This window comes from Amblyomma americanum, chromosome 6 (assembly GCF_052857255.1).
Source record: "Amblyomma americanum isolate KBUSLIRL-KWMA chromosome 6, ASM5285725v1, whole genome shotgun sequence".
Classification (NCBI taxonomy): Eukaryota; Metazoa; Arthropoda; class Arachnida; order Ixodida; family Ixodidae; genus Amblyomma; species Amblyomma americanum.
This window is the reverse complement of record NC_135502.1, coordinates 50,106,370-50,220,331: the sequence shown is the minus strand read 5'-3', so window position 1 is coordinate 50,220,331 and position 113,962 is coordinate 50,106,370. Positions and strand designations below refer to the sequence as shown.

General features: G+C 47.0%; 6 protein-coding genes and 1 pseudogene across 11 annotated transcripts; 2 read left to right on the top strand and 5 right to left on the bottom strand.

Annotated features, from left to right (window-relative positions):
* Positions 1-8,587: 8,587 nt before the first annotated feature.
* On the bottom strand, positions 8,588-11,217 carry LOC144095254 (uncharacterized; annotated as a pseudogene).
* Positions 11,218-15,482: 4,265 nt separating this feature from the next.
* On the top strand, positions 15,483-34,432 carry LOC144095253 (toll-like receptor 4). Its single transcript, XM_077629035.1, is given in 4 exon segments — positions 15,483-15,671; positions 23,626-25,889; positions 34,205-34,246; positions 34,248-34,432. Coding segments are annotated over 3 exon segments (2,331 nt in total). The 5' UTR covers positions 15,483-15,671; positions 23,626-23,631; the 3' UTR covers positions 34,279-34,432.
* Positions 34,433-34,618: 186 nt separating this feature from the next.
* LOC144095252 (uncharacterized) lies at positions 34,619-65,509 on the bottom strand. The gene is made up of 6 exons (XM_077629034.1): positions 65,127-65,509; positions 57,837-58,819; positions 55,436-55,979; positions 45,322-45,430; positions 41,214-41,389; positions 34,619-37,081 (listed from the first exon to the last, which is right to left on the bottom strand). Exons 1-6 carry the CDS (start codon positions 65,264-65,266, stop codon positions 34,756-34,758), a joined length of 4,278 nt encoding a protein of 1,425 aa, XP_077485160.1. The 5' UTR covers positions 65,267-65,509; the 3' UTR covers positions 34,619-34,755.
* On the bottom strand, positions 46,150-49,591 carry LOC144136780 (toll-like receptor 2 type-1). The gene is made up of 2 exons (XM_077669404.1): positions 49,483-49,591; positions 46,150-48,674 (listed from the first exon to the last, which is right to left on the bottom strand). Exon 2 carries the CDS (start codon positions 48,671-48,673, stop codon positions 46,355-46,357), a length of 2,319 nt encoding a protein of 772 aa, XP_077525530.1. The 5' UTR covers position 48,674; positions 49,483-49,591; the 3' UTR covers positions 46,150-46,354.
* A 3,288-nt stretch (positions 65,510-68,797) lies between the features above and the next one.
* On the bottom strand, positions 68,798-82,535 carry LOC144136786 (uncharacterized). Of its 2 annotated transcripts, XM_077669411.1 has the most exons (8): positions 82,409-82,535; positions 80,230-80,336; positions 79,235-79,342; positions 78,350-78,505; positions 77,615-77,763; positions 76,783-76,932; positions 75,079-75,208; positions 68,798-70,251 (listed from the first exon to the last, which is right to left on the bottom strand). In XM_077669411.1, the coding sequence occupies exons 2-8, from the start codon at positions 80,234-80,236 to the stop codon at positions 68,870-68,872; spliced, it is 2,082 nt and encodes a 693-aa protein (XP_077525537.1). In that variant the 5' UTR covers positions 80,237-80,336; positions 82,409-82,535; the 3' UTR covers positions 68,798-68,869. The 2 variants fall into 2 exon arrangements, with proteins under 2 accessions (XP_077525537.1, XP_077525536.1); XM_077669410.1 differs by lacking the exons at positions 75,079-75,208; positions 76,783-76,932; positions 77,615-77,763; ... (2 more) ...; positions 80,230-80,336; positions 82,409-82,535 and adding exons at positions 71,287-71,488; positions 73,330-73,540.
* Positions 82,536-84,513: 1,978 nt separating this feature from the next.
* LOC144094704 (uncharacterized) lies at positions 84,514-112,595 on the top strand. Its single transcript, XM_077628622.1, has 3 exons — positions 84,514-85,178; positions 87,372-87,553; positions 111,265-112,595. The coding sequence occupies exons 1-3, from the start codon at positions 84,566-84,568 to the stop codon at positions 111,505-111,507; spliced, it is 1,038 nt and encodes a 345-aa protein (XP_077484748.1). The 5' UTR covers positions 84,514-84,565; the 3' UTR covers positions 111,508-112,595.
* Positions 99,512-105,235, bottom strand: LOC144136776 (uncharacterized). 5 transcript variants are annotated; one of them, XM_077669392.1, is made up of 5 exons: positions 105,127-105,235; positions 104,657-105,050; positions 103,691-103,861; positions 103,461-103,477; positions 99,512-101,700 (listed from the first exon to the last, which is right to left on the bottom strand). In XM_077669392.1, the coding sequence occupies exons 2-5, from the start codon at positions 104,963-104,965 to the stop codon at positions 100,755-100,757; spliced, it is 1,443 nt and encodes a 480-aa protein (XP_077525518.1). In that variant the 5' UTR covers positions 104,966-105,050; positions 105,127-105,235; the 3' UTR covers positions 99,512-100,754. The 5 variants fall into 5 exon arrangements, with proteins under 5 accessions (XP_077525518.1, XP_077525517.1, XP_077525521.1 ...); XM_077669391.1 differs by having other exon boundaries at positions 104,657-105,235; XM_077669395.1 differs by lacking the exon at positions 103,461-103,477 and having other exon boundaries at positions 104,657-105,235.
* Positions 112,596-113,962: the final 1,367 nt, after the last annotated feature.

The window sequence follows — 113,962 nt, the reverse complement described above, 5'->3', positions numbered from 1 at the left end:
CAAGCGACCTCTCTTGGTGAGGAGGTGGGTTATATGCTTAGCGCAACAACCGCAAGGCGGCGTCATTCTACATGGTGAAGTTTTGGAAATGGGAAGTAAATTGGCAGTTAATCCGAAGATGCTGAGCACGCTAGGAATTAACGGCTAAGTTACACTTGTCACCACCCGGATACAAAAGGAAGGCTAATAATTTTAATCTGTCTATCTACTGCAGGCTCCTTACGGCCCTGTCGTTGGGCCGCGCATTTTGAAAATGCGCAAGCCGCGGATGGAGCACTTCGATACTTTCGACTATGAGTCCCACAAATGCGGTACTGAAGCGTTCTCGCAGAGGATGAGGATAAAGAAAATCAACTTTATAAGGTTGCCCAAAGGCGCACATGGCTCTTAAAACTGTCTTCCTTGTCTTTTTTAGTGCAGTAACGGTTTTATTTAAAAAGATGCATAATAAGATGTACATAAATTGATTATTACAGAAGGAGGTCCCAAAGTGGAAACTGTCAGGGGGACCTTCTGTAATTAATTGCATATTTGAAGTAGGATAAACATATGGCAGATAGCAATTACATAGCGGAAAACAGGTGCAATGAAAACTAAAATCTGAACTAACAGTTTAGGCATGCTAAATTTTAAAAACACATTTCGCAAACACAAAAAGAGAACATAGAACAAGCACTCAGGCAATAGAAGTCGTACACAATACTAACAGGCTTCATTGGCGTGGCAATTGAAGGCAATTATCCAGTACATAGTTTTTCAAGTTTTCATGGAATTGTGCTTCGGTGCGGAATGATTTGATGATTGCGGTTAGCGAGTTCCAGACAGTGATTGCTGAAAATAAAGCGGACTGTTTGCCATAATTAGTTTTGACTTTCGGAAGCAAAAGATTATGTTGTTCAGTGAATCTAGTATTATTAACGTTACACAAACAGGAAGCTGTAAATATAGGGAGAGTAGTGCTATTGTGACGGGCGCGATAAATTAATAAACCTAGTTTCAGTTGGAGTGAACAAAGGAGAGGTAAGATATTGAGCCGGCGGTAAAGGGGAGCACTGGATGCGGTGTATGAGCTGAATGCCATTATTCTAACAGATTGGTTTTGAAGATGACACAAAGAAGAAAGATGGGTATAGTACGTGTTACCCCACGATGATAAACAGTAATTGAGGTGGCTATGAATGCATGCATTATAATGTGAGCGAAGAATATGCTGTTGAGAATAATAGAATAGATTTAGTGTGAAGGTTAAATTTTAAATGTGAATCAAGCGTCACACCAAGAAATGTTACAGAACTTGATGGGAGAATAATGTGATTATTCAGGTATACATCTGGAACGCTGACAAGTCGTTTGTGTTCTGAGTGAAATATCATTAGCTTTGTTTTAATTGGGTTTATTTGTAAAAGATTGCTGTGGCACCAGCCCATTACATTTATAAGGTCGGCATTAATTTTTGATGTTAGGTCACGTAAGTTATCGCTAGAAGAAAATGTGGTAGTGTCATCTGCATACAGAATGCAGTCAGTGTTATTGAGGCATTTTTGCAGATCATTAATGTAAATTAAGAACAGAAGGGGGCCTAAAACAGATCCTTGCGGAACTCCTTGATTAATTGTAATTGGTGGGGATAAAGTATTCGATATTTGTACAAACAGAGTTCTGTTAGCGAGGTAATTACGTAGTAAACTAAGAGTGGCCCACAAATTCCCAGCGCTTCTAGATTTAAAAGGAGTATAGGATGATTGATTTATCAAATGCCTTCGTAAAATCAATGAATACAGCTTCCGCCCAAAGTCCGTTATCAATGAAGTGTTTAATTCTGTCAGTAAATTATATCAGTGCGAGCTCAGTGGAATAGTTAGGGCGAAAACCAAATTGATGAGGTATCAGAAGGCTGAATTTTAGAAGGTAGTTCATTAGACGGTCAACAACGAGCTTTTCGATTACTTTACTGAAAAATGGAAGAATAGTTATCGGACGATAATTAGCCAAACTGTATTTATCGCCTCGCTTATGTATAGGAATAACTTTGCCATTTTTAAGTTGATCTGGAAAGTCACCAGACTTAAACATCTTATTGATAACATTAGTGAGAACGGGCGACAGTTCGTGTGCAACAAGTTTAATTTTAGATGGAGGGATAGAATCTGAGCCACACCCGGTATTTTTAAGCTGGTTATTACGTTTATAACTTCATCTGGGGATGTTGGACGCAAATAGAAAGAGTAAGGACAACGAGTAGTAGGTCGCGAGATTTCAGCGATAGGCGTTTTGTCAAGCTGTGAAAGAAATGAGTTAAACGCATTTGCAATGTCCGCAGGGTTAGTTAAACTTCGCGTACCATCATTGATTTCTGTAATATTGCAGTTTTGGTCCGAGCGATTTAAGAACTCCAGAATCAATTGCCAGTTCTTATGAGTGTTGTATCCATTTATAAGTATTTCGTTTTCATAGTACCTCCTTTTACGATGTTTAATTAGAGAAGATAGCGTTTTTGAGTAGATTTTGAATCTTTGTTTTAAAGCGAGGTTGAGCGGTTGCGCTTTCACTTTGTTATGGAGGTAACTTTTTTTTCTAATAGAGCGTAGTATGCCGTTAGTCATCCATGGATTTCGCGGTGCAGAATACCATTTTACCAGTGACGTTACTGTTGTGCATGCGTCAACTGCATCGATTAATATCTTCGAAAAAGTATTATACGAAGTGTTAGCGCAGTTTTCTTGTAACACATATGTCCAGTCAACATTGGCTATCAAATCAATAAATCTGTTTTTGTCGAAGGAGTATCTATTTGATTTTTTCGGTGCGCTTTCATTTGAGCTGCCTATAAGCAAGAATACCGGGTAGTGATCAGTTATATTGAATCTAATGACTCCGGAGGTTTCAGGTAAAAGGACGTTAGACAACACATGGTCAATGAGCGTACCATGTGAATCAGATGCACAACGAGTTGGAACGTCTAATAATGATTGAATGCCATGAGCGAGAAGAATGTTCATATATTCAGAGCAAGCATTATCAGCGGTATCAATAATGCTTATGTTCATATCCCCTACAATAATTATCTCTTTCTTTTCTTTGTTTAAAGAAGTTAGAATGCTGTCCAGTTCTCTGAAAAAGTCGGCGTAAGATGAGGACGGCGAACGATAAATGGAAGCAATGATAGTGTTCTTGGAACGGGAAAGAAAACTTCGGTCTAATTCAATCCAAACTGACTCGCACTTATCTGTGCTAAAATTGATGTCAGAGCGACGTTTGTACGAGATGGCGTTTGATATGGACATTGCCGAACCACCATGATCGCCTGATGAAGGGTGGTAGTACTCAGCTTGATAATTTGGTATCGAAAATATCTTGTCATCTGAAGCTGACAACCACGTTTCCGATAAACAAATAAGGGAGAAGGTATGGTTGGCGAGGGTTAGAAAGTTTATCTTATCGTCATAGTGCTTCGGCAGGCTGCGAGTGTTGAAATGAATGATATATTTCTGCGATGATACTGAGTTTTCAAGGAAGTACTTTAACTTGTCAAGATCGTAATCATAACATTGAGGAGCGGGACCCGCGTGCAGTGAAGATTAGACTATGTGAACATAGCGAGGTCATTGACTCCGGAGATTTGGTACACGCGGCTGTCATCGGTCTTGCGAGCATTGATACGGCAGTTATCAACCGAAAGGAATTTCCAGCCTTTTTTCCTTTTTTAGAGCCAGTGCTTTTGCAAACAGGCGCTTGTTTTCCGGAGTCAGGTGGTCATTAACGTAAACGGACTTGTCAAGAATGGGTGCTGTGAAACCTATGGAACTTGTTGTAATGCGTGCTTTTTTTCGCCTTCTTAACAAACTCGGTTTTCTTTTCGCGGTAGTAAAAGCGAACGATAATGTTCTCATCTTCCTTAGCTGGAACACGGTGGGCAACATCAATGTCTTCAGTGATGACAGGGCACTCAATTTTTTTTTTTCGATTTCCTCAATGATAGCGACACAGTTCTCGCCCCGAGTGGTAGGGACCCCTTTGACTTCTACATAGTTGATTCGGGAGTATTGCTCGAATTCAGACACTCTTTGAGCTAGTTGCTTGTTTTTTTCGGATTAGGTCTTTATTCTCTTTTTTAAGATGGGCTTGCTCGTCCTTCATCTTTTCATACAATTCATTAAAAAGCTCAAGGCTGCTGCGCAGCTCGCCTACTTCCTTTCGCAACGCGTCGACATCCTTCGAAAGCTCAACGTTTGTAGGCATCATAAAACAGCAAGTGGCAGCAGTGGTGCGACAAAAAAACAGAACAAAAATACTTTATAAATAGTTCCACACGAACCTGCGTAGGCGTAGTCCAGTTTAAGACGCTGTTTCACCGCAGCAACCGCTGCTACCAAAATGGAAGCAGTAAAGCTTCCACTCATACGAAAAGCCGTTGTATGTCAGTTATATATGTTATATATACTATATGTAGCGAAGTATACGCTTCGTTAAAGGAAACCTTTTTTATTTGACTGGACATTTCGATCGGAGGACCGATCTTTCTCAAGAGTGATTTGTCTTCAGTGATATTGCCCCTTTTATATGGCCTGGAGACAGAAGTGGTGAGCGAGAAATGCATAGAGAGTACCGAAAAAAAGTAGATAGGAGTAATGGATAGATAAGTAAAAATAAAGAAATAAGCATAGTTAGAAAAAAGGTCAGTGGGACCCCCACGAAACCAATGGAGAGTGCGCAGTAGGTGTAAGCAGGAGGGAAATACAATATCCAAATGCGATCTATGCTTTGTCAGGAACCCCATGCTTGCTTATTGACAGGCATGTCGAGATGAGCTGAGATGGGCGACAGCATGCGTGACTGTGCAGGTGCCTTCGTGGAAAAATGGGAGAACTTGTCCCTCCTCCCGGCCGCGAGTGCAGGGGGGTAAGGAATTTTGACCCAACAACAGAAGATCAGGAAAAAAAGAAAAAAGAAAACCTAAAGTAGCGTTTTTTTTCTTTGCATTCGGCAATATTGCATCCGCCGCTGGTTTAGCTTCTAAGGCTGAAATATGCGCGAAAAAAAAACCACCAAGAAAGGAAAAAAAGAGAAAAAACGGGGTGGAGGGGAGGTACCCGAAGGAATGTTGTCAGTGTAAAAGATGTCGGCATAGAGACAAGCCAGGAAGAAAAAAAATAGAAAAAGAGAGAGACAGAAAAAAAAGAAAATATCTGGCCTAAGGACACCAGAATATGAGCCAAACGAAGGGTGGAAGACACTACCCAGATGTGGCATGCAAAAAGGGCTATGACCTCGGATGACGCAGTCAGTGATGCTTGGTGAATGTTCGTAGGTCTCTGACCTCGGAAGAGAGGTGAGGGTGTCGTGCGTTTCATCAGTACTGTTAGATGCGGGCTCCTGGTTCGTTTGTGCCGTCTCTCGCCAAGGTCGGTGTCGCTAAGTTCCGGAACGGGAGACTGCTCTAGTGGGGGTGACGAAGAGATGAGAGGGTCTTCGAGGTGAAGAAGAGACTGAAGGGTTTATTTACATTTATACAAAGATTGAAAGAGTGAATCGGGAGCTGGCGAACACACGCCAGATCGCTGCTTAAATAGGGTCCGCTGTCCCCAGGTCCCTAGTTGGGGAATCTAGTTCATTAAAAATGCGTCGAATCACTGTGATGTAGATCACGTGTCCAGTCTTCCGGGTCCGCCCCCAGCCACACACTCTTGCCACTTCTGGCAGATTAGTGTCCGCGCTGTCCAGGCTTCAGTGATGAATAGCCCGAAGGGGGTCCCATTGAGAGCGTTGAAGGTCAGTCACCTGCACTTCACAGCGGTAGCGTGGGGCGAATGGATCCCACCGCAGTTCGCAGAAGCTTTCACGTATGGGTGTGGGAAAGCACAGTCTAAGTCGAAGTTGTTTTCGAAGCACGAAGATTCCAGAGACGTTGGCTTAGTCAAACCCGGCCGCATTTGTCACGGCTGATTTGCAGTTCAGCCGCTCGCCGGCTCCCCCGCCGTCCCCTCCGGGAGAAAAATGTCCCGGGTGGGTCCGGCGTTGAGAACAAAAGACAAGTTCACCAAAGCCGTTCTCAGACAGCGGGGAGCCGTTTCACCCCGTAAACAGCAGGGAGGGGGGGGGGGGGGGGGGGAAGGACCCTTGTAGACGCCACCACCTGCACTCGTAGCGCTGCAACCACATCGACGGCCCTTTGAAGCCTCGGTAGATTGATGATTCCCAGTGGCTTTAATATTCTTGGCATGTTGGAGTCTCCAAACGTAACAGCTCCTCCGCGGCCAGGACAATCTCGATCGGCCAGTGGTCACAATCACTGGTCGAGGAGAGATGACTTGAGTTGTAGCGTGGGAGGCCCTTCTTCATCTTGTCTGCAAGCACAGAGTAGAGTCCTAAACCTCGGACAACGGAGGCATTAGTCGAAATCAGCCACTCAACATGGCGCCACTCCCCAGGCAGTGCACGAAATTCACCCGAGAGCCGCCAGGCTGTTTTGCAATACTACTGCATTGTCAATGTAAACGTAAGCACAAAATTTTGTAGCTGACAGCAGTAATCTCGGCTACTAAGAACAGCTTCCATGTCTGCCAAATTCGCTGCCAAAGCCCGATTCGCCGAACACGGCTTGAAGAGAGGTGGCAAATTTGGAAGCAAAATAAAAAGGATAATAGGACACCACGCCAAAACAAAGCTAACTAGTACCAAAAAAAATACGAAAAGGCACCGAATTGCCACCGAACGGATACCTCAATTATGGGAATAACCTGCTCAATCCGTCGGCATTGCCATGACATTTGCCCCTTTTGTATCGCACAGAAAAGTTATATTGCTGGAGGGCTAGACTCCATCGAAGCAAGCGGCCATTCTTGGGCGACATTTGACGCAGCCATGTAAGCGGACAATGATCTGTCTCGAAAGTAAATTTCGCCCCGTAAACATAACAGGCTAGCTTCTGTGCGGCCCAAACCAGACAAGCGCATTCCTTTTCCGAAGCGCTGTAGGCTTCTTCCCTTACGGTTAACTTCCTGCTGGCATAAAGGATAGGGTGCTCCTCATTGTTGTCTCCGACTTGGCTTAATACGACCCCCATACCCCGGTCGCTGGCGTCACACTGGACCACGAATTCCTTGCTGTAGTCCGGCGCGCGTAACACGGGCCGCGAAACCAGCACGCTCTTCAAGCTCTGAAACGAAATTTCTTTTGCTGCGTCCCAGATAACGCTATTCGGCTTTTCTTTGCGAAGCGCATCGGTCAAAGGACTTGCTAGCTGTGAATAGTTGGGTATGTACCTTTGGTAGTACCCCACCAGACCGAGAAATGACCGTACATCCGTCTTAGTTCGGGGCTGCGGGAATTCAGCGATAGGGGCTATCTTGAGGTCTGACGGTCTCCTCGTCCCTCTACCGACAACATGACCAAGATAGGTGACATGCGAGCAGCCAAAACTACATTTTTCGGCCTTAATGGTTAGCCCAGCGTCCCTCAAACTCGTCAGTACCCTCCTGAGATGGGAAACATGGTCTTCCCAAGAGTTAGAAAAAATGGCCACATCGTCAAGGTAAGGCAGCGCGAAATCCTGCATGTCCTTGAGGATGATGTCCATTAGCTTTGAAAAGCTAAAAGGTGCATTCTTTAGCCCAAAACTGAGCACCAAAGGTCGGAATACCCCCATGGGAGAAATAAATGCTGCATACCGACTCGCGCTTTCCGAGAGGGGGACTTGCCAGTACCCTCTCACCAGGTCAAGGGTGGAGATGTACTGTGCCGCGCTAACTGTCTCGATCCTTTCTTCGATGTTCGGTATCGGGTACAGCTGGTCCTTTGTTATGGTATTCAGCTTCCTGTAGGTCGCGGATCTTTGCCTGGTGCCTCCACGAGTATCAGCGGGGAGGTGTAGTCGCTCTCTGCTGGCTCTATCACGCCAAGTTCCAGCATGTGCTTTATCTCCGCCTCAATTATTTCTTTCTGCCTTGGAGAAACTCTGTAGGCTTTTGATCTTACTGGATCGGTCGAAGTTAGCTCTATCTCATGCGTGATGAGATTTGTCTTCCCCGGCCGGTCGCTAAAACTCTCCCGGAATTCGCACAGCAGTTGCCTCAATTCTTGGAGTTGCTTTTGTTCTAGATCCATGGTGCTCGCGGATCGGGACACGATTTCCTCTATGCTGTTGGTAGCATTTTCTTTCATGCTGCCTTTCCACTCAGGGTTTTCGGTTTGTAGCTCTTCGGGGATATTTACGGCCTTGTTTACAACCCCGCTCCTTTCTACATAGGGCTTCATTAAATTGCAGTGATAGATCTTTATCTGCTGTCCTCTCCCTGACATTTTCAAAGTGTAGTTGGTTTCTGAAATCTGATCCAAAACTTCCACTGGCCCGTCCCAGTGAACTTCCATCTTATTTTTGCGTGCGGACCTGAGAATAAGCACACGATCCCCCGTCTTGAAGGTTCTCAGTCTAGCATTCTTGTCGTAGTACTTCTTCGCCGTGTCCTGAGCTGTTTTGAGATTTCGATCCACTAGTTCTCGTGTGGCACTCAGGCGGTTTAGTAACTGCAACACATACTCCACTACTGACTGACTCTCTCCTGTCCCCTCCCACATTTCTCTAAGCATCCTAAGCGGGGAACGAAGAGCCCTTCCGTACACTAGTTCTGCAGGAGTGAAGCCCGTCGCTTCGTGCGGTACTGTTCTCAGGGCGAACAGCCCGGCAACTTTCCCAATCGTCTTTGTGCTCATAGCAGGAAGCACGTAGCACTCTTTTGAGCACTGAGTGCCACTTCTCGACGCTGTTCGATTGAGGGTGGTAAACGGAGCTATGAATCAACCTCACCCCACACCTCTGTAAGAACGTGGTTGTGAGTGCGCTCGTGAAAACTGTCCCCTGATCAGCCTGAATTTCTGCCGGAAAGCCAATTCGAGCGAAAACGGACAGGAGACCGTCCACTATCTCTGCCGAGCTAAGCTCCTTTAGCGGCACCGCCTCCGGGAACTTGGTAGCAGGGCATATCATAGTGAGTACGTACTTATAGCCTGACTTAGTTCTGGGTAGTGGCCCGACGGTGTCAATGACCAGACGTCGAAAAGGCTCCGAGATAAGCGGCACCAGCTTTAGCGGGGCCTTCCATCTTTCTCCTGGTTTTCCGGTGCGCTGACACGCGTCGCATGACTGCACGTAGCGTTCAGCATCTCGGAAACATCCCGGCCAGTAGTATTCCCCAAGCAGCCTTTCCTTCGTCTTGTTTACACCTAAGTGCCCTGACCAACTGTTTCCGTGACAGAGGCCTAAAGGTCAGAGCGGTACTTTTCAGGCACGACCAGCTGATCAAGCGTCTTCCCCTTTTTGTCCCTGTAATGGCGATACAGCAATCCGCCTTTGTGGTGCAATGTCACGTTACGCCTAGCAATACCCTCCTTGGCTATGAAGTGTAACTTTGACAAGCTAGGGTCTCTTTCCTGTTCTGTGATTAAGGAGTCTCTGTCAACGCGCAACAAGCGATCCATGCACAGGGAGGTGGGCAATAACATGGAGTCTGGACTGCACGCTTCTTGTAGGCTGGCATCGATGGGGCTACCTTCGGTAACAGGTTCCTGCTGCTGTTCATGTGCTCGAACTGCATTTTCTTTGCTTGGTTCCGCAATCTCGGGAATTCCCTCCCTCTCACCAGTTGCCTCTGATTCCTGGCTGTACCTAAGCTTGGAAGCAAGCTCGCGTGATTTGGACCTAGTCAGGGCTTTCACTGTCCCCTCAGCCAGCTTCTGACCTCGATCGCAAAGCAGCTGATTTGACTTATTGGAGAATAGATACGGGTACTGCAATGAAACAGCCGACGAGACGGCGGCTTCTGTCACTAGCTCGCCGAACGGGCCGGAAATCACCACCCTTGCCATAGGCAGGCACACACTCTGATTTTCTAGTACCTGTCTTATCCATGCTACTTCCCCAGTAAAGTCTTCCTCCTTGACATATGAGGGGTGAACAATGTCCATTGTTGCCCCGCTGTCCCGAAGGACTCTGCACAACTTTCCATTTACTTGGAGTTCGTGAATATATGGACGCAGAAGTTCCAAATTCTCATCACTGTCGTTGGCATATGAGAAAGCTAATCGCGTCTTCGTACACCTTGCTGCAGCAATATGTCCAGTTTCCTGACAGTTGAAACAACGGAACGGCTTCCTGGCCTCGAACTCCTTCGTCAATGCTTTCTGAGCTCCGGCCTGCTTGGCACGATCCTCAGTTTTTTCTGGGGCCTGTTTAGTGCCCTCAACTGTCTCGCGATTCCTAAATTGCGATCGATTTTTGGGAATGAAACGCTTCCTTAAACCGAACGCTTTCTTTTCAGACTCGCTTGACTCGGAACTCAGCTTTCTCCGTGTTGCATATTCGTCCGCTAGTTCTGCAGCTTTCTCCACTGTGCTCACATTTTCTCTGTCTTGCACCCATAACTTAACGGCCTCAGGGATACTGTTATAGAACTGCTCGAGGCCTACACATTCGACAACCTTATCTTTGGTGTCATATGCCTCCGCGCCCTTCAACCACTCTGTAAGGTTCGCCTTCAAACTGAATGCGAATTCTGCATAGCTCTCGCTGCTTCTCTTGCTGGCACCTCTGAACCGCTGTCGGAATTCTTCTGCCGAAAGTCGGTACTTTCTTAGCAAACTCGCTTTAACCTTCTCGTAGTCATCGGCATCTTTCGCGTCAAGCCTCGCGACTATAGTGGCCGCCTCACAGGGTAACACCATTAGTAGCTTTTGTGGCCAGGTCTCCTTAGCGTAACCCCGTTTCTCACACGTCCTCTCGAAATTCACGAGGTAATAACCAAGATCCTCGCCAATCTTATACGGCTGCATCAATCTGTCCATTGGAAACGATTCGGCCTGACTCACTCTCTCTGGAGTCATGCCTCTCGAACTCTCACATTCCAGTTTCTTTTGGTCATTCGCAAGCTGTAACCTTCTGAGCTCCCGTTCCTCTCGCTCGGCCGCTAGCCGTTGGCGCTCATTTTCCTCTCTCTTTCGCTCAGTTTCCTCTTTCTTTCGCTCATCTTCCTCTTTCTTTCGCTCATCTTCCTTTTTCTTTCGCTCAGCTTTGAGGAGTTCCCACGTATCGCTAACTGTTTCTTCATTAGCGGTTTCCAAGAGCAATGTGCAAATGTGTGACTTTTTCATCTTCTCCTCTACATCTACACCCAACTCATCACACAATGACAGCAAATCTGACCTTAGCAACTTCATTAGATCCATGTTTGCTGCTCTGAGCCTTGACTTTGCTGAACAACTGTTGACGTGAGCTACACGCAATCAGACTCACTGATCAACTTCCCTCGATTCCCAGCAGTTCAATGTACTAACCCAAACAATTGAAGCCTGGCGAATCTCAAGCAAAGTTCAAGCACTCACCCACGGAAGCAACATCACGCCGCATGGTCGATCCAACCGCTGCCAACCAGTTGTTAGATGCGGGCTCCTGGTTCGTTTGTGCCGTCTCTCGCCAAGGTCGGTGTCGCTGGGTTCCGGATCGGGAGACTGCTCTAGTGGGGGTGACGAAGAGATGAGAGGGTCTTCGAGGTGAAGAAGAGACTGAAGGGTTTATTTACATTTATACAAAGATTGAAAGAGTGAATCGGGAGCTGGCGAACACACGCCAGATCGCTGCTTAAATAGGGTCCGCTGTCCCCAGGTCCCTAGTTGGGGAATCTAGTTCATTAAAAATGCGTCGAATCACTGTGATGTAGATCACGTGTCCAGTCTTCCGGGTCCGCCCCCAGCCACACACTCTTGCCACTTCTGGCAGATTAGTGTCCGCGCTGTCCAGGCTTCAGTGATGAATAGCCCGAAGGGGGTCCCATTGAGAGCGTTGAAGGTCAGTCACCTGCACTTCACAGCGGTAGCGTGGGGCGAATGGATCCCACCGCAGTTCGCAGAAGCTTTCACGTATGGGTGTGGGAAAGCACAGTCTAAGTCGAAGTTGTTTTCGAAGCACGAAGATTCCAGAGACGTTGGCTTAGTCAAACCCGGCCGCATTTGTCACGGCTGATTTGCAGTTCCGCCGCTCGCCGGCTCCCCCGCCGTCCCCTCCGGGAGAAAAATGTCCCGGGTGGGTCCGGCGTTGAGAACAAAAGACAAGTTCACCAAAGCCGTTCTCAGACAGCGGGGAGCCGTTTCACCCCGTAAACAGCAGGGAGGGGGGGGGGGGGGGGGAAGGACCCTTGTAGACGCCACCACCTGCACTCGTAGCGCTGCAACCACATCGACGGCCCTTTGAAGCCTCGGTAGATTGATGATTCCAAGTGGCTTTAATATTCTTGGCATGTTGGAGTCTCCAGACGTAACAGTACCCTTTTGCACAGTGTCAAATTTAAAACTAATACATGACTATCTTTGTTCGCGCTCACGAGTATTTTTGAAGTCACTCTGTAATATTGTTACTGTAAGTTCATCTAACTCGTGGCCTTTCTCGCGGAGGTGTTTCGAAAGAGGGAGGTTGGGGAGCTATTGTGTATGAGCGTTTGTTAGTAAACCTGAATCGGAAGGAATTGTCTGTTTGGCCTACGTATGACGTTGGGCAGTCGCCACACTCCGGTATGTAAACAATCTTGCTGTAATCTAAATTTAAACCTTACCGGATAGAGTGTTTGAAATTTGAATGGGTGCTGGGGTTTGCACGTGTTTGCAAACCTGGCGACGGTTTTTGCCGCATGGTGTGCAACCCACAGCCCTCGGTTTATTGACTTTTGAATGAACAACATGGTTTTGCAAATTTTTTGGTCTTCTGTACGTTACCTGCGGGACCGTAGAGAAAATTTTGGAAGGCCGGCCACTCTGTTCCATGATACTGAATTTTTTAAAATTTTTTTACAGCGCTGTGAGGGTGACTGCGGTTCCTCAGAGACGGGGTAATAAATAGTGGTTTCCGGCATTTTAATGGCATCGTTAATTATTGAGGGTGGCTAATGTTGTTTGTTTAGAATTTCCCGCATGCGATAAGCGTTTTCTTGAAAATCTTCCGATCGTGAGCAAATTCGTTTGAATCTGATGGTGTGTGAGTATGGGATTGAAGTTTTGGAGTGGCGTGGGCGGCAAGTGTTGAAATGAATATGCTGCTGTCTAACTGTGGGCTTTTTACAGACGCTAGTGATTAAATGTGCTTCCTTCAACTAGAACCAAACATCCAGGAAGTTAATTTTATTGGTTGAGTAAGTGTGTGTGAATGAGATATTTAGATGTATGTTGCTGAATGAGGTGATAAACTGGATTAGTTCGTCCCCGGTTTCTGTCTAAATTATGAATACGTCATCCAGAAAGCGCTTATATAACGCTGGTTTGGTTGGGTATGACGAGACAAACTGATTCAATTTTGTTCACGAATATGTTGACGTAATTTGCGCCATTTTTGTGCCCGTAGCTGTACCGCTCGTCGGTAGGTAATATGAGTTGTTGAATTCAAAAGTGTTAAGTTTAATGACCAAATTGGCAAGTGTCTCGATGGCACTTGGAGTAGGGGAGTCTAGAATTTTGTATTCTTGATATGCTCCGACCATGCCTTGAATTCCGTCGTCATGTGGGATGTTAGTGCAAAGTGACACCACGTCCTTTTGTACCGCTTTTCTATATAGGTCTAGATGTCTATCCCTACCAGCTTTAGGCGTCCGTTGTTTCTGGGGTGGGGAGTACCGAGCATTATTTGTGTTTGGTTTGTCGAAAAAAAAAATCCCGTAGTCAGAGAGTTCGGGAAATATTGTCTAGATCCTTGAGTAATTGGTATTACTTGCCATTACTTGGACAGAATTTTAGGCCGCGCGATAAAAGGGACTTTTCATTCGGGTGAGTTGTGAGCTTGATAGGTTAATTATATTTTCCCTAAGGTGTGGCTCTAATGTGGCTGGATGTTGGTTCACGGTTTCGTTGTTACTGTCGGGTGTAGGTATGTGGCTTCCTAGCTCTAATGCCATCGTGAGCTCTATACCACCCACAACAAGGATATTATCACGGGAGAATTTTTTAAAGTTTCTTCGTCCGAATTTTTAAAGTTTTGCTCAACTTGAATACCTCAGGCTCACCTGTCTCGGATGTCGAGAGTATCATGTTGTGACGCGACCGCCTCTCCTCGAGTCTTAGTTATGCCAACGACTGCTGAAAGTGCTCAACTGTTATTTTTCAAAGATTTATAGATGCCTCAAGTAGCTTTGCGCTCCATGATAGGCGATGGGATTCCGAAAGGTTACTCATCTATGGGGTTAGGGATACAAGAAGTCCATTCGGCACTTTTTCTTATTTGATATATATTTGAGGAGATTTTACGTGGCGCTCGTGCTTGATTTGTTTGTAAATAATTTAAAAAAAATCGTTAATAACTAAATGCTTAAGGGTGTTTCGGTCTGCCCCCGAACAAACTACGTCAGCGAGTCTCTCGAAGCGTACGAGACTCCTGAAAAGGGGCTGACATGTCTTTTAATCACTAACGAGTGATTGGCACCTAATCTCTTCCAGCTGTGATTATTCTCCATCAGAATGGTGCGCGTCAAGCCGTCGGTTTCACCTTCAGTACAGCTGCAGCATTACCTGAGCGGCTGAATAGGCGTCGCCTGTTGTCATCTCTGTGCCCGGCACAACTTCGGACAACTTTACGGTTTCACAGTCTCATTCACAGAATTTTGCAACAAATCCTGCTAAGATTGCTGAGGCCCGCACGGCCGCATGCACGTGGCATGCGTACGCATTTGCACGAGGAGCTTTAACAATGGCGAGCAACGGCCCATTCTTTGCGCGGCGAGCAGCAATTTCTTACAAAGCCTTATCGAAAAACCGATAAGAAGCTCGCATCTCTGCTTTGTTTTCTCGCATGCAGCAATCACGTTCTGTGATTGCTACACAAGTTGTAATACATGTTGCAATACACGTCGTAGTACATCCCCTTAGAGTTCCGACTGTCTGTTTCTATTTTAGTGTTTTCATGTTTTCATTTCTGCACCCTGGCCGCCGCGGTGGCTGAGTGGTTATGGCGCTCCGCTGCTGGCCCGAAAGACGCGGGTTCGATCCCGGCCTTGGCGGTTGGATTTCGATGGAGGCAATATTTAGAGGCCCGTGTACTGTGCAGTGTCAGTGCATGTTAGAGAACACCAGGTGGTCGAAATTTCCGGAGCCCTTAACTACGGCGTCTATCATAGCCTGAGTCGCTTCGGGACGTTAAACCCGCACAAACCAAACCAGACTAACTGGAATAGATCCACGACCTATTTATCTCAGGAGCCGGGCATCACAGGCGTTCCTACCGTTCGTATGCAAAGAATTGAGACAGTTATGTAGAACGCGTAATACAAGCAGCAAAAAGGCACGAGCTATTTTGGAGACAGCGAATAGTCCTCGTGGTGCTGACACAAAAACACACGCCGCATCACGCATGACCTTGCGTCCGTTGCGAGGAAAGGAACAGGCAGATAACATCCGGCAGCTCACGGCGCCTCTCGACCGTTGTTGCTCACGGCTGCTGTAACGCCCGCATCCGTTTTCTGGTCGCAGGAAGCAGACAAGCCGAGCCCCATTTCGTCTACGCATGTCGCCGCGTCTGGTCGCAACTGCCGCCTACGCCGCGGCTGCTTTTCGACCCCAGTTCCGCGTCCCGCAACGTTCCTCCGCCACATGACTTTTTCGTTTTTTGCGACGCGCGCACGCGCACTTCGTTTTGAACACCGCGCAAAGTGAGTTGAACTGCGAAGCATTTTGTTTCTTACCTTCTTTCTTTTCTTCGTGCATTCCTCGTTTATTTCTCTTTTTATTCCTCTCTTTCTTCGTCTCTTTTTCCTTCCTTCTCTATTCAACCTTTCTTGTTCTTTCTTTCTCGCCTTTTTAAGATTTTTCGTTCATCCTTTCATTACAATACTTTCATTACTCTTTGTTTAATAATAATATTTGGTTTTTGGGGAAAGGAAATGGCGCAGTATCTGTCTCATATATCGTTGGACACCTGAACCACGCCGTAAGGGAAGGGTAAAGGAGGGAGTGAAAGAAGAAAGGAAGAAGGAGGTGCCGTAGTGGAGGGCTCCGGAATAATTTCGACCACCTGGGGATCTTTAACGTGCACTGACATCGCACAGCACACGGGCGCCTTAGCGTTTTTCCTCCATAAAAACGCAGCCGCCGCGGTCGGGTTCGAACCCGGGAATTCCGGATCAGTAGTCGAGCGCCCTAACCACTGAGCCACCGCGGCGGGTTACTCTTTGTTTCAATTCGCTTTCGATTCATCCCGAAAGTCCGTCCCGCCATGCATTGCGGTACTTGCATACTAGCAACCCGTCCTTATATCTCTTGTGTTTGTGCGCCCGTATATCAGGAGTACACAGTGGAGAATTTCGCAGAATCTCAAGCGTCCTCTTCCGTAGTCGCCTTTGTGTCAGCAGGACGCGCGCACAGAAGCGAAATCAGCGGAACAAAGGTCAGCCAGCCGTGAGTTCCGTGTGTACGTATCACCGACACAACAACACCCACGCTGCTCGACGGCGCTGCCACCGTCGCGTCAGCTATTGCAGTCTAGCCGTTCTCGACGTGGCTCGCGTGAACGCGGCCACTGTTCGCCGCGACGTCAAAGGCGCTCGTCCGACGTCGCAGTTTCCTGGCTCGCCTATTGGTTCACGCAATCGAAGAAGTGTATCGCGGAGAGTGGTGCTAGCTTTGCGAGTGAGTGCACCTCTTTTGGCTACGGAACATCTAAATGTGTTGGCGCTGGCTGTAACGAATCCTCAAGTATTGGCACAAGGTAGGCTTGGAAGTGTTTCTGATCGATCTCCACGGAAACGATTCGTGCCTGCAGGGGCGGATTTATGAGTATCTGTCTCTTAAAGGGAGCAGGTAGCGATTTTAATTGCGCAGTGCAGTTCCAAGACTTTCTGCGCCGAAAATCATTCGCTTAGAAAGGGCACCCTCCTTCCATTTGCCCTTACTTAAAAGGGGTGCGGAGCTTGAAGTTCAACTTTTTTAAACTTTCAGAGTTTATGTATTACACATAACCAACATAACCAAAAATTTCAGTGCTGTGTCATGAGCTTGAAAAAACTATTCGCGCCAAAAGGCACTATGCAGTATGTGAGTTTTGGAAAACTTTAAAGGTACTTGCAGTTCTCTTCACTTTTTGGAGCATAGGTGAAACCAGGAAAGCCTAGGCTTTCTCGGGAAGAATAAAGACAGGAGATTATTGTTTTAAAAGCCCCTTTTCTTAAAACACACCGCTTCAAAGCAATTTTGGTTGTTTTTAGTTGGCCAAAATTTCGGTGGTTGTCAGCTAGTTCGTAGAGAAGCCTCAAGATCAGTGCTTGCAAAAAGGATTCGCTTTCATCTAAGACTTGCTAAGCATGTCCTCCTTATCTTCTGTTTGCGTGCGTGAAAACGCTGGCATGTAAAAATGGTGGTGACAGTTTCATTATTTTCGTGAAAATTGTCCGCTTATTTTCTGTTTCAAAGCCAGGTGACAGTGTGCTTCAATAAAATTAAAGCGGTGTAAAACTGTAAATCAGCATTTAAGTACGCAGCATAAAACACAATAAACAATTCTAATAAGAAAAAGAACTCTTCTGTCAACGACTCGTTGTGTGAACAATTTTAATGTGATTCACGGCAGTATCAAATCTATTAGCTTCGCTTATCTCGTTGCGTCACGAGAACAACTATAGCACCATCGACGGTGGCATTCACGCCCATTCCCCGGCGACTAGGTCACAATTTCCTTAATGTCCCGCGCTTTCACGTGACGTTTCGAAATCGTCTGTACTAAGATCACTTTGCAATGTGTAGCATGGCGTCGTCTTTTATCATGAGATACATAGGTGAGCTGGATGAAGATACTTTATCAGGCCTCACACATCGGCTATGGGCAAAAACTGCCTTGCAGCGGTACGAAGACGACGAGTTTACGCAGAAAACAGAGCGACATCAGGAGGTGCTTCAAAGCAGGTCAGGATGGAAAGAACCGAGGCGACCAAATGAATGCACTGCCAACGTGCGGAGAGCAGGCGGAGAAATGTCAAGTCTCGCACATAAAGTCTCGGACATCAAGTGGCGGAGAAAATGCCAGGCGGAGAAATATCAAGGCGGCCGGGGCAGGCCGCTTAGGCCACTTCCGACGCCGAAGCTGGGCCATGGCGCTGACGACGCCGAATTTTCTAAAGAAAGAAAGAAAGACAGACAGAAAGAAAGAAAGAAAGAAAAAGAAAGAAAGAAGGATTGGTTATCAAAAAAGACGCAATAACCGCCTTGGCGGACACCTCATCCGCACTGTAATGAAATGAGGAGGGGGGGGGGGGGGGAGTGAAAGTAAAAAGAGAGATAGAGGGGCCTTAGTGGAGGGATCCAGATTAATTTCGGTCGCATAGTGATCGTTAACGTGCACTGATATCGTACAACACACGGGTGCCTTTTGCGTTTCGCCTCCATCGAAACACGGCCGATGCGGCCGGGTTAGACACCGGCAGTGAAAATAAAGAATTGGGTGTCAAGGAAAATGCGTTAAAAAAAGAACATTATTTCCAACACAGCGAATTGGTAATGGCATTTTTCCTCTGATGAAGATGTGCATTCGCAGTCGACCCAAAACGTACCCTTTCGTAGGCCAAACGTTGCCTAAGCTCTCAATGCTTCAGGCCTCAATTCAATATGCTGGGCGAGTTGGTTTTTTACCTTCATAAGTACAGCGCATTTGATGGCACGGGGGGCACGTATCACTGTAAGATTGAAGGATGATCTTATAAGCGCACCCTATATGTAGCATTGCCCCGGAAAGAAGTATCTCGATTGTAAAATTTTACGCGTGCCAGTTTATGAGCCGGCACTAGTTCCTTCTGTATATGTTTTCGTGGGTTCTTTCCCTTTCTGGTCAACTGTGGGTATAAAAAGGCTGCTGGCCATCCAATAAATATAGTTGTCAGCGCTCTGTGCACTGTGTGCCTTTTATGTGCCGTCAAATGCGCCGTAGTTATGGAAGCTTTATCCCTGTTGAGCTAAAATATGCTGCAACTTCTCGCAATCATTCACGCGAAACAGTTTTTCGCGAGACGCTGCCCGATCTCGTGCAAAATGCCGTCACACTGCATTCCCTCATTTTTTAGGTCTCAGGGGAGCCAAGGCCTTCTCTGTATTTCCTTCTAATATTTTCCTAGTTGTCTTAACCTTGTCTGAACTCCCGATTAGGCCTGCCTATTAAGATTAGTAGCTGGCCGGTGCTTCACAATAAAGCCTTATCGTTTCGTGCTCCTATTCACGGCGACTGATAACATGTGCTTGTTTGGTGCAAAGAAAAAGCTTCCGGAATGGCGAGGATAACGGCACGGGAGAAGCTTATCCTTTGCCTGGTAGGCACGAATTTTGAGAGGTCGATATACGATATGCAACAGGTACTGAACCGGCACAAGAGTATGTTGCCATTTTTTTTTTAAAGTACAAAGACCTTAGTAAAACACCACCAAGAATCTCTTCTCCCCCCTCCCGACTCAGCGTCCAAAGCTCGTCATGGCAACGCAAGATGTAGCAAGTTTCTCTACAGACACTTGGCGTTCAATCCGATTGTTGCTGTTTGTGCTAAACGCAACTTCCTGCCCTCAGCAAGGAGCCATATTATTTATTCCTTCGTATGGCAATGCGAATGAAGACTATTTCACAGGGATAGCTAGTAAATTCCCATTTTTTTATTGAGCGTCGTTGTGGTAGTAGTAATAGTAGTAGTAATTGGCGTAATGGAGTGTGGTAACCATGGTAACCACTAGTTGCCGCGAAAGAAGGTGGAGGACGGTTGCACTGATGCCACAAATGACGTCATTGGAACACGCCATGGCAGCACACCACGAGTGGCCCGAATCTAGTGGCTTCATGAGTGACTTCGTAATCCTCCTGCCTCATAACTTATCCCACTGCTATGACTTCTCGTCTTTTAAGAATCAGGCATTGCTCCAACACTGCGAATACATCTCCTGCTATTTCTCAGATCACAAGGCTTCCTTCATTACAGTTAATTTGAAGAATGGTGTTGTTAGTCGATCCATGGTGTTGACCTCGATATTTCCTGATGGTTCGATGATCCGATGACACGTTGCGGAACAGACTGGACAACGTCTTCGGGACACTATGTGCACTTTATTACACAAGTCAGAACAATTACACTAGGCTAGAGTGGCTTTTGCGCCGCTCTGCTTGTCAAAACGCTGGCTGGCTCGTCGAACTCTAGCCTAAGCCAAGTCCCTCTAGGAGTTCCACAGGTCCCTTCTCCTCTCTTCTCCAGGGCCCATCTTTCCTGGTCCTATCTGCCCTCCGATCTCCTTGGAGCTCTCTTTATGCCCCTGCTCTTTCTCCTTCACTCCAAAGAGCCGCTCTTGAGTTCCTTTGCCCAGCATTATGGGGATCTTTTTAGTAGCCATTAGGTGCCGCTGGCACGCCACTGCTCATGGTGTTGTTGACTTGCACGCACCGCGTGAATTCTATGAAGACGTGGCGCATTTCCGTTTAGTTACTTCACACGCACAAACATACCAAAACGGCAGTGATAAGACAAGGGAAGCGAACGCACAGTCTGAACCGCACGCACTGCCCAAAACCCTGAGGTCCGCGCGTCGGCTCAGTTTTGCGGCTCGAACGCAGCCTTGCAAGGCCTCGTATTTTCGCCACAGTGTAGTCGGCTAACCGCCATTCTCGCATGTACTTTACCACGTTTCTTCTAAAAATAACCCATTCGAACGGCGACGGGGAGGCGGCCACTCGAGGAACCGCGACAAAAGCTTTTTTTTTTATTTTTGGGCCCTCATCGAAATACGGTAGAAGACGAAGTGTCCCTGCTAAGGTGGCTGCACATCGCTCCAGTGAAAAATCTCGCTATCCGCGTAAATACCTTCCTTATATCAAGAGAATTGACTTCACAGCATCTGAGGAAGCTCCCGGAGCTCATGCGCCCTCTGACTGGATGGCAGTCAGTAGATATCCTTCAGTCATCCCGGCAGCTGGTCTGGGCTCCGAGGCTACGTCTAGGGCAACCGGTGACGCGCTTGCAGAGGTGGCTTCGCCGGCGTCGTTCACGATGGCTTCAGCAACACATCTTTTGACCACTGAGCCTGGTTCCCAGCACCTGGTTCCTGCTCCCGGTCCATCAGCGGCAGCGCACATCCCGCCTTCTCCAAATGCACCTCAGCCCGTGAGCGATCTGCCCTCTGGGCGGAACTCGGCAATGGCTGCCCAGACTCCACTGCTAGATGGGGCTTCAATCGTGCAGCGTGAGGAGGAGAGCTGTCCAATGGACCTGTCTTCAGCACCTCCATCCGTGCCACCGGCTTCCCGCACTTATCAAAAGCGCCCATCAGGAGACACTGCACAGGATTCGTCTTCTGCCAACCGCAGCTCACAAGGCAAGCGTTCCTGCCCAGCGTATGCCAACCAGGTGGCTGTGCTGACATCGGGATCGGTATCGTATAAAGTGGCCATTAAAGCAATGGCAGCCAAAAGCCTGACAGACATTCCGAACAGGATTCTTCAGGCGAACCTGGACGAGCGTCTTGGGACGAAAGGTTTTCGTGGCTTCACGGCTAGAACGAAATCTAATACCATCGCTGTGTGGCTCCCGACTTTGGCTGCTGTCGAGCGTCTGCAAACGCTCAAGTGCATATCGATTACAGGCGAGATCTCGGTGCCGGTCCAGGTGTACCCATTAGAAGGTTCCGACCTACAACGCTGTGTTGTTTACAACGTCGACGTTGCCGAAGACCAGACGACCCTCCAGCGTGAGTTGTACTGTCCAACCCACCGTGACATCCAAGCGCGGTATATGGGAAAGGGGCGCTCGTGCATCGTCACACTACAAGGCCCACCAACTCTTCCAGAACGACTTTACTACTATGGCTGTATTCTGCGGCCTCGCCCTTACAAACCGAGTGCTGTCTATTGCTACAGCTGTTTCAGACCTGGCCGCGTGCGCCGGTCATGCCCTTTTATGCCCTTTTACAACGCAAGATGAGGCTCGGCCACAAGGCACACCGTCTTACAGGTGCGAACTTTGCAAGACTGACGACCACGAGATCGCCTCTCCAACTTTCCCATCAAAACAGAAAGCAACTGAGAAGGTGTGGCGTGGGATCCATAAGCAAGTGCCTCCGAATGAAAACAGAACCCCGATACAGGCATCCTACAGGTTTTCGGCTCTCCAGTGGGATGAAGACGACTGGCCGGAGCTTTTTGAGTCCAATCCACCTGCAGCCCCTGCCCAACAGTCGTACAGTGATAAAGTGCGCAAGGATCGCCGTCGCCTTCAAGCTACATAAAAGCACAGCATGCTGTAACCTCTGCGTGAGGACAGGGCAGCAGTTGACGACCAAATTGCCCGCCTTTTAGCCGACGTCTCTAAGCTACGGCAACGCCGTGAACTGCTTGCTCGCCGTAGACAACCAGCGGAATCCCACTCCACGCCAGTCAACGCTGCAGCGCCTTCGACTACGTCCAGCCCCCATGCGTTTTTCGCAGACTCTATCAGGTCTTCTGCAGCACTGCAGGATAACTCAACAACATCCCTCCTCCGATTTAGAGTAACCAGTTATGTAACCTGACATCAGTTCTATTTAACGCTTGGAAGCCTAATCGAAAATGGCGAGTACACGTTGTTGTGTGCTCCAATGGAACTGCCGAGGCCTCTCCGCAATGCTGGGAGAGCTCAAATCTCGACTTCGCATGAACAAGCTCCAGGTGTGGACCCTGCTACTGCAGGAGACTAATGCCTTGCCATCCATTCCGGGCTTTAATGGATACATGTCTCCTTCAATGAACGACCGTCGTGCGCACACTGCTGTCACTCCGGGAATGCCCTGAGGCAATAAACATTTGAAAGAAAAAGCTACAAAGAACACCGAGGAGGGCCAAGATACGGCTGTTGCTTGTGAGTTGCCCGAAGCCCCCCCCCCCCCCCCCCCCCCCCCCCCCCTGTGCAACAGCCCGCGATCTCAACTATTACTCTCAAAAACGGGAAGTGGTACTTGAAGACCTAGTATGTCCGCAAAACAAAAAAAAAGATTGGTCTATAACTGTGCTATAAGTAGCAAATGAAACGCGAAGAACTCAAATGCCAAACGAGGGCCAGAACAAACTGGCTCCTGGAAAAAAAAAATACATGTGTGGTTGATTACTACTTCTAAGGACAGAACGAGCTAATGCGCCAGGTTTTTCATCCAAATGCAAAAACAACATACTGGGATGCTAGCTAGTTGCTATAACCTAAGTTTTGAAGCCCTTCCACCCTCAGGGTGGAAACGAGAAACTTAGAAATAGAAATGAGCTTGTTGAAGCTAAATATCATATCTGTGATTCCAGTGCTTAAAAAAGAGAAATAAGGCCATTTAAATTTATTTTTAGCTGCTTATTTGCAACACAGTGCTTGAAGTTATTTTTGTTGATATAACTGCGAGAGATGCTTGCACCTGAATCTGTGTACGCCTGCTGTTCGTTGTCTTACAACAATACAAAAAGTACGAAACCGCAATTTGCCATTTAAAGCACGCCAGTGCAAGGTAACGCACAAACAGAATGGCAATCACGAATAAAATGTTGATTAATTAACACACCGTTGCTTTGCTGACTTTTTAGAGTGCGGCATGTACAGAGGCATATTAAAATATATCTTGTTTGTTTTTTTCATTTCAGCCGAAAATGCAGGTAGAAATATTGATCGGCGTACTGTGGCTCTCCGTGGTCACGGCTCAGAAAAAATCACCGTGCAAAGGAACGGACGACCAAGACGTTGGAACTGTGTCTCTCAAAGGTTGTTTAGTGACCCCTAAAAACAACGAAGACGCTGACGTCGAGTGCTCCGTGGTAGCTAAGCCACAACCAGACCTCCGACCCCGAAGAGGCATCTTGAAGGCGGTTGCGACGCCCCTGTCTGACCTCTTTCCACCGGTGCTTTCTAAAGGCATTTCAGGAGCATGCCTGTCTCTTCGCAATGTTACTTTTGAATGCTGTTACGAGGTACTCCTGAATGAAACATTACCGCCCTTGGCACATGATATAACAAGTTTTCACCAAATTGTTCAGTTTAATGAGTCTATCCCAGCACAGATACTTGACTGCGCAAGGCGTTCCGATAGTACTAGCTGTAGTTTCGACGTGTTCGTTGCGTTTAAATCGAAAAAAGACTTGGGTGAAAAACGTGACGTTACACATGAAGAATCTCAAAGTATTTGTAACGCTGCCTTTGGGACGTCTGGAAGAAATATCTCGGAAGCTGCTGGGGGTGGAAATGTGACATCTCCCAGAGGTACTGACAGCCTGTTTCAAATGCTGCAGGATGAACAGGCGCTGGGAAAGGCTACGCACGTAGTTGTCCATGGGTGCTCTATCGACACGCTAACGAAGGACGATTTGTCATTGGCGCCAAACCTCCAAGACCTTGAATTTCGCGGCACGCCGTTGAAAAGTGTGGCGAGTGATGCTTTTAGGTCTATGCGCGGTGTGCAAAAACTCTCATTTCTGGGGTCGAAACTGAGCTCCATCCCTCACGCAGTATTATCAATCGACACTCTCCAAAGTCTGAAAGTTAAAAACACAGTCCTTGAATCCAACGAATCCTTCTCGCTCGCCGTTTTCCCAAGCCCCTTAAAGAACAATTCTATCACGAATCTCAACCTCAAAGGTACACCACTATACTTCCTTAAAGATCGCGCCTTCTGTAACTTCCCTCTGCTCGAGAGCCTGAACTTGCAACGCTGTTCTTTAAGGGCCATGTACGGTTCCCCTTTCATCTGCCTTACACGTCTAAGGAGGCTCAAACTCAAAAACAATGAATTGACCACTATTAAAAATGAGACCTTCCAGGGTCTGGTAAGCTTGACGTCCCTGAAGCTGACGAAGAATAAAATTGTATTCTACGACGCCACACCTGTATTCGCTCCGCTAGTGAACCTTGACGTTCTGCATTTGGGCGAAAACATGATTGAAGTCCTCTTCCCCGAGTTGTTCGTCAGTCTCCCCGTATCCAAGCTCACATTAGCAATAAACTACATCTCTGAGTGGTCTGCACCCATCTTCTCGAGCATGACGAATCTCAGTAACCTGCGTCTGGACGGCAACAAGCTGCGCGCTTTAGACGAATCCATGTACAACGACATCGCAAACTTGACGAACGTTCGCATCTGTTACAACCCTTGGGACTGCACCGACTGCAACATCAAGTACGTGGCCCTGTTCCTGCTCGAAGCCGCCAACAACCACTGCTGCGTGGACTGCGTCGTCTGCAGTGAAAAGGGGTCGTTGTCCAACGTGCTTGTTATGGACGCAGCTCCGGGCACTGAGCAGGCCTGCTTACCGCCGGACTACTACGTCATAGTAGGGGTGCCCTCCATCATGCTCCTTCTCGTAGGCTCGGTGACGGGGTACGCCGTGTACACCAACAGGTGGTACATCCGCTACTTCCTGCTCTTTCTTCGCGTCAAGGTCAAGGCTTACCGGCGACTGCGCTCCGGAGATCGCTTCCTGTGGGACGCCTTCGTCTCCTACCACAGCTCGGACGCCGACTGGGTTCGCGAGCACATCGTGCCCACTCTGGAATCGACGGTCGACCGGTTCCGTCTATGCGTCGCAGAGCGGGACTTCATTCCGGGCTTGCCGATCGCGGAGAACGTGTGCAGAGGCATCTCCCAAAGCCGCAAGTCCTTGTTCGTGCTGAGCAGACAGTTTGCTGAGAGTAGGTGGTGCATGTTCGAGTTGACGCTGGCGCAGCACCGGCTCTTCGAGTCGGACCGCGAGAACCAGATGGTGTTCATTCGCAGGGAGCAGATGGACGAATCCGCCTTGTGTCCCCTGCTGTCGTACTTATTCAGGACTAAGACGTACGTCCAAGCGCCGCCCGAAGACGCCGACGAAAATGTGCGAGACTATTTTTGGCTTCAGGTGCGCGCCGCGTTGGAATTGTGAGTGTGGTGATTGAAAGTCGCAAGTCGCCCCGAGCTTGGAACTATGCACGTACAGGTCTGACATAGGACACGACTTCCTTGGACGCTGTTGCTTCTGGCGCCTCCAGAAACGTGTTATCATATGCCGGTTGTGTTAAGCGTGCGTGACATCGTGGAGAAAACCATGACGAACATTGCAGTTCAAGCTATAGGAAAAGAAATAAATATATCGGCTGCCAGCTTTCGTAGCGAGGTCAGTACGACTATCATTTCTGCGTGGTTAATTTATCGCATACTTGTCCGCGAAAACTGTTCACACTTATTTAAACTACGCGTCTGTCAGGTGAATAACTCCGATCCGTACATTCTTTCCTTGTCAAGGCTATATAGAGCAAGGATTTTGCATCTAAACCGTGTGGGGTGTCCTAGCAACACCCCAGGAAGTCCTAACTCTGGAGGGGTGAGTGCGAAAGTTCGGCTCACCTTTGAAGTTTGAAAGTTTGAAAAGTATTTATTTGAAGTGTGTTTCATACACTTCAGGAAGGAGGCCAAAAGGCGTGGTGCCTGACGAGGGCCTTCCTCCCTGGGGGTAAGCAAACTGCACTCGGCACATACACACACAAAATAAACAAATACAATAAATGTAGCGGTCGCCATTACACTTGCTGGCATGTTAAAAGAAAAACAAAGGAAAAACTGTACAACAATGTTAAGGTATCTTCGAAGTTGTTAAGATGCGTGCTGTTGGGTTACAGGGAATTATAAAAAGGAAAAAAAATATATATACAATCATGTTGACTGTTATCAATTTATAATATGTCACAGGATGTACCGGTTAGTCATGAAGTCAACAGTGCAATCACTTTTCTCTTGTATATTTTTTGAGTTCTGCATTGATGGAGGAGGTCATGAAAATTTCTGTTTTCATTCATAAAGGTAGTCATCTGATATCTAATCGTTTGGAATCCGTAATTTGTTCTTGATTTTGGTGCTCTTATTGTCATGTGTCGAAGGGGATATGGGTTTTGCGGTAGTTCTGGTGTTGCACAAAAATTAGTTTCAAGATGAAATCTGTTATATGTTTCAAGTGCTAGCCGAAGAGTTTTTAATTGAGAAATTGTCAGTAACCCCAAGCTGTTCCACCACGAGTTAGTGCTATCCAAGTAGCCTAGATTAGCAATTGCTCGTATGGCCTTTTTCTGTAGTAAAAACAAAGCATTTAAATGAGTCTGTGTTGAGTCTCCCCATATCAGTAAACAATAGTGAAGATGTGAATGAATTAAACTGAAATAAAGTTGCTTTTTGAGCCATACTGGCAATAGAAGTCTAAATTTATTTAGAAGGCCCACTGATCGCGAAATGTTTTTTCTTACTTGATTAATATGGTCAGTCCACAACAGGTGTTCATTAAATATAACTCCAAGGAATTTTATTGACTGTACTCGTTGTAAAATATTCGAATTGTATAATATGATTGTCTCATTATCTATGACTTTATTTTTAGCTCTGAATATTACATACTTCGTCTTCGTGATGTTTAGTTCTAACCTGTTGGCCCTCAACCATAATGTAAGGTTTTCTAGCCAGAGATTAGCTCTACATTCTATTGCTTGTAAACTCGCGTCATGAAAGAAAATATTTGTGACGTCAGCGTATAAAACTGTTTTGGAGGAAGGAAGAATATTAACAATGTCATTTATGTGAACTAGGAATAGAATAGGACCCAGTATTGAGCCCTGTGGCACACCAGTGCGTATAAGGCCGTGGCTTGAAGGTATGTCGTTAATCATTGTGAATTGTACTCTGGATGATAAGTAGCTCTGAATAAGATTAAGTGCGGAACCTCGAATCCCATAGAATTGTAATTTGCGCAGTAAAATTTTGTGACAGACCGAGTCGAAGGCTTTTCTAAAGTCTAAGAATAGTCCAAGTGTAAAAATTCTGTTTTCTATATTGTTAATTATTTTATCCTTTATGTGAAGTAAAGCTTTTTCCGTAGATTTCCCTTTCTGAAAGCCATATTGTTCTTTCGCAATAGCTCCGATCTTAATGAAGTACGAAGTAAGGCGGGTATTGATGACTTGTTCAGCAATTTTTGAGAAGACAGGTAAAACGGATATTGGGCGATAATTGTTAGGATCATTATAGCTTCCTGTCTTATGTACCACACAAACTCTTGCTATCTTTAATTTATCTGGAAACCTGCCTTCTTTGAGCATTTGGTTGCATATATGGGACAACAAAGGTGCGATAATATCAGATACGGCTTTTACTACCTCACCCTTGATGTTACCAGCTTCAACGGATCAGTTATTTTTTAGACGTATTATATACGAAGAGATTTCGGCTCTAGTTGTTGGGGAAAGAAATATCGAAGGCTTTGGTATGCCTTTAAGATATGACATTGGATCAGTGCATGTTGTTTGCGCAGACTGATTGTCACCAACCGTCAGGAAGTGATCGTTAAACATGTCTGATAAGGGACGACCTCTGAGTGGAACGCCATCTACCACAATCTCTACTGGAGTTGGCTCGGTTCGTTTTGATACTAAATTGTTGTATGACCTCCATATCTGATTAGGGGCAAGTTTATTAGCGAACGCTTTTGCGTAATATTCCTGTTTTGCGGTTTTTAGATCAGTGTTGAGCTTATTCCTTACAGCTTTATGCAAGTTTAGTATATTGATGTCCTTGTGCTTCAAAAAATCAGCAAAGAGATTGTGTTTTTGCCTTATTCTTTTGTACAGCTCTTTCGTAACCCACGGTTTCTTAGACTTTTTGTACCTAGAGCGGCGGACTAGAGGAAAGGCTTCATAATAGGCATCTTGAAATTTTTTTTCAAAGACATCGTAACAGCGACTAGGATCTTCTTCATTAAAAACGAGTGACCAGTCCACCTCTGAAATCATGCGTCGAAAGCAATATATAGTTTCGTCATTAACTTTCCGATAGAAAGTGTTAGCTGTGCTATTAGAAAAAGTTTTCCTCGAATGGGGCAAAAAGACAAAAAATGGAAGATGGTCGCTAACATCGCAGGCCATCACACCCGACTGTACATCATTTGGTAAGAAATCAGTGAAACATAAATCGAGAGCAGTTCTGGTACTTGTGGTAATTCTTGTTGGCAGGTTTATAACATTTGCACAGCTGTGGGAAGACATCATACCAATAAAACTCTTAGAAACTGTATTCTCAGTCAATATATCTATGTTAAAATCACCCAGCACGACAACAGATTGGCTATGTCCTGTAAACGAGTGAAGTACACTGTCAAGGTAGGAAAAAAAGCGTTCAACTTTACCAGACGGGGGTAGCGAGGGCTGCGAGAGATTCGAAAACAAGCCATATTACAAGTCCCAGAGAGAAATCGGGTGGGCTGTATGTCCCTTACAAAGGCTGTGCATCTGAAGGGTACACTCTAAGCAAGAATTCGCATATATGGGAGAGAGTAAACTTTCCTTACTCTCTTATTACTCCTTTCTGTTTAAGTGTACGTTTCGAATCGTCTTGGTGTTTTACCATATGCGGATACCGCCTTAGTTTAGCCACACTTTTTTTGTTGCAATTTATTAAGCCTTCATGTTAACAGTATTTATAGGCGTAGTATTCTATTCTTCTCTGCCTTTACACTGGAGACGTATTATACCAACTAGTGAATTGAAGATCAACCAGAATTTAAAACAAAAAAAATAACAGCTTGACACTACCAAGTGCGTACTGATTGAAGTTGCAATGTCGCGAGATGTGATGAGTGTTATTCAACTTAGAAAAATCGCGAAAGGCGACCATGAAATAAAGACTTGCTCATGCTGGTCTCATCGTTTTGCTTTCGTGTTCGTCTTTTGTGAAACAGCGAGACGTAGGTATGCAAGTATTTATACATTGTTTACAACACGGCATTACGGCAACACAATTTCTATAAAAGGGCCGTCGTTCGGACGTCGAAACGTGGCTGCACCCAGAGCTCGTTGATCTTACCAGCCGCAAAACTTGTCATCGAAGAAGAAGGAGAAACTTTATTGTTGCTCTGAAGTGGCTTTAAGGTGGTAAGCAGCGTAGGAAGGAAGGAAGGAATGAATGAACATTTATTAGACCCAGAAGCAGTTGACTAAAGTGGGATAGGTGGAGTCCTCGGTCCAAGATACCAGTGGCTCGGGCTGACTCGGTGGCGATTGTGGTGGACGCCTCCTGGATTTACAGGGAAGCGCTGATCAGCTGTACCTCCCACTGCTGCAAGGCCGCATTAGACGGCTTTAAATGTTGTCGTTTACAGGAACATGTCCAAGGAATGTGTGTCAAAGTAGGCACGTCTCGGCACCATGGGCATGTGTTAGAATATTGGGTAGGATGGGTACGATGTGAGTGCTGGAGATTTGGAAATGTTAGTTTGCATGCGGTGGACGTGAAAGGCTAGGCTGCCGCAGAAGATAGGTGTTTGTGAGGTTGGAGTTATAGATGCCGACTGAGGCGGAGGATCTCGAGATTCGTCGAATAGTGTTGTGGGACGGGGTATTGGTCAAGGCTGGAGAGCCCGGCTGGGTGGCTGTAGCCACGAGCTAGACCGTCAGCTTTGTCGTGCAGGGAGCAGTGCAGGTATATGTATTAAAAAACGCCGTTATGATCGACATGACATATTGTCGTGACGCTCTTGGTCAATAACGTAAACTGTAGTGAAGTTACAGGCTTCTAAATTGCTGATAAACGCACAAACACTGGGTAAATCACTGAAACACATGCAGTAAGAAAAGTCTGTAGATACAACAGTCACAAAAATAAATTAAGACTTAATATAAGCAAAAAGCAAAACGCTCTCTAGATTATAATGGTGACAAATGGCGGCAGCTTTCGTTGGCCCTTTCCAGCTGCCACCGCCATCCGTAAGCCTTAAATTAGAACGCGAAGCTACAAAAAGGAATTTAACAAAAAATTTTAACACACACTTGCACAGTGTGTGGTAAATATCTAGCAATAACTGAACATCTTATAATTAAATATGCGGAAGTATCCAGCTGGACGTCAATGCAGGCGCAGTCACTCTCCCTGAGGACCTGGGGTTCAAGAATAACCAAGGCCATGTAAATGAATCCGTAGTATAAGTTAGCAAAAAGCGATTGGAAGATGGGTGGCTGAAATGCAGGGTGGTGGCATAGGATTATAAATTCAAGATTTAAAATTGTATATAACTAAAAACGACTTAGTTATAGGTGATGCCGTAAAGCGTGATGGATTGCTTAAAGAAAATGGAGGGGAAGAGGGACGATCATGGCAGCAATTACCACCACCCCGTCTAAAAGGGGGCGCTCCTAACTTCCGTCCGTCTCTGAAAAGCAGCCGAGGGGAATACTCGCATTTTGAACCGGAGTTTGCCCACCACCCCGCATATGGTACGATTAAGAGCTCTGGCTGCACCACCACGAACCGCAGGATCCCACGCATGTGCTTGCAGCTTGCGGAGCACGGAGCCAGTCTAAGGAGGCACTTCGTCGCGCGTGGGTTCTTGGTCGGACACGCGACAAGCGCTTATTCCAAAGACACTTGTTTTTTAACTAGGTTACGAAAAATTGTGAAGCTGCTCTGGGAAACTGTTAATGATGATAAGAAGCCTGATGATAAAGTGTACCTTAAGTACGACAAATTAGTTATCAACCAGGAGGTGTACCCCTGGGACGAAAAGAAAAACCAAAGGTGGTCGAAGCCGATTCCCGTGATGCCGATCTTAACTCAGTAATGCAGCGAAAGCCACTCAACCAGGCAATAAGACAGATCGAACGTGAATAAAATGTACTTTTGCTTTTACTACTTGACAAGCGTGGCTTACTTGACTTAGAATCAGTGCGTTTTTTGAACGCCCAGGGTACTCAGAGTCAAAATAAACAAAAATCCTTTATCCGATAAGATTAATGCTCGAAGTTCTCTTGAAGCCGAGATGAGACCAGCGTCTGAAACGTACACGTGCCAGCTACGTGTGACCTTTTGAACGCTAGAAGCATTGTAAACAAATCAGGTAGCCTTGATATACTGCTCTTTCGTTACAATCCCCAACTACTGGGGATTACCTGGGCTTGGTTTCACTGCGGCGTTTTTGACGAGGAAATTGTGCCACTTAACTACGTCATAAAGAGATGCGGTCGCTGCTCACGTGATATAGGCGTTGCTGTGACTGCGAAGTGAGAAGTCAGCGTAACGCTCCTTCAAATAATTGATTAGCATAAATGCTTGTTTTTGTAAAAGCGCCTCATATAGCGGATCATAAAAGCGCCTGGTTCCACTTTTTATTTCCTTCCTGCTCTGTATCGTGCTCCTGATGCAGCTGATTCTCTTAAGCCTGGTCTCTACTATCCTTTACTATCTTATCAGAATCTGAATTTAATTCTTGCCGGCGATTTTTATTTCCGTACCATCGATTGAATTAAACCGTCTTATGAGCCTCAAGCGATATCATTTTAGGCCTGATGTTTTTTTTTAGGCCCTAAGCAAGCTGTTCGTGAATACACCATTCAAGGGGGTCATCTCTTCTTGACCCATTCTTTGTTAGCCAAACCATTTTGTTTTATGGTTTATGGGGGCTTAACGTACCAAAGCGACTCAGGCTATGAGGGACGCCGTAGTGAAGGGCTCCGGAAATTTGGACCACCTGGGGTTCTTTAGCGTGCACTGACCAAACATTTTGTGATGGAGTGCTTAAATTTGAAACTAGAATTACGGACCATCGGTTTTTGTTCTTCTGTTGTGCTTCGCCAGTTGCTTCTGAGAGGTTTCCTGTTAAAATGATAAGGAACTATGTATGTGCTGATGATAACGTGATTATCGACTCTTTGCAAACGCAGTTAGATAACGTTTGGAGCAATGACAGTTTTCGCTGACCAGCTTTTGGTTTTCGCTGTGCGGCTGAGCTGAACCGTCGCCGAAGTGCGCATGCGCAGTATGCTCACCCGATAGCGGGTCTGCGGAGCGGCGCTTCCGTTCCGCTGGCCCGCCAGCTTAGCGGAGCGTAGTATCATAAGGAAACGTCTCGGCGTTTCCTGTTAGTTAAAGAAGGCTGCCTGCGGCTGGACGGTCGCGTCTGAGAACTCACTTCCTCCCCTACACTCGTCGAAATCGCTTAAAAATTGACCAGGATACCAGTTTTCAGTGCGATGTAGCTGCAGTGAATCCTTTCGAGCGTTTGTGCGCACACGTGGACGCGGGTGCCAGAAAAAGTACAGAGGTGTACACAGGACACTCGCGAAGGAGCACACGACTCATTCACATATGCGATCGCTGTCAAGTGTTTATTGCAGAACCAACGGGAACACCAAGTCAAACATCATGTAATTCTGTACATGAACTTCACGAAGGAAACGCAGGTTCCCGGTCATTGAGACTAGCATGAAACAACGCTTTTATAGTGGAGGGCAGACGCTGTGAATCACATCGCTGGGAATGGCAGTGATTTTGGCTTTCACTAGAAGCTCCCAAAACAGTCTCGGTACCTGAACTATGTACAGTGGGAGTCAGTAAATAAAGCAACAAGAGGTAGTGCTTATGCATATAGCGCACAGAAAGCCAGGAAATCACGAGTGCTCGCTCTGCGCTGCGAAAACGCCTCCCGACATACAGCACATGAGATGACAATGAAAAGTTGGTTTAATAATAATAATAATAATTGGTTTTGGGGGAAAGGAAATGGCGCAGTATCTGTCTCATATATCGTTGGACACCTGAACCGCGCCGTAAGGGAAGCGATAAAGGAGGGAGTGAAAGAAGAAGGGAAGAAGAGGTGCCGTAGTGGAGGGCTCCGGAATAATTTCGACCACCTGGGGATCTTTAACGTGCACTGACATCGCACAGCACACGGGCGCCTTAGCGTTTTTCCTCCATAAAAACGCAGCCGCCGCGGTCGGGTTCGAACCCTCCCGTATCCAAATGGAATGTGTGATGTTGTTTTTAAACATTCGTGCGTCTCCTTGGGAAAAGGGACTCGCGCTGCTTTCATCCCGCGGAGATATTGCACGCTTGTGTTCTTAGTTAGCATTCATTTTCTTCACTTGCATTAGTACATGCGCTCAGTTTCATTTTGAACACATGGCAACGAAGACTCTGGAAGTGCAAGTACAAACTGCGGTAAAAGTCAGCGAAGACACGAGAAAACAAGGAACGAAGAATAAACAAAACAAAAACACATTGACGGGCCATCTTCCAGTCGGGAAAAGTAAGACTTGGCATAACAAAATTATCTAAGACATAACAGTCGATTGCGAAACACTGTTTGCACAACAGGAGTTTGCAGCACAGCAACTGAAGACCCCCTCATTCCTTTCCCCCGGTGCATCTACCAGTTAACCTCGCCGCCTTTCCTCCTCCTCCTCCTCCTCCTCCTCCTCCTCCTCCTCCTCCTCCTCCTCCTTCTCCTCCTCCTCCTGTATGAACTATGACTTGGTATTGCCACGACAGAATTGTAGATATTTCCAGCCGGTTAAACGATATCACTTGAGTATTGTGTAAGCTCCCTCAGGTGTTCAATAGCTACATTGTAAACAGATAAACAAAAATGACCCTACAACCGCAATTGTCAGAGCCAACATTCCTTATGTTCGTTATGAATCGCAGAAAAACTTAGTAACATTTCCGCTACGTTCAGATTGTGCGCCAAAGGGTGTACCCAGACATGGCCGCCTGACAGAATCGTCGCTAAATCGGAGTGTTTTTCTTTATCTGCTCAAGCAGCACTCTTTTCTTGTGAAAGGGAGCATTTATTCCCGATTTCTGCGTGTACATAAAAAACCGCAACTCTTTTAGAGCGTCACAAAAATACATCACGTAAAACTACAACAGTTGTCATATTTATCGCTTCTTTCAAGCCCTGTTCTTTTCAACAGTTAGCAGTTGCGGGGTGGGGGGAGCATTATTGTTGAAGCGCCATCTGTAACTGCAGCCAGAACAAATCTTGCAAGCGATCGTCGCTTCCAGCTGGCGGTACTTCAATATAGGTCCTAGATCTAGTGAGATAAGAAAGCATAGGGCTCATGTCAGAGTCTTCGATGTGGCTTTTCTTTATGAATATGATATGTTCTTCGCGATCCGACTCAAACAGGCGGTGCTGAGCGAGTCTCAGTTCGAACATGCACCACGAACTTTTGCAGAACTCTGCCGTGACGACGAACAAAGACACTCGACTCTGTGAAATGCAGCGGCAAATGTTTTCGGCGATCGGTATTCCCGGAATGAAATCGCGTTCGGCAAAACAGAAGCGAAAACTCATGGGCGGCGATTCCATCCGAGCCAAGAGAACGTTTCTAACCCAACAGGAGTCAGACACGTGGTAACAGACGAAAGCGTCCCACAGGAAACGGCCAACCTGGCTCTGGCGCTTGTAGTTCTTGATCTTCGCTCGCAGGTACAGCAGGGCGTACATCAAGTACCAGCGTTTGATGTACACCACGTAGCTGACGACGGAAATGCCGAGGACGCTCATTAGGAGCGGCACTCCCACAAATACGTAGTAGTCGAACGGACCGCAAACGTCACTGTTCCACTCGACGTCGACTGCCTTGATGCCAGCGCAGCTCTCGGGTTCCTTGCATACTATGCAGTGCTCGTACTTCTTCGCGCTGCCGTTCAGCAGAGAGTGGAGATTGTTCAGTAAACAGCTACCGCAATCCCACGGGTTGTAACAGATGTCGACGTGCTTTACATGTGCCAGGTCTCGCAGCATATCGTTGTTTATTGTATACAGTTGGTTTGACGCCAGAATGACAGTGTGCAAGCTCCTCATCACACTAAACATTGGCGACGTCCAGTTGGATATGAAGTTTTTCGATAGGTCTAGGAAGGTCACAGGTACCAGCTCCGTGGCGTTAAGTGCCAAGCGTTTGATTCTGTTGGCCGACACTGACAACAGCTTGAGCGATGGGAGGTTTCCGAAAATTTCCGTGCCTGGAAATGTTGTGAGGGCGTTATACTTCAAACTGAGAATCTCCAGTCGTTCCAAGCCGCGATACGATGTCTCGGTAATCCATTTCACCTTGTTCCACCGCATGTCCAGTCCACGCAAGTTCTGCAGACATTCAAAGGGGGAGCCGTGCATTTCTCTGATGGAGCAGCCGCTGATGTCGAGAAACTGAAGAGCAGGAAACGCACAAAACTCGCGGTCCTTCAAGTGGCCCAGGTGTGTGCCCGCCAAAACAAGCTCTGCTGCAGAGCTTTCGTGGGCACATGGTTCAGGACAGAGCTCGAACGTTCTGTTCCAAGGCACCTTTGTAGCTGCCATGTTTAGCCGGTGCAGTCTCTTCTGTGAGAACACGGCCTCGGGCACCGACGCGAGTTTGGTTCCCACGAGCGATATGTTCTTAATGTCTGGTATCAGATCAAAGGCATAGGGATGCACTCTCGAGATCGGACAGTGGTAGAATTCAAGAGCTTCCAAGTAGCGCATGTGTGCTATGTCGCGTTGCTTTATCTGCCTGATGTTGCTCTTGTAAAACACGATGTGGCCTATCCGAAAGGATGAAATGAGTCTCAGCGCGGCGTCAGGTACGCTTCTGACTGTTTCGATGAAAGTCACATTTACTTTCTCCACCGAAATGTCATTCAGGTTCCAGTCTCTGACAAGGGCGAAAAGGAGGGCTATGGCGGAAGCGTTTCCTGCGTTGCCAGGTATAGGGTTATATTCTATGAAGCGGTCCGCAAAGCCGTAGACGTCACATGGCGGCACCATCTGACTGCTGTTGCTTCTCGAGCAGTGCACACTAGCTATGTCCACCGGCCTGTGAAATATTACTTTGAACTTGAGGTGTTGGATGAAAAGCAGCAGCGAATATATAGAAATGGGACCGAGGGCGTCTGAAGAGGAGATGGGGAAAATGTCGTAGCGATGCTCCCAGCTGAGCGGGAAGTCGTCCCATTTCTCTATATCCACCTCAGCGAGGCCCATGCAAATCATATTTTCCCCGGAAGTAGTCTGGTTGGTCACCGGAGTATCAGAGATGAACACTTCCTCCAGGGTCATGATTTCGGGGTCCGAAGGGATGAACCAGTTCTCAGGCGGGGCTGCGATGAGGAGCTTGCATGACGATTTCACCCTGCCATCCTGAAGCAGCGTCGAACGGCAATGTTTCAGAGGGAACAGTTGGGTCGAGTAGTTCGTGCCCGGTCGGCAGGGAAGCGCACCGCCAATTCCCACGGCACCAGCCACGAAGGGGGTGAACAAGATAGCTACGATGAGGAGCATCCTGCGTAGAAACAGCAGGATCGTTGGTATGTGCCCCTGCAGACAACTAATCCGGGCAAAACTGCTGTTCAAGTCTACAGACTCCACCATTCTCGTTTTAAGCTGTTAGATAAACTCCCAGAATTTGAGCATACACAGAAATTCTGGACGAAAGCATTTTTGAACAGGAAACCTTTTGTGAAAGAGGATTTCTTAAAATAACGTAAGATTTCGCTATAACAATCAATATATCCGGGGATCACCTGTCGGCAGTCTCGGATCTTTTGTTCTATTAACGTTTTTGCTGCCGTCAAATGTGTTCCACATTGGCTTTATATGGTAGACTTAACTGTTCGATGCGGTCGATGCAAACACTTTAAAAGAAAGGTAAATTTGCTGCTTATAAACAGAATGAACCATCTCCTTCGATGTCTCCGTAAAAGTATCTTACAATTCTCCAATTTTCAAAATTTTTGTCCGAAATTGTTGGACCTGTGTCAACAAGCTGTTAAGTGACTTACTGAGATAAAGTATTTAGGTATCAAGCATGTGCAAGTTTCTTATAAAAACAAAAGAATATAAGCGAGCCTAATCTTACCAGCCGCACACACGCAAAAAACCGTGTACTTGAGAAATAAAAGAATTATTCGATGGAACATGAAGCTGACAGCTACGTCGTCGTGCCACTGTGAGAAAAATAGTTGAGCTACTTGGGCCGCCTTTGTGAAGACCGAGTCTTTCGCTCTTTTTATGCAGTGCCTTTACAATGTAGTCGTTTGAATGCTTTCATCTGCAGTGCGGGTCACGTGCGGTATATACAGCTGCGAAAGCATTTTGAACTTCAGCTGGATGTCAGCGCCTGTCTCGTCGCCATTTCTATGATCCTGTAATTCTTTTCTGTGGTGCTGTGCTGCCTAACTTACAGCGCAACAAACTGCCTGTACATGTTGCTGGAGAACGTAACTGTGTAATTTGCTAATACATTAGTGCCATTGGGCGAACGCTAAAACTGTTTTTAACAGGCTTTCAATTAGCTGAAACATGAAAGAATGTTCAAATCGCGGTGTAGCGCATATTGAAACTTTCTAAGGGTCAAGTCTCATTACAGATCCAAGGCAGCGCAGTAAGCTTAAACAACGCGAACTCGGCTAGCTTTAGGATACCCTAGAATTATGAATTGATGTCAGCATCTGGCGCGGGCACAGGACTAGCTTTGAGGATGTCTGGCCTAAACATGCGTATGCCGTTTAGGCCAGAAGTTGAATATGCCGTTCAGGTACGTAGAGAATGAACCGTTCTTCCAATGATACTTCCCTGGGGTACGCCAGCAGTTACTTTTTTTTACTGAGGACCGACAGCTGTTAATACTTACAAACTGAAAGTGGTGTGCAAGATATGACGAAAGAAGCGCATGAACACGACCCCTAAAGCCGTAGTCGAACAGTTTTTCCAAAAGTATATTATGACTGATGTAGTCGAAAGCCTGCGAAAAATCTATAAAAACACCAAAGGCAAGTTTCCTTTCCTCAAAACACTGTAAGATATACTCTTTTTGGCTTAGTAATGCTGTCTCGGAAGATTTATGTTTGATAAAACCAAACTGCGAATCTGTTATTATTTGGTGTTTGTCACAAAGGCATAATATTCGCGTGTGTATAATTTTTTTCCTGTTCTTAAGAAAAGATTGGCAGTACGGAAACTGGCCGGTAATTTGAAACACAAAGCTTATCACCTTTCTTATACAAAGCTGTCACTTTAGCAATTTGCATGCTCCGTGGAAACACTCCGCATTCAAAACTTAAATTAAATATATGTGCTAAAATTCGGGCTAGAATATCTAACACATGCTTCACGGGCCGTATCTGCAGATCATCCTCATAGTGGCATCTACTGTTCTTCATGTTCAAAAATGCAGTGAATACTTCGGAACATGTAGTTGGACTTAGATACATAGAGTCGCTGCTTTGCCTGATGAGAGCATCATATGAGATGTTTGACGAACTTTGGGATTCTCGAGTAGCGAAATATTGATTGAACGCCTCTGCTAATTCCTGTCCATTTACACTTCGTCCTTGAATAAGTACTTCTTGAGGAGAGCTAGGCTGCGGTGTACGTAAAACAAGGTTGTTAATCTGGTTCCATAACTTTCGGGAATCACCGTCACATGATTCGAATGTTCCGTAGTAATACGAATCCCTGGCACGCATTAACTTTTTGTTTAGCTTATTTCTGAGGACTTTGTATCTTGCTAATAGTTCGGGATCGTGTGTTTTAATGAAGTCTTGGTACATTTTTTCTTTAGATTGTATCTCTTTGAGCAATTGTGACGTCATCCACTCTTTGCGCCCTTATCGAGGTGCTACGTGCGCCTTGTACGGAAAATGTTCGGCGTAAAGCACTTTAAATCTATCAAGAAAGCTATCATAAGCGGCTTCGACGTCTGTCATAGAGAGCACGTCAGTCCAGGTTATATCTGAAACAGCCTGTCTGAAAGAAGCAAGGTTTTTCTCAGTTATCGCTTTTTGAAAGCAAGCACGTGCTGGTTCTTTCTTCATGCCTGATTTCACCCCTAGCAATATTGGGAAATGGTCACTAATGTCATGATAAAAGACAGGGGACACAATGCTCTTTTCATCAAAATTAGTAACAAAAAGGTCAATAAGTGATTCTGTATGCATAGTAACTCTAGTAGGAGTACCAATTGTGTTAATGCAGCCATTTGCGGAAAGCAGCATAATAAAATCTTTTGCTGTGCTGCTATCAGAAAGCAAATTTACATTAAAATCGCCGCCTAGAATGACACTGAAGTTGCTAGAGTTCACAAAATTCAAAAATATGTCAACGAAAGAAAAGTATTCTGCAGTGCGGCCATCAGGAGGGCGGTAACAAACTGCAATAATAGTACGGTCAAAATTTAAGCAAACCATTTCGCAGTCACAAGTGACACAGCAAAATCTTTGTACTAGGTCACAATTTATAAACTTTTTTTACTAAAGCACAAACACCGCCACCACGATTTAACGATCTGTTCATGAAGAACGAGTTTTACCAGGGCATATTAATTATTTCTTCATCCCAGGACAGTACCAGGTTTCCGTAATCATAAACACTTCAAATGTATCTAGCTTATTAAACAGGTGCTCAAGATCAGCAGTTTTATTCACGGCAGACCGCGCGTTTACATGGAGGCAACGAAAAGAAGTGTTTGTTAAGATTTCATTACATTTTACATGCTGGTTGATAAGGCTGCGCACTTCTAGATTGATCAATGTTTCCGGCGCCCTGACCGAGGGGTAAGTGGTTCCATACTGTGCTCTACTTCGCTTTCTTGGTTTTTGATCCTACTTCAACGATGTCGTTGCTATCATTGTCCCAGGCGAAAAGACAACCATTAATAAGGAATTTATCATACGTCAACCTCACTTTTTCTTTCCTGTCACGATTTTCTTTGGTTCGACAGATGTGCATAACGTAACGTCTATTTAAAGAAATAAGCACCACTTTTGTCTTACCTGGTATTTTTGTCTCTAATATCGAAAGTCTAATTACTACGAACTTCGGACCGTCATTTTGGTTATAAGTGGGCTCGAATCTATGAGGTGCGACACAATCATCGCACTGACTTACAGCGCCTTTGAAAACCCTTCTCCGCAACTAGCATGTCTTAGTCCCCGTTGGATACAAACACGGAACAACGCGATCCAGAACTTGAACCAGAAACTATAGAATGTGGTTCACTATTCTACGCCAAACTATTTCAAAGCCCGAAAATCATAAATCTTGCGAACGGACAGCTAGACGAATGTGTTATCTAAGTTTTTTTTTTAGTCACAAGGAATTTACAACTAGAAACTTTGACTTGACCAACTGCGATTCAATGTGGAGATGGAAAATGCGATTTTTTCTATTTACGTATTTACAAAACACACTGCAGCACCGGATCATTTTAGCAGGAAGTAGGTACAGATTAATAATGAAGCGTCGCCATAGCTATTAGCAATGAAAGAAAAAATAAGGTGAGGCATAGAAGAGGCGAAATCGATATAGACGAGAAAAAGAAAACTTTAACGGCATTGTTTTTCCTTTCATTAATTTTAATCGAAGAATGTGTATTCGCTTCAAGTTCCAATGCAAAATCAGGATGATATACTTACTTTAAGCATCGGACAGATCGCTGTTCGTCCGTCACAAGGTCAGGCTGCTCTTCGCGCGAGCGGAAGGTCGAGTCTTCGTCAAGAAAAATGCGCCGGGAAAGATCAGCGCCCGCTTTTTGTACAGAGTTGTTATCGCCTCCCGTGCGAGCGGAAGCCGACCGCAGGAGAAGCGGCGTCTGTATCCGATTCGGTAAGATTCAGATGCACTTCCCGTCTCGCAATGTTTCGATGCTGCAAAAGTCGGGTTCTGTTCCGTGGCAGTTGCCAAACCTAATGCGGAACACTATACGAGGCGCGGGAGGTTCGAGGTTGTAAATTCAATGCTATCTGAGCATGTTGCAGCATGGAAATTTTCGGAAAGATAAAGCTTCGGGAATTGTGTTGTTGCGTTGTGTGTTTTATGGCACATAAGCAACTCAGGCTATCGTGCACCAAACGCGAGGTTAAAAGTTTACGTTTTTTATTATTGTTTTTGCAATCTATATGGTTAAAACGTTTGCTTCGTTTGAAAACCTAAAAATGGAGGAAAAATGGACAAGTCCATTTTCACCTAAAAACAGTGTTGGATGGAATAGTATGTGTTCATAGTAAAGCACTGCAAAATGCGTTTACTTTAGTGTTTAGACCCGCCGTGGTGGCTCAGTGGTTAGGGCGCTCGGCTACTGATCCGGAGTTCCCGGGTTCGAACACGACTGTAGCGACTGCGTTTTTATGGAAGAAAAAACACTAAGGCGCCGGTGTGCTGTGCGATGTCAGTGCACGTTAAAGATCCCCAGGTGATCGAAATTATTCCGGAGCCCTCCACTACGGCACCTCTCTCTTCCTTTCTTCTTTCACTCCCTCCTTTATCCCTTCCCTTACGGCGCGGTTCAGGTGTCCAACGATATATGAGACAGATACTGCGCCATTTCCTGGCCTCAAAAACTAAATATTATTATCAGTGTTTCGATTTTTCTGCATGAAAACAAAACATGGTTTACTGTTATCTCTGCATAATTCACATAGGGGCTTGTCTTGTTTTGTCAGTATGAAACTATGTGGAAGGTGTGTGTGCCCTGTACGAAGACGGCAGAGAATCACTTCCTTGAAAGGCTCCTTGTGTGTGCAAGACTTCCATTCACCTAAATCTGACATTACCAAGTGCTTCGAAAATTGTGTTGATCTCTTTATTTTGGTGGTGGTTTCCTAGCTTATTTACTTCTCTATTTTTTGTCCTTGTCTCTTTTTTTCTTATCAAATATCCATTCTTTGCTCCAGTCGTGTTTAGTTACCCGTTCTTTATGTCCTCTTGCGGTTATTTGGGAACGGTTATTACATTGTTGGTTCCTGTTGCTAAGTTCGGTGAGCTTGCAAGTCAGTCAAGCTCCCTGGGTGTAGACTTCTTCTCAGCCGCTGTAAGTGTAAGATTACAAATGGCAAATTAAAAAAATGGCGGACGATTTAGCGCGATCAGGCCACATGCGAATTAGGTGCTCTAGCACATTGGTTCTCACTTCGGTTTAAGTTCCAGGCTCCGTTTTCGTTGCCAAGCAGGGTTCAGACAAAGATCGGCTGTCACAAACGTGGCAGCGTTTATGCTTTCTTGTGTCTTGTTTAATTCAACATATGTAAGCTGCCAGTGTGGTTAAAATATTATGTGCTTCAAGCTTTGGGATATCGTTTTGTTCGATCAGGCGTACGAACACGCGGCATTAGCTGTACATGGTTCCTCTGGCCAACCACCGGAGACAGAGGAGGGTGTGCGCGAAGCTTTTCCTGTTTTGTATTTTTCTTTTCTGGTCTTCAAGGTTACCTCTAGCAGTATGTAAGTAAGGGCGAGAGTGTCTCTTGTTTTGTTTGTGATGCATCTTTTTCAGTGGCAATGCGACCCCAATCACGTCCCCCAGCCAAATTGGCCCTCGCCCCGCTGTAAAAGGAAAGCCAAGCAGTATTAAAGTGGTGTGTGAACGTGCGCAAGGTTTCAGGGGTGAGGTGATCGGAAAACAAAGACAGTGTCCCCGAGAGTTTCCATAAAAAGAGGCCCGTCCGTTACCCGCTTCAGTCCGCTCCTCGGAGGGTACAACCGCCGCCGAGCAATCCCGGCACTACAAGCCGCCGACAACAACGCATCTCCCTTGACAGCCTGCTAGCTCTTCCGGAAGGACCCTCACCTTTGCGAATGGACGGTCGCTGCGCCCTCGATCATAGTATGCTTGTATCCAACCTCTCTTCAATTTAGGTTCTCGCTTAATTTCATTATAACTCTGTCATAGTTAAATGGAATCGCTTCTGTGTAATTTGCATGTACTCTAGATGCAAAGTGTAAACAAGTGTGTATACAATACTCTGTTAGTAACTGTAACATCGTATTCATTGATTAACGTAATACCACGTTTAATTTACCTGCGCGTGTGTTCGTCAGAATGTATCTGTTGTTCTCGCTACCTGAATTTGGGGCTCTGTCTCGTTCACAGCGCCGAACATAAACCGGCTAACGCTGGGTGTCAACCTCCACCCCCTTTTGTATCGTTTCGGGAAGGTGCTTCGCATTTCTCCTGAGCCGTGACATCGGCGAAATAGGAATTAAGTTCCGCATTAACGATAAGACGTGATAGCGTTAATGGGCTAATGCCCGGCCATATATTCGGAATCGGTCATTCTTTATTTTACCTTCATAGATCGCTGGGAGTCCTCATACCACTCCTGGCGCAGTGGTGCAACGGCCCTGCGATGGCAGGTGCTCCCAGCGGCGGGCCTTGTGAGACCCAGGTTGCTTTTCCCGAGCAACCTCTCGCGACCTATCATTAATCGAATTGCCGCCTGCCACAGTGGCAGTTTGCATGGACAGGACAAACAACGGCGAAATCGGCGAGTCGGGGTTCTAATGCTCTTGGCTTTTTTAAGCAGTATGGCCTGAGTAAAGACGCAATCAACTCTGTGCTAACGCACCAAAATATCATCATTGTCACCACGATCATAGTCGTACACGTTACTGTTAATTATAATAATATTCACATCTCTTAAATTTCTGAAACTGGACGCTTGAAGTCGGCTCCGGCCATGAATAGCCACGTTATGTGGAAGTTCGCCACACAGGCCTCTAGGCGCGGAGAACCCTACTGGACCCCGGGGAGCACTCTGCACTCCCCACAAATGGGCTGTATTCTGCGACTCAAAAGCAGCCCTACAATGTCTTAATTCTGCATTACGCCATGGCGATCACTACCAACTCGTAGCTGAATTAAGACATCTTCAACACCATGCGCAGGAAGAGGGTCATGACATCGTTTTCCAGTGGATACCGGGACGCTGTGGCATTGTCGGAAACCACGCAGCTGACAGTGCAGCTCGATCAGCTCACGGCAGTGCAAACATTGTCCAGATACCGTTGACAAGCGCCGACGCAGCAAGGCATCTGCGAATGCTTGGCCGAAGTGAGCTTTTAGCATCATGGTCTTCTCCTGGAAACTCTGCATGCCGCCTGCACCGCCTAGACTCAACTCAGTCCTCCATCCGGCTTCTCCCGCTGCGATGCTACGCTGTTGTGTCGCCTGTGGCTGGGAGTGGCGTTCACAAATGTCTACTCCCACTTAATCGCAATGGCAGACTCTCTTGCGTGTGAGATCTGTGGGTGCGATGAGACAATATAACACCTTCTTTGTAACTGCCCTCGGTTTAAGCGTGAGCGTGCCCTCCTGGCTGCAACACTCCAACGTTTAGATCCTCGGCCCCTTACTGAAGCCAAGATTCTGGGTCCTTGGAGTAAGCCTTAATCGCAGAGGACAGCTTTGAAGGCAATTTTCAAGTTCTTAAAGGACTCAGGACTGAGTGCAAGCTTGTGATCTATTAGTGTGTTCCCTGTGTACCCAGCAAGTACTCTGCCTCCATTCCCCTTCCCACGTGTAGGGTAGCATACCGGGCGTTGCCTAGTTAACCTCCTTGCCTTTCCGTTTCTCTCTCTCTCTCTAGATGTGAAAGACCGTAATCTCTCGTGGTCACTTCAGATCAAAAACTTCGTGAGATGATCAGTGCAGCATCGCTAGTTTTCAGTTCATGGCGGGAACACGGTGGGGCAGCGACTGCCGTTCAACGGTTCTGCGTTAAAAAGCCTACGTTGAAGTAACCTTACGCTGCTGTCTACTGGTGCTTCAAAGATTATCTCAAACAAGGAAAGAAGATTCTCAAGGCCACACAGAACAGCTGCCTGCGGATATGCCTTGGCCTCCCAAAGGGTTCCTCTGCATCAGGAACAGTAGCGGAAACAGGCTGTCTGCTGCTAGATGTGATTACCGCCCAGGAAACTATGCGTACCTACCTCCGGCTTGTTATCCAACGAAAGAGGCAGTTCCTACACCGTGTTCACCTAACTCACTGCAACCCTGACTTTGGCCAAGCTGTGCTGCTCCTGCCCCTCCCTACTAATGATCAACCGCAGAAACTACTACCTTTGTCCTTTCCTCCCTGGACACCTTTGCCTCTAAAGGTGAAGAATTTTATTCCAGGTGTGAATGCAAAAGGCCGCATGCCACAGGCAGCGCTTCTGCAAGCTACTGTAGCCTACTTAACCGATGAATATACACGGCATACCAACACCTTCACCGATGGTTAAACACTCAAGAAACCTCTTGCTGAGGCCTTTATGTGCCCTCGACACGCCATGTTCTTTCTTACCGGCTGCAGCGGAAGACATCCTCTGCGACAGCTGAGCTTTACGCGATTGAATAAGCTGTTTTCTATATCCTGCACTGAACCCACGGACTATTGGTTATCTTTACCGACCTCAAAGTATCTCTGCAGATCCTACCTAACCTGCTGAAGAACACCAATCATCAGCCCATTTCCCCTGACATCGGGTATCTACATAATTTAGCTATTGTTGCAATTCACTGCATAACATTTCAGTTAATACCAGCACACTGTGGCATTATCGTCAATGAAAAACAGATGAAGCGGCCCGTAACGGCCACCAATATCATTTATTGACAACTCAGTTTCTTTTTGTGGTCACCTAGCACTGAAGCTAGGCTTAGCAATCACCCAGGCAGGCTGAAATGCTACAAAGTTCACGAAGAGATGGAGTTCACCATGAAGTACAGAAGATGCCACGAAGAACTACAGATGCAAAAGGAAGACTTGGGCTGTGAAGGGTTTTAATGGAAAGCCTAAGCATGGAGAGCCGCTTGCAGTTTTAACCAGAACAAGTCCTGAAGTCGCTCGTCACTCCCAGGAGGCGGTACATCAATATACGTTCTCCACTTTGTGAGGAAAGACAGCAAGGGACCCATCTCTGCCTCGTCAATACGGGTCTTCTGGATAAAAATGATATGCTCATCTCGCTCCGACTCGAACAGGCGGTGCTGTGCGAGAGTCAATTCGAACATGCACCAGCGACTGCGACAGAATCCCTCGCTGACGACAAAGAGCGACACCCGGCTCTGGGAGAGGCAGCGGCAGATGTTCTCGGAGATCGGAATTCCTGGAATGAAGTCCCGTTCGGCGACGCAAATACGAAAGTGCATTTGTGAGGACTCCAGCCGAGCTAGGAGAACGTTCCTAACCCAGCTGGCGTCAGATATGTGGTAGCACAAAAATGCGTCCCACAGAAAACGGCCACTGCCCTGAGACTGGCGTTTGTAAGTCGTTATCTTGACTCGCAAGTATAGAAGTGCATACATTAAGTACCATCTTTTTCTGTACAAGCCGTAGCTGACTACAGATATCACTAGAACGGCGAGGATGAGTGGTACCCCTACCAGCGCGTACAAGTCTAAAGGGGTGCATTTAACCTCGTTCCATTCTACAGCTTCTACTTTCAGACCAGCATACATTTCAGGTACCGTACAGAATGTGACGTCAGCCGACGCTCTAGCGCTAGAGTTCAGAAGAATTTGGAGGTTCCTCAACAAGCAGTTGTCACAGTCCCAGCTACCGTTCGAAACATCACTAGTTCTAATGTTGTGTAGATCGTGCAAGATGTCGTCGTCTATAGTGTACATTGCGTTCGATGACAGATTAAGAGTGTCTAGGCTGCCCATTAGAGAGAACAACGGTGGAGTCCAGTTAGAGATGAGGTTGTTTGATAAGTCTATGAACCTAACCGGTGTCCCCGTGACAGGCGGTTCCAGAGTGCGGACCTTGTTGAAAGATAGATAAAGTGACTTCAGGGATTGGAGGTTTCCAAAAACTTCTCGGCCAGGAAGAACGCTAAGCCAGTTTTCCTTGAGGTCGAGCATCTCCAGCCGCTTCAAGCCTTTGTAAGCTGCTTCGCTAAGCGACGCTATTTGGTTCGAATGCAAATGGAGTTCACGAAGGCCCTCCAGGCATATGAATGGGGAGCCTTCGATTGTTTCGATGGAGCAAGCACTTAAGTCGAGAAGCATCAAGCTAGGAAACGCACAAAGTGCTTGGTCGTGTAATTTCCGCACCGTTGTTCCCGCCAAAAGAAACTCTGTGACTGAGCTCTTCTGGCGACATGGTTCTGGGCAAAACTGAAATGTAGCGTTCGGAGGAACTTCAGTATCCGCCATGTTTAACCGGCGCAGTCTTCGCAACGAAAAAATTGCGACAGGAACAGACCCAAGCTTGGTTCCCACAAGAGAGATGCCTTGTACGTCCGGTATGAGGTCGAATGCGTCAGGATGCACGGCACTAAGCGGAGCATGAAAAAAATCCAGCTGATTCAGATATCGCATGTGTGCAATGTCATTTCGCTTTATCTGCTTGAAGTTGCACCTATAGTAGACGACGCGGGCTACCCGAACAAAGGCAGCAATCCTCATTGCTGCCGAAGGAATGCTTTTTACGCTTTCGGCGAAGGTCACATTCATGACCTTGATGGCAACCTGCCCAAGGTTCCAGTCTTTCAGGAGAGCTATAGCTAAGAAGAAGTCAGAAATTATTGCAGGAATGTTTCCAGGGAGGTTAGGAAAGGGATTGTAGCGTATGAAACGGCTCTTTATGCCGTAAACTTCACAATCACGTGTTCCATTGAGCTGCGACTTCGAGCAGTTCGCAACCCCAATGTGCACTGGTTTTTGAAACGTCAAGTCAGCCGTACACTGCCTGATGAAAGCCATGAGGGAATAAACCGCAATGGGGCCAGCCCAGCCGCGAGAACATACTACGAACTTGTCGTAACGGTCTTCCAAGTCGGCCGGGAAGTCATCCCATTTCTTCACCGTCAACTGTGCCAGGGACAGCGAGGCCCTGTCTTTGTGCACAGGGGTGTCAGACACTAGCTCCTCTTCGAGAGTCATGACCTCGGGGTCCGACGGTATGAACCAGAGCTCCGGCGGCGCCGAGATGAGGACTCTGCACAAGGCTCTGACTCTGCCGTCTGCCAGGAGGGAGGTGTTGCATTTTGATAGCGGAAGCAGCTGCTCGTCTCGGTACTTCGATCCCGGTCCGCAGGGCAGCTCGGCTGTGTTCCCGCTCCAGATTACAGCGAGAACATTAAGCACAGTGCCAACACGGAGCCACATCCTGCGTTTGAAATTGGACAGGTGTTAGCGCCGACTTCCCCCGTATAGATGGGGGGAAGCCGAATAAGCTATCGCCTGCAGAAGCTTCGAGAACTTTTACTCTTTATGGAAAGCCAATGCCAGCCATCTCCGAGAAGCTCTGCGTCCTCGAGTATGCTTCTGAATTTGGTGAGTGGAATGCGTTTGCTGTTTGTTATACGCTTATACAAGCAACATGTGTTTCATGCATGTGTGAACGATTTGTGCATCATTTGCAGCAATGTTTACTTAAGAAACTACGCCTATTCTCTATGTGAAGGTGTACCCCTCAGTCAAGACAGTCGTAAACTTTTGGGTACATGCACTCTTTACACCCTATATGCTGAAACCAGAGTATCTGTATTTGCACTCTGATAAGATACAATGACTAGACACAAGCTGTGAAATGTACGCTCGAGAAAGCGCCTGAGAATGATCCGTCAACCAACACAAGTGCTTATTTTTGGGTGCAGCCAAGTTTCCAAAACACTCGGTTAACCTTATCGCCCTGATGCCATCTACTCACCTACTTCTTTTGCCTACGCTTGGGAAATGTTCTTTGTAGGCGAATATTTCTAATAAAAGTCAACTGTATGCTTTGCAGAAAAACAAGTGGAATTCCTCCGTCGGTTATTATAACCAGCGCTTACCCCCTATACATTAGTTATGAAGCTGCCGTAACTGGGAAGCCGAACCCGCTCACCCGCTTTCTTTTTGAGCTGCTAATAAATACGCACTTGAGAAGCACTCATTTCACGACAGGAAGCATTCAAAAGTACGTTGGAACTTACCTGCAGCCGCACCCCTAGCGAATTTCGTCCGCCAGAGTTTCTCGACGCAGAAGCCCTAACTTGAGTCATCCAGAAGAAGCGCGTCGACGAAGCGATCGCAGCAGTCTCTAACTCCAATCCGAAACAGCTGCCCCGTTTGCGGAAGCCAGAGACAAGAACAGCGACGCCTGTCTCTAATCAAGTGCGATGAGGGCGTACTTCCTTTTCTGCCATGTATTGGCGCAGCCGCGCTGCGCTTGGGGTTGTCGAGTGCACCCGTCGACACTTTCCTTCATTCCGCAATCCACTTTCACGGCGTGCGAAACTACGGCATTACCCTCCAGTTGGTGCCCGGTTTTGCACCCCCCTTTTCTTCTTGCCGTAAACTGGCTTCCAAACGCGTATTTTAGTGCGAAAGCAGTACTTCACGAGGTCTAACTGGTTCACCGTGTTTGTGTGACGCTTGATCTTGAGGGTGACCTTCGCCAAACCATAAATAAAATAAATATTGCCGCGAATGGTATTCAAACCCGCGGCGGCGTGAACAGATCGGCTTCACTGGACACTGCATGAGAGCACTATAGGCTATTGTGTTAAACTGCAACATAGTCTTGCGCTGAGCATTGCACATCGTCGTCTTAATCAACTAATACTACTATCGAACTAACATCGTCGCCAGCCGTGCCGACGACCCAGCAAAGCAAGACCAAGAGCCAACCAGGATAAACACATGGTTTCGCACGTCTACTCTGTTTAACTAGTTTAAAATCCTACCACTTTCTTTAAAGCTCTGTCAGTACATACATATGATAACTCAGATCAAAGCTCGAGGAGAAAGTAATAACGAAGGTCTCTAAGACGCGTGAGGAGCTTTCTAGGTGCTTTCTACGTGAAGTTTCATGTCTGCCAATGATCACATCATTTTATTTCCACAAGCACTGGTGTCCAACTTTCACTCCCAAAACTGTGTTCTGGAAACACAGACTACCCGCCGCGGTGGCTCAATGGCTAAGGCGCTCGGCTACTGAACCGGTGTACCTGGGTTCGAACCCGACCGCGGCGGCCGCGTTTCGATGGAGGCGAAACGCTAAGGCGCCTGTGTGCTGTGCGATGTCAGTGCACGTTAAGATCCCCAGGAGGTCGAAATTCTTCCGGAGCCCTCCGCTACAGCACCTCTTTCTTCTTTAATTCTCTCCTTTATCCCTTCCCTTACGGCGTGGTTCAGGTGTCCGCCGATATTTGAGACAGGTACTGCGCCATTTCCTTTCCCCAAACACCAATTTTCATTTTTTATCACAGACTAATAACCGCGATATCAGCTTCAGCTGTTTCTCAAGTATCCTCAGGACTTTTGTCCCCTACAGTGCGCGCGGCTGGCTGCTGCAAATGAAAGCTTAAGTAACCAGTAAAGGGAAATTTTGGCTTATTTGAAAGCACGCCATTTTAAGATTGTGTTGTTAGCGCTCTTTGGACGCTCGACGCTGAGCTTTTCAGCATATGTTAATTAATTTCCAACTGGATCTAACAGTAGCACCCTTCTAAACCAGTACGAAATTAGGGCAACGTGACACGAGCACCACCAGTTAAATATAGCCACGCTTCCGTGCTGGAGGCCTTTGAACACAGATTTGTTGTAAGGAGTGATAGCCAAAGATGCGACTGGTCTAAGTGGACAAGCGCGGATCCACGAGCGATGTTACTGCCGCAAAGCCTGTAATCTTTATTTGTCTGTGCTCAAGGCCGCCGGCACGCGGCTTTATCACTTCGTCAGTGACGCAAAATGCGACCAGATTTGTCTGGAATGGTCGCACTCAGGCAACCGATTATACTTTGTTCGAGACTTGTTGTGGTTAGTTTGCACGCCGTACCTCGCAAGTTCGTTGTGAGATTCAAATTGAGCACGGTCTAGAGCGGCGGGCATTCTGTTCGACTGTATCGCATTGTGATAAGACATCAGCCCGCCTGAGCTCTAGCTTCTGCTTAAATAGCTGCCAATTTTTGGAGGAGTCACCTGTGATGCGAAGTGGGTCCGGTGGCTTCAGAAGAACCGCCCTTGCAGCTTCTGCTGACCCCATGCATCGTCGCTCTGTTGTTAGAGCATCGGGCGCGAAATCCGGAGGTCGTGGGTTCAGATCCCACTGTTGACACCATGTATCGCGCTCTGTTAACGACGTAATGACAGACAGACATCCGGAAGGCGCCTTTATTTGTGCTCGGTTATACGAGTATAAGCAATGCCAGCCCGAATGGCGAGGGAAACGATAAGGGGGCGTGCCTTGCGCGTGTGGCATGAGTTACTCAACTCAAGGGTTGGTGTCTTATCACAATTTGATACATTCGACGACCGCCGAGCACGCTTATTGCTATCGCCGGCGCCAAGTAATTCAGTTCTTTGTGGGCCAAGGTCCGCCCAATAAACAGTTTCTTTTGGAAGCCCTTTCGGCTGTCTTCCACACTACCGGACTATCACCACTACTGCGCGACAATATTCCATAGCTTTCTTTTTCCACGATGCGTTTATTTTTCTAAGTCGTTGAGTCGCTTCGTTACTCCGAGCGCAGCACGTTTTGTTCTCAGTCATAATGATGTTGATTCATGCAGTAAATACGCATGATCAACTGTACATCACAGCGCAAAAAAAAAACTGGCTTTGTAGATTACTGGTTTTTGCGAAGACATATCGGTGCATCAATGGCGACTCAGGAAGAAAAGTGTTAAACAAGTAGCGTTAACAACAATGATTCATTTATAAAATGCATGATTTGGCACAAATGAGGTATTCAAGCACAAAGAGTTTTTTTTTTTTCGCCGGCTCATTCGCTTACGAGAAATAAGCGCCGGGAAGTGAGGTGCAAAATGAGGAATTGTGCAAAGGGACTGTGTGTCGTCCGACACGGCAGTCACGTGCATTCTAGTGGGAAACGCGCGAACGTTGTGATGGAATCGTGTCGTATTAATACCTACCTTTGCAATCGCTATTACTTTTCATCACAAAGAACGTCACTTCATATCCTCTGGAGCGTGACAGTATGATGAATTATCAGTATGGTGAATTTATCAGTATGGTGAATTGTCTGGCGGCAGCCTGTCTGTCTTTCCTCATTCGGAACTTCTTATCGACAGCCGTCGGATCCAAAGTTGCCATAGAAAACGCTACCCGCCATGCAAGGTAAGGAGCATTAAGGGCAGAAATCTGCTACGTCTACAAAGGCGCCAAGAAAAGGATAAGTCACAAGGAGAAGGACAGGCGCTGGCATTGACGAATGTTTATGGTTTATGGGTGTTTAACGTCCCAAAGCAACTCAGGCTATGAGGAGGCTATACACCGCAGCAGACACAGAACACAGGGAGGTGACGACACAGCTGTGTCTGCTGCGGTGTATAGCATCCTGATGTCTCATCCAACTGGCCTACACATCTCCCCTCCTAAGTCAGGCTATGAGGGACGTCGTAGTGAAGGGCTCCGAAAATTTCGACAACCTGAGTTTCTTTAACGCGCCCGACGAATGTGCCAATCCGGATATGAGGTGGCACCGGAACCGTGGACTTAAGAGGAGAAGGAACACTTGCGAAAACATTGAAATATGAAATACGGCATAAAGTAGGCCCCGCCGCGGTGGCTCAGTGGTTAGGGCGCTCGACTACTGATCCGGAGTTCCCGGGTTCGAACCCGACCGCGGCGGCTGCGTTTTTATGGAGGAAAAACGCTGAGGCGCCCGTGTGCTGTGCGATGTCAGTGCACGTTAAAGATCCCCAGGTGGTCGAAATTATTCCGGAGCCCTCCACTACGGCACCTCTCTCTTCCTTTCTTCTTTCACTCCCTCCTTTATCTCTTCCCTTACGGCGCGGTTCAGGTGTCCAACGATATATGAGACAGATACTGCGCCATTTCCTTTCCCCAAAAACCAATTATTATTATTAATAAGTAGGACCGATGACGAATTTTCATCTCATACTGCACAAAAAGCGAGGAAAAAAGCTCTTCAGCGCAAGAAGCAGCAACAAATGTTAGTGGACCCCATGAAATCGATGCTGCTGCTTGAAGTAAAGTGCACTCCCGCATACAGAGATGGCTGATTATGAAGCGTGAAGATGTCAGTTACGTGAAGTACAGTAACAGGGCTCGCAACTCCCAGCTTTCGTTTTTCTTTGGCCTCGCAAGCACCGTAAAAGCTAGCCTGGAGGCTACTGCACACCGTGGAAATCACATGATCGGGAAATAACGGAGAAATCTACTAAAAACAAATAGCTGCCATTCTACAGCACTCTAGGGCCATGTACAGTAACAGGGGCGCGCTGTGAGCAACCGGAATTCTATGCGGTGGCACACCAGTCCCCGTAGTGTTTGACACGCGTGGCAGAGATCAGCGGACAAGGTCCATCTATGTTTGTTAATGCAGTCGCTCTGCCTGAAATTTAAGAACCGAGAATACAAGACAATGGACTGGCTTGCGACTGATCCATACCGCTTGGAGCTTTGACTACTCTGCACAACGCGAAATGTATGGCAGTGTCGGCAGCTCCTCGAAGCACCAGGGACGATGCCGACAACACCACCGATGTGCGATCTCGAACGAACAACTTGCGAAACAGACTCCAAGGACCTATCTAAACCACTTAATAATAATAATAATTGGTTTTTGAGGAAAGGAAATGCCGCAGTATCTGTCTCATATATCGCTGGACACCTGAACCGCGCCGTAAGGGAAGGGATAAAGGAAGGAGTGAAAGAAGAAAGGAAGAAGAGGTGCCGTTGTGGTGGGCTCCGGAATAATATCGACCACCTGGGGATGTTTAACGTGCACTGACATCGCACAGCACACGGGCGCCTTAGCGTTTTTCCTCCATAAAAACGCAGCCGCCGCGGTCGGCTGCGTTTTTATGGAGGAAAAACGCTAAGGCGCCTGTCAACATTGTTTTCATGATGCGAATTTCAGGCTTTGTGATATCTCTTTACGCTTTGATTGCGCAATTCAAAACAAAGTCGATTATCTTTAGAGGTAGTGCGCATTTACATATGCATCTATCTGGAGAACTTTCTATCAAGATGACTCCGAAGCAAACATGTCAAGTGGCACTGCCAGACAAAAGGAATCACTGCAGCGCTGGGCTCGTAGAGAAAGCAATGCTGTAATGGCGGCTAGTTGGTTTGTCATCTTCAGGTTGGCGCGCTATACTTTGGCACAACGACTATAGTTGAAAAAAAAAAGCTAGCTGCAAACAATGCATTCCAAGATTCGAGGAAACCCTTTAATCGGGCATTTCACAGACCGGAATGAAAAGGTAATCTTTAAAGCATACGAAATGGCGCGGAGTGGTTCCAAGGAATGCGTAAGCGATCCGTCGATAGTGCTGACGCACAGCGAGATTCAGTTGTTTACAAGCAGCGCAATGGAAAGCTGTGATACACGGGTTATGGTTGCATGAACAGCACTTAACTTCTTGTATCACGGGTTACGGTTTCATGACTAACACTTAACATCTTGTATCTCACACGTGTTTGTACATTTGTTCTTTGTATGCGAGTATATAAGGAGAGCAGTACATTTAATAAACAGTTGAATGTTCGTGCACGTACCTGTCTTGTACTGTTGTTTTTTTGTAACTAGTCCTTGTGCCAAAGTATAGCGCGCAAACCTGGAGGGGTCGTATAGAAAAATACGAGATAACATATTAAACTGCGGTATTTAAAGATAGGAATACAGGTACGATTTTTGTTTGGTCACCTCAAAGCGGCAAACCCAATTAAGCCTAGAATAAATGCTACGAAACTAGCCCACAGCGACACGCTGCTGTGCATATAAAAAGAAAACGCGCGTAGCACAAATTCAGGCGACGAGACCGCACCTCCCCGGTGTTCGCTTCCTCACTTTGAACTCCCCTGCATGAATCTCTGGCAGAGAACAAAGGGTGTACAAACAGCTACAGAAAACATACGATAGCCGCTGCTTTCACTAATGACAACTACTGTCACCGCGACGTGAGGAAGACGGAGAGTAACAGAAACACAAACATTTCGACCAGGGGAGTCCGAGACACCGCTGCGCAGTTCTTATCGCGGCTGCGCCAAATCACAGTTTCATTGGGAGTGTCTTTCTGTTGAGCAAGTGGCCACTTCGTTTGACCTTTCTGGCTGGCTACCTCTGGCCTGTCGGCCAACGTCAGCTCCTGACGGGCTGATTTGCTTCTTAGGTCGCCACTGCCAGCTTTGTTGGCCTCAATCCGAGATTCAAATGCTCCGGCCAACGCCTTTTGGGCGCCTCCGAGCTCGGAACTCTTCCCTTGGCGCGAGGAAGACAGTTCAGGCAGCTCGTAGTTCTCCTCGGAGCAGCCAAGGTCCTTGAGGCTCAGTCTGACCACCCTGGTGCTGCCACCGGGGTTGCTGCCACCATCTGGCGACGACACCTCTCCGAATCTGCATTTCACGTGCTGCAATTCACGTCGGAATTTCTCGCTGCGCGTCACCTTCTCCAGCTGCAGGATCCACGATAGGCGGCAGTCGCAGCCAAACTTGTTTCCTGCGCCAGAGAAATATTCCCCCGAAAGCTCCTGACGACACAGTAATGACCTATTCTAGGAACTGCCATTCTACTAAAACAACGACTTCAGTAAAAAAAAAAAAACTTTATATGGCCATATGTGTGTGTTGCGTCTGCCGTCTGTTCATCACACATCCATACGTTGTGGGAAATGATGGTGACTATATTTTATTCACGCAAGGGCAGCTTGGACAAAGAGCGCTATACCTAACTTGTTTGAGGCCCGCACGAGGTGCGATTAAAAACCAGTTTTTCAAAGCACTGCACCCCTAAGAAGCCGAGCAGTAGGCTAGGGCGATGCTAATGAACCTATTGGAAAGCCGGTGAGTATCCGGCGGGGCGGGAATTGAACCCTGCACCTCCCGCAATCCGAGGAAGATGCACCAACCACCGGGTTACTGCTGCGGTACCGTCCTTAATAATAACGATCACCGTGATCATCGTAATCATAATTGTTATCATCATACGAATACCGTTCAGTGTGGGACCTCAGCCATTCATCTATTAACAACCCTCCCTTGCGTTAGGTGCGGACACCCTATCCCACCAAATCGGCTCCGAGATGTTATCTCTTCACATGACTCTAAGCGGCGCCTGCTGTGTCTTTCTTCTCTTGGAATCAAATCTGCCATCCCAATTATTCACCGCATAATTCAGAAGTGCACGCTGTTAAGCAAGTCAGTCGTGCATCGTTAAGCAAGGGACTGAGCAACACAAACATTGACATGAAGGGCACAAGAACAGGTGCCACTCTTTTCGACTCTCTTAGCTCTAACCCTATCATTTTTCTTTCCATGGCATGTCAAGCACTCGTTATTCAAATGTCAAGCGTTTCGTTAGCTTACAATTTTCTGCATAAACAGCCATGTACTTTTCATTCGAGGGATATCGGTAAACTGCTGTTCATTACTTTAAATTGCCTGCCGAGTCCACTCTAACCAATTTTATTCTCCTGGGTGTTTTCTCCTCATAGTTCCAATCTGCCATATCACAGCCTGGCCTAGATTGGCGTGGATTAATATACTGCACTACTCACTGCAAACTGCTGCTCGCTTACCAGGCACCGCTGTAATTTTCTCCACATTCGTCACTAAGCTTACCGTTTCACTATGCCTCTTGAGCTCATCAATAGTGCGCCGCAGTTCACCTACTGGTTGATTTGGAGGACAATGCCATGAGCAAATCGGAGGCTACCAAAATTTTCTCTATTAACACTTAGTTATTTTTGGCCTGCACTTAATGAACTAACAAAGAACGCTAGCCAAGGGTACAGTTGTGAGGATGTGTGCAATGAAAATATGAATATAGGGCACCATGACCTTGATTAAACGCTGTTTTGTTCGCGTGTTTAAGAGCGTGTTAAATATAGCAAACTGCAGTACACGAAATTTTGAATATTGGAAAATTGTAAGGTACTGTTTGCGGAAATATTGAAGGTAATGGCCCATTTTTCTCATGCGTAGCAAAATCTTTCTTTTAAAGTGTTTCCATCGCTCGCACCGAGAAGTTAAGATTGTCACAGCAAACCGACGGGGAACGTTTTTGACGACAGCAAAAACGTGAATTGGAAAAAAAAAGCAAGTCCCCCGACGGGAGATCTGCGTATCAATTGATTGTGATAGTGAACCCTTACATACTAAAAACTACCTTCACAAACTCTTTCCTGTTCAAATATGATTTTGTGCAGAATTTTTGGGTATGTAACCATGAACTATCACCATAAATTTTGAACATGTAATATCAGCTACACAAGCACCGTTCTCGCATGCTCTTTTGTGGGCACGAATATGTACCACTCATGTAAAAATATCCTGCTGCAGCACCCTCACCACTCACCGGTGAGAGTCAGGTCCAAGAAGTCTGGATGTATTGTCTTCAAGTCCTGCAGTGTCCTCCATGTAATCGTCAAGAGTTGGTTCTGCGATAGGTCCAGGCCCATTACGTTAGGAGCTCCGACGAACATATGGGCGGGAAGGGCACGTAGCCGGTTGTGGGAAAGGTATAGAGTTCGCAACTGCAGGAGGCCATCGAACGCCAAAGGGTCCACTTCAGAGATGCTGTTGTACTTGAGGTCCAGTTCAGCAAGCTTCGGCATTCCGCCGAACACCCGCGCATCCAGCCTCTGAATGTTGTTGCGAAACAGGTCGAGTCGTATCGCTTCCGAAAGCCCTTTGAAAGTCTGCTCGGTGAGGTTAACGATGTTGTTGTCACTAAGATCCAGTTCCTTGAGACTGATCAACTCAACGAAGGCCAGGTCCTCAACCCATCTGATATGGTTTCTTTCAAGGAAGAGCTGTTCCAAAAGTGGAAGCTTTCGAAAGACCTTTGCAGAAATTTTTGTCAGTTGGTTGTGGCCAAGCTCGAGCGTCCTGAGGCGGGGCAAGTTGGCGATTGATTCTTCTTCGAGAGCGACTATGCCGTTCGAGGCTAGTGACAGCCATGAGAGTGTTGGAAGGCCGTTGAAAGAGCCCCTCTTCAACACAGCCAAGTTTGACTCCGAAAACTTCAAGCGCTCGACTTTAGTGGCGTGATTGAGTGTTTCGGTAGGCACAAAGTCGAGCTTATAGGTGAGGCCGAATGTGTTGAACGCTAAGGAGACAATGGAAGTGTTGTTTTGGAAGGACTTGAAGACGGCATGGCTGGGAGTCAGTGGTCCCGTGACGTAGCAGGATACGTCAATGGTGCGGTCTCCGATGTTCTCCTTGTCACAACGGCAGTACATCGGCTGATTCACCAGGTAGCACAAGGCAGGCATCACCTTTAACGAGCTGGAGCAGGCTACGAAGACGTAAGCACCTGGCGGACTGCACAAATAAATGCTGCGATGAAAATGAAATTACTGCTTAAGAACACCTCGTGAAATTGCGCTGCCAGAAATAAAGAAATAATTAGATTTGTTTTTTTAGCTATAGCATAACTTCTGAAACTGCTCCTTGGCTCGGATTTAAATCTAAGGGTAACATAACTATCACTAAGCGTGGCTTAATTAATCTCTTGTCAGAAACAATGAATCCAACAATTTTGGTGTGCTAATATTTTAACAATAACCCGATTTTTTAACTCTCCCTTTAAAAGATAAGACGCTTTTCTTTTGCCTTTATACAAATAAGTGTCTTTGTTCACGGTTATTCCCGGCCTCCTGAAGTGCTTTTTAAGCTACACTAAAACGAAACGATGCGAACACAAAATCGATAAGTCAGATTTGGCAAATGTGCGCTTCGAAGTTTACTCGCGAGCAATGAATAAATCAGCCTCCTGCGCCAAACTGCAAACCAAATTCTTTTTTTGCATGCGTTCTTTGCCTGCAGAAATGAATGAAAATTATTTTTTCCTTGCAAACAAAGGACCCTAAAGTCATACGTAGTAGTAGTATTAGTGTTTTTTTTTATTAAAATAATATTAAAAGGAAGGAAAAGATTTTTGCTAGCCCCGGCATCTGCCGACGATACTGAAGCACCTGAGCTGGGGCAGCGGAAATAAAGGATAGCAGGAAGAATGGAGAAATGAAATGAAAGAGGTGAGGGGACGTAACATCTATCGCCCGCATCTTGATGAACAAAGCACGCTAACAGCGCTGCACTCAAATTCTTTGCTTAAAGACGACTTCGACGCTTTCAGGAGCAGTAAGAAGCGCCACAGCCTTCTGCATGTAGATTCTGTTGAAACAGACAGCTGTGGCATGGTCACGTGTTTTCAATCCTTCGAACAAGCCGAACTGTGCAGACGCGGATGCAAATGCGTCATGCATTGCACAGTGACCGGGGCCAGCCGTTGGGAGCGCTTTGCTTTTATCATTTCACCCGTTTGGTTCTCCCTCTCCAGTTCCATTAAAGTTCCTCCTCCTCCTCCGTTTGGTTCTCCATCCTTCGTGAAATGAAAGCGGTGGTCTCTGCATTACTCACGAGCGACAAAAGTTCTTTTTCCTGCCCTGTAACGTCTCCGTACACTCCTCTTGCTCCGCGTCGCCTATAGCTCGTCTTCATTTTCTGCCCAGCCTCTTAAGCTGCATCAAACGGTACCACTGTCGAAAGTATCGCAGATCTCCAGGCGGTCACCAAAACGCAATTGTACAGCGAGGTAGTTAGCGCTCGTCCTACGTCGTTCTGCTACTGTGTCTGTGTGTTTTTCCGCGCTACTGTTTTCTTTTCTGGAGGTCGTTCACCCAATATGAGGGATTTGTGACAGCGATTGTGAGGAAACAATTTGAGCGATGACCGGCCGCAGATGCGCGATGGGGCTTTGAACTAGCGTAACGCTTCCTAGGGGCGACATGACACTTCGGGCTATAGCAAGAATCGATATAGAAAGGTGTACTTGTTTCGGTTGCAATGCTTATTGGAAATATAGCGCACCGGGCGCAGTAGGGAAGACGAAAAGTAAACAAGCTCAGCGCTGCGTTGATGTGTCGTACACACCAAGATAACTTCAAAATTAGATGCGTCATGTTTTTAATTCCCTCAACATTTCTCTACACGACACGTTCTGCCCAAGCCCACTTCTGCTCTTGATTTGCAGCTACCATTTTATTAACACGAATGTTAAATATGACCAATGGATATGATAAAGGTTAGTTTCAAAATAAAGCTCCGAGTAAAGCGAGATAGCAACAACAATGTCGGCAGTTCTTTTTGCGAATTTTAAAGCGCTTTGCACCAATCTGGTGAGACCTACAACTGCAGTCGCAGGTTCGTAAACTAAGAACGCATGACGAGTTGCAAATGCGCATAAGGCTAGCGGCCGCCTGCTACAGCCATTGCTTCAACGCTCTCGTGAGAATGCGTAGTCTCGATCTGGTGATGCACGCAAAAATGAATGCTTGTGGTTTTTCCCACTTCCGTCGCGAAGACTCATTTCTTGATCATGCGGAAAGAGAGAGAGCAGCAGGGCTTTCCGAGTACCAGATCTATGCGAAGCTTATTAGATATAACTATAGGCATACGCAGAGATCTAAGCTTCATGCTATATCCCGCACCAGACTTGGCAGGCTTAGCTGCTCTTGGTTGAGGTTGAGGTTGAGGTGTTGAATGCTACAGGTGGGGTTAGCCTTGCTTTATCTGCCGCCAATTGCTCCACCGCAGCGTCCCTTCGATATTAACAATGCCGCATCTACCCCGCTAAGCGCACAGTCCCTTATAATAGCACACATTCTCTCCCGCAGTCACCAGCTATGCACACAATCAATCCACACAGTTCACATCAGAGTCCACTCCAGAAGTCACCATCTATGCACATATTCAGTCACACTAGAACATAGGCCATTGTAGTGCCACACTCCATACACACATTCACTCACAGTATAAAGTAGTCCACTCCGGAATACACCATCTACGCACACATTCAATCACAGTAGGCCATAGTCCGTTCCTGCTGTCACCATTTAAAAAACAAGATCCGTGTTCTGCAGAAATGTTAAAAGAAGGCGTGCAGCCTCCCTTCTGCATGTCTGGTTTCCACTCGGGTAGCTGCTCTTGCGCTATAGACGTGAACAAAGATAACGACATGTGCACCTCGAACGAGACCGCAGGCTGCTGTGAAACATTGTTGGTCGTGTGCAGCAATACTCAGCAAGTACTTCACAGGTGCCTGCATCAATTTTTGTAATACGGAACCCAAGAAAAAGACGAATTAGTGAGTAGTCTCTGGTGTGACGAGACGTTAAGGGGTGCACTGTACAGGAACGTGCAGAGCACACCCTTGAGTTTGTGGCTACATGCCTGGTAAATCTGATAAAGCCTGATAATGCTGAAAAATATTTCATGCAGTCCTCCTAGCAGAGCTTCCCCGAGTCTGGACATTATATCTGATATCAACGGTGAGGAAGTTAAGCTGATAAGTTGCTCCCGACAGGAAGCCCTTGATACTCAAAAAAAAAAACATTAATTGTCGTTAGTTTCTGTTTGTTTGCGTATTGCTCAATGTGCACTGGAATGAAGCCCACGGACATACTTGTGCGCACCAAACATGACAGTGACAAAGCTTTTAGCGGCGTTTTTTAAGAGACGCGATTCACGCTTGTCAGAACTGCTTTATGTACACGCTGTTATGAACGGGATCCACACCAGCGATTAATGCGAAGATTCATCGACCGGGATGACCACGAGGTAGCGGCAATTTCGACAGATAGTTGACCCCACAGGGACCCCTGCGAAAAAAAGATGCCTCCCTGGGAAGCAGCCGCTGGCATCTATCCCACGCTCTCGAAGAGGGGGAGATGACCTTCCCTTTGTCTGCAGTTCCTCGAAAGCAACTGCAGACAAATGAAATTAACCTTCCCGGAATCAACCGTGACTGACAGCTTCGGACGATGTGGCAGCAGACCTCAGTATCCTCCTCGCCCATTCCCACGGGGCTCCGCGGGCTATGTGCGGCGATTCTTCCCACCTGTGTCTCGTGTGGCGAAAGGGGCGGAGCCTCAGTGTATTTAACGAGCGTCCCGAGTAGGAACGATCGCTCTGGGCCCTGACGACAAGGCTCATCCAGTCGCTCGACGCTATGAACTCTTAATTCTTGACTGTTTGTTCTTTCTTTCGTAAAATATGTAAATAAGCTTCCCTAAGTGCCAGTAAACCTGTTTGTGTTTTTGTTGTCCCAAATGTCAAGCTTCCATCCTTCCTCGTCCCTTATCCGGCCAAACAACGCTACCCTGCATCGAAACAACTGGCCATGCTACCCGACTTTTAACAACGCCTACAACGCGTCTGGGTGCCAGTTCGCACAGCAAACAAAAGTGTTCTCCACGAGTCGAGTCAAAACATAGGTGCACATGCAGCTAATGCACAGATGTCGCAGCAACGCACCGACAATAAAAAAAAGAAGAAACGGAACCGAGCTCAGACGGAAACTAGAGTATATCGCTAGTCATATATGGGAGCACAATATTTACCTTCGGCTCGTCTGTATTTGGACGAATAGAAACGCAAAGTATCTTTTTTTACCTAACAGCTCGTGGTTGCGGCAAGCACAAAAGGAATTCTATCTTAAACCGGAATGGAATTCTCTAGTGACTGATGAGACACGTTTTTATCGTGTACACACGAAGATTAGTGATGAGACTCAACATGAGCGCATAGCAGTATTCCAAACCTAAATTATTCCATATGCTTTGAAGCCAACACATATATGTTTCTGGCCGTGACTGTGTGTGCGCAGAGCAGGTTTTCGCCAAGGCATTCCTTTTTTATCACTGACGTTAAAGAAGCAGCATCACTAATGTCCCACCAAATGTTAAACATTCAATGCGAACTCCCGTGAACTTAAAGGAGGACTCAACGATAACGAATGGTTTTCCGGAACGAAGGAGCTTTGAAGCATGTTAGTACAATTTACTTAATGCATCTTAATACGAAGCAAACCACACGCGTAGGGTAGGGAAAGGCGACAGCTCTTCGAGACCAAGATTATTTGCTCATGCAAAGCATCCTGTGTGTGCACCTACGAGGAACGGTCTTAAGTCCGGGAGCGTATCTCTCTCTCTCTCTCTCTCTCTCTCTCTCTCTCTCTCTCTCTCTCTCTCTCTCTCTCTCTCTCTCTCTCTCTCTCTCTCTCTCTCTCTCTCTTCTCTTTCTCTCTCTCTCTCTCACACACACACACACACACACACACACACGCACGCACGCTCGCTCGCACGCACGCACACACACACACACACACACACACACACACACACACACACACACACACACACACACACACACACACACACACACACACACACACACACACACACACACACACACACACACACACACACACACACACACACACAAAACGGAAGTTTCTTGCCGAAGGTACTTATCCTGACGTTGAACAATATTAATGTAGCCTGAATTCGCTCGTGCGAGCACAACTTTGGCGCCTGTACACATCCGGCTGCGAGCGATCGCAGCCAGGAGGTTGAGTTTTACCACGTGTATTTGAACACACACACACGCACGTACATACACACACACGCGCACACGAATACGCACACACACACGCACACCACCTCACTCCCTCTGCCTTTCATGGCACATGTGAGGGCTATCGTACAATATTCAATAAATCGCGCAACCAGCTGTGCGTCCGCTTTTCTGGCGCTCATACATCATGAGCAGGCCTTATTAAGTGAACATGCCGTCAGTGTGTACACGCCAACCATAAATAGAGTTCCTCTGCATCGCGATACTTCAGTATACATTCCCCTCCTCCAGTTTTCTTTTTTGCCATTGTTGCTGAATGCATAAACCTCTCCGCACTCCAGATTTCCGCGTCGAAGAAATCCCTTTGAGCCCCTCCCCCGCTAAAAAAAAAAAAAACCCTGGCTAAGTGCCTGGATGTAAAGGTTGCTTATGATGAACACATGCACAGTTTGAGTGTCTTGCGGTTTCAGTCGTCGAATAAAGTGGCTGGCAACCATGCGCACTGAAAAAATGGAACGAAGGTGGCGTACAGAGGAAAGTGCATAATGAAACGCGGATTTTCAAGGTGGTCGCATTGTGTATATATATATATATATATATATATATATATATATATATATATATATATATATATATATATATATATATATATATATATATATATATATATATATATATATATATTCCCAGTGCCTCGAACAGACATGACCGCATTCCGGCCTCAAAATGGCGAGAATTTCATTCCAGCACCAATCTCGCACATTTGTGACCTATTTTATCCAGTGCAGGCCTACCTGATAGTGTTCCGTAAATCACTCGCAACGTGAACTATGGTCGTCTCGAAAAACACAACTCAGTCGTTTGGCTCAGGCATCCAGCAAGCGTGAATGTTATGAGGTATCAAGGGAGAGCAGGGCAAAATAATTTAAATAGAAAATCTAGCCCTTACTACAAAACACATCAAACCTTTTTTTTTTAGTTTCTTGTAAAGTTGCATCATTTTCTTCTATTTAATATAAGCGAGTAATTACTCGCTAACATCCATCCAAGCGCAACCATACGAGTAACCTGCACGTGTCCACTGTGCACCGAAATCTAGTTAACTTGCGCGTCATTCCCAAATATTTGAGAATTTGCTCTCTACTCATGCATTACCAATTTGAAGCAATTAACTCCCTGAAAGTGTTCACACCAAATCATCCTATCTTTACCTCTGACCCTTCCTCACCTCCAGAGTGCTGTAAACAGGTCCCAGCCACGTTTCGGACGCCGTGATCTTGTCGGCTTCAGCAGCGGAGAAAAGACGAAAGTATCAAAGACAAGGCTCCTCCATTCACGGTAAACTCCTCTGTTAGAAAAAGTCATCATACTAACAGCCTTCCTCTCTCACCAACACACCTATAGGACGCAGTGATGGGGCGGTACAAAATGCACTCCAAAGGGGCGGGCGCTTGGCGCGAGGTCCAGGCAGGACAGATCCGTCGACGAACGGCGCACGCAATGAACTGCCAGGGGCTGTGCGCTGCGGCAGACTTGTAACGGCAGCAGTCGCTCGACAAACAGCGACTCGTGACCGAGTGAAATGCCTGGCGCGCCGCGCGTCGCAATCGTCAAGCGGAGGCCAGACACGCGGGAGAACGCACGCCGTGCGTCGCTGCCGCTGAAGCACACGCAGTGAAAGCTGTGTGGCAGGGTTTTAATGCACTGAATGCATTACTCATGTGTATGTTTTTCCTATCCAGTGTCCGCTAATCAGCTACAGGCTTCATACACTTCACAGATGACTACGGTTATAAATGTTATCCATAGGTGATCTCGGAAGAAGATGAATAGCAGTTGACAATGAAGACCATAGCGTGAGTAGAACCCACGGCCATCGCGTTGTAACTCGCACACGAGAGAACAATGCCTCCCCTCGCTCGGTGCCTTATTTGCAGCGCTCGGTGTGAATGCGCGACGCGGGCTCAATAGACACCTTTTGCATACCGTGTTAGGGCTACCCTTACCGGAGCACCGTGAGCCCGCGCGTCGTCACCGCGCATGCGCAGGCCGCCTCGACAGCGCAAGTTACCCGACAGCTGCGCGCAAGCCTGCGGCATCAGGACCAATCGACGCGTGCGCAGTGGTAGTGGGCGGGTTCCCGGTACTACTCTAACGGTAACGGTAATAAAGTACACGGTATGCTAAAGGTGTCTAATGCCGGTTGCTGGGGCCGCGTTTCTAAGGAGGCGATATGCAAGGCGCTCATCTGCTGTGCGATGTCGGTGCGCGTTAAAGATCCCTTTGTCTTTCTGTCTTCCTTCTTTCGCTCCTTCCTTCACCCCTTTCATAAACAGAACGGCTGAGATGGTCACCGAGATGTGATAGTTACTGCGACTTTCTTTCCTCAAAACCAATTGAGTTGAGTTGAAAGTCCTTAAGGAAGGTGTATGGCCATGGGAGAGGGTAAGGAGAAGTAGGCAATGTTTGCAAGGTCGTCAGTCAACTCACATTGCTCTGATAAAGCCACTAAGCGATTTTAATTTTTTTTTTCGACATAGCGAAACGTAGCACGCGTCCTCGAGGAGTCCAACCCGACGTCAGCTCGGACGTGAGTGCAGTTTTTACCTCGCAACGAATGGGTCCCGCAATTATGTTTTGCGCCTTTTGTCGCATTCAGCAAGACGAGAAAAAAAAAACCTACGAGATGTGTTATATTCATTCGCGTATGGTGAACTAATTGACAAGAGAAGACACGGCTTGTTAGCTGAAGCGTTGTCTCTAAGTGTACACAGAAGTCCTAGGTTGTACTTTCCTAGCAAACTGTTAACACCACCGGTAAATATAAGGAGCAAATGTCCAAGCAATGGTTGGTAGGCCGGACGGTAAGGCTGGTCACAGCCATTACAGTCATGGACTAGTGATTACAACCGAGAAGATTTTGCTCCTTTTCATATCTGTCGTATATATTAACTGGCTCACCTAGTCCGGAGCTCGAAGATTCTTCGCTGATATAGTGTTTTAACGTCTTTAACCAGAGGTTTCAGATATGCGTGAAAAAGTGGATGTGTGGAAATGCGAATAGGGTGCGCTGTCACTTGGGTTTGCGCTTCCGTTTCACTTCTATGGACTCGGTTTTCAAGGTCCAGCAGACTTCTGACATATATCGGTGCAGTTGGACTTAAGCTCCGCCTTAAGGGTATGACGCGATAGCTTTAATGGGTCAATGTTCATATATGCGGAATTGGTCATTCTCTTCTTCACATTCATAGGGGAGTCCTCACACCACTCCTCGCGAAGAGGTGCAGCGAATGGGTGACGCGCCACCGCCTTGCGATGGCAGGCGCTGCCGCCGGTGGGGCTTGTGAGACCCAGAATGCTCTGTCCGAGCAGCAAGGTCACGGAGGGTGGCTTCGGATCGACAAACATGGGCGAAAATTTTAGGAATTTCATGGTGGACAATTATGCTTCCGATTAACATGCTTTTATTCAAAGCAACTATTGCATGCTTTCATGATTTGCTCTTTTGGGAAGTGATTTGGTGATTGAGATTGGTTCTCGCCTTCTTAAGCAAACACGCGGTGACGTCCCGGCGCGGGGGTCACGTGGTGGGCGGGTGGGTGAGCGCCAGACGGCTACGTTTGCGTTGACATCGCTAGCTAGTGTCATGTGGCCGGTGTGGTGGAGTGCTCTCTCGAATGACATCACAGGGCTGGTCATCCAGTAAAAAGCCGGGACGTCAAGCCACGCCTGCTACCGACGGATACAGCGGTAATGACTTATTAACAGCTACAATCAGCCTACCAAGTCCAACGTCTCACGCCAACCGCACGACCATAGTTACCCAAGCTGCGCCCTTGGTTTTTGCAGAAACAAAAGAACCACAGCGAAAGGCATTTACGCGACTTGCATAGTTTATGAGAGAGCAATGCACTTTTTGCAGGCTATCCAGCAACCAGAGATTAGAGGTGGCCATGTCGCACAGTAAGGATTCAGTCGACTGCAATGGTTCACCACAAATGATTTCAGCTAGGCCGGGATGGCTCTCAGACCTCTCAGGTGGCTCTCGGGTGCAACTAATTCTAACAGCTCGAAATGTATGCGCCATGCCTCACGAATAGCATGTCGTATGCCCACCAGATGTAGCTATTGCAAAGGGAGGCCTCCATGACCTGCAACCATCGCAAAGATGACGTTAGTCAGTGGCTACATTCGCACGTGTTCAGAATTTCCTCACAGCCTGCCCCTGCACATGAAAGTACATTTCTCATTCAGGGGCGTTATACATTCTTCCGGCTTCGCGCTCTCGTCACTGTAGAGGCGTGCTGAGATTTCCTATGCAAAGAGTTCTGTGATCAAGTCCCGATCTCAAGTAACATCATCCTTTAACGAGTAGATCAGCGTCCGTGGCACTGAAGACAAGAAATTCGCAAGCGGACAGGATGATGCCACGCAGAATGGCAGTCACGTTAACGGCGCTGAAAATTCACCTGCGAACCGCAATGAGCAATGTGCGTTCCACCGATTAGTGAACACAAAACGATAACCACATGATAAGAAAATTAAAACAGTTTCATGCAAGGAAACGTTTAGCCAAACGACTTAGTTCAGCGCCACTGCATGGCTTTAGACATATGGGCACTCAAAAGCACAAGAGAATCAAGTCCTCATACAGGGCGCACTTCAGGATTTAAGAGGAAGTGCGCTACCACGGTAAAAGACCTAAATCTGCATTCGTTACAACGTCGAGCATAGAGCAGTAAAGTAGAAAAGCAAAATTACTCCGAAATTCTGAAGCTTCCGCGAGCGACCGCGACGTAGATGAGAATTACACAATGTCGTTCTTCGCTAATGAGCTTTTGGAAGAAAAAAAACAGGCACGTGCGGAACAAATCAAACGAGAAATCCGAATTGAAAGCAGAGCACAAAACAAAGCACGGCCGGTTCATAAAGAGGGGAGGGGAGTAGTTTGTCGGGAAGGTGGAAGAAAAGCTACTCTTTCTTTCTCGTCTTCCTGTCCTTATTCCCAGCGGCATCGCTCTTGTGGCCTTTGCTCTTGGCAGGGGCCTTGGCCGCGTCGGCCTGCTGCGCCACATACTTTGTGCTGACCGCGCGGATCTTCGGGTCAGCATCTGGACCGTCGCGCAGTTGGTCATCCCGCACGCCACTCTTCGTGTCGGGCTCCGTAGCACTAGGACGCTTGTTGACCTGCCTGTTGCTTTTTGCCAACTCGGGGTCAGCCGAAGCTGCAGTACCCTCGGTTCTGGGCACGCCGGCCAAAGACTCTGTGTCCGACACAGCAGGAAGCTGCTTGGATCTGGTCCCGCTGCCCTTTGGCTCAGTGTCAGCAACGCCAGTCTGTTTAGTCTTTGGGTCACTGCCGCTGCTCTTCGAAGAGACGCTTAGGCGCGTGCTCTTGGGCTTGTCGCTCTTCGGTTCGGCTTTTCCAGACCCGCCGTTCTTTGGCTCGGCGGCAGTCATACCGGTTTGCTTGGTCTTCGAGCCACCGCTGCTCTTCGATACGACACTCTGGCGCCTGCTTCTAGGCATGCCGGTGCTCAGCTCGGCGTTAAATACACTGGCCCGCCTGGTGTTCGAGCCACCGCTGCTCTTCGACACGACACTCTGGCGCCTGCTTCTAGGCATGTCGGTGCTGGTGCTCAGCTCGGTGCCAAATACGCTCGGCCGCCTGGTCTTCGAGCCGCCGCTGCTCTTCGACACGACACTCTGGCGCCTGTTTATAGGCTTGTCGGTCCTCAGCTTGTCATCCGCCTGGTAAGCAGGAGTCTTCATAGGATCCTGGGCCTCTTTCGGATTGGCGTCCAACGCCATCGGCGCCTTCTTGGCTCTAGGTCCTTCACCTCCTGCGATGGAACGCTTGGATTTCTCCGAAGTGGGCTCGGCCTCGAGTTCCGACACCGGCGTGGTAGGGGTAGTAGGGGCACTAGGCACTACACCCTTTCCCGATGGCTCGAGCGATGGAGCAGCCAGGTTGCTCCTCTGCTGACCGATGACCACATCACTGCGAGATGGTTCCCGCTGCTCGCGTGCATTGCCGCTGGAACCCGCTGCGATCGTGCCACCACTTACAAGAAGCGGGCTATCAACAGCAGGCATGATTCCAGTAGACGCGCCCGATATTTCCCAGAAGCAGCCCCAGACATCTTTGTTCGGTTCCAAGAGTCCCGAGCGGAACGCATATGCGGCTAGCATCGAGACTCCGATGTGGGTGCACATGCTGATCAGCATGCACATTGTCCGGAAAGGGAACTGCTGTCCGCGTTGGTTGTCGTATTGAGGGAGCCGCAAAAGGACCGGTATGCCCATCTCTGGCTCTCCGCACAGGGCGCGCACCACGAAGCCCACAAAGAAGCCTGGGGAGACAGCGGATGAAAAGAGGTGTCATCAGTGCCCAAGTAAACGCCAAAGGTCATCAGCGAGCGGTGGACTGCACTAATAGCAACAGTCTGATGAAGCTGGCATGACATCTTTGCGGAGCGCCGGCGCTGCTATTTCGGCAGTCTTCGCTGGTACTGCGCACTTGATTATACATCATGCACCACATGTTTAAATAAGCCTGTATCAAAGGTCTCCTTTCAGCACCATGTTGCAGCACACTCTCGCCCTCAGTCGCTGCTTAAGTAAGCATAAATGCGCGAGCTAATGACAAATTAGGGCTGCCAGTTATATGGCTCAACAAGATGCCCCTAGCAAGAACAACGAAAAGTTATTGGGCTGCATACACTGACGGACAAATGAAGCAACACGAAGACATCTAGTCAAGAGGAAAAAATAGAGGCGATAAATAAATTGGATTGATGCGGAGAAAATGGGACAACATTCGTTTTTTCGACTCCGCTTATAAGGTTGTGAGAAACAGATTAAAAGCTTTGAAACCTCTTTATTATTCTGCGTATTGTGCATTCTTATCTCTCTAGGTGATTCTAACTACGTAGAAACTGTGGCATCTTCTGTGGCATCTTTAATTATTCTGAGTCATTCTTAAGCGTCTTTATTTTTTCAATTCAACTTAAATTCTAATTACACTCCTGTTAAGATTCTATGTCAGTTTAATTCTATTCCATTTCCATTTTCGATTATGACTCTATTTTTATTTTTGCTGAGTCATTCCTAGCCCGCCCTGTTCCTCGTCTCCCCTAGTAGCGGTGGGCTATTTTCCTTCCTCCACCTTCCGACCATGGCAGGTAGAAGGAGGAAAGAGGCAAATCCCCCTAAACTCCACCTGTCACGACTGGAAGGTGCAGGCTTCGGATAGGTGCCGATGTCAGACAATTTCCGCCTTCATGGCACTCATAATACTCTCGCATTAAAATGAGCTCCAGTCATTGAGTGACACAGGCGCGTGCAGCAGACTCTAAATCAGGCAAAGGAAGAGAAGCCACACTGACCGAAGACGGCGCCGTAAGTGTTGCTCCAGTCTCGTAGGAAGAACAGCACGACGAACTGCGGGAAGAGGAGCACATACACGAGGTCCGAGGACAGCGTCCACAGCGCGAACACCGACTGCACATTCAGCGCCATGATCATTGCCAGCAGGCCAATCCCCCAGATGGCGCCGCGAAGCACACGGCACACCTCCTCTTGGGACGCCTGCAGGACCGTCGTCAGACGCAGGCCAGATTTAAAGAATTGCTTCGGAAAGTTCAACAGCGAGAGAAGAAAGCCACTGGGGCACGTCCATTTCTGGATGTACCCGCGGAGTTCCCACTGGTATGCGTGTAGCTCCACGGGTCTGTAAAGTCAAGGTTAATATGCAAATCGTTTTCGCTAATGAAAATACGAACTGTGCATTATTTACCCGGCACGCGCTAGGGGCGGTCGCTTTCCCAGACAGGGGCAGTTAGCGTGACAGAAAACATCCGGTTATGACTTTACTGGCTGTGTTGCTGGAATACGGCCGTCACTCAATCGTCTACTCAATGTGGGGTCAAGAATCCGAGCCCGAGGCAGGAGAAAGCTTGTACCCATTTTATCGCCGGTGGGTTCCTGGCGGCACTGGGGATCGAACCCCGACTTCCCGAATACGAGGCGGATGCTCAACGACTAGGCAACCGTTGCGACCTGGACTAGTTGGCTCTTTCAGCCATCACGGATGCAAACCACAGCGCCTGCAGACGAACAAAGACGTGTGTGCCTTTTAGGGCAGTGCGCGTGTCGTTCTTTACTTTGTGCCTTCGTCCGCAAGCGCCGGGGATTTCATGATAGTGACTTCACTTCCGTTGACTCCCGGAGTGGCGTGCACCGCGCTAGAATCCAAAACTACTGGACCATCTGCAGTTGGGTCTGCCGCTTACCAGGCTAGTCAGCCGGGCCGCACACCAAGTGTGGGAGGCGCAGTAGGGGCCCTGTGTTATCGCCGTTGATCTTCATTTGCCTCCAACCACTGACCATACAACTGCACCGTCGCGCTTCTGCTAGTCTGAGGTTCGTTCGCCACGATGACAGCGAAGAGGAGCCGCCAAGAGAGGGACGAGGAGCAACGGGGTTGCAGATATGAACGTCACTTCGAGCTTCTGCGCTAATTTGGCTTTTTTAGTGCTAAACCCCTACTTCACAAGCAAAGCTGAAGAACCCGGGATATGTGTGGTCTCAACCTTTGACGTTTGGTATTGACCTTTGACCTTGATCTTTCATGCAGTTGCGAGGCGGGGTTGCCTCAAGTGCTTTAGCACGTCCTACTCGGTTTAACTACCTTATTAAAACCCTACCATTTTTTTTCCTTTTTGAACACAAAAATCAGGTGCGGGTTTGAATTAGGGGCGCGTTAGAGGCGAGTAATTACGGTACGCACAGTGATTGCCCGTAACACCTAATCTGGACCATACCCGGGAAACCACCTTCGTTTCTGGCTAATAAATGTGGTCATTTTTAACAGCTTGCGCACTTCAAACAGTACAAGCTCAATGGCCGCTAAGGGAGTCCTTTTCGTTGGGATCAGGCGCCGCTCAAGGCCAGATTTTTTTATTCCCGATAAGTAGCAAGAATCACTTATACCAATACTGCAAAGCACTGCCCATCATATAACAGCAGGCAAATCTCAAATTGATTACTCAGCAGTGCTCATCAAATGATAGTCGGAAAATCGTAGATCTATAAACAGAACGTTCAGTTGGGCGAGTTGGTATATATGCATCTTTTGTAAAACAACGCGAACAACGACGGACCAGAACAAGAAGGACACGGGACGAGCGCTGACTCTCAACTAAGGTTTTATAAGCACCAGGTGTTGCTAATATAAAACCTTAGTTGAGAGTCAGCGCTCGTCCCGTGTCCTTTTTGTTCTTGTCCGTCGTTGTTCGCGCTGTTTTATAAAAGATGCGTAAATCTCTACTTAGAACTCCCTATGAAGCGACCATGGGCAGATCGAAAATCGGTGGCGTAACTGAGCTCTGTCATGCGGACCAGCCTGCAAGGCAGAGGAGCGCACGCACCGCGGGCTTGAGCAGTCGCTGGTAGACATTCCGCGTGATGAGCGACGAAGAGCTGAGCATGGACGAGTCGACGGACGACATGACGGCCGCCGTGATAGCCAGCTGGCCGGAGATAGACACCAGGCTGGGCGTCAAGTAGCGCACGGCGTACGGCATTACGAGCCTGCGCTGAGATGCCTCCAGGTCGTACGGACCTGGGTAGCCAGCCGCCGTGAAGTCTGCGGAAAGGCAGCGCCGACAAGGGATACCATTGCTTGACGTATGGCTGTTGAAAATGACCGACGTTCGAAAGCATATTAAGACCCAAACTCATTCGATGCTCAGTGACAGTAGAAGTTTGTTGGTGAGACATTCTTGAGCTAAACCGTGGAGACGCTGACTTAGTTGAAAGATGCCCTCCTGGAAAGCGACTTATCCTATCGCTTTACCTGTCGCGTCAATTGTGAGAAAAACCTCATTAACGTGCACGGGCTTCATTTCTCAGTCCCAGAACAAAAAAGAAAAGGTATGCGAGGATGCTGCCAATATTTCAGAATGCCGAATCAACCCAGTCGCAACGTTCAACCAACGAAAGGGTTTCAAATCAACATACTTCTAAATTTGTTGACGGACCGTCTTTGCCAAATGTAACCGGGCAATGATGGTTTGTTTCATAGCAACATAGCGAAGTGCTTATGGCAGGCCTTAAGCTCTGAATGTGTGTGAAATAAGGCGAACCCTTTTCCTCACGTCCTGACGCCTTTAGAGCTTTAGGGGTGCCGGAAATGTCTCACTATATGGTTGACAAGCAAAAAAACTATTTGCTTGGTTACTTTTGGCCAACGGGGTACATACATGCTGCTCACACCGTAATGTGTAAAGTGGCATAAAATACTGAAGCCCTGGGAACTCACGGAATGTGTTTAACTGTGTGCTCTCTGCAAGCACGTCAGCAACATTAGATACAATTTATTTTTATTTTTATGGCATCCTGGCTTCTGGCCACCAGACTGAATAATTTTCGATTTATAACGTCACGCAACATTTTGAGTACAAACATCATGCTAGGAAATACCAATATAAACGAAACATTCAGCTGGTCGGATGAAAATCTATCACGTCCTTGAGAGAGGCTTCTGCCGAGTGACATCTACACTCAATATTGATAAATTCAAAATAACAGAAAAACAAAACTACAAAAGAACTGGCATGGCTTTCTTATATATATAGGACAAGACTAGGATACCATAACGTTAGTAAATGAAAAATAAATTACATTAATTTTCGGCTCTTTTTCTTTCGCGGAACTACTAAAAAAAGCCAGAGAAAGTACAAAGCGCCAACGATGAAGCGAGAATTCGAGAGCTCCGCATGTCGCGTGCACTGCTCCACTATCAGGGCATGGCCATCAGTGTTTATATGTACACTATGTAAAACATTAGGTCCGCCGTCATTAAGCATTGGGTACAGTGTGGTTCACCCGCCCTCAATTAGCATTCGGTCCAGTGTGGTTAACCCTCATCAAGCACCGGGTCCAGTGTGGTTCGCCGTCATGCATAATTGTATGCATTGTGGGTCATCTCAAATATATGCTTTTCTTGGAGTTATTTACCGTTGACTCTTCCGGTTCACTCACATAACATTTGCTGCAGTTAATTTAAGCTAAGCCTATTCAGTTTCTGAGGCAGTACAATGCATTGACCACGAGTGAATCACGGCAAAAGAGGACACTCTCTTCGTTGGTCACAAACGCAGCATCAGCAAACGTACTGGCCCCTTTTCCTGCAGCGCCGATGATGACCGGTGGCAGGGCAAGAAACACGCATCCCACGGCGGATAAATACGACAGCATTTTAGCGCTGAAGGCGGAATCCGAGCTCAAGACGCGTTGAAAGTAGACCTGCGTGTCCAACAGGAAGCGGCATTTGCTTTGTGCAGACTGACAAGGGCGCAATACAATAAGTGGGCACTTGGCTCTTCAACTCAGCACTTGCTCTAAAGAACAAAAGACACCTGTTAAAGCCATTGTTTAGATTTCGCGAAGACAATAATGAACCCAGAAAGAACATTCAAACAAAAGTAGACTGCAGGCTCCAGTAAGTTTCGCCGGCAACCGTGCCTGTATAAGGCTGTGTAGCGCTCAGTTTTTATTTTTATTTTTATTTATGAAATACTGCGGACACTAAGTCCAAGCAGGGTGGGCGTACAAGTGAGCAAAATAAGAAAGAAATAACACTGGAAAATAGACAGAAATAGCACTAATTGTTTAGACCTCATGGGGCAATGGTTGGTTTATTTGATTCAAATCTATTATAGTTCGTGGGAAAAATGAAAACTTGTAGGTGTCTGTTTTGTCGAATATAGGGGTTAGAAAACTAGGGTGGTAATGTCGAGTTTGTCTGGCAGATAACGGCTTTAAGTATAATGAGGGAATCCAGACCAAATTTGTTCTCTAATAAAAGCGCCAGAAACTCTAACCTGAACTTTTTTCTTCGGAGTTCAAGTCGTTCAATTTGGTTAATTTCCATCAAAGTGGAGGGGGAGTCAGTCTTTGCATATTTATTAAAGATGAATCTAACAGCCTTTCTCTGTATTTGTTCCAAATTGGCTATGTTATGAGCCCATGAGTTTATGAGCCCAGCATTTATTTTCTTTGAATTTGCTTTATTTCTACCACACACGTACAGTCACTCAATTTTGCGATTTGCGAGAAACGTACTATATATGCCAGTAAACACTGCACAAAACTGTGGTAAGGAAGGCGAGAATAAAGCCACGATTTTGGGGCTTGACAGTTGCCATCATTATAACATGAAATAAGCAGCGGCATGCAGCATGGAAGCAGAAATGCAACCAACAGAATATCTTGTAGTGGCAGAAAAAAAGCAAAGAAAGAAAAGCAAGAAAAACTGGACTTTATCATATGTTTTGAAAAAGGATACTCAGACGCATCAAACGCTGTTGCACGAAGCGATCATACTGACAAAACGTTTTCTTTGTAATACACGAAAACTATCTGCAGTAAGCAATACTTTATTTATGTTTGTGGGAGACAAACGAATTATCTGCCTGCCGCAATTTGTGCAAGGTTTCGGTATGCGAACTAAATTTCTGGCTACCGAGTTGGGCGAAACGAACTGTTTTCCCTTAATTCTGCTAAATTGTTCAGTTTTGTGTGCATTTTATATATTTCTGATTTATTCATTGATCGATCGTTTTGATTGATTGATTGATCGATCGATCGATCGATTGATTGATTGATTGATTGATTGATTGATTGATTGATTGATTGATTGATTGATCGACCGATCGATCGATCGATTGATCGATTCCTGGGCCTTTGTCATCGTCGAAACGCAGCCCCTTGGCCTAGATCTAAACCCGCCATTTTATTCACAACAGCCGGAAGTCACGGCCATTACAGCCACTACGGCGAGTCTGCGCAAAGGGTGCCCACACGAAAGTAGCGCATACCTGCCAGGGGATACCGCCGAAGATGGTCATGAAAAGCTGATCGAAGATCTGGCTCACGTCTCTGTCTTCGATCACGCCCAGCCAGTCCTTCTTCGCGTCGCTAACCATCGCCGGAGTGCGGGTCGCCACAACGAAGGGCACACAGACCCACTGCGCGGAAACACCACCGCAAGCACCGCTCAGAGACGGAGGCCCATGGCGACAAGCTGTCGCATCTGTCGACGGATGTGAATAGTGACGCATACTCGGACTCAAGTGATCGCTGGTGGGTCGGTATGCGAGCAGCAGTTAAGACAACAGAAAAATCCCGAAGAAAGAATGCAATCCCCCAGAGCGGAAAACCAGTAAATCCGTTTTTAAAGCGACGTAGTGGACGCCTAACAAGGCAGAAACGTAGTCAAGAGCGTTAGACACTCGAGAAGATGTGACAAAGGGAGCTTTTCGTGAATGGCTTCTAACACCTATAGCTAAAGACAGTCGTAATTGGATATCGCGCTGAGATACCTTTGTTACGCAAAGGATTCAACTGGCTGATAGTGAAGATGGTGTATATGCTCAAGTCATCGCGTAATATGCGGCAAGACTGACGTCGAGAAATACGGCTAAAGAGTGCTTGACGAGTCTATTTTTGAAGAGTTGCACAGTTTCCACGCAACTGCTTCTACCGTTAAAAGCTCGAAAAATACGGGCAAAAGTTGCGCCAGTCCTTGTGTTTCTCCCACGTACGCGGTTCGTCTAATGTTTCGCGCACATCGATCATATGTATTATCACCATGCACCAACTAGGCCCAACAGATGTGCTATTGAAGAGTCGAGAAATCGAGGCGCTCACCAGGCCGAAGACAGTGCTTCCCAGCTGAAACACATCCGTGTACATCACAGAAGTGAGACCACCCACTGATGTGTAGAACACGATGACGAGGGTGGACGCGATTATAATGAAGGTTTTGTTGAGGTATGCGATTGTGCTCACCGTGTCGCCTGCAAGTAAGCAGTCGTCTTATAGTGTCAGCGCGCCGCCGCTCGTTGCAAGAACCGTGGAGGTGCCGCGGTGTCTTGAAAGATTAGTTGATTCGTGGATCACTATCTCGGTTCAGTTTAAACCGAAACGCAAAGCGAACCCCAGGGGGGCACACGACGTATCTCAGAAACTTGCATGCCAGCCGCAAACACTTCCAAAGACAGCGCGACTATTATCGTGGATGTAAATGCCGTCTGCGTCTTAATACATCGTGGCTGAAGACTTGCAGTTATAAGGATAATGCTACCCAGTGGTGCCTGAGCGTTCAGGTTAATTCATATACGCTGTAGAGCGGGTGCTTTTGAGACTTGGCCACCTCTGGTCATGCTTGGAATTTGTGTTCTTTGGAGAAGGTCCTCTAGTTGGGCGGGGTGGTGTACGGTACAGTATAGCTATCGCTGCTACGCCTTGCCGTTGGGGAATAGCGAAGACTCTCGAAACATTTTTTTTCGTGCGTTCTGTGGACAACATATAAACGTTTGCGAGTACACACAAAAACACTGGTGGCGCTCTGAGTATACCACATGCACATCTCGCGCTACCCACCCAGCGCGGACAGGTTAGAAGCTGTCCAGAAGACCTCGCCGCAGATGGCAGGCACGCAGAGCAGGACAGCGATCCAGGGGCCGTAGAACTGTTGGAACGGGTCCAGCATTGTCATCGCCCTGGTTGCGCGCATTCTGCCAGCGAAGAACAGCCCGCCTGGGTGGCAGCCGCACAAGGGTCATTCGTTCCCGATCAAGCAGGACTCAGCGTGAACGAAGGAAAGAGTGAACGCGCATTCCCGGCAGTGCTTTTGAGTACCACACTTGCGATACCCACTGAGACAGGTGGAGACAAAATATATCTTGTCATGCCGATTGTTTAGCCATTTTATGAGAAGAATGAATATTTTTGGCTCATGCTGATTCGTTTCGCGTCAGACCGAAATGAAGCATCTGTGCTAGAAGCGAGAAATAGACTTGCCATTTCTGCCGTACCCGTTATGTATCACACGCAGCGCGCTTAATACGAAGCGGAAAGTTAAGAAACACTTCCTGAGTGCGCGAGACAATATTGCCGTGCCGCTGCATAAGAACGCATGCGATTATTGAAACGCGAATAGCTTAATCAAGCTGCAGGGGAAACCCTTATACGTATACAGATGCGCCGTGGGGCAAGTATTACGCAACATTCTTTTTCCCGACTTCTTTCAGCATAGGGTGGATGATCTGGAAACTAAGCTTCTGAGACAAGAATACTCGATCTTTGTTGTTAAGTCTAGGTTAAATTTAGGAGCATAAAAACACAAAATACCCCCTCAAACAATATTGAACAAGAAATCATCCGTGACGGCCTACATCGATCGACGTTGGGTCGCAAGAATGCTGTCGGAGGTCTAAGTTTTTTTTATCTTTAGATATTCGGCACAGAGTGCCAGGTGGCACTCACCGATCACCAGGCTGAGCGCATAGCCGAACGGAGCCTGGCACCAGACGAGCCCGTCACTGAACACGGCTTCGGCCGACCCGTTGATGTAGCCGGCACCGACCCAGGTCGCTGCATCCGCGTATTGTACACTCGTTAAGATGGGCAAGAAAAATATCAAGAAGAATAATGACAGAGAGGTGCACCTCCTATACTTTCGCTGATATGCTGAGCATGAGCGCCACGCATCAAAAACTAAATTCCGACAGGCTACCTTAGGTCTTTGGCTGAACAATGCTAATGCTAAGCGCCGATCTTACACTACTTCCTTTACAAGGAGTGTACAAAGCAGAGCATATAAAATTAAAACCTCAATTGCTCAAAACTGAAGTGTAGAGCGAGACGTGATGCTTTTCTTAATTTTTTGTAACACCGCTTCAGTTCCTCCAGTTTTCCTGTCGTGTACGTTTCTTTTTTTTTGTCCCCGTATTTCGCGCCGTTTTCTTAGTGCATGAATCAAGAGTAGCAGCTGATTTCTAACATAGCATTACATTCTCCTGTCAGAACAGTTGATAAAGTCGCACACAGTGCCACGGATGGTTGCAAAGCACTTACTGTTGAACAATTTTTTGGTGGGTGCGCAAAGAAAAAACAACAGAAATTCAACAGAAGTTATGCACCGTATTTGTGTCGAGTTTCTGGGCACAGAAATTCTGTTGAGTCAGTGTTGTGTAAAGTCAACACAAGTTGAATTTCCATTGAATTTCTGATGGCTCAACACATGCCAAACATTGCGTCAACAGAAATTCAAAGCTCATTTTTATAAGGGGATGCACTTATGTGAATGATTGCTGGTAATTTGCATCGCTTCTATTAAACGAGCCCTGCACACGTGGCTGCACTTCACCGTGCTCCGCGCCTGCGCATCGCTTGTGTTATAACTTATAAACAAACCAGCAGTAGATGGTCCGAGTTATTGCAAGCTGTACTGACCGCGAGTCAAACAGTCGTGCACACACCTGTCATGGAAATGAAACCCAGCGAAAGTGGAAGGCCCCGGCTGGCGAGGAACAGGCGCAGCAGGTACTGCTTGCTCACCTCGGTCGTTTCCGGCCCCTTCTGGCTCCTTCATGAGGACATAGAGAAGCCAACCAAGTCGCAGTCATTGGGGGGACACTACTCATTGCTTGTCTTTTCACGGACTTTTCAGCGCTATCATACATTCTTCACGCGACGCCACCGCGAGTCTAGCGCGGAGAGATGCGAAAATATGCTCGCTACGCTGGATCTAGGCAGACCGCTTAGCCCATTGCTGAAAATATAAAAAATGACAACGTGGGGAACTCGACAGACAAAATTATGTACACGGACCCGGAGTTCAGAGGTCAGGGCTTTCGTATTTACGCAGCGTCTCCTCAGCTAAATTTGGAAAGAAACTTCACTAAGTGCTTTCTCTCAGGAGCACACCAATTCATATTTAGCACCCGCCAGTGGCGACGAATTTGTGCCATTGTTGAACTATATGCATGCAGACGTAGAAGAATAAGGGTGGCTATTTAAAGGGCATTGAAGATGGTGGGAATGGCATAAAAAATGTCCTCTGAGAAAGAAACGATTTCAGACTTTCACTTAAATTTAACGTCACAAATTTATCACACAGTGAAGAGGTAACGTAATGCACCCCCCCCCCCCCCCCCTTAGTTCGTGTACAGCACTGTATCGCTCTCTCTCTTCAGATGCTCCTGTATCATTTAACATACGCTTTCAGCAGGCCTCGTAAGATGGAGCAACCTGCCATCCGCGTCGCTAGCTGAACGAACAATGTCAAGGTTAACGAACAACTTTGATCAACTAATGTGACCTGAAACTCGTACATCAAGATTTCTTATGCGCAATAACCGTACGGAGCAAGTCCCGTTAGACATCAGGAAGGAAAACAACGTGAACACACCAGCCGCACTGTGAGGAAAGGAGAGATGGAAACAGAACGGTTAGCGGGCTATCTGCAACGTTATACGCCGCACCAACATCCAACTTCGCGAAAGTTCGCATTTACACCCTAAATCAGTGAATTTTTACATCCAACCTCCCAGCGTGTCGCTCCCATCTATTTGAACGTCGGCGCATGTCTCCCTGCCAGGAGGTGAGGCGGCTCACGCCGCAGATCGAGGTTTCGCAAGCCGTGCGACGGCCCTCGCTTTGAGCACCCGTTTCCCGCTAGACACGCGCTTCTCTCAGTTAAGGATCGTATGGTTACATGCCACGCAATCACTACTCACTTTGAGGCTCTTGGGTCTAAGTACCCCCTTACCACTAGCCCCTCACGACAAGAGGCCAAGATGGGGTTACTCCAAATTAACATGTACGCCAATCCTATTACATAATGCATCTCAGCCTTGCGACGTTTAGCGATATATGTAATTCTGGTCCCACAAAGAAAAAATAAATCAGATAATATGGGCTTGTCCAAAGCGCGCGACCGCGCGTTATATCATTAATGATGAAGAGCAGTGGGAGGCCGCGCTGCTCAGTGTGACCCTGGCTCCCGGGTCAAGATCATCGGCTGGGGAGAGGAGGCAGATGGGGCTCAGGGGCTCCTCTAATTCTGACCCCCTCGCGATGACTTCAGCCAGAATCCCCGCTTCCCGGTATAAGGAAGCCTTAGGTGAATGTCCCACTCACCCAACCCCCTTGAGATGAATCTCAATAAATTTTTAACACCACCGGAGCTGTGGAGAGGGGTAGCGGCGAATTAGCAGCCCAAGGAGCCGGTCTCCGACTCTGGAACTTTGGTGAAGTAGTAATCCATATTGACAGGCAGAGACATGACACAGTGTCCTGCAGGATGTCTTGCTGCCCGACAGATCTGCCTGAGTCTTCTCACGACAAAAGGGTAGCTCTGCCTGTGTTCCTAGGAAGCCAGGCGAGGGATTGGTAGGTGACCAGCTATAATGAGCCCGCTCCGAGTCTGGAGCGGCAGAGCGAAATCTGAGCTATGTGGCATGCGAGCGTGCGGCCGGGCTGACTTTGGCTACTGCTGCTATGTCCTGCACCCCTTCCTCTTGCGTCTCCATCATTTTATTCTTTTTGAGCTGTGGGTTGATTGAGTGTTTGCACTCCCTGCCGGCATGGACTGCGCCGAGAGCGGCCAACGTAAGGCCAAGACAACGGAGTCGGCAAAAAGCGGAGAGTGCGTACCCAGACTTGACCTGGTGGTCCGGCGGCGCCGCCTCGTCCTCGTCCTCACTGCGAGTCGCCCACACGCCTACGTAGACGACGATGCCGTAGTAGACGACGATGGCCGCGGTTCCCAGGATGTGCAGGAACAGGGTGTCGCTCTGAAGAGACGGCATCTTCTTCTGCACCGCTCGCGCCAGGGCACGAGCTCACGTGCTGCCACTGGCCACAGCCACGACATCTGTCGGTGCTTTCTATCTTGGAGAAATCGAAAAAAAAAATGCATTGCGTAGTGTTATGATTACCGGCATTTTAAAAATCCCTCATCTACTGTGGCTCCATGAGAAACGAAGTATTTGAATGCTCGTATTCCACAAGGAAAGATAGCGACAGACATTTCGACGTAAAGCTACGGTTCCCTGCGGTAAATGCGCTTCCTCCAATAGCCTAACATAGACACGGCCGGAATGAATTGTAAAATTCGTCAGGTAGCAGTGGCAGTAGCAGTACAGTAGGAGTAGTAGAAGTAGTAGTAGTAGTGTTTCTTTGGCCATAATATACAATATGCCCCTGAGGAAAGGATAAAGAAGGCATAGAAAGCATGCCTACTGACGAGGCCCACACCCCTGATTACAAATCATGGCACCGGTGGCCGAACGGGAAAACACATTCATAACAAAAACGCGTTTCAAATCAACACACGCAGTAAAATTAAAAGCTAAAATAAGGCGCAAAGAAATTGTGGTGAGCGGCAGGACTTACAGATGGCGCTACATGCACGCGCAGTGGGAACGCGCATCAGGCTCGACCGACGCCGATACGCATAAGAGTACACGTCTCGAATAAATCCAATTAGTTCAAACGCGCCTTGTCCTTACTGCTGGGACACGAAAGAAATGGCAGTGACAAGGCAAAAAATTTAAGCAGTAACAATACGACAAAACAGAGAAGCTGCTGTTCTGGAGGTATTCATTGCTGCGTTGCGTTTCTGACCAGATCGAGGTGTCACTGAATTCCTGACAATCAACGCTTTTTTTGGCCGCTCCATGCGGCTAAGAAACTAATTACTTCATAAAATTCGCTTTCGTTATTGTATTCCAGAGTGAAAAGAATAGTTTCTTTGGCCCAATTAATTTTTGGGTCACAAAAAGTAAGCTTTTTTTCGTCTTCGGTTAGACTCATGTTCATCTGATGTAGACAGAGCAGGTGGCGTAAGTACAAGCCATACCGAGCACTACAACTGTCATTGCAACTCACAGTTCTTGCACTCCTTTGGATCCCTAGCACCCCAGAAACCAAATATGAAGGCTTCCTGAAAAATAGCAGCTTTCGGTTTTGAGGTTGCGTGAAGCAGCTTCGTCTGGGCGCGGTTATGATTTCTTCCTTTCCTCTGTCCCGCAAAGCTGTACAGCAGAGTTCCAATGTTGGGCCGTGCTGCACACTAAAGCTGCCGTTGGTGGTGCTGAAGTCGTTGGCTGTGCTTGCATTAGCTGGCAACCACGCGAGTACGTGCAAACCGTCGAAGAAGAGGAAGGCCTCGCGCACATTTTTTCGAACGCCTCGGTGCCGTCCCTTTCAGGAACCGAGAATAACCCTTTCGCTAGCCTTGAACCACTTGTGCCACGCTGCCGGACTCAGCCTACTCCACCAGGGATCCATCCTTATCAGAAGTCAATCTCAATAGAATCAAAGATGTCAAGCCCAGGCCTGCTGACAGAGCCCGAAGCGGCCTTCAAGAGCAAGGAGGTCGTGCAGGATATCTTCACCATTGGCTCGGACAGAAAGATCCATAAAGTGTATACAGAGCCAGGATATCGGGAGTTACATCAATCGCCATCCACGACAGATCGCAAAGCAGCTGCAAAACCTAAGAAGGGCCATGGGCATAAGGGTCGAAGCCTGAAGAAGAGCAAGGGAGGATCAGGGCACGCCGCTTCTCACACCAGCAACCGGAGGGCGAACAACGAGGCCATCGCTGCAAAAGACAAATCCCCAGAGAAGGCGGACGCTGTTCCCGCGGACAGTGGCTTCCAGTCGAGCAGCGACTCGAAACATCTAGAGGCGGAGAAATCCCCAGCAGTTTCCAGCATGCAGGAGAGTGTAGCCCAAGAAGCTTCTGCGTCGCAAGCCGCTGCGCCTAGTGAGCCCAAAAAGGAGACGGGTGCGGCGCAGGAATACATGAAGAAGCTTGCTGTCATCTCTGACGATACAGCGCCGTCTTCAACATACTCGGGCCCTTTCGCACAGTCTTGCTTCCCAGAAGCGGTTGTGCTGAAAAGGCACGAGCGGAATAAAAATGCGGACGGCGGAATCGACTCTGGTCGACGATCTCCTGCGTTCACTTCCATGACCACCCGACCAACACAGCCGCTAGTATGCGATCCATCGCCAGCTCCGTACGATGCGGCGGAAACTTCGATGGGGGCCAGGCCCAAGATATCTGCGACGACTGAGGGGCTAGACGGTCCTGGGAAGGATTTCGCCGTAATGGGTGATGCCGCCCCCCTTTCGAAGGCGCCGACAGGTAGCACGAGTCAGACGCCGCTGTCCCCGCGCACCTCTTCGACAAGTCCGACTCCAGCCCGCTCCGGCAAGTTGCCGGCGGAAGCTGCTCTCCTGGTGCCTTCGGAGCCGCTAGCCGACACGTCGGAGTCCAACGTCTCAGCGCCGTGGAGCGGACGCATCATGAAGATAATTAAACACGACAGCGTCCCCCCAGATGCTGAGAAGAAGCCCGCTCCCGAGATCCCCAACGTGAAGTCACGGTACTCGGGGACAGCTGATTATCAAGGTAAGACTGCACAGCAAGTTTTATCGATTCGGTACTGTCGGTAGGACAAGCGAAGGACACCACCCCTGGCTGCAGGATCGTACAGAGCGCGTCACTGTTGTGCGGAGCTCCTGGAAAGTTACTTGCGCAGCAAAGATATGGTTTGGTTTATGAGGTTTTAGCGTCCCAAAGCAGCTTAGGCTATGAGGGACGCCGTAGTGAAGGTCTCCGGAAATTTCGGCCACCTGGGGTTCCTTAACGTGCACTGACATCGCACAGTACACGGGCCTCTAGAATTTCACCTCCATCGAAATTCGACCGCCGCGGCAGGAATCGAACCCGCGTCTTTCGGGTCAGCAGCAGAGGCGCCATAATCAATTAGCCACCGCTGCGGGCAGCAAACAAAGAAGCGTCTACCGTAGCTTATAGGTTCTAAAGACAGTGTTTGCTTCCATATATACATATAAAGACAGCCGGGTACAAGCGTCTTACCTGAAACGTACTATAGCAGGGCACAGTTTAAGAGTTGGCGAGAACAGCTCAAGGTCCGCCGTGGTGTATAGTATTACTAGACTCTTACCAATCACAGCAGTTAAGCAGACAAGAGAAGGGAAGTAAAGGGCTTGTTGTGACATACTCTATGACCGACATACGTTATGGACTGCAGATTGGGCTAGTTGGTGATGCATAGTGGTGGTTCGACAGCGCAACAGCACACACAGACCAAGTAGGAGACGAGACACACAAATCAGCGCTAGTTTGTGTGTCTCGTCTCCTACTTGGTCTGTGTGTGCTGTTGCGCTGTCGAACCACCACTATACGTTATGACATACGTTTTTTTTTTCCTCCTACTTTCTAATCAGTTATTTTCAGCGCTAATATGTTTGAACCATTAAATTAGCATTGATCAATACTAGAAGTATAAAAAAAGTAGAAACATTCCCCTGTGCTCCTTGACTTTTGTGAATGTTGGCTTTCTTCCTATGTAATCACAGCAGTGAAAAATCAACACTTTACTGTTTCTCTTTTTCAGCCAACTGCAAGATCAGAATTCCCGCGCTTTTGATTTCGTCTTACGATTAGCTTCTTGTTGAAAACCATCAACAATGTAGTGAATTCTTGTCGCCGAACATCACTGTGCGGCGGTCAAGAATGTAGGCGGGGCTTCCCTGCAAACAGTTGTATTCGACAATAGTCGCTAATTTCGATTTTTCCTGTTTTAAGGCACGCCGCTGAAGTTAGTCAAGCATCATATGGCCGTCCATCGCGATGATGCAGTCGCGCTTCCGGGCACACAAGTCAGCTGCAGGCAGCGAAAGAAAGTTCGATGCTGAGTCAAAACCTTTCTTTCGGCTTGCGCGTATAGCTTAAAGACTACAGACACCAAATTTTTGTTTCCTTGTTTTCTTCTTTCAAGCGATGTGTTAAACATTCGTATACATGGAGCACCCTATGGTATTCGCGTAAGACCGCTAAATAATTTCATTGAATTTCTTCTTGGCTCAGCTTCGATGTCTGTTTCATCGACCGAACGACGGCTGTGACGTCAAGTTGATGTTTCGGTCACGTGATGCACTAGAAAAACTAATATAATCGCTGACAGGTAATTTTTCATTCCAGGCCTTGGAAGAGGCTGGATTAAATGTCGCAGTGAATTAAAACTACATATGATTATATTACAGTTTTTCTTGTGGATCACGTGACAAAAACATCAACTTGACGCCAAAGTCATCGTTCGGTCGATGACAGAAGGAATTCAACCATAAATTATTTAGCGGTTGTAGGCAAATAACACCCAGTAATCCATCTATTCTAATGTCTAACGCATCGTTTGAAAGAAGAAAATGCTCAATAATATTAGGTGTCTATTAACCTTTGTCGCCTCGGACCTTATGACCGATCAGAAAGCGTGAGGGCCACGTGTACATGAATGCGACAGAAGTCGACTCCAGACCCCTTTTTGAGGGAAAGAGTAGGTTTCGAGAAGGAATGGCTTTACTCCTCCTCTACTCTTTTCCTCTACGTTTTTGTTGTACTTCCCCTCAAAAAGGGGACTGAAGCCTACTTTTGTCGCATTCATGTAAACGCGGCTAAGATACCTCCCTGCTGAATACCCTTTCCAACCCGGCTCCCCTTAGGCACGCCCGCCTCCTCTGCTTTCTACCTTGTTCTCTCCGCATATGATCCCAAACAAGTGCTCGCTCTCTCTCGCAGTGACGCTCGCGAGACTGCGCATGGGCCTGTTCGCCAACGACCGCGACGAACCCGCCCGGAGTAGCCAGCTGCGTCACTCCTGGGTGCTGCTGCCGATCGTTGTTCTCGTCGTTGCTCTGGCTGTGGTGCTGTCCATGCGCAAGCACCGCATTCTACACCAAGCCAACAGCGTTTACCTGCAGGTGCGCCGGTTGTCATCCTGCCCATTCTCTTCGGAAGGTTGTAGCGGCGTTGGCATCGCCAGCGGCGCTGATGAAGAAGATCTGCCTCGCGCATCAGAGAACGCTCTATCAACCAGCCCGGCCAGCCAGCCACCTCAACAGCCCGCTCCGCCGGCTCACCAGCCGCGGCTACCGGGACGTCCAATAAATGTGGACTACCTACCACATTCTGGTGACCCGGACGTGATTCGAACACTGGTGACCCGGACGTGACTCGAATGTGGTGGATGAACCACATTTATTGGACGTCCCGGTAGCCGCGGCTGGTGAGCCGGCGGAGCGGGTTAGTTGACGTGGCTGGCTGGCCGGGCTGGTTGATGAGAGCGTTCTCTGATGCGCGAGGCAGATCTTCTTCATCAGCGCCGCTGGCGATGCGAGCGCCGCTACAAGGTTACGGGAAAGGCCTTTGTCTCCTGCTGTGGATGATATCATGGTAGTTATGCTGATAATGATCTGCACCACGTGCTTCAGGGAAGCCCGCCACTAATTTCTTTCAATAGGGTTTTATCGGAAAACAGAAACTTCTTGCGGTATTGTAATAGCAGTGTTAGCGGACCTCGGAAAACAGGCGAATAATGTTAAGGAGATGAGCGCGTGAAAAAAAAATAATAATAATTGGTTTTTTGGGGAAAGGAAATGGCGCAGTATCTGTCTCATATATCGTTGGACACCTGAACCACGCCGTAAGGGAGGGAATAAAGGAGGGAGTGAACGAAGGCAGGAAGAAAGAGGTGCCGTAGTGGAGGGCTCCGGAATAATTTCGACCACCTGGGGATCTTTAACGTGCACTGACATAGCACAGCACACGGGCGCCTTAGCGTTTTTCCTCCATAAAAACGCAGCCGCCGCGGTCGGGTTCGAACCCGGGAACTCCGAATCAGTAGCCGAACGTGAAAAAAAAAGAGGCAATTTTTCTGTAAAAATCGCATTTTTTGTTTTTTGCTTCTTTTATTATGCGTAAGCCTTCTTCTTTCTTGTCCAACAATACCAGTGCCGATAACAGCCGCGAAATTAATAAAAACTGTGATTTAAATAAACCACGTGACCGGAAAGTGAGAAGTGAGCCGCTTTCACGACGGTGCAAAGTGTGAATAGCGGCGTTTCACACCACTGCGGCGCTTTAGGCAATTAGAGGAACCTTGCTCATTTCAGACGCGCGTTCTCGGGCAGTTTCGTAGCTCGAAAAAAATCAAAACTCCCATTTCTGTGTCCCCAGGAGCTACACTGAGAAGTACGAATAATTGAAAAGGCATTTTTCGTCGTTTATCATTTTCATGCAACCTCAATGCGTGTGCACAACAGGTTCCACTTGCGCTAGTGCATTACGATGAAATTTGGCATTGATATCATTTACTATATGCAGAATCCAGCTGTACTATTTTTACTGTAACTTAAAGTTGGGAATGTGATTCAAGTTGATCACAACCACTGCAGCCTCATCAGAAAGAGACGTTGTAAAGATTTCTGTTTTTTTTTTCGAAATTCTAAAATATTTACACGCATGTTTTTTTTTTTCTCATTCAATAAAACGACTCATAGAGAGCAAAATAGGAATTTTTCAGTGCTTTCGTATGTCTTTACTGACGAGAAATAGATGCACAAAAAACATCCCTATTTTTCAAATGCATTAATTGCAAAATTTGAATCAAGAAAAATACACGAAAATGGACAATGCAGTGAAATTTTCAACCATCTGGCACAAATATGTTTCTTCAGGAGCATGTCCCCTTAACTAGTAAAGTTATTGACTCAATTCTAATACTTGACATTTTAACTATTACCGATAGGCGCCTGTTTGCAATTAGTGAGTAGTAGCCATATCTGTTTCTAGAATTTCTAAAACGCAATTTGTAAAACGCAGCGTCATTCGAAAAGCGTGCGCCGGCAGGGAGCGCAAAGCGGTGTCCATCAAATCGCCGTGGTGCATATACCACTTAACCATCTTTGTCTCACCCGCCGCGATGGCTCAGTGGTAGTGTTCTAGAACACAATATCAGTGGTTTCGACGCTCGGCTACTGATCAGGAGTACCCGGGTTCGAACCCGACAGCGGCGGTCGCGTTTCGATGGAGGCGAAACGCAAAGGCGCACATGTGCTGTGCGATGTCAGTGTATGGTAGAGATCCCCAGGTGGTCGAAATTATTCCGGAGCCCTCCACTACGGCACCTCTTTTCCAATTTCTCCTCTCAGTCTCTCCTTTATCCCTTCCCTTACGGCGCGGTCCAGGTGTCCGCCGAAGTATGAGATAAATACAGCGACATTTCCTTTCCCTAGCAACCAATTTTCAATTTTCAAAGTTTCTTTGCGAATTCAAATATACATAGATGGAACTCAGGTCTCAGAGGTAGAAAACATCCGCGTGTTAGGGCTACAAATCAACAACAAAGGTAATTAAGCCATAGCAATTAACAAACTAAAGTCCACGTGCGAGCAAATCAGTGGGATGATTGGCAGGGTATCTGGCAAGCACGGTGGACTCATGGAAAAGGAGACATTACGCCTGGTGCAGGCTTTCGTCATTAGCCGAATAACATATGCTGAGCCCTACCTCAAACTGCGGCAAAGCGACAAGAAGAAATTAGACGTAATAGTCAGAGCGGCCATCAAGAAGGCGCTTGGACTCCCCCCCAAGGCGTCCACTGATCTCCTTCTCCACCTAGGAATACATAACACGCTGGAAGAACTACTCGAAGTTCACCAAACAAGCCAAATAGTGCGGTTATCGACGACCAGAGTTGGTAGACGAGTACTCGAAGATCTGCACATAGCGCTGCCACCAACAACAGAAGACAGAGGGGACATTCCCAAGGACTGGAGAGATAAACTACTAGTTAAATCAATACCAAAAAACATGCATCCCGAGCACAATCAAGGTAGGAGAGAAGCCAAAGCTAGAGCTATAGAGAAGCATTACGGCAGCAAAAATGGCACGTATTATGTAGACGCGGCGGGCCCTACGCAAGAGGGCATCTGCACCGTCGCGGTAGGAGAGAAGCCAAAGCTAGAGCTATAGAGAAGCATTACGGCAGCAAAAATGGCACGTATTATGTAGACGCGGCGGGCCCTACGCAAGAGGGCATCTGCACCGTCGCGGTCATACACGAGGGAAAGCAGGTGGATGGACTGTCGGTAAGAACTAGTAAGGTTGCGTTAGCCCAGGAAGTGGCGATAGCGCTGGCAGCCACTCACTCAGACGCCACGCACATTTCTGATTCTCGACACGCCTGTCGATATTATATAAGAGGAAGAATAGGGCCGCTTGCCAGCAAAATTTTAGCAAACGCACCACATAGCTTAATGCAGGGAACAAAACAATTGGTATGGGTGCCCGGACAGCAGGGAATAGAAGGGAACGAGGCTGCTCACACAGCCGCCCGAGCGTCTGTCCTCCAGAGTTCCACTGAATTCCCAGAGTCTATCGGGACTCCTGTACCGAATCCGCTTACCACATATGCGGACATTACAACATATCTGCTCCTCAGTAGGCAGACGTTCCCAGAGCCCGCTAAGGGTCTGGATAGAACTGAGGAACGACACCTCAGAAGGCTGCAAACGGGGTCGTTTCTAAGTCCTGCGATTCTAAAACACATAAACCCAACTTTTTCAGGGTACTGTAAATTTTGTGAGATGTGGACTGACGCATATCATATGGTACGGGCCTGCCAGAAAAATCTGCAAATAAAGAGAGTAAATCAGCCAACGAGAGAGGGCTGGGAGGCGACGTTGTCCGGCTGCTTGGACCCGGAGTCCCAGAGGGCTCTGGTCCAAAGAGCGTGGGCAGCGGCTACCGCTAATGGTGTCACGGAATGAGGACTACCGCCCAAGCACGGGAGTGGTGAAACCCTCCACTCTCCTCTAAAACCAGCCCCAGTGCATTAAATAAAGATTTACCACCACCACCCCGTCCGCACTAGAGTAACTGGATCCGCGACTCTATAAAAAAAGGGCATTGACGGACTCAACACTCTTAAAAAGGACGTTCAGATAACGACTTGCGCTATAAGATTTCTGTCTGATTAAAACACTCCGGAATTCCGTGCGAACCTTTCGTGTTAATAGGACTGTTTAGCGTACATTTGGAAAAGCCGCATGATGGAGAAGCACGCAGAACCGCCGCATTCAACAAGGTCACTGTTCAGAGAACAGTGCATTTAGCGCAGCATTGTGGCTTATATCACTGGAACTATCACTCAACGTTCGGTTCAGCTGCGTTGAACCCCTCTAAATTATGACGCAGTATACCATCCTTTCTCATAAATAGCCGTAGCTGTGTGTGTGTGTGTGTGTGTGTGTGTGTGTGTGTGTGTGTGTGTGTGTGTGTGTGTGTGTGTGTGTGTGTGTGTGTGTGTGTGTGTGTGTGTGTGTGTGTGTGTGTGTGTGTGTGTGTGTGTGTGTGTGTGTGTGTGTGTGTGTGTGTGTGTGTGTGTGTGTGTGTGTGTGTGTGTGTGTGTGTGTGTGTGTGTGTGTGTGTGTGTGTGTGTGTGTGTGTGTGTGTGTGTGTGTGTGTGTGTGTGTGTGTGTGTGTGTGTGTGTGTGTGTGTGTGTGTGTGTGTGTGTGTGTGTGTGTGTGTGTGTGTGTGTGTGTGTGTGTGTGTGTGTGTGTGTGTGTGTGTGTGTGTGTGTGTGTGTGTGTGTGTGTGTGTGTGTGTGTGTGTGTGTGTGTGTGTGTGTGTGTGTGTGTGTGTGTGTGTGTGTGTGTGTGTGTGTGTGTGTGTGTGTGTGTGTGTGTGTGTGTGTGTGTGTGTGTGTGTGTGTGTGTGTGTGTGTGTGTGTGTGTGTGTGTGTGTGTGTGTGTGTGTGTGTGTGTGTGTGTGTGTGTGTGTGTGTGTGTGTGTGTGTGTGTGTGTGTGTGTGTGTGTGTGTGTGTGTGTGTGTGTGTGTGTGTGTGTGTGTGTGTGTGTGTGTGTGTGTGTGTGTGTGTGTGTGTGTGTGTGTGTGTGTGTGTGTGTGTGTGTGTGTGTGTGTGTGTGTGTGTGTGTGTGTGTGTGTGTGTGTGTGTGTGTGTGTGTGTGTGTGTGTGTGTGTGTGTGTGTGTGTGTGTGTGTGTGTGTGTGTGTGTGTGTGTGTGTGTGTGTGTGTGTGTGTGTGTGTGTGTGTGTGTGTGTGTGTGTGTGTGTGTGTGTGTGTGTGTGTGTGTGTGTGTGTGTGTGTGTGTGTGTGTGTGTGTGTGTGTGTGTGTGTGTGTGTGTGTGTGTGTGTGTGTGTGTGTGTGTGTGTGTGTGTGTGTGTGTGTGTGTGTGTGTGTGTGTGTGTGTGTGTGTGTGTGTGTGTGTGTGTGTGCGCGCGCGCGCGCGCGCGCGCGCGCGCGCGCGTACGTGCGTGCGCAGCCTCCATCCTCGATGCACACTCCGGTGGGCGCACATCCGGGCACTCACTGGCAAAACTGTCTTCCATAAGAGTTTATTACTATTCACTCGAGGAAAAGCTGGCAGCTCTGCACTCCATCGATCAGGGACGCGATCAGGGACGCCCGAGGCATGCCGGAAAGACAGCGGTTCAGGATTGACGTCTGGTGGCTTGTTGACTGAGCTAATAATAATAATAATTGGGTTTTGAGGAAAGGAAATGGCGCAGTATCTGTCTCATATATCGTTGGACACCTGAACCGCGCCGTAAGAGAAGGGATACAAATTAGATTTTTTTTGGCAGTTCAATTTCGTTTTCACTACTGTAGTTTACACTGTTTTGTGCGCTTTTGTGGTAGTGTAGTTATCCAGTACGCACACGGTTCCTTTGAGATCCGAAGCATCCAAAGGTGCTCGAGGTGATCTGAGCACCGTATCTGATGGCTGCTAGGCCTGAAGCCCGTTTGCCCCATCGCTTGGAGCCATTTACACAGCAAGCTGGCTTTGTCCAGCAGAAGCCTGTCCTACCTGTGCATTAAAAGATGTAAGAAGTGAACAAAGTTTTTTTGTGAATTGAGAACTGAGCAGTCTGCTGCCGTGACCACTCTGCACAATTCTCGTAGGAGTCGCGGAGACACCTATCTTTTAAGAGAGCTAAGTACTTCGATAAGCGTAACTTATGTCAAGCCGCTCATTGCGAGCTGAGACGACATCCAATACATAATTAATTCACGCAAATACCCGCATGTTGCCCTTGTCAGCATGAACACGACCGTCATTTACTTTTTTTTTATTTACATCATACTGCAGACCTCATGTGGCCCAAGCAGGAAGGGCAGATAAGGCATATTTACAAGCGCCATAAAGTTAGTACACAGACAAAAGGTTTGACAGATGACACAAATGAGTGAAGCAAGTCAAAGGAAATACATTGCACATGAATTTGAACATCAAAATTCATTGCTAAGAGCCATTTCTAAACTCTTACTTGAGACAGTCTCTTCAGGCAGTGCATTCCACTCGTTTACTGTGCGCAGAAAGTATGAGTATTTAAACGAGTTTGTTTTCGCGAGATATGGTGTTAGGCCATGGGTATATTGGTGGCGGGTTTTTCGTGTGGTAGGACAGGTTTCCGCTTCCTAATTAATGTTTTTCTTCGCAAAATCTGTAAGCGGCAGCACCAGGGCACGGCGCGAGTCGCACTTAGTGCATGCAAGCTATAGTTTCTCACAGAAAAGCAAGGACTCGGTCAAGATTCTCAAGGCACGAACCATGTCCTATGCATGGACATGGGGCGAGAACCTGCATTAGCAGATTACACCAGTGAAACGTCTGTTTTTCACAATGCGAAAACGGAACCTTCTATAGTTTACTATTTTAAGCTCTAACAATTGTTTTGAAAGAATATTTGCTCCGGAAAGTGTGTATGTTAAACGCAAGAAATTGTTTTCGGCGGTTAGCTATAACTGGCGGTATGAAGAGAAAGCCCTCTCTCGAAACGGGCAAATTCTCGGTCCTTGTTTACGCCTATCTGCTTTTCTGCTCATCTATATTGCAATGTGCAGCAAGCATATTTTATTACAGGACATACTGACAGTAAAACAACGCTTCCCTGCAACATATAATTTGCGAAAATTTGTATTTTTGCAGCCGTAGTTATGTTTTAGGGTCAAGCCAAGTACGATACCCTATCTTCCCGGCATTCCCACAGTGTTTGAAGTGCCCGTTAAAAAACTCACATAGACGGTGGCGCCAGCCTTCCATCTATAGGTAAATTGGTTTTTGGGAAATTTTTGGGAAAGGAAATGGCGCAGTATCTGTCTCATATCTCGGCGGACACCTGAACCACGCCGTAAGAGAAGGGATAAAGGAAGGACTGAGAGAAGAAAGGAAGAAAGAGGTGCCGTACTGGAGGTCTCCGGAATAATTTCTACCACCTAGGAATCTTCAACATGCACCGACATCGCACAGCACACGGGCGCCTTTGCGTTTCGCCTCTATCAAAACGCTGCTGCCGCGGTCGGGTTCGAACCCGGGTACACCGGATCAGTTGCCGAGCGCACAAACCAGTGAGCCACCGCGGCGGGTCCATCTGTAGGTAATATTTAGAAACTCTATGGCGTCTTCACCGAAATTTCATGATGGCGAAGAAAATATGGGCTCTGTTCCGGTTCCCGTCAAAAATACGAGTTTTGTTCCAGTTTCGGGTTCAGGTTCGGTCCGACGCCCTGGCCTGTCAGACACTCGGATGGTATCTACGTATTCTTGTACAATTTGCTTTCAAACTTCATTAATTCCTTTTTTTACCTTTCCTTCCTTCTCACTTCCTTTCCAAGCACGGTGTAAGAATACACTAGAATAGAAGGGCGGAGAACAGCTCATAACAAAGGGGACAGGAGAGGAAGTTTGAGATTACGTTATTTGTTGAGAAAGGATGATGAGTCAATGATCGCCTAGGCGATCACGCAAAAATTGGGAACTTGTCGCGCTGAAACCGCTTAGCTCGTCATTGTGCTAGCTAAAAAAAAATTGAGATGTCTTTGAATGATACCATCATCGCTAAGTTTAGGAAAAATTCCCAGACTATCATTACAAAGGCGTAAAATATTCCTAATGTTAGCCAAAGCTTATAGATATTCTTAGGCCCAACAGGCGAAGGAAACTTCACACACGTTATTTGCCAAGGTAGACCGTCATGCCTTCTGGCGGCGCAGGGCGGCACTTTATTCTTCTGCCCAATGAAATCGCTATTATGGGCTGGGACACATTTTTCTTGTTTATTTTTCTAGTCCCAATATAATCTATATATGTGCTAGAGCATTTTTGCATCTTGTTGCGTTTCTGGCCAAAATTTCAGTGTCAAATTCTTCAGCGCCGTAAGGGACATCTGATTAGTCAGTTTATATATTTTGTGTGTGTGTGTCCTACAGGTAGTAAGTTTTTTCCGTGTTCAGAAGTCACGTAAAAATACAAAATCCCGCGTGACTATGCGCTCGCCCACCGCGAGATCAGGCTCAAACGCGAAATTTGTTAACGTAGCCGCGTTTGATAGTACCGGAAATGTGACGAGGCAAAAAAATATTGGCGCTAGCCGCAAAGTTGACCCGCTGCAGTGGCTCACTGGTTAAGGCTCTCATCTACTGAGCCGGAGTACCTGGGTTCGAACCCGACCGCGGCGGCTGTTTTTCGATGGAGGCGAAACGCTAAGGCGTCCGTGCGATGTCAGCGCACGTTAAAGATCCCCAGGTGGTCTTAATTTTTCCGGAGACCTCTGCTACGGCGCCTCTTTCTTCCTTTGTTCTTTCACTCTCAACTTCATCCGTATACCCTTACGGTGCGGTTCGGGTGTCCACCGAGATATGCCAGACAGTTACTGTGCCATTTCCTTTCGTCAAAGCCAATTTTCATTCATATGGCCACTGTGGCTGTGGTAATGGCGCTCGGCTGCTGACCCGAAAGACGCAGGTTCAAACCCGACCGCGGCGGCCGTGTTTCGATGGAGGCGAAATTCTAGAGGTCCGTGTACTGTGCGACGTCTGTGCATGTTGAAGAACACCAGGTGGTCGAAATTTCCGCAGCCCTTCACTATGGCGTCCTTCATAGCCTGAGTCGCTTTGGGACGTTAAACCCCATAAACCAATTTCATTTGCCGGGCAATGCGTCGGTAAGCAAAGGCGCTAGATTCGATTGCCTCACACGAAGCACGGTTCGTACTGAAGGAACAAACACAGATTATAGTGGCCTGCGTATGGCACCGAGAACCGGCGCACATGTTTTCTGCACGAAACGCGGCCCGGGTCATAGGTGTTACTGTTCATTTTGCCGCCAGAGCTACTTGTTGCTTTTGTCCCGTCACATTAGCAGCACCACCGAGCACGGCTACGCTCACAAATTCCACTTTTGGTTCCTGGAGAAAGGAAAACGGCGCAGTATCTGTTTCACATCTCGGCGGACACCTGAGCTGCGCCGTAAGGGAACGGATAAAGGAGGAACAGAGCGAAGAAAAGAAGAAAGAGGTGCCGTAGAGGTCTTCGTAATAATTTCGACATCTGGGGATCTTTAATGTGCACTGACATCGCACAGCAGATGGGCGCCTTTGCGTTTCGCCTCCATCGAAACGCGGCCGCCGCGGTCGGGTACGAACCCGGGTACTCTGGATCAGTACACGTTTGAGAGAAATGATTTCGCGGCATAAGAGCGCATGGTCAAGTGGGATTTTGTCCTATTTCGCATGCTTTCTTCTCAGCGCGAATAAAAGCGGATCTATGAAATACATCAAAATCATAATTGATGAATAAGACATTTTTCGAACGCGCGGCAATTTGGCACTGAAATTTTCGCTGGAAACGCAATATCGACAAAACCTACAAAGTTAATTTTTAGTTGAACAAACGACAAAAATACCCCTGCCTACTACCTAGAGTGGCCAACAACATGGGTGAAGTCGTCTCCACCTGCACTAAGGCACAACTTAAAGAACCAGCAGTTGATAACAATGGGCCATCTGTATTTATCTGCAACCAATCGCAACAGTAAACGAAATCAACATTTCAGTGCTTTACTGTATCAAATGAGGAGAGGCGTCGAAATTCTTGAGCATATAATTTCAGCTTGTGATATGCTTCTTCTGTAGGTAACAAGAAAAGCTTTAACGGCGGACTATTTTATGCCACAGAAATTCTATGTGGTGGTCACTGCAAACTTAAGTACCCAACTATCATTGCGTGCACTCGACCTTATAGTCCATCCCAATAGTTCCTTGCAACACTAACAAAGCGGCGATGAATGCACAGGCAATGTTCCGATACAGTGGAATGTAGTGACAGAATAAAATATGCATACGAGCAAATGGGATGGCCTGCTTTAAGTACGCCATTTCCAGATTTTTGCATGTGTTACTCTTGCGTGCTCCAAGACATCGTTTTCAAAATGCGGGCATGCTTCAAGCAGAATCGACCTCTCACCTCGGTCTCAATTTGTCGTTGTTGCTACCCTTATCACTGCGTTCACTGCCATAAATGGGACATAAGGCTTTTTATTTTTCTGATCTCGCCTATAATAAAGTGTATGAGCAATAAATTTGCTTCAATTTTTTATTTAGAATGACGATTCTGCTCTTTTAGTCCTAAAGAGAAGCGTCAATTTGTTGACAAAATGGTTCTTGTTCTAACCTCCAGGCTGATCTTATTGTTCTTTCTTCGTTTGCATGCACTGAACTAAAAGTACAAATGTGACAAATGGCGAAACACCATGAAAATTGTTTGCATTTAGAGTACATAAACGTGCGTAGGGATATGGCATGCAGACAGCGTCAATATCTACTCTTTTCTGACCATATCTGTGTACTCCGTGAACAGACGATAACCAGATGGATAGGTGCAGAGGAACACGTCTAGCGCACTCTCCTGATTGGCTACGGACATCTCTGTCTTTGGTACTGCTGCAGGTTATTTATGGGATGGAGTATAGTGACCGCCTACCTGCTTTTAGGAAAGCAACATGTTCAGATGTTCATTATGACCATGCTCTATAAAGCTTGCTCCAACTATTACACATGCAAAGTGTCTCAGGTAAGAGATAGGACTCTCAAGCATGCAGTTGCTTCAATCTCTCCCCCTGCTTCGTGTCTTTTTCCTACTCTCTCTCTTCACTTTGGTTTGGTTGGTAACAACTTTATTCAAAAGTCCTGCAGAGCTTTCGCCGACGGGGTCTTAGGTCTCCCACGTAAGGACGTCGAGGTGTTGCCTCGCCGTCGCCTCACGGGCCTGCTGGACGGCCCAGAGTTGGTCACCGAGGCTGGGGCTGCGCAAGGCAGCGGCCCACCGCGGTGGGAGGTTTCCGGAGTTAGCACCGTCAGGGTTTTTGCTACAGTCCCAGAACATGTGGGGTAAAGTTGCTATAGCAGTGTGGCAGACCTTGCATATATTTGTCGGGTATGTTCCGGGGTAGAGTCTGTGGTATTGTGCCGGGTTGGGGTACATGAGCGTCTGCAGTTGTCTGAGGGCCACCGCGTGTGCCATGTCCAACTTGTCGTTGGGCGGAGGGAAGGTTCGGCGGGCCATGGTAATTTCGTTGTAGCTGGTCAAACAGTCATTGGTGCTGTCCCATGGACAACGGTCGCCGGCACGGTTCGCAAGCTCGCGCGCCTTGGCGTGTGCCGTCTCGTTTCGGTTGCAATATGTGTTCGATACTTCTCCTATGTGCGCCGGGAACCACTGGATTCTGGTTTGAAAGGCTTCCTCCCACTGGACTTTTTTATTGCTCAGGAGTCGGGCCGCTGTCTGTGAGATCCATCCTTTGGCAAAGTTTTTGACCGTTTGTCGCGAGTCGCTATCCCTTTTATTTCGTGCCAGCCACCACTCAGTTGCCCATCTTGAATCTAACATATCTGCAGCTGGCATTCTACTCTTTAAAAAAAATAATCACTACTGCCACCATCACTGTTATCACATGCACAGTGTGGTACAGCAAATAAATTATCCTTGAAAAGACAGGTCAAGTGGAAGGTTCCACTCCCACTCCACGTTTCAACTCCCATTACTGAAGTATGCAACTGCTTATAACAGGCAGGATGTGCAAGAGTGAACTAATGAAATTTATTGGTGTCAGAGGCACAACATAAAATCAGTACAGCAACAAAAAAGGAACCCAGCTCTAAGGCTGCAATGTCTAAAAAACTAAAATCTCTAGAAGAATTTGTTACTAAATAAAACTCTCAAAGTACTTTCAAGGTTTGACAAAATAAACCCTGTACAAGAACCTGATTAAGCAAAGTGGAAGCTTGAAAATTTTCATTATAAAATAAAGTGGCAGCTTGCAAGCTTTCATAGTGAAATAAATGCAGCTACTTGCCTCTGAACAAATAACAGCCCTCAGTACCATTTTGTTTAATTAAAATCAATACTGCAGCAGTTACAGCAGGCCAAATACTGCACTAAAGAAATGAACTATTTATACAGCAATGCACAAAACAAACCTCTATTATATCATATAATAATGGGAGTTATTTCGTGCTTTCAAGAACAAATGTATTACAATAACACCACAAAGAACGAAACTACTTATACTGTAGTCCTTGTGAAAAACAAACATTGTCTATCACATTAAAATAAAATCATTATGTACCTTTAAAAACAAAATACAATACTACCCTGAGAAATGCAACCACTCATACAGAAGCATTTGTAGAAAACAAGGATTGTCAACCACACCAAAATGAAACTCATTTAGTGCTTTCAGAAGTCAATGGCATATGGCATACAAGAACTACTGCTTTAACAACGAACTAGTAAAAATTGCATGAAAGAAAAAGCAAGTTGTGAACAATGAAGTGTCCGCATGATCAAACATGTGGCATTCACGAATGCCGCACCATCATTATAGAGAACACAGCCTTATGATACTTCATGTAAAGCACTGAACAATGCAGTCAGCATCATGGCTTCAACTGGAAATCAAAAGATAGGTAACATTACATTATCACATCCTAAGTGGCTAAAGCCACCTTGAGCTTCTAATGACAAGCAGCATAATAAAAATTCAGTAAAATGCATGGCAATTGCACTGAATGCAAAGCTCAAAAACAAAGAATGAAATATAATCGTGTCGTGTCAAAGTCTTCTGTTTCTCCAGATTACGAGTTCAATAGCTTCGACTCGGTGTAGAATGAGGTTCACAAAATTGACATTACACTATTTCAAAAGGAATGAGAAGCTGGTTCATGAAGCACAAATTAGGCTCTTTCCAAAAAGAATGAAAAGCAACACTGATGCAAAGAATACGAAAGGCAGCGTTGAGCCACAAGGAACGTAAAGGAATTAAGGTAGCAAGACATCTGTGAGGTTCAAGTGCCGCACAATTGCACGCCAGCAGTCCCCATTGAGTTTCTCCACCTGTGTGCCATTTCCGGGATGGCATTTCACAGAGTTCCGAATGACCCCCGTAATTATGAGATAATTGTCCTGCAAGAAATGCTCAGCTGAAGTTAGGGCAAGTAATGCTTCAGCTTCTGTCTTTCCAGTAACTTTAATCAAATGCGAAAGAAGGCATGGCTTCCCCAAAAAAAGCTCAAAGGCTTCTGCATGCTGCCTATCTGCCCGGGGTAGAACGACAAATTCAACTGCACAGTTTAAAAAGCCCTTGTTCCTTCGCAGTGCTTCCCAGACAGTGAAACTGCTTTCATCACAGAGCAAGTTGCGAGTTATATTGAATTCTACGATCTGCTTGTTCTGCCACAGACCTTTGGCAAACTCCTTCACAAATTCATAATAGAAACAAGTCTGGGACGACAGAAAAAACTTAGTTGCTGTCTTGTTGTGAGCAAGAAAGTAGCAGATATCTTCTGCTGTTTTGTACTCTCTGATGATTCTGATGCTAATCATAACCTCAATTATGCTCTTGTTACCTGCAAGGGCATGCAGAACATTGTGGACTAAACTTCCATTGTCGTTTTCAATATCTATGTCCAAGCGTTTAATGGACCGATTGGCCTTCAGCATTTCACAAAGAAGTGTGCCTTTCTCGCCAAGGTTCCCATCAAAACGCGCTCTCAAAGTGTGAACGTGCTTGTTCCATGCGACTGCATCAAAAAGCAGCCGGAGGTACTTCTCTGGAAGGTGCTGAACATCAGGCAGGCACAGCTCTTCAGGGAACACTGAAGGGGAGATCAGTGCAGCCAATAAGCCAGGCATATCAGCCGCAACCCAGGGCAGCTGCACACGGTCATAGCACTCACTACAAACCAGCTGCTTCGCCAAGGATGCCCTAAAAAAAAAAAAAAATCGGGTGAAAATTTTAGGTCTCGTATGCTTGCTTACCAAGAAGAATGAAAATTCTTACAGGAGATGGAATTCTTTCTGTCTCTCCAAATGCCTTCAGACACTACACATATTGACTATGTTCAACATGGAACTTGATTCCGCACTAAATCCCAAGCAAAGGTAGCTGAAACATTCCTTACGTCACAGAAATGGGTCGATCCGTTATGCTCTCGTCACATGGGCATTTGCAGTCCTGATCAACGTAACTGGATGAAACTCCCAGCATTGCTAAATGGCCAATTTTATTCCAGATTCAACCAAACCCTACTCGCCACGAGCCTAGTCTCGAAAACGAGATTTTTTCAGTCTTCATCAAGGACGTGTACTGCTGCCCTTGTGCACAGAAAACCTTCTGCCACAAACTAATAAGTGACCGATTTGAAAATTAAACGAAAAAAGTCAGTCACAGACTGAAACCCGGAAAAATGGCGCATTTTAAAATTAGAAACAGCTCCACAAAATGCAGGAGATGATGTTGCTCCATTTTGTCCACTTTCTGTCCTCTTTTCTCTACTGCTACTTAAAAATTGACAGAAAAATATTGACAAGGTACTTTTTCATGACTTGTACTTGATCAGTAACTCGATTTGTTTGCTACAACTTGTGCTACAAGTGCACGCAGGGCCTCCTGGCATACAGCGGGTCAAACGAATCAGTCAGGATTGAGTGAAGCCATGTAAAGCACACTCAGGATATCAGTCAGAACTGAAGTGCCCATATGAAAAAATGTGTTAAGGATTCACTTTATGAACACATACATAAGATTTTGCCAGTGGTGGTATCAGCTCAAGTAGGAGGGGAGCCTCCACAAATATTTTATTTACCCAAATGCAATGTCCTTTTTTTCCTGGTAACAGAAGTGAAAGGTCACCCTTAGTGTTATACCTTGATCATTTTTTCAGATTACATGCTGGCAAAAGGAAATTTCAAGTTGCAACTATGGTTATACTACAGTGAGCTAAATATGGTGCTCACTCAGTGAAAATAGGTTCTGAAGCGATAATCTCAAAGTATAAAAACAAAAATTGTGAAAGCCATGTGCATTATTTGAGTATTGTTCGCAGTTTAAGATAAAAAAACAAGTTCATTACCTCTAGGAATGGTTTTACAACAATATTAAAAGTGCCATCCTAAATGTAATTAAAATTTTCACAGTTCCAGCCTTTTTGCCACTTCTCTGAAAAAGCACTTCAAAAACAACAAGGAGGAGCAACAGAACGCACTTTGTCATTATCTTTCCTTGTCACTTTCGTTGCACTTTTTCAAGATGTATCGGCATCAGCTCGCTGAACTACTGATTTTAATCTCTTCCTGAATAACCGATGTCTCTACATATTTTGTGACTTCACATCACAAAACATGTACAAGAATTACTTTTCAATGAACTTCACACTTTTTAGCAAGGTGAAGCCTGCGCCATCCAGAGCACTTTCATCTCTATTTTAAAATGGCATTTACACGTTTACAGTAGGCTACTAGTAGCCCAGTCATGTTTTCAACTGCAAGTTTTCAAGTGCAGTTCATGGGTTGGCATGGGATATCAGCAAACTTGCACTCTGAAGAGTAATTTCCCCAGGACAGTTGAGGTGCCATGTCCACACATCACAGCACACTTTGTTTGTGGGTACATCTGCAGTCTCTTTGCAGCACAATGCTGCCCTTGTATGCATTATGCACTTCACAAAGAAAAAAATGTTCACATACCGCCAAAGCGTGACTCTCTGGACATCAAGGACCATGAAAGGTAAAGATACACACTGAGCAAAATGCAATCATTATGCTGAGTCTAACCGAAATGCCAAAACAAAATTTGCAAAATGATATACTTTAATAGTGCTGCCTTTCGCCCTAGTTTCGCCACGTTTTGACAGTGGTAGCTGTCATCTAGTCACATACCAATCAAACAGAAACCAAAGCTGTAAAACTCTCTTTACCTTTCTTTGTTTGAAGCTTTGAAGTCTGAAAATGCCAGCTTCTTTAAAGTCTTGTTTGTAGTGAGAACTTTGCAAAGCGCTGAAATTCCACTCATGGGCAACCACTCGCCTGAGATGCGAAGGTATTGCAATGTCGTGTTTTCCAGTAGAGCTTCTCTCAACTGCTCCATGCTGGCGGAAGAAATGTCAATATCAGTAAGATACAGATCACGAAGGCTGCAGTTTCTGCGCAGTGCTGATGCCAAAGCTTGTGCGCAGCTTGCATTAATCCTGCAATCCAAGACCCGCAGTTCTTTCAAGGTAGTGCTGACCTCCATGGCAGTGAAGTTCAGGTGTGCATCTTTTTTGTGCGATGAACATGGTCAGCGCTGTCAATGATGTGTTGACCTTGACAGCGTCAGCTATGACTGAAATCTGCCTCTTATCTGCAATGGGATAGACACTGAGCTCTTTCAGAGCAGTGGACGATCGCAAAAGTTGCGCCACTGAGACCATGCTAGGGAATTGCGCCCAGTTATAATCCAGGCAAAGCTTCAGAGATTCGCATTTGGTGAGACAGCGCAAGGCGTAGTCTAAGTTTTTAGGCAGTTTCGCTCTGTTGATCTTGACTTTCTTGAGGGTGTTAGAATTCTGCCGCAACAGCGTTTCTAATTCTGTTGCAAGCTTAAACTTGATTTTCGGGGTGCTGATCTTGAGCTTTTCAAGGCCACTGATTGCGTCGATCCCTTCCAGTGAGTACAGATGTTGAGTGTGGTCACCAATTATCGAATCTAATCCGAAACATGACATCGAGATTTTCAGGTAGCGCATATGGCGAACGGGCCCGCTTTTTGGCTGACGGTGCAAATGGACCGGAACTGACTCTTCCCAAGTATCGTAAGAAAACACGCTAAGCCCGTCGATGCACTTGTGATGCTCAAGAAGCCATGACAGTAAAAATGCGGCTTCGCGGGAAGTAGTCCTTACCGGCCTCTCAATGCCGTCGTCAGCATTTCGTATTGACTGCAGATGAAGCTTGCCTGGTTCGGACTCGACGATTTCGAAGGCGTATTCATGCATCACTTTGTTCCACGCACGAAGTTGCGCGACCAGCCAACACTGCTGCCCCGGTCCCACCCCAGTGCAATCTCGTTCCAAGTCCAACAGACCCTTCCAAGTGTCTGTTGTCACTTCAGCGTCATTGTGGTCACGAGGCAGGTCATCATAGATAATGCTTTCCTCGGGTAACGACTCGGGTAAGGAATCGTCATGCAGCATACTATCAGACGCTGACATTTTCAACGCTTCTGTAGGTCTTCTGTAGCACCTACTCGCCACGCCGAAGTCGCACGTGCGTTTTGTCCGCGCACAAGTTAAGGCTCTGAAACAAAAGGCGTGTGCTAAAACATTGAACCTGAACGATGTGAATCGGATAGCGGACACCACAAAAAGCTTACGATGCAGAGAAACTCTAAGTCTTTGCACAACGCTGAGCTCGCCGCTGCAATGCTGTCAAACCTTGCACCCTCCCTCGAAAACACCACTGTGCGCCACGCGTTTTAGTTTGTTTGTTTTCTCTCCCCTTTATTCCCACTAAAAAATGCCTGGCGCTGCCTCTGTTCAGTTTCGGTTTCGGTTCCGTTTTCTTCGTTTGGATACTTGATTACGATGTCGGGGCCACGGTGAAAGAATGGACTATTCTTCCTCTGTCTTCATGCCAGAAACAATAAAAATTTAACAGACCCCAGCGCGAAGCATTTTGTTTAAAATGCACTTACCTGTTATATGCGCAAATACGCTTTCAAAAATGCGAAATAAACAGCTGACGGAGCCCTGACTGGCTGCATCATATTGTACATCAGTCAGAGAAAATTGAAATAAAATTCTCTCGGCCTAAGCTTTCGTTTCACCTAGTGGTTAGGGCGCTCGGCTACTTATCCGGAGTTCCCGGGTTCGAACCCGACCGCGGCGGCTGCGTTTTTATGGAGGAAAAACGCCAAGGCGCCTGTGTGCTGTGCGAAGTAAGTGCACGTTAATGATCCCCAGGTGGTCGAAATTATTCCGGAGCCCTCCACTACGGCACCTCCTCCTTCCTTTCTTCTTTCACTCCCTCGCTTATCCCTTCCCTAACGGCGCGGTTCAGGTGTCCAACGATATATGAGACAGATACTGAGCCATTTCCTTTCCCCGAAAAGCAATTATTATTATTATTATTATTATTATTATTATTATTATTATTATTATTATTGAAAATTGGTTTTTGGGGAAAGGAAATGGCGCAGTATCTGTCTCGCATATCGGCGGACACCTGAACCACGCCGTAAGGGAACGGATAAAGGAGGGGGTGAAAGAATGGAAGGTAGAGGTACCGCAGTGGAGGGCTCTGGAATAATTTCGACCACCTGGGGATCGTTAACGTGCACTGACATCGCACAGCACACGGACGCCTTTTTGCGTTTCGCCATTTACATTTTTGTTTTATTTGCCACGCAATTTTGACAGTACTTTGGGAGTACTGACAGTTCGTGTGGACAACATCCGTTTGCAACTTCCGTCCACTCCACTCATGAGTGAAGAAAGGCTGCCACTTTAAAATTTATTGGAAATCTCCATTGTCGGGGGCCATAGAGTTTCTTAGCTATTAACTAGAGGGAAAGCTGGCGCCCCGCCTATAGGAGTTTGCATGGAGCTTCCTCGAGACTACCTCAGCCACCATGGGCGCTCTTAGCATCATGGGGCGGAGAGCTAATAATAATAATAATAATTGGTTTGGGGGAAAGGAAATGGCGCAGTATCTGTCTCATATATCGGCGGACACCTGAACCGCACCGTAAAGGAAGGGATAAAGGAGGGAGTGAAAGAAGAAAGGAAGAAGAGGTGCCGTAGTGGAGGGCTCCGGAATAATTTCGACCACCTGGGGACCTTTAACGTGCACTGACATCACACAGCACACGGGCGCCTTCGCATTTTTCCTCCCTAAAAACGCAGCCGTCGCGGTCGGGTTCGAACCCGGGAACTACGGATCAGTAGTCGAGCGCCTTAACCATGTGCACTGAGCCACCGCGGCGGGTCCGGATGTACATCCTGAAAATGAAAATGAATATGGTTTTTGAGGAAAGGAAATAAGCAACTTTCTCAGCTATCTCGGCGGACACCCGAACCGCGCCGTAAGGGAAGGGTAAAAAAGGGAGTGAAAGAAGAAAGGAAGGGGTACCGAAGTGGAGGGCTCCGGAATTATTTCGACCGCCTGGGGATCTCTATGTGCGCTGACATCGTACAACACACGGGTGCCTTTTGTATTTCGCCTATGCGTATGTCCGGACCCCGTAGAGTATCTGTTACGGGTCCAATAGACTTATTTTTGGAAATGTGGCGGAGAGTTTGAAGGGTGCTTCACTCCCGCCACCGGTTGGCCCGGTATTGCACTACCTCCGGGATCGGCTTTGTCTTTAGCGCGACTTTACTATCCTGTCTTTCTATCCCATCTTTCAACTCTCCTACTCTCTGCCCGTGGTAGCGATTGTGGCTCGGCTTGAGACAGTGAGCAGGCCTGTGCACTTTCCTTTTCTTTCTTCCCGGCAACAACAGACCGACAGACATTTCGCCTCTATCGAAACGCAGTGCGCCGCGCTCCGGCAGGTAATGTGCACACTACCGTGCAGGGAAGCTGCAGAGAAATTTTCTTTTAGAAGAGGATGTGGCGCAGTAATTGTCACGTCTCTGTGGGAGTGAAAAAAGAGAAAGGTGGCGTAGTGGAGGGCTTCGGATACCGCGGCGGGTTCCCGTGTTCGAACCCGACCGCGGCGGCTGAATGCGTTTCGATGGAGGCGAAACACTATGGCGCCCATGTGCTGTGCGATGTCAGTGCCCGTTAAAGATTCCCAGGTGTCTAAATTATTCTGAAGCCCTCCACTACGGCCCCCTCTTCTTTCACTCTCACAAAGACGTCAGACAATTAGTGCGCCACATCCTTTTCATACAATTACTGCGCCACATCCTTTTGTTGCGAAAGCAACATTACACCAGCTAGGCAGCCAGCTCAGCTCGTCGCGTGGTCACACTTCAGCCATATGCCGTGGCGTTGCCTAGCAACACCGCAGCCGCGCTTCAACAGATGGCGCCGCCGTCGCCCCGCCGCGGTGGCTGAGTGGTTAGGCGCTCGGCTACTGATCCGGAGTTCCCGGGTTCGAACCCGAGCGCGGCGGCTGCATTTTTATGGAGGCACTACGCTAAGGCGCCCGTGTGCTGTGTGATGTCAGTGCCCGCTAAAGATGATAATAATAATTGGTTTTGGGGGAAAGGAAATGGCGCACTATCTGTCTCATATATCGTTGGACACCTGAACCGCGCCGTAAAGGAAGGCATAAAGGAGGGAGTGAAAGAAGAAAGGAAAAGGTGCCGTAGTGGAGGGCTCCGGAATAATTTCGACCACCTGGGGATCTTTAACGTGCACTGACATTGCATAGCGCAGCTGGCGCCTTAGCGTTCTGCCTCCATAAAAACGCAGCCACCGCGGTCGGGTTCGAACCCGGGAACTCCGGATCAGTAGCCGAGCGCCCTAGCCACTGAGCCACCGCGGCGGGTCGTTAAATATCCCCAAGTGCTCGAAATTATTCCGGAGCCCTCCCCTACAGCACCTCTTTCTTCCTTTCTTCTTTCACTCCCTCCTTTATCCCTTCCCTTACGGCGCGGTTCTGATGTCCGCCGATATGTGAGACAGATACTGCGTCATTTCATTTCCCCGAAAACCAATTATTATTATTATTAATGCGAAATCATGTCTCATGCGAGGAAAAAGCAGTCACCTGAAATTGTCGGCTGATCGTACCCACAAAATGCGTGCTCAGAGGTGGTACCTCTCATCTGTTAGATTTAATTGTATTATGACGGTGTAGTACGTAGAAACAAATGAATAAACTGGTTATAACGAATTGTAATGTGAAGAACGATGAGTTGCATAAAGTGATGACGTCATCTAAGGGTCAGGTGACTAGCCTCATGTGACTAACGATAATTTGTGAAAATGAAAAAAAGTGAGGACGTAAAATGGTCATGCGATTATTGCCACTTGACATGATGAATTAAGTTTCATGCAACGGTGTCACGTGGCAATGACAAGTGTCATTCAATGGTCATATTTAGAAAAACGGCAACGTCATTCAAAGTCACGTGATAGTGTACAAACTAAGCGCCTAGTAGCACATGAAATCTATATCCTCAGTCGTAATTAGAGAAAGCCTAGCCGCGCTCATATGCGAATCAACAAGATCTGGTATAGCCTCCCTCCCCTCTCTCGCTCTTCCTGGTCGTACGTACTTTACCTCTCCCTCTTCTCATTTTGCTACCTGCCATGGCTGGCAGGTGTCAATTTAATAAAATTAAAAATTTATTACTTAAGTCAAATAAGTTAATTCATTGAGTAATTAAGGAGTTGTGACGGTCGCTCTTGGTTTCACTGTAAAATGCAGGGCTATATATGGCAAACCAATGCTATAACAGCTTTCAGTGTAAATAAAAAACGAAGCCGAAGTTGAACCTCGTTAAACCGAAGACGAAGGGGCCCCGCTATTTCTCCTTTATAGCCACAGGTATGAGCTTGGCCGAAACTGTCGCATGAAAACTTCCTTACCTACTACTGTGCATCGCGAGTTTAGAGGCCTATAGAGGGCGCCTCCAGCCTTGCAATATGACGCACAACTGGATAATCGCGAACACGCTGGTACCGTGGTGGTGGTGGTTGTAAACATTTATTGAATCTGTAAAAGGAGGTGTCTGGGACTAGGCGCTACGGCCCAGGTCCTCACAAATTTAGGTGAAGCTCCTGTTCCGGAGCCCCAATGGCGTCTAGCGCCGCTCGCGCCCTGGCGACCAAAGTCCGTTGGTTCTGTAGGTCATGGCACCTGAGCAGCGCCGCCTTCCAGGCCTCCCTAGAAGGGTGGGGGATGAAGGATTGGGAAGAGTGAGGATCACGGACGCCCCACAAGTTTACTAATGGATTTTATAATTTGTCAACTAGATGCCACTGCTGATGTTTGTGAAGTTTTTTTGGCACATGCGCATCGAACGACCGATAACTTAACTATCGCGCTTCTGGATGAAAGCGAAATTGCTTGAATAAGTGAATGAGATGCCAAGCGTCGGATATCCTACCCATTACATTATCTGGCAAGTTGACTTAGCATTGATATACGGCAGTCCAGCGAATGAAGGTATTTGTTCCCACATTGATACATGCGTTCAGTGGCGGTTGTGGTGGGTTCTTATTCCAGCCACGTGGCTGGGACAATGTCAGTGTACGTTAAAGAACCACTGGTGGTCGAAATCTGGAGCTCTCGACTGCCATTTCCTCGCAGCCAAGGCGCAGCTTCGGCTCATGAAAAATTTAACGTCGTGATTTGATGGAGCCCATATTATATTTCAAAATATAATTGATATCGCTTACTTTTACCTCTATGCAAAGCCCGTAAATTTAAGCCAATTAGCGTATTTGTAGCACTACGCCCAATTTTTAAACACTCCAGAGATTCGTCAGCGTGACTGCGATGCTATGCTGCGTCAGTGCTGCCTACCTCGAAGCTGTTTCATTCATGTGATCAGATAATTTGGTGGGAGGATATTTCTCCTAGGCGAGAATGCTTAGTAAAGTGAAACAATAGCCACGCCTTTGCTTCGCATGTTCAACAATTTCTCCTCGTGTCGCTCGAAGAAACTAAATGCCAACAGCAGGGAAATCAAATCTCAATTGGATACGAGGGTAAATACAACTGTGGACAACAGAAAAGAAACCCGCCTAACTGTTTTTCCCCAGCCTTATTTTGATTGAGGAGTAAAATTTTTGCATTTACAGCATCGAACTGTAAGTTTCTGTGATAGATACAATGCCCTAGCCGAAGTACTACTGGTATTGTTAATACAGGAATTTTTGAAACATACTTTTCGCCGTCGTTGGTTTTTCTGTCTTCGCACTTTATACCCTAAAGACCATCCTTGTCTTTATAAGCGCAGACCGCACACATAAGATGCGTATATACAGCTAGCATACAAAGACGTGCTGCATACATGGTCGTGTAGGTAGGAGGGTTCAACCGACTTAACTATAGCAAAGTACAAGTCCCTTCAATACGAAAGAGAGCAATCAGTTTGTACAAAAAGATGAATTGTTTTTGATTCTTGTTCCCTACTAAACTTGAAAACGACTTTTGGTAATTGTACGTCAAGAGGAAAACTAGTAAGAAAGCAGGGACTATGTGTTTGTCGCTTATAATTATGGAGTAATAATTAATTGAATGCTGCATTAAACTTTGTTCCCTTTTATATCCGTACGTTGACGTAGGTGGGTATCGGTGATCCATGTTATCCTTGTGGGCTGGGGAGAAGGATAAGGAGGGGGAAATAGTACAGCACACAAAGGAGAAAAGGTAGCCTCGACATAGAGAACGAGGACTTCTGTGGGAGTGTATAATGCTCAAATGCGCCTTCCTTTCAAGCGCGCAAAAATTCTGACCATATTGCAGCTGCCATATGTAAGCTCCGGCCGAATGTCCACAAAATTTTTGAGGAACAGAACGTAACGTGTGTTCCGCGCGCGTGCGCAGAACGAGAGCGGCGTGTGCACTACCGAGGCGTGCCACCGCGTGGTGGCGTTCGCGGCGCAGAACACGGACGCCGAGTTCAATCCCTGCGTGGACTTCTACCGGCACGCCTGCGGACACTGGTTCGCCGGCAGGACGGCGCGTCGGAGTTACGCCGACGAGAATTGGCTCAACTTCACTGCGTCAGCACACGAGGCCCTGGGACAACTCCCGCTCACTGCGCCCTCTGGCCGCAAGCACTCGTGAGCAGGCCCCTGAGCAGCGAGCGGTTCAATTTGCGCCGTCATCGCTCTCTGCCTGATCGGGCGCAACGCATTTGCTTCATCGAATTCAATTCAGTCTACTAAGGAGTCACAGCATGCGTGGTTTCCTGGTCAAAGCCACAGTTTAGCAATGGTTCAGGATCGAGCCATTACAAGGCAGCAGCCTTGAATAAGTATTGCAGCACAGTCAACGCAACGAAAAAAACGCTGATGTTTGGAAGTACGAAAAGCACGAGCTGTTGGGATTTGTAGGATATCATAACATGGGCTACGAAGGGCACCATAGCTGAGAGCTCCAAATTAATTCCAACCCATCTAGGGAATCGTTAACGTGTCCTAACATCGCGCAGCACACGGGTGCGTTTGCCAGGATATAATATCAGTCTACAAAAAAGTATCGCCGAAAGAGAACGACAACTACGTGTGCAGCACTCTTCTCTCAGTCCCTCCTTTATCCCTTCCCTTACGGCGCGGTTCACGTGTCCGCCGAATTGTGACAGATACTGCGCCATTTCCATTCCCTAGCAACCAATTATTATTATTCGTGTCTTCAAAATAACAGAACTACGTGGAAATAACGACAGAGAAAACAAATATACGCGGCTGTCCAGGAGTCACAGAAAAAGTAAAGAATCAGTTAATAGAAAAAGAGAGACACTAGCACGATAAGGATTTTACAGAAATTCGCAGAAAAGCGCCGGAATTTTTCTTCGTTGCAAAATTTTGTTGCCAGAGCAGTTACATTTGCCTCCGAAAGGTGGCAATTTAACCTTTCGATTGTGTCATGGTTGTGTCAGTAGATTGTACAGCTTCCCCTTTCGGTGTTAACTGTGCTAATAAAATGTATCGTTATCAAATAAAACCCCGTATTTTACTGTCCATTTCTGTGAAAACCGCATCGCTCTATCGTCTCTACTTTTCGAATTGTTTAACTTTTGCTTCTGTGCGTTTCGGATCAGCTTTCAGGACATGTAGAGAAGGGTCACCATTATCATCATCAGCAGCCTAATTACGTCCACTGCAGTACAAAGGCACCTCCCATATCCCACCAATTAAACCTATCCTGTGCAACCTGTGCAACCTGTGGCCACCTTATGCCCGCGAATTTCCTAATCTCACCCGCCCACCTGACCCTCCGACGTTTGTTCCTACGCTTTCCCTCTCCTGAAATCCGCTCCTTGACCGTGGGTCACCCTCTGCTCGCTTTGCATGTCCTGCCCATGCCCATTTGTTCTCCTTGATTTTGACTACGATATCATAAACTCGAGTTTGCTCCGCGGCCCATTCTGCTGGCTTCCTGTCTCCTAACTTTACACTTATCAACTTAATCTCCATAACTTTCCACGAACTCCATGGAATGCTCATCCTGAACTTGTGAGCTCATCGTCACCCTCACTATAGAGCATCTTATTGTATAAGTACATGGCAAAATAATAATTGATGCACAAATGTTTTTGTACAGCTTTGGTTACTCCTTACTTTGGCCCACTTTATTACGATAGCGGAGAATGAACTCCAAGGAGTATGAACGATATGTCTGAAGCTTCTTCACCCTTGCACCATGTGAGACATAACAGAAGTTTTCAAGCGAAGTTTACAAGATTTTCGCCTTATTTTGTCATTGCTGTCACTTCAATGATTATGAATGTTACTGCCTAGATTGTATGCATCATGGAAATAAAATTGCTTTGTTGAAGAAAAATAAGCCAGCCAACGGTTATCAGTTTCGAGACCGGAACTGGAGTCAATAGACCGATGGCTCGATCCGCGGGTGCACGTTTACTATCTTTCTTTATTAGCTCGAGAGCGATTGTCGTCTGCGCTGGATGAAGGCTTTTAAAACCCTAGTGACCTTTGGAGGCTGGAGCGATTTCGCCAGCTGATCTGTGATTTGTGACCCTTTAATTATAGCAAATATAAACCTTTGCGGGAGGGCTGCTGAGCCCGAGAACCCTCTGGCCTTCCCCTCCAGCCTTGCCCCGACGATCAGCTTGAGATGCTTATCGGCTCGTGTGGCCGGAAGGGTACTCTCTGGGCTGGGTGAGTGAATAAGTGGGGAAAGATCGTATGTGGGCATTCCCAGATTGGGCTGGAACAAGTGGCCAAACTAAGAGGATTGGAATGAATTCGTTTGAATATGTCGCCAATGAGTGCTTTGTAAGCGGGCATATATGGAGTGGAAAGGAGGGTATATGATGCAGCTTTTCCTACTACTGCATGACGGTGTGATATTCAAGGGGCTGGTTCGGGTGTGAGTGTGTGGTTGTGGGCTGGGATGAAAAAGCAAATGCACCTCCATGCTCCTGCACCACAAGTTTCGAAAAACTGCGAAACTCTCCGGCACCGTAGGGGGAAAGAATGAGAAAGGGAGTATAATAATAATAATAATAATTGGTTTTTGGGGAAAGGAAATGGCGCAGTATCTGTCTCATATATCT

Excerpts from the sequence above, each read along its gene's own strand:
- LOC144136786 (XM_077669411.1), bottom strand. Across the intron at positions 77,764-78,349 it reads TTCTAACCTGTCCGCGCTGG|GCGACACGGTGAGCACAATC; the intron begins GTGGGTAGCGCG and ends GCTTACTTGCAG. Across the intron at positions 70,252-75,078 it reads CGCTGCAGGAAAAGGGGCCA|GCTTCTTTGTGGGCTTCGTG; the intron begins GTACGTTTGCTG and ends CTGTCTCCCCAG.
- LOC144094704 (XM_077628622.1), top strand. The coding sequence starts at position 84,566 with ATGAAGAAGCTTGCTGTCATCTCTGACGATACAGCGCCGTCTTCAACA. Across the intron at positions 85,179-87,371 it reads GGGGACAGCTGATTATCAAG|TGACGCTCGCGAGACTGCGC; the intron begins GTAAGACTGCAC and ends TCTCTCTCGCAG. Across the intron at positions 87,554-111,264 it reads CCAACAGCGTTTACCTGCAG|AACGAGAGCGGCGTGTGCAC; the intron begins GTGCGCCGGTTG and ends GCGCGTGCGCAG.
- LOC144136780 (XM_077669404.1), bottom strand. The coding sequence starts at position 48,673 with ATGTGGCTCCGTGTTGGCACTGTGCTTAATGTTCTCGCTGTAATCTGG.
- LOC144095252 (XM_077629034.1), bottom strand. The coding sequence starts at position 65,266 with ATGATGACTTTTTCTAACAGAGGAGTTTACCGTGAATGGAGGAGCCTT. Across the intron at positions 58,820-65,126 it reads CTGTTTACAGCACTCTGGAG|CATTTATTTGTGCAGTCCGC; the intron begins GTGAGGAAGGGT and ends TTTTCATCGCAG. Across the intron at positions 45,431-55,435 it reads TCCGTCTTCCTCACGTCGCG|AGGAACCCTTTGGGAGGCCA; the intron begins GTGACAGTAGTT and ends TTCCTGATGCAG.
- LOC144136776 (XM_077669391.1), bottom strand. The coding sequence starts at position 104,965 with ATGTCAGCGTCTGATAGTATGCTGCATGACGATTCCTTACCCGAGTCG. Across the intron at positions 103,862-104,656 it reads ACGACGGCATTGAGAGGCCG|CATGGAGCAGTTGAGAGAAG; the intron begins GTAAGGACTACT and ends TTCTTCCGCCAG.